A 144,179-nucleotide genomic window follows, 5' to 3' on the forward strand; every position below is an offset into this window, starting at 1 on the left:
TCAATAACTTCTTTGTGTTGTGTTTGCTCAACTCACAGAGTTGAACCTTTCTTTAGAGAGAGCAGATATGAAACACTCTTTTTGTAGATTTTACAAGTGGAGATTTCATACGATTTCAGGCGAATTGTAGTAAAGGAAATATCTTCGTTTAAAAACTAGACAGAATCATTCTCAGAAACTACTTTGTGATGTGTGCGTTCAAATCACAGAGTTTCACCTTTCTTTTCATAGAGCAGTTTGGAAACACTCTGTTTGTTAAGTTTGCAGCAGGATATTTGGACCACTCTGAGGCCTTCGTTGGAAACGGGATTTCTCAGTATACTGCTAGACAGATGAATTCCCAGTAACTTCTTTGTGTTGTGTGTATTCACCTCACAGAGTTAAACTTTCCTTTACACAGAGCAGTTTGGAAACACTCTTTTTGTGGAATTTGCAACTGGAAATTTCAAGCGATTTGAGGAAAATTGCAGTCAAGGAAATATCTTCGTTTGAAAACTAGACAGAATCATTCTCAGAAACTACTTTGTGATTTGTGCGTTCAACTCACAGAGTTTCACCTTTCTTTTCATAGAGCAGTTTGGAAACACTCTGTTTGTTAAGTTTGCAGCAGGATATTTGGACCACTCTGAGGCCTTCGTTGGAAACGGGATTTCTCAGTATACTGCTAGACAGATGAATTCCCAGTAACTTCTTTGTGTTGTGTGTATTCACCTCACAGAGTTAAACTTTCCTTTACACAGAGCAGTTTGGAAACACTCTTTTTGTGGAATTTGCAACTGGAAATTTCAAGCGATTTGAGGAAAATTGCAGTCAAGGAAATATCTTCGTTTGAAAACTAGACAGAATCATTCTCAGAAACTACTTTGTGATTTGTGCGTTCAACTCACAGAGTTTCACCTTTCTTTTCATAGAGCAGTTTGGAAACACTCTGTTTGTTAAGTCTGCAAGGGGATATTTAGACCTCTTTGAGGCCTTCGTTGGAAACGGGATTTCTCCATATAATGCTGGACAGATGAATTCTCAGTAACTTCTTTGTGTTGTGTGTATTCAACTCACAGAGTTGAACCATTCTTTAGACAGAACAGATTTGAAACACTCTTTTTGTGGATTTTACAAGTGGAGATTTCAAGCCATTTGAGGCCATTTGTAGTAAAGGAAATATCTTCGTTTAAAAACTATACAGAATCATTCTCAGAAACTACTTTGTGATGTGTGCGTTCAACTCACAGAGTTTCACCTTTCTTTTCATAGAGCAGTTTGGAAACACTCTGTTTGTTAAGTTTGCAGCAGGATATTTGGACCACTCTGAGGCCTTCGTTGGAAACGGGATTTCTCAGTATACTGCTAGACCGATGAATTCCCAGTAACTTCTTTGTGTTGAGTTTATTCAACTCACTGAATTGAACCTTCCTTTAGACAGAGCAGTTTGGAAACACTCTTTTTGTGGAATTTGCAAGTGGAGATTTCAAGCGATTTGAGGCCAATTTTAGAAATCGAAATATCTTTGTATATAAACTAGACAGAATCATTCTCAGAAACGACTTGGTGATCTGTGCGTTAAACTCACAGGGTTTCACCTTTCTTTTCATAGAGCAGTTTGGAAACACTCTGTTTCTTAAGTCTGCAAGGGGATATTTAGAGCTCTTTGAGGCCTTCGTTGGAAACGGGATTTCTTCACATACAGCTAGACAGATGAATTCTCAATAACTTCTTTGTGTTGTGTTTGCTCAACTCACAGAGTTGAACCTTTCTTTAGAGAGAGCAGATATGAAACACTCTTTTTGTAGATTTTACAAGTGGAGATTTCATACGATTTCAGGCGAATTGTAGTAAAGGAAATATCTTCGTTTAAAAACTAGACAGAATCATTCTCAGAAACTACTTTGTGATTTGTGCGTTCAACTCACAGAGTTTAACCTTTCTTTTCATAGAGCAGTTTGGAAACACTCTGTTTGTTAAGTTTGCAGCAGGATATTTGGACCACTCTGAGGCCTTCGTTGGAAACGGGATTTCTCAGTATACTGCTAGACAGATGAATTCCCAGTAACTTCTTTGTGTTGTGTGTATTCACCTCACAGAGTTAAACTTTCCTTTACACAGAGCAGTTTGGAAACACTCTTTTTGTGGAATTTGCAACTGGAAATTTCAAGCGATTTGTGGAAAATTGCAGTCAAGGAAATATCTTCGTTTGAAAACTAGACAGAATCATTCTCAGAAACTACTTTGTGATTTGTGCGTTCAACTCACAGAGTTTCACCTTTCTTTTCATAGAGCAGTTTGGAAACACTCTGTTTGTTAAGTCTGCAAGGGGATATTTAGACCTCTTTGAGGCCTTCGTTGGAAACGGGATTTCTCCATATAATGCTGGACAGATGAATTCTCAGTAACTTCTTTGTGTTGTGTGTATTCAACTCACAGAGTTGAACCATTCTTTAGACAGAACAGATTTGAAACACTCTTTTTGTGGATTTTACAAGTGGAGATTTCAAGCCATTTGAGGCCATTTGTAGTAAAGGAAATATCTTCGTTTAAAAACTATACAGAATCATTCTCAGAAACTACTTTGTGATGTGTGCGTTCAACTCACAGAGTTTCACCTTTCTTTTCATAGAGCAGTTTGGAAACACTCTGTTTGTTAAGTTTGCAGCAGGATATTTGGACCACTCTGAGGCCTTCGTTGGAAACGGGATTTCTCAGTATACTGCTAGACCGATGAATTCCCAGTAACTTCTTTGTGTTGAGTTTATTCAACTCACTGAATTGAACCTTCCTTTAGACAGAGCAGTTTGGAAACACTCTTTTTGTGGAATTTGCAAGTGGAGATTTCAAGCGATTTGAGGCCAATTTTAGAAATCGAAATATCTTTGTATATAAACTAGACAGAATCATTCTCAGAAACGACTTTGTGATCTGTGCGTTAAACTCACAGAGTTTCACCTTTCTTTTCATAGAGCAGTTTGGAAACACGCTGTTTCTTAAGTCTGCAAGGGGATATTTAGAGCTCTTTGAGGCCTTCGTTGGAAACGGGATTTCTTCATATACAGCTAGACAGATGAATTCTCAATAACTTCTTTGTGTTGTGTTTGTTCAACTCACAGAGTTGAACCTTTCTATAGAGAGAGCAGATATGAAAAACTCTTTTTGTAGATTTTACAAGTGGAGATTTCATACGATTTCAGGCGAATTGTAGTAAAGGAAATATCTTCGTTTAAAAACTAGACAGAATCATTCTCAGAAACTACTTTGTGATGTGTGCGTTCAACTCACAGAGTTTCACCTTTCTTTTCATAGAGCAGTTTGGAAACACTCTGTTTGTAAAGTTTGAAGCAGGATAATTGGACCACTCTGAGGACTTCGTTGGAAACGGGATTTCTCAGTATACTGCTAGACAGAGGAATTCCCAGTAACTTCTTTGTGTTGTGTGTATTCACCTCACAGAGTTAAACTTTCCTTTACACAGAGCAGTTTGGAAACACTCTTTTTGTGGAATTTGCAACTGGAAATTTCAAGCGATTTCAGGAAAATTGTAGTCAAGGAAATATCTTCGTTCAAAAACTACACAGAATCATTCTGAGAGACTACTTTGTGATGTGTGCGTTCAACTCACGGAGTTTAACGTTTCTTTTCATAGAGCAGTTTGGAAACACTCTGTTTGTTAAGTCCGCAAGGTGATATTTAGACCTCTTTGAGGCCTTCGTTGGAAACGGGATTTCTTCATATAAAGCTAGACAGATGAATTCTCAGTAACTTATTTGTGTTGTGTGTATTCAACTCACAGATTTGAACCATTCTTTAGACAGAGCAGATTTGAAACACTCTTTTTGTGGATTTTACAAGTGGAGATTTCAAGCGATTTGAGGCCGTTTTTAGTAAAGGAAATATCCTCGTTTAAAAACTAGACAGAATCATTCTCAGAAACTACTTTGTGATGTGTGTGTTTAACGCACAGAGTTTAACCTTTCTTTTCATAGAGCAGTTTGGAAACACTCTGTTTGTTAAGTTTGCAGCAGGATATTTGGACCACTTTGAGGCCTTCGTTGGAAACGGGATTTCTCAGTATACTGCTAGACCGATGAATTCCCAGTAACTTCTTTGTGTTGAGTTTATTCAACTCACTGAATTGAACCTTCCTTTAGACAGAGCAGTTTGGAAACACTCTTTTTGTGGAATTTGCAAGTGGAGATTTCAAGCGATTTGAGGCCAATTTTAGAAATCGAAATATCTTTGTATAAAAACAAGACAGAATCATTCTCAGAAACTACTTTGTGATGTGTGCGTTAAACTCACAGAGTTTCACCTTTCTTTTCATAGAGCAGTTTGGAAACACTCTGTTTCTTAAGTCTGCAAGGGGATATTTAGAGCTCTTTGAGGCCTTCGTTGGAAACGGGATTTCTTCACATACAGCTAGACAGATGAATTCTCAATAACTTCTTTGTGTTGTGTTTGCTCAACTCACAGAGTTGAACCTTTCTTTAGAGAGAGCAGATATGAAACACTCTTTTTGTAGATTTTACAAGTGGAGATTTCATACGATTTCAGGCGAATTGTAGTAAAGGAAATATCTTCGTTTAAAAACTAGACAGAATCATTCTCAGAAACTACTTTGTGATGTGTGCGTTCAACTCACAGAGTTTCACCTTTCTTTTCATAGAGCAGTTTGGAAACACTCTGTTTGTTAAGTTTGCAGCAGGATATTTGGACCACTCTGAGGCCTTCGTTGGAAACGGGATTTCTCAGTATACTGCTAGACAGATGAATTCCCAGTAACTTCTTTGTGTTGTGTGTATTCACCTCACAGAGTTAAACTTTCCTTTACACAGAGCAGTTTGGAAACACTCTTTTTCTGGAATTTGCAACTGGAAATTTCAAGCGATTTGAGGAAAATTGCAGTCAAGGAAATATCTTCGTTTGAAAACTAGACAGAACCATTCTCAGAAACTACTTTGTGATTTGTGCGTTCAACTCACAGAGTTTCACCTTTCTTTTCATAGAGCAGTTTGGAAACACTCTGTTTGTTAAGTTTGCAGCAGGATATTTGGACCACTCTGAGGCCTTCGTTGGAAACGGGATTTCTCAGTATACTGCTAGACAGATGAATTCCCAGTAACTTCTTTGTGTTGTGTGTATTCACCTCACAGAGTTAAACTTTCCTTTACACAGAGCAGTTTGGAAACACTCTTTTTGTGGAATTTGCAACTGGAAATTTCAAGCGATTTGAGGAAAATTGCAGTCAAGGAAATATCTTCGTTTGAAAACTAGACAGAATCATTCTCAGAAACTACTTTGTGATTTGTGCGTTCAACTCACAGAGTTTCACCTTTCTTTTCATAGAGCAGTTTGGAAACACTCTGTTTGTTAAGTCTGCAAGGGGATATTTAGACCTCTTTGAGGCCTTCGTTGGAAACGGGATTTCTCCATATAATGCTGGACAGATGAATTCTCAGTAACTTCTTTGTGTTGTGTGTATTCAACTCACAGAGTTGAACCATTCTTTAGACAGAACAGATTTGAAACACTCTTTTTGTGGATTTTACAAGTGGAGATTTCAAGCCATTTGAGGCCATTTGTAGTAAAGGAAATATCTTCGTTTAAAAACTATACAGAATCATTCTCAGAAACTACTTTGTGATGTGTGCGTTCAACTCACAGAGTTTCACCTTTCTTTTCATAGAGCAGTTTGGAAACACTCTGTTTGTTAAGTTTGCAGCAGGATATTTGGACCACTCTGAGGCCTTCGTTGGAAACGGGATTTCTCAGTATACTGCTAGACCGATGAATTCCCAGTAACTTCTTTGTGTTGAGTTTATTCAACTCACTGAATTGAACCTTCCTTTAGACAGAGCAGTTTGGAAACACTCTTTTTGTGGAATTTGCAAGTGGAGATTTCAAGCGATTTGAGGCCAATTTTAGAAATCGAAATATCTTTGTATATAAACTAGACAGAATCATTCTCAGAAACGACTTTGTGATCTGTGCGTTAAACTCACAGAGTTTCACCTTTCTTTTCATAGAGCAGTTTGGAAACACGCTGTTTCTTAAGTCTGCAAGGGGATATTTAGAGCTCTTTGAGGCCTTCGTTGGAAACGGGATTTCTTCATATACAGCTAGACAGATGAATTCTCAATAACTTCTTTGTGTTGTGTTTGTTCAACTCACAGAGTTGAACCTTTCTATAGAGAGAGCAGATATGAAAAACTCTTTTTGTAGATTTTACAAGTGGAGATTTCATACGATTTCAGGCGAATTGTAGTAAAGGAAATATCTTCGTTTAAAAACTAGACAGAATCATTCTCAGAAACTACTTTGTGATGTGTGCGTTCAACTCACAGAGTTTCACCTTTCTTTTCATAGAGCAGTTTGGAAACACTCTGTTTGTAAAGTTTGAAGCAGGATAATTGGACCACTCTGAGGACTTCGTTGGAAACGGGATTTCTCAGTATACTGCTAGACAGAGGAATTCCCAGTAACTTCTTTGTGTTGTGTGTATTCACCTCACAGAGTTAAACTTTCCTTTACACAGAGCAGTTTGGAAACACTCTTTTTGTGGAATTTGCAACTGGAAATTTCAAGCGATTTCAGGAAAATTGTAGTCAAGGAAATATCTTCGTTCAAAAACTACACAGAATCATTCTGAGAGACTACTTTGTGATGTGTGCGTTCAACTCACGGAGTTTAACGTTTCTTTTCATAGAGCAGTTTGGAAACACTCTGTTTGTTAAGTCCGCAAGGTGATATTTAGACCTCTTTGAGGCCTTCGTTGGAAACGGGATTTCTTCATATAAAGCTAGACAGATGAATTCTCAGTAACTTATTTGTGTTGTGTGTATTCAACTCACAGATTTGAACCATTCTTTAGACAGAGCAGATTGGAAACACTCTTTTTCTGGATTTTACAAGTGGAGATTTCAAGCGATTTGAGGCCGTTTTTAGTAAAGGAAATATCCTCGTTTAAAAACTAGACAGAATCATTCTCAGAAACTACTTTGTGATGTGTGTGTTTAACGCTCAGAGTTTAACCTTTCTTTTCATAGAGCAGTTTGGAAACACTCTGTTTGTTAAGTTTGCAGCAGGATATTTGGACCACTTTGAGGCCTTCGTTGGAAACGGGATTTCTCAGTATACTGCTAGACCGATGAATTCCCAGTAACTTCTTTGTGTTGAGTTTATTCAACTCACTGAATTGAACCTTCCTTTAGACAGAGCAGTTTGGAAACACTCTTTTTGTGGAATTTGCAAGTGGAGATTTCAAGCGATTTGAGGCCAATTTTAGAAATCGAAATATCTTTGTATAAAAACAAGACAGAATCATTCTCAGAAACTACTTTGTGATGTGTGCGTTAAACTCACAGAGTTTCACCTTTCTTTTCATAGAGCAGTTTGGAAACACTCTGTTTCTTAAGTCTGCAAGGGGATATTTAGAGCTCTTTGAGGCCTTCGTTGGAAACGGGATTTCTTCACATACAGCTAGACAGATGAATTCTCAATAACTTCTTTGTGTTGTGTTTGCTCAACTCACAGAGTTGAACCTTTCTTTAGAGAGAGCAGATATGAAACACTCTTTTTGTAGATTTTACAAGTGGAGATTTCATACGATTTCAGGCGAATTGTAGTAAAGGAAATATCTTCGTTTAAAAACTAGACAGAATCATTCTCAGAAACTACTTTGTGATGTGTGCGTTCAACTCACAGAGTTTCACCTTTCTTTTCATAGAGCAGTTTGGAAACACTCTGTTTGTTAAGTTTGCAGCAGGATATTTGGACCACTCTGAGGCCTTCGTTGGAAACGGGATTTCTCAGTATACTGCTAGACATATGTATTCCCAGTAACTTCTTTGTGTTGTGTGTATTCACCTCACAGAGTTAAACTTTCCTTTACACAGAGCAGTTTGGAAACACTCTTTTTCTGGAATTTGCAACTGGAAATTTCAAGCGATTTGAGGAAAATTGCAGTCAAGGAAATATCTTCGTTTGAAAACTAGACAGAATCATTCTCAGAAACTACTTTGTGATTTGTGCGTTCAACTCACAGAGTTTCACCTTTCTTTTCATAGAGCAGTTTGGAAACACTCTGTTTGTTAAGTTTGCAGCAGGATATTTGGACCACTCTGAGGCCTTCGTTGGAAACGGGATTTCTCAGTATACTGCTAGACAGATGAATTCCCAGTAACTTCTTTGTGTTGTGTGTATTCACCTCACAGAGTTAAACTTTCCTTTACACAGAGCAGTTTGGAAACACTCTTTTTGTGGAATTTGCAACTGGAAATTTCAAGCGATTTGAGGAAAATTGCAGTCAAGGAAATATCTTCGTTTGAAAACTAGACAGAATCATTCTCAGAAACTACTTTGTGATTTGTGCGTTCACCTCACAGAGTTTCACCTTTCTTTTCATAGAGCAGTTTGGAAACACTCTGTTTGATAAGTCTGCAAGGGGATATTTAGACCTCTTTGAGGCCTTCGTTGGAAACGGGATTTCTCCATATAAAGCTGGACAGATGAATTCTCAGTAACTTCTTTGTGTTGTGTGTATTCAACTCACAGAGTTGAACCATTCTTTAGACAGAACAGATTTGAAACACTCTTTTTGTGGATTTTACAAGTGGAGATTTCAAGCCATTTGAGGCCATTTGTAGTAAAGGAAATATCTTCGTTTAAAAACTATACAGAATCATTCTCAGAAACTACTTTGTGATGTGTGCGTTCAACTCACAGAGTTTCACCTTTCTTTTCATAGAGCAGTTTGGAAACACTCTGTTTGTTAAGTTTGCAGCAGGATATTTGGACCACTTTGAGGCCTTCGTTGGAAACGGGATTTCTCAGTATACTGCTAGACCGATGAATTCCCAGTAACTTCTTTGTGTTGAGTTTATTCAACTCACTGAATTGAACCTTCCTTTAGACAGAGCAGTTTGGAAACACTCTTTTTGTGGAATTTGCAAGTGGAGATTTCAAGCGATTTGAGGCCAATTTTAGAAATCGAAATATCTTTGTATATAAACTAGACAGAATCATTCTCAGAAACGACTTTGTGATTTGTGCGTTCACCTCACAGAGTTTCACCTTTCTTTTCATAGAGCAGTTTGGAAACACGCTGTTTCTTAAGTCTGCAAGGGGATATTTAGAGCTCTTTGAGGCCTTCGTTGGAAACGGGATTTCTTCATATACAGCTAGACAGATGAATTCTCAATAACTTCTTTGTGTTGTGTTTGTTCAACTCACAGAGTTGAACCTTTCTATAGAGAGAGCAGATATGAAAAACTCTTTTTCTAGATTTTACAAGTGGAGATTTCATACGATTTCAGGCGAATTGTAGTAAAGGAAATATCTTCGTTTAAAAACTAGACAGAATCATTCTCAGAAACTACTTTGTGATGTGTGCGTTCAACTCACAGAGTTTCACCTTTCTTTTCATAGAGCAGTTTGGAAACACTCTGTTTTAAAGTTTGAAGCAGGATAATTGGACCACTCTGAGGACTTCGTTGGAAACGGGATTTCTCAGTATACTGCTAGACAGAGGAATTCCCAGTAACTTCTTTGTGTTGTGTGTATTCACCTCACAGAGTTAAACTTTCCTTTACACAGAGCAGTTTGGAAACACTCTTTTTGTGGAATTTGCAACTGGAAATTTCAAGCGATTTCAGGAAAATTGTAGTCAAGGAAATATCTTCGTTCAAAAACTACACAGAATCATTCTGAGAGACTACTTTGTGATGTGTGCGTTCAACTCACGGAGTTTAACGTTTCTTTTCATAGAGCAGTTTGGAAACACTCTGTTTGTTAAGTCCGCAAGGTGATATTTAGACCTCTTTGAGGCCTTCGTTGGAAACGGGATTTCTTCATATAAAGCTAGACAGATGAATTCTCAGTAACTTATTTGTGTTGTGTGTATTCAACTCACAGATTTGAAGCATTCTTTAGACAGAGCAGATTTGAAACACTCTTTTTGTGGATTTTACAAGTGGAGATTTCAAGCGATTTGAGGCCGTTTTTAGTAAAGGAAATATCCTCGTTTAAAAACTAGACAGAATCATTCTCAGAAACTACTTTGTGATGTGTGTGTTTAACGCACAGAGTTTAACCTTTCTTTTCATAGAGCAGTTTGGAAACACTCTGTTTGTTAAGTTTGCAGCAGGATATTTGGACCACTTTGAGGCCTTCGTTGGAAACGGGATTTCTCAGTATACTGCTAGACCGATGAATTCCCAGTAACTTCTTTGTGTTGAGTGTATTCAACTCACTGAATTGAACCTTCCTTTAGACAGAGCAGTTTGGAAACACTCTTTTTGTGGAATTTGCAAGTGGAGATTTCAAGCGATTTGAGGCCAATTTTAGAAATCGTAATATCTTTGTATAAAAACTAGACAGAATCATTCTCAGAAACTACTTTGTGATGTGTGCGTTAAACTCACAGAGTTTAACCTTTCTTTTCATAGAGCAGTTTGGAAACACTCTGTTTCTTAAGTCTGCAAGGGGATATTTAGACCTCTTTGAGGCCTTCGTTGGAAACGGGATTTCTCCATATAATGCTGGACAGATGAATTCTCAGTAACTTCTTTGTGTTGTGTGTATTCAACTCACAGAGTTGAACCATTCTTTAGACAGAACAGATTTGAAACACTCTTTTTGTGGATTTTACAAGTGGAGATTTCAAGCCATTTGAGGCCATTTGTAGTAAAGGAAATATCTTCGTTTAAAAACTATACAGAATCATTCTCAGAAACTACTTTGTGATGTGTGCGTTCAACTCACAGAGTTTCACCTTTCTTTTCATAGAGCAGTTTGGAAACACTCTGTTTGTTAAGTTTGCAGCAGGATATTTGGACCACTCTGAGGCCTTCGTTGGAAACGGGATTTCTCAGTATACTGCTAGACCGATGAATTCCCAGTAACTTCTTTGTGTTGAGTTTATTCAACTCACTGAATTGAACCTTCCTTTAGACAGAGCAGTTTGGAAACACTCTTTTTGTGGAATTTGCAAGTGGAGATTTCAAGCGATTTGAGGCCAATTTTAGAAATCGAAATATCTTTGTATATAAACTAGACAGAATCATTCTCAGAAACGACTTTGTGATCTGTGCGTTAAACTCACAGAGTTTCACCTTTCTTTTCATAGAGCAGTTTGGAAACACGCTGTTTCTTAAGTCTGCAAGGGGATATTTAGAGCTCTTTGAGGCCTTCGTTGGAAACGGGATTTCTTCATATACAGCTAGACAGATGAATTCTCAATAACTTCTTTGTGTTGTGTTTGTTCAACTCACAGAGTTGAACCTTTCTATAGAGAGAGCAGATATGAAAAACTCTTTTTGTAGATTTTACAAGTGGAGATTTCATACGATTTCAGGCGAATTGTAGTAAAGGAAATATCTTCGTTTAAAAACTAGACAGAATCATTCTCAGAAACTACTTTGTGATGTGTGCGTTCAACTCACAGAGTTTCACCTTTCTTTTCATAGAGCAGTTTGGAAACACTCTGTTTGTAAAGTTTGAAGCAGGATAATTGGACCACTCTGAGGACTTCGTTGGAAACGGGATTTCTCAGTATACTGCTAGACAGAGGAATTCCCAGTAACTTCTTTGTGTTGTGTGTATTCACCTCACAGAGTTAAACTTTCCTTTACACAGAGCAGTTTGGAAACACTCTTTTTGTGGAATTTGCAACTGGAAATTTCAAGCGATTTCAGGAAAATTGTAGTCAAGGAAATATCTTCGTTCAAAAACTACACAGAATCATTCTGAGAGACTACTTTGTGATGTGTGCGTTCAACTCACGGAGTTTAACGTTTCTTTTCATAGAGCAGTTTGGAAACACTCTGTTTGTTAAGTCCGCAAGGTGATATTTAGACCTCTTTGAGGCCTTCGTTGGAAACGGGATTTCTTCATATAAAGCTAGACAGATGAATTCTCAGTAACTTATTTGTGTTGTGTGTATTCAACTCACAGATTTGAACCATTCTTTAGACAGAGCAGATTGGAAACACTCTTTTTCTGGATTTTACAAGTGGAGATTTCAAGCGATTTGAGGCCGTTTTTAGTAAAGGAAATATCCTCGTTTAAAAACTAGACAGAATCATTCTCAGAAACTACTTTGTGATGTGTGTGTTTAACGCACAGAGTTTAACCTTTCTTTTCATAGAGCAGTTTGGAAACACTCTGTTTGTTAAGTTTGCAGCAGGATATTTGGACCACTTTGAGGCCTTCGTTGGAAACGGGATTTCTCAGTATACTGCTAGACCGATGAATTCCCAGTAACTTCTTTGTGTTGAGTTTATTCAACTCACTGAATTGAACCTTCCTTTAGACAGAGCAGTTTGGAAACACTCTTTTTGTGGAATTTGCAAGTGGAGATTTCAAGCGATTTGAGGCCAATTTTAGAAATCGAAATATCTTTGTATAAAAACAAGACAGAATCATTCTCAGAAACTACTTTGTGATGTGTGCGTTAAACTCACAGAGTTTCACCTTTCTTTTCATAGAGCAGTTTGGAAACACTCTGTTTCTTAAGTCTGCAAGGGGATATTTAGAGCTCTTTGAGGCCTTCGTTGGAAACGGGATTTCTTCACATACAGCTAGACAGATGAATTCTCAATAACTTCTTTGTGTTGTGTTTGCTCAACTCACAGAGTTGAACCTTTCTTTAGAGAGAGCAGATATGAAACACTCTTTTTGTAGATTTTACAAGTGGAGATTTCATACGATTTCAGGCGAATTGTAGTAAAGGAAATATCTTCGTTTAAAAACTAGACAGAATCATTCTCAGAAACTACTTTGTGATGTGTGCGTTCAACTCACAGAGTTTCACCTTTCTTTTCATAGAGCAGTTTGGAAACACTCTGTTTGTTAAGTTTGCAGCAGGATATTTGGACCACTCTGAGGCCTTCGTTGGAAACGGGATTTCTCAGTATACTGCTAGACAGATGAATTCCCAGTAACTTCTTTGTGTTGTGTGTATTCACCTCACAGAGTTAAACTTTCCTTTACACAGAGCAGTTTGGAAACACTCTTTTTCTGGAATTTGCAACTGGAAATTTCAAGCGATTTGAGGAAAATTGCAGTCAAGGAAATATCTTCGTTTGAAAACTAGACAGAATCATTCTCAGAAACTACTTTGTGATTTGTGCGTTCAACTCACAGAGTTTCACCTTTCTTTTCATAGAGCAGTTTGGAAACACTCTGTTTGTTAAGTTTGCAGCAGGATATTTGGACCACTCTGAGGCCTTCGTTGGAAACGGGATTTCTCAGTATACTGCTAGACAGATGAATTCCCAGTAACTTCTTTGTGTTGTGTGTATTCACCTCACAGAGTTAAACTTTCCTTTACACAGAGCAGTTTGGAAACACTCTTTTTGTGGAATTTGCAACTGGAAATTTCAAGCGATTTGAGGAAAATTGCAGTCAAGGAAATATCTTCGTTTGAAAACTAGACAGAATCATTCTCAGAAACTACTTTGTGATTTGTGCGTTCACCTCACAGAGTTTCACCTTTCTTTTCATAGAGCAGTTTGGAAACACTCTGTTTGTTAAGTCTGCAAGGGGATATTTAGACCTCATTGAGGCCTTCGTTGGAAACGGGATTTCTCCATATAAAGCTGGACAGATGAATTCTCAGTAACTTCTTTGTGTTGTGTGTATTCAACTCACAGAGTTGAACCATTCTTTAGACAGAACAGATTTGAAACACTCTTTTTGTGGATTTTACAAGTGGAGATTTCAAGCCATTTGAGGCCATTTGTAGTAAAGGAAATATCTTCGTTTAAAAACTATACAGAATCATTCTCAGAAACTACTTTGTGATGTGTGCGTTCAACTCACAGAGTTTCACCTTTCTTTTCATAGAGCAGTTTGGAAACACTCTGTTTGTTAAGTTTGCAGCAGGATATTTGGACCACTTTGAGGCCTTCGTTGGAAACGGGATTTCTCAGTATACTGCTAGACCGATGAATTCCCAGTAACTTCTTTGTGTTGAGTTTATTCAACTCACTGAATTGAACCTTCCTTTAGACAGAGCAGTTTGGAAACACTCTTTTTGTGGAATTTGCAAGTGGAGATTTCAAGCGATTTGAGGCCAATTTTAGAAATCGAAATATCTTTGTATATAAACTAGACAGAATCATTCTCAGAAACGACTTTGTGATTTGTGCGTTCACCTCACAGAGTTTCACCTTTCTTTTCATAGAGCAGTTTGGAAACACGCTGTTTCTTAAGTCTGCAAGGGGATATTTAGAGCTCTTTGAGGCCTTCGTTGGAAACGGGATTTCTTCATATACAGCTAGACAGATGAATTCTCAATAACTTCTTTGTGTTGTGTTTGTTCAACTCACAGAGTTGAACCTTTCTATAGAGAGAGCAGATATGAAAAACTCTTTTTCTAGATTTTACAAGTGGAGATTTCATACGATTTCAGGCGAATTGTAGTAAAGGAAATATCTTCGTTTAAAAACTAGACAGAATCATTCTCAGAAACTACTTTGTGATGTGTGCGTTCAACTCACAGAGTTTCACCTTTCTTTTCATAGAGCAGTTTGGAAACACTCTGTTAAGTTTGCAGCAGGATATTTGGACCACTCTGAGGCCTTCGTTGGAAACGGGATTTCTCAGTATACTGCTAGACAGATGAATTCCCAGTAACTTCTTTGTGTTGTGTGTATTCTACTCACAGAGTTAAACTTTCCTTTACACAGAGCAGTTTGGAAACACTCTTTTTGTGGAATTTGCAACTGGAAATTTCAAGCGATTTGAGGAAAATTGTAGTCAAGGAAATATCTTCGTTTGAAAACTAGACAGAATCATTCTCAGAAACTTCTTTGTGATTTGTGCGTTCAACTCACAGAGTTTAACCTTTCTTTTCATAGAGCAGTTTGGAAACACTCTGTTTGTTAAGTCTGCAAGGGGATATTTAGACCTCTTTGAGGCCTTCGTTGGAAACGGGATTTCTTCATATAAAGCTGGACAGATGAATTCTCAGTAACTTCTTTGTGTTGTGTGTATTCAACTCACAGAGTTGAACCATTCTTTAGACAGAGCAGATTTGAAACACCCTTTTTGTGGATTTTACAAGTGGAGATTTCAAGCCATTTGAGGCCATTTGTAGTAAAGGAAATATCTTCGTTTAAAAACTATACAGAATCATTCTCAGAAACTACTTTGTGATGTGTGCGTCTAACGCACAGAGTTTAACCTTTCTTTTCATAGAGCAGTTTGGAAACACTCTGTTTGTTAAGTTTGCAGCAGGATATTTGGACCACTTTGAGGCCTTCGTTGGAAACGGGATTTCTCAGTATACTGCTAGACCGATGAATTCCCAGTAACTTCTTTGTGTTGAGTTTATTCAACTCACTGAATTGAACCTTCCTTTAGACAGAGCAGTTTGGAAACACTCTTTTTGTGGAATTTGCAAGTGGAGATTTCAAGCGATTTGAGGCCAATTTTAGAAATCGAAATATCTTTGTATAAAAACAAGACAGAATCATTCTCAGAAACTACTTTGTGATGTGTGCGTTAAACTCACAGAGTTTCACCTTTCTTTTCATAGAGCAGTTTGGAAACACTCTGTTTCTTAAATCTGCAAGGGGATATTTAGAGCTCTTTGAGGCCTTCGTTGGAAACGGGATTTCTTCACATACAGCTAGACAGATGAATTCTCAATAACTTCTTTGTGTTGTGTTTGCTCAACTCACAGAGTTGAACCTTTCTTTAGAGAGAGCAGATATGAAACACTCTTTTTGTAGATTTTACAAGTGGAGATTTCATACGATTTCAGGCGAATTGTAGTAAAGGAAATATCTTCGTTTAAAAACTAGACAGAATCATTCTCAGAAACTACTTTGTGATGTGTGCGTTCAACTCACAGAGTTTCACCTTTCTTTTCATAGAGCAGTTTGGAAACACTCTGTTTGTTAAGTTTGCAGCAGGATATTTGGACCACTCTGAGGCCTTCGTTGGAAACGGGATTTCTCAGTATACTGCTAGACAGATGAATTCCCAGTAACTTCTTTGTGTTGTGTGTATTCAACTCACAGAGTTAAACTTTCCTTTACACAGAGCAGTTTGGAAACACTCTTTTTGTGGAATTTGCAACTGGAAATTTCAAGCGATTTGAGGAAAATTGCAGTCAAGGAAATATCTTCGTTTGAAAACTAGACAGAATCATTCTCAGAAACTACTTTGTGATTTGTGCGTTCAACTCACAGAGTTTAACCTTTCTTTTCATAGAGCAGTTTGGAAACACTCTGTTTGTTAAGTCTGCAAGGGGATATTTAGACCTCTTTGAGGCCTTCGTTGGAAACGGGATTTCTTCATATAAAGCTGGACAGATGAATTCTCAGTAACTTCTTTGTGTTGTGTGTATTCAACTCACAGAGTTGAACCATTCTTTAGACAGAGCAGATTTGAAACACCCTTTTTGTGGATTTTACAAGTGGAGATTTCAAGCCATTTGAGGCCATTTGTAGTAAAGGAAATATCTTCGTTTAAAAACTATACAGAATCATTCTCAGAAACTACTTTGTGATGTGTGCGTCTAACGCACAGAGTTTAACCTTTCTTTTCATAGAGCAGTTTGGAAACACTCTGTTTGTTAAGTTTGCAGCAGGATATTTGGACCACTTTGAGGCCTTCGTTGGAAACGGGATTTCTCAGTATACTGCTAGACCGATGAATTCCCAGTAACTTCTTTGTGTTGAGTTTATTCAACTCACTGAATTGAACCTTCCTTTAGACAGAGCAGTTTGGAAACACTCTTTTTGTGGAATTTGCAAGTGGAGATTTCAAGCGATTTGAGGCCAATTTTAGAAATCGAAATATCTTTGTATAAAAACAAGACAGAATCATTCTCAGAAACTACTTTGTGATGTGTGCGTTAAACTCACAGAGTTTCACCTTTCTTTTCATAGAGCAGTTTGGAAACACTCTGTTTCTTAAGTCTGCAAGGGGATATTTAGAGCTCTTTGAGGCCTTCGTTGGAAACGGGATTTCTTCACATACAGCTAGACAGATGAATTCTCAATAACTTCTTTGTGTTGTGTTTGCTCAACTCACAGAGTTGAACCTTTCTTTAGAGAGAGCAGATATGAAACACTCTTTTTGTAGATTTTACAAGTGGAGATTTCATACGATTTCAGGCGAATTGTAGTAAAGGAAATATCTTCGTTTAAAAACTAGACAGAATCATTCTCAGAAACTACTTTGTGATGTGTGCGTTCAACTCACAGAGTTTCACCTTTCTTTTCATAGAGCAGTTTGGAAACACTCTGTTTGTTAAGTTTGCAGCAGGATATTTGGACCACTTTGAGGCCTTCGTTGGAAACGGGATTTCTCAGTATACTGCTAGACAGATGAATTCCCAGTAACTTCTTTGTGTTGTGTGTATTCACCTCACAGAGTTAAACTTTCCTTTACACAGAGCAGTTTGGAAACACTCTTTTTGTGGAATTTGCAACTGGAAATTTCAAGCGATTTGAGGAAAATTGCAGTCAAGGAAATATCTTCGTTTGAAAACTAGACAGAATCATTCTCAGAAACTACTTTGTGATTTGTGCGTTCAACTCACAGAGTTTAACCTTTCTTTTCATAGAGCAGTTTGGAAACACTCTGTTTGTTAAGTCTGCAAGGGGATATTTAGACCTCTTTGAGGCCTTCGTTGGAAACGGGATTTCTTCATATAAAGCTGGACAGATGAATTCTCAGTAACTTCTTTGTGTTGTGTGTATTCAACTCACAGAGTTGAACCATTCTTTAGACAGAGCAGATTTGAAACACCCTTTTTGTGGATTTTACAAGTGGAGATTTCAAGCCATTTGAGGCCATTTGTAGTAAAGGAAATATCTTCGTTTAAAAACTATACAGAATCATTCTCAGAAACTACTTTGTGATGTGTGCGTCTAACGCACAGAGTTTAACCTTTCTTTTCATAGAGCAGTTTGGAAACACTCTGTTTGTTAAGTTTGCAGCAGGATATTTGGACCACTTTGAGGCCTTCGTTGGAAACGGGATTTCTCAGTATACTGCTAGACCGATGAATTCCCAGTAACTTCTTTGTGTTGAGTTTATTCAACTCACTGAATTGAACCTTCCTTTAGACAGAGCAGTTTGGAAACACTCTTTTTGTGGAATTTGCAAGTGGAGATTTCAAGCGATTTGAGGCCAATTTTAGAAATCGAAATATCTTTGTATAAAAACAAGACAGAATCATTCTCAGAAACTACTTTGTGATGTGTGCGTTAAACTCACAGAGTTTCACCTTTCTTTTCATAGAGCAGTTTGGAAACACTCTGTTTCTTAAGTCTGCAAGGGGATATTTAGAGCTCTTTGAGGCCTTCGTTGGAAACGGGATTTCTTCACATACAGCTAGACAGATGAATTCTCAATAACTTCTTTGTGTTGTGTTTGCTCAACTCACAGAGTTGAACCTTTCTTTAGAGAGAGCAGATATGAAACACTCTTTTTGTAGATTTTACAAGTGGAGATTTCATACGATTTCAGGCGAATTGTAGTAAAGGAAATATCTTCGTTTAAAAACTAGACAGAATCATTCTCAGAAACTACTTTGTGATGTGTGCGTTCAACTCACAGAGTTTCACCTTTCTTTTCATAGAGCAGTTTGGAAACACTCTGTTTGTTAAGTTTGCAGCAGGATATTTGGACCACTTTGAGGCCTTCGTTGGAAACGGGATTTCTCAGTATACTGCTAGACAGATGAATTCCCAGTAACTTCTTTGTGTTGTGTGTATTCACCTCACAGAGTTAAACTTTCCTTTACACAGAGCAGTTTGGAAACACTCTTTTTGTGGAATTTGCAACTGGAAATTTCAAGCGATTTGAGGAAAATTGCAGTCAAGGAAATATCTTCGTTTGAAAACTAGACAGAATCATTCTCAGAAACTACTTTGTGATTTGTGCGTTCAACTCACAGAGTTTCACCTTTCTTTTCATAGAGCAGTTTGGAAACACTCTGTTTGTTAAGTCTGCAAGGGGATATTTAGACCTCTTTGAGGCCTTCGTTGGAAACGGGATTTCTTCATATAAAGCTGGACAGATGAATTCTCAGTAACTTCTTTGTGTTGTGTGTATTCAACTCACAGAGTTGAACCATTCTTTAGACAGAACAGATTTGAAACACCCTTTTTGTGGATTTTACAAGTGGAGATTTCAAGCCATTTGAGGCCATTTGTAGTAAAGGAAATATCTTCGTTTAAAAACTATACAGAATCATTCTCAGAAACTACTTTGTGATGTGTGCGTTCAACTCACAGAGTTTCACCTTTCTTTTCATAGAGCAGTTTGGAAACACTCTGTTTGTTAAGTTTGCAGCAGGATATTTGGACCACTCTGAGGCCTTCGTTGGAAACGGGATTTCTCAGTATACTGCTAGACCGATGAATTCCCAGTAACTTCTTTGTGTTGAGTTTATTCAACTCACTGAATTGAACCTTCCTTTAGACAGAGCAGTTTGGAAACACTCTTTTTGTGGAATTTGCAAGGGGAGATTTCAAGCGATTTGAGGCCAATTTTAGAAATCGAAATATCTTTGTATATAAACGAGACAGAATCATTCTCAGAAACGACTTTGTGATCTGTGCGTTAAACTCACAGAGTTTCACCTTTCTTTTCATAGAGCAGTTTGGAAACACTCTGTTTCTTAAGTCTGCAAGGGGATATTTAGAGCTCTTTGAGGCCTTCGTTGGAAACGGGATTTCTTCATATACAGCTAGACAGATGAATTCTCAATAACTTCTTTGTGTTGTGTTTGTTCAACTCACAGAGTTGAACCTTTCTATAGAGAGAGCAGATATGAAAAACTCTTTTTGTAGATTTTACAAGTGGAGATTTCATACGATTTCAGGCGAATTGTAGTAAAGGAAATATCTTCGTTTAAAAACTAGACAGAATCATTCTCAGAAACTACTTTGTGATGTGTGCGTTCAACTCACAGAGTTTCACCTTTCTTTTCATAGAGCAGTTTGGAAACACTCTGTTAAGTTTGCAGCAGGATATTTGGACCACTCTGAGGCCTTCGTTGGAAACGGGATTTCTCAGTATACTGCTAGACAGATGAATTCCCAGTAACTTCTTTGTGTTGTGTGTATTCACCTCACAGAGTTAAACTTTCCTTTACACAGAGCAGTTTGGAAACACTCTTTTTGTGGAATTTGCAACTGGAAATTTCAAGCGATTTGAGGAAAATTGCAGTCAAGGAAATATCTTCGTTTGAAAACGAGACAGAATCATTCTCAGAAACTACTTTGTGATTTGTGCGTTCAACTCACAGAGTTTCACCTTTCTTTTCATAGAGCAGTTTGGAAACACTCTGTTTGTTAAGTCTGCAAGGGGATATTTAGACCTCTTTGAGGCCTTCGTTGGAAACGGGATTTCTTCATATAAAGCTGGACAGATGAATTCTCAGTAACTTCTTTGTGTTGTGTGTATTCAACTCACAGAGTTGAACCATTCTTTAGACAGAACAGATTTGAAACACTCTTTTTGTGGATTTTACAAGTGGAGATTTCAAGCCATTTGAGGCCATTTGTAGTAAAGGAAATATCTTCGTTTAAAAACTAGACAGAATCATTCTCAGAAACTACTTTGTGATGTGTGCGTTCAACTCACAGAGTTTCACCTTTCTTTTCATAGAGCAGTTTGGAAACACTCTGTTTGTTAAGTTTGCAGCAGGATATTTGGACCACTCTGAGGCCTTCGTTGGAAACGGTATTTCTCAGTATACTGCTAGACCGATGAATTCCCAGTAACTTCTTTGTGTTGAGTTTATTCAACTCACTGAATTGAACCTTCCTTTAGACAGAGCAGTTTGGAAACACTCTTTTTGTGGAATTTGCAAGTGGAGATTTCAAGCGATTTGAGGCCAATTTTAGAAATCGAAATATCTTTGTATATAAACGAGACAGAATCATTCTCAGAAACGACTTTGTGATCTGTGCGTTAAACTCACAGAGTTTCACCTTTCTTTTCATAGAGCAGTTTGGAAACACTCTGTTTCTTAAGTCTGCAAGGGGATATTTAGAGCTCTTTGAGGCCTTCGTTGGAAACGGGATTTCTTCATATACAGCTAGACAGATGAATTCTCAATAACTTCTTTGTGTTGTGTTTGTTCAACTCACAGAGTTGAACCTTTCTATAGAGAGAGCAGATATGAAAAACTCTTTTTGTAGATTTTACAAGTGGAGATTTCATACGATTTCAGGCGAATTGTAGTAAAGGAAATATCTTCGTTTAAAAACTAGACAGAATCATTCTCAGAAACTACTTTGTGATGTGTGCGTTCAACTCACAGAGTTTCACCTTTCTTTTCATAGAGCAGTTTGGAAACACTCTGTTAAGTTTGCAGCAGGATATTTGGACCACTCTGAGGCCTTCGTTGGAAACGGGATTTCTCAGTATACTGCTAGACAGATGAATTCCCAGTAACTTCTTTGTGTTGTGTGTATTCACCTCACAGAGTTAAACTTTCCTTTACACAGAGCAGTTTGGAAACACTCTTTTTGTGGAATTTGCAACTGGAAATTTCAAGCGATTTGAGGAAAATTGCAGTCAAGGAAATATCTTCGTTTGAAAACTAGACAGAATCATTCTCAGAAACTACTTTGTGATTTGTGCGTTCAACTCACAGTTTAACCTTTCTTTTCATAGAGCAGTTTGGAAACACTCTGTTTGTTAAGTCTGCAAGGGGATATTTAGACCTCTTTGAGGCCTTCGTTGGAAACGGGATTTCTTCATATAAAGCTGGACAGATGAATTCTCAGTAACTTCTTTGTGTTGTGTGTATTCAACTCACAGAGTTGAACCATTCTTTAGACAGAACAGATTTGAAACACCCTTTTTGTGGATTTTACAAGTGGAGATTTCAAGCCATTTGAGGCCATTTGTAGTAAAGGAAATATCTTCGTTTAAAAACTATACAGAATCATTCTCAGAAACTACTTTGTGATGTGTGCGTTCAACTCACAGAGTTTCACCTTTCTTTTCATAGAGCAGTTTGGAAACACTCTGTTTGTTAAGTTTGCAGCAGGATATTTGGACCACTCTGAGGCCTTCGTTGGAAACGGGATTTCTCAGTATACTGCTAGACCGATGAATTCCCAGTAACTTCTTTGTGTTGAGTTTATTCAACTCACTGAATTGAACCTTCCTTTAGACAGAGCAGTTTGGAAACACTCTTTTTGTGGAATTTGCAAGTGGAGATTTCAAGCGATTTGAGGCCAATTTTAGAAATCGAAATATCTTTGTATAAAAACAAGACAGAATCATTCTCAGAAACTACTTTGTGATGTGTGCGTTAAACTCACAGAGTTTCACCTTTCTTTTCATAGAGCAGTTTGGAAACACTCTGTTTCTTAAGTCTGCAAGGGGATATTTAGAGCTCTTTGAGGCCTTCGTTGGAAACGGGATTTATTCATATACAGCTAGACAGATGAATTCTCAATAACTTCTTTGTGTTGTGTTTGTTCAACTCACAGAGTTGAACCTTTCTATAGAGAGAGGAGACATGAAAAACTCTTTTTGTAGATTTTACAAGTGGAGATTTCATACGATTTCAGGCGAATTGTAGTAAAGGAAATATCTTCGTTTAAAAACTAGACAGAATCATTCTCAGAAACTACTTTGTGATGTGTGCGTTCAACTCACAGAGTTTCACCTTTCTTTTCATAGAGCAGTTTGGAAACACTCTGTTAAGTTTGCAGCAGGATATTTGGACCACTCTGAGGCCTTCGTTGGAAACGGGATTTCTCAGTATACTGCTAGACAGATGAATTCCCAGTAACTTCTTTGTGTTGTGTGTATTCACCTCACAGAGTTAAACTTTCCTTTACACAGAGCAGTTTGGAAACACTCTTTTTGTGGAATTTGCAACTGGAAATTTCAAGCGATTTGAGGAAAATTGCAGTCAAGGAAATATCTTCGTTTGAAAACTAGACAGAATCATTCTCAGAAACTACTTTGTGATTTGTGCGTTCAACTCACAGAGTTTCACCTTTCTTTTCATAGAGCAGTTTGGAAACACTCTGTTTGTTAAGTCTGCAAGGGGATATTTAGACCTCTTTGAGGCCTTCGTTGGAAACGGGATTTCTTCATATAAAGCTGGACAGATGAATTCTCAGTAACTTCTTTGTGTTGTGTGTATTCAACTCACAGAGTTGAACCATTCTTTAGACAGAGCAGATTTGAAACACCCTTTTTGTGGATTTTACAAGTGGAGATTTCAAGCCATTTGAGGCCATTTGTAGTAAAGGAAATATCTTCGTTTAAAAACTATACAGAATCATTCTCAGAAACTACTTTGTGATGTGTGCGTCTAACGCACAGAGTTTAACCTTTCTTTTCATAGAGCAGTTTGGAAACACTCTGTTTGTTAAGTTTGCAGCAGGATATTTGGACCACTTTGAGGCCTTCGTTGGAAACGGGATTTCTCAGTATACTGCTAGACCGATGAATTCCCAGTAACTTCTTTGTGTTGAGTTTATTCAACTCACTGAATTGAACCTTCCTTTAGACAGAGCAGTTTGGAAACACTCTTTTTGTGGAATTTGCAAGTGGAGATTTCAAGCGATTTGAGGCCAATTTTAGAAATCGAAATATCTTTGTATAAAAACTAGACAGAATCATTCTCAGAAACTACTTTGTGATGTGTGCGTTAAACTCACAGAGTTTCACCTTTCTCTTCATAGAGCAGTTTGGAAACACTCTGTTTCTTAAGTCTGCAAGGGGATATTTAGAGCTCTTTGAGGCCTTCGTTGGAAACGGGATTTCTTCACATACAGCTAGACAGATGAATTCTCAATAACTTCTTTGTGTTGTGTTTGTTGAACTCACAGAGTTGAACCTTTCTTTAGAGAGAGCAGATATGAAACACTCTTTTTGTAGATTTTACAAGTGGAGATTTCATACGATTTCAGGCGAATTGTAGTAAAGGAAATATCTTCGTTTAAAAACTAGACAGAATCATTCTCAGAAACTACTTTGTGATGTGTGCGTTCAACTCACAGAGTTTCACCTTTCTTTTCATAGAGCAGTTTGGAAACACTCTGTTTGTAAAGTTTGAAGCAGGATAATTGGACCACTCTAAGGACTTCGTTGGAAACGGGATTTCTCAGTATACTGCTAGACAGAGGAATTCCCAGTAACTTCTTTGTGTTGTGTGTATTCACCTCACAGAGTTAAACTTTCCTTTACACAGAGCAGTTTGGAAACACTCTTTTTGTGGAATTTGCAACTGGAAATTTCAAGCGATTTGAGGAAAATTGTAGTCAAGGAAATATCTTCGTTCAAAAACTACACAGAATCATTCTGAGAGACTACTTTGTGATGTGTGCGTTCAACTCACGGAGTTTAACGTTTCTTTTCATAGAGCAGTTTGGAAACACTCTGTTTGTTAAGTCCGCAAGGTGATATTTAGACCTCTTTGAGGCCTTCGTTGGAAACGGGATTTCTTCATAGAAAGCTAGACAGATGAATTCTCAGTAACTTATTTGTGTTGTGTGTATTCAACTCACAGAGTTGAACCATTCTTTAGACGGAGCAGATTTGAAACACTCTTTTTGTGGATTTTACAAGTGGAGATTTCAAGCGATTTGAGGCCGTTTTTAGTAAAGGAAATATCCTCGTTTAAAAACTAGACAGAATCATTCTCAGAAACTACTTTGTGATGTGTGTGTTTAACGCACAGAGTTTAACGTTTCTTTTCATAGAGTAGTTTGGAAACACTCTGTTTGTTAAGTTTGCAGCAGGATATTTGGACCACTTTGAGGCCTTCGTTGGAAACGGGATTTCTCAGTATACTGCTAGACCGATGAATTCCCAGTAACTTCTTTGTGTTGAGTGTATTCAACTCACTGAATTGAACCTTCCTTTAGACAGAGCAGTTTGGAAACACTCTTTTTGTGGAATTTGCAAGTGGAGATTTCAAGCGATTTGAGGCCAATTTTAGAAATCGAAATATCTTTGTATAAAAACTAGACAGAATCATTCTCAGAAACTACATTGTGATGTGTGCGTTAAACTCACAGAGTTTAACCTTTCTTTTCATAGAGCAGTTTGGAAACACTCTGTTTCTTAAGTCTGCAAGGGGATATTTAGAGCTCTTTGAGGCCTTCGTTGGAAACGGGATTTCTTCACATACAGCTAGACAGATGAATTCTCAATAACTTCTTTGTGTTGTGTTTGCTCAACTCACAGAGTTGAACCTTTCTTTAGAGAGAACAGATATGAAACACTCTTTTTGTGGATTTTACAAGTTGAGATTTCATACGATTTCAGGCGAATTGTAGTAAAGGAAATATCTTCGTTTAAAAACTAGACAGAATCATTCTCAGAAACTAGTTTGTGATGTGTGCGTTCAACTCACAGAGTTTCAGCTTTCTTTTCATAGAGCAGTTTGGAAACACTCTGTTTGTTAAGTTTGCAGCAGGATATTTGGAGCACTCTGAGGCCTTCGTTGGAAACGGGATTTCTCAGTATACTGCTAGACAGATGAATTCCCAGTAAATTCTTTGTGTTGTGTGTATTCACCTCACAGAGTTAAACTTTCCTTTACACAGAGCAGTTTGGAAACACTCTTTTTGTGGAATTTGCAACTGGAAATTTCAAGCGATTTGAGGAAAATTGCAGTCAATGAAATATCTTCGTTTGAAAACTAGACAGAATCATTCTCAGAAACTACTTTGTGATTTGTGCGTTCAACTCACAGAGTTTCACCTTTCTTTTCATAGAGCAGTTTGGAAACACTCTGTTTGTTAAGTTTGCAGCAGGATATTTGGACCACTCTGAGGCCTTCGTTGGAAACGGGATTTCTCAGTATACTGCTAGACAGATGAATTCCCAGTAATTTCTTTGTGTTGTGTGTATTCACCTCACAGAGTTAAACTTTCCTTTACACAGAGCAGTTTGGAAACACTCTTTTTGTGGAATTTGCAACTGGAAATTTCAAGCGATTTGAGGAAAATTGCAGTCAAGGAAATATCTTCGTTTGAAAACTAGACAGAATCATTCTCAGAAACTGCTTTGTGATTTGTGCGTTCAACTCACAGAGTTTCACCTTTCTTTTCATAGAGCAGTTTGGAAACACTCTGTTTGTTAAGTCTGCAAGGGGATATTTAGGCCTCTTTGAGGCCTTCGTTGGAAACGGGATTTCTTCATATAAAGCTGGACAGATGAATTCTCAGTAACTTCTTTGTGTTGTGTGTATTCAACTCACAGAGTTGAACCATTCTTTAGACAGAACAGATTTGAAACACTCTTTTTGTGGATTTTACAAGTGGAGATTTCAAGCCATTTGAGGCCATTTGTAGTAAAGGAAATATCTTCGTTTAAAAACTATACAGAATCATTCTCAGAAACTACTTTGTGATGTGTGCGTTCAACTCACAGAGTTTCACCTTTCTTTTCATAGAGCAGTTTGGAAACACTCTGTTTGTTAAGTTTGCAGCAGGATATTTGGACCACTCTGAGGCCTTCGTTGGAAACGGGATTTCTCAGTATACTGCTAGACCGATGAATTCCCAGTAACTTCTTTGTGTTGAGTTTATTCAACTCACTGAATTGAACCTTCCTTTAGACAGAGCAGTTTGGAAACACTCTTTTTGTGGAATTTGCAAGTGGAGATTTCAAGCGATTTGAGGCCAATTTTAGAAATCGAAATATCTTTGTATATAAACTAGACAGAATCATTCTCAGAAACGACTTTGTGATCTGTGCGTTAAACTCACAGAGTTTCACCTTTCTTTTCATAGAGCAGTTTGGAAACACTCTGTTTCTTAAGTCTGCAAGGGGATATTTAGAGCTCTTTGAGGCCTTCGTTGGAAACGGGATTTCTTCATATACAGCTAGACAGATGAATTCTCAATAACTTCTTTGTGTTGTGTTTGTTCAACTCACAGAGTTGAACCTTTCTATAGAGAGAGCAGATATGAAAAACTCTTTTTGTAGATTTTACAAGTGGAGATTTCATACGATTTCAGGGGAATTGTAGTAAAGGAAATATCTTCGTTTAAAAACTAGACAGAATCATTCTCAGAAACTACTTTGTGATGTGTGCGTTCAACTCACAGAGTTTCACCTTTCTTTTCATAGAGCAGTTTGGAAACACTCTGTTAAGTTTGCAGCAGGATATTTGGACCACTCTGAGGCCTTCGTTGGAAACGGGATTTCTCAGTATACTGCTAGACAGATGAATTCCCAGTAACTTCTTTGTGTTGTGTGTATTCACCTCACAGAGTTAAACTTTCCTTTACACAGAGCAGTTTGGAAACACTCTTTTTGTGGAATTTGCAACTGGAAATTTCAAGCGATTTGAGGAAAATTGCAGTCAAGGAAATATCTTCGTTTGAAAACTAGACAGAATCATTCTCAGAAACTACTTTGTGATTTGTGCGTTCAACTCACAGAGTTTAACCTTTCTTTTCATAGAGCAGTTTGGAAACACTCTCTTTGTTAAGTCTGCAAGGGGATATTTAGACCTCTTTGAGGCCTTCGTTGGAAACGGGATTTCTTCATATAAAGCTGGACAGATGAATTCTCAGTAACTTCTTTGTGTTGTGTGTATTCAACTCTCAGAGTTGAACCATTCTTTAGACAGAGCAGATTTGAAACACCCTTTTTGTGGATTTTACAAGTGGAGATTTCAAGCCATTTGAGGCCATTTGTAGTAAAGGAAATATCTTCGTTTAAAAACTATACAGAATCATTCTCAGAAACTACTTTGTGATGTGTGCGTCTAACGCACAGAGTTTAACCTTTCTTTTCATAGAGCAGTTTGGAAACACTCTGTTTGTTAAGTTTGCAGCAGGATATTTGGACCACTTTGAGGCCTTCGTTGGAAACGGGATTTCTCAGTATACTGCTAGACCGATGAATTCCCAGTAACTTCTTTGTGTTGAGTTTATTCAACTCACTGAATTGAACCTTCCTTTAGACAGAGCAGTTTGGAAACACTCTTTTTGTGGAATTTGCAAGTGGAGATTTCAAGCGATTTGAGGCCAATTTTAGAAATCGAAATATCTTTGTATAAAAACAAGACAGAATCATTCTCAGAAACTACTTTGTGATGTGTGCGTTAAACTCACAGAGTTTCACCTTTCTTTTCATAGAGCAGTTTGGAAACACTGTTTCTTAAGTCTGCAAGGGGATATTTAGAGCTCTTTGAGGCCTTCGTTGGAAACGGGATTTCTTCACATACAGCTAGACAGATGAATTCTCAATAACTTCTTTGTGTTGTGTTTGATCAACTCACAGAGTTGAAACTTTCTTTAGAGAGAACAGATATGAAACACTCTTTTTGTAGATTTTACAAGTGGAGATTTCATACGATTTCAGGCGAATTGTAGTAAAGGAAATATCTTCGTTTAAAAACTAGACAGAATCATTCTCAGAAACTACTTTGTGATGTGTGCGTTCAACTCACAGAGTTTCACCTTTCTTTTCATAGAGCAGTTTGGAAACACTCTGTTTGTTAAGTTTGCAGCAGGATATTTGGACCACTCTGAGGCCTTCGTTGGAAACGGGATTTCTCAGTATACTGCTAGACAGATGAATTCCCAGTAACTTCTTTGTGTTGTGTGTATTCACCTCACAGAGTTAAACTTTCCTTTACACAGAGCAGTTTGGAAACACTCTTTTTGTGGAATTTGCAACTGGAAATTTCAAGCGATTTGAGGAAAATTGCAGTCAAGGAAATATCTTCGTTTGAAAACTAGACAGAATCATTCTCAGAAACTACTTTGTGATTTGTGCGTTCAACTCACAGAGTTTCACCTTTCTTTTCATAGAGCAGTTTGGAAACACTCTGTTTGTTAAGTTTGCAGCAGGATATTTGGACCACTCTGAGGCCTTCGTTGGAAACGGGATTTCTCAGTATACTGCTAGACAGATGAATTCCCAGTAACTTCTTTGTGTTGTGTGTATTCACCTCACAGAGTTAAACTTTCCTTTACACAGAGCAGTTTGGAAACACTCTTTTTGTGGAATTTGCAACTGGAAATTTCAAGCGATTTGAGGAAAATTGCAGTCAAGGAAATATCTTCGTTTGAAAACTAGACAGAATCATTCTCAGAAACTACTTTGTGATTTGTGCGTTCAACTCACAGAGTTTCACCTTTCTTTTCATAGAGCAGTTTGGAAACACTCTGTTTGTTAAGTCTGCAAGGGGATATTTAGGCCTCTTTGAGGCCTTCGTTGGAAACGGGATTTCTTCATATAAAGCTGGACAGATGAATTCTCAGTAACTTCTTTGTGTTGTGTGTATTCAACTCACAGAGTTGAACCATTCTTTAGACAGAACAGATTTGAAACACTCTTTTTGTGGATTTTACAAGTGGAGATTTCAAGCCATTTGAGGCCATTTGTAGTAAAGGAAATATCTTCGTTTAAAAACTATACAGAATCATTCTCAGAAACTACTTTGTGATGTGTGCGTTCAACTCACAGAGTTTCACCTTTCTTTTCATAGAGCAGTTTGGAAACACTCTGTTTGTTAAGTTTGCAGCAGGATATTTGGACCACTCTGAGGCCTTCGTTGGAAACGGGATTTCTCAGTATACTGCTAGACCGATGAATTCCCAGTAACTTCTTTGTGTTGAGTTTATTCAACTCACTGAATTGAACCTTCCTTTAGACAGAGCAGTTTGGAAACACTCTTTTTGTGGAATTTGCAAGTGGAGATTTCAAGCGATTTGAGGCCAATTTTAGAAATCGAAATATCTTTGTATATAAACTAGACAGAATCATTCTCAGAAACGACTTTGTGATCTGTGCGTTAAACTCACAGAGTTTCACCTTTCTTTTCATAGAGCAGTTTGGAAACACTCTGTTTCTTAAGTCTGCAAGGGGATATTTAGAGCTCTTTGAGGCCTTCGTTGGAAACGGGATTTCTTCACATACAGCTAGACAGATGAATTCTCAATAACTTCTTTGTGTTGTGTTTGTTGAACTCACAGAGTTGAAACTTTCTTTAGAGAGAGCAGATATGAAACACTCTTTTTGTAGATTTTACAAGTGGAGATTTCATACGATTTCAGGCGAATTGTAGTAAAGGAAATATCTTCGTTTAAAAACTAGACAGAATCATTCTCAGAAACTACTTTGTGATGTGTGCGTTCAACTCACAGAGTTTCACCTTTCTTTTCATAGAGCAGTTTGGAAACACTCTGTTAAGTTTGCAGCAGGATATTTGGACCACTCTGAGGCCTTCGTTGGAAACGGGATTTCTCAGTATACAGCTAGACAGATGAATTCCCAGTAACTTCTTTGTGTTGTGTGTATTCACCTCACAGAGTTAAACTTTCCTTTACACAGAGCAGTTTGGAAACACTCTTTTTGTGGAATTTGCAACTGGAAATTTCAAGCGATTTGAGGAAAATTGCAGTCAAGGAAATATCTTCGTTTGAAAACTAGACAGAATCATTCTCAGAAACTACTTTGTGATTTGTGCGTTCAACTCAGAGAGTTTAACCTTTCTTTTCATAGAGCAGTTTGGAAACACTCTCTTTGTTAAGTCTGCAAGGGGATATTTAGACCTCTTTGAGGCCTTCGTTGGAAACGGGATTTCTTCATATAAAGCTGGACAGATGAATTCTCAGTAACTTCTTTGTGTTGTGTGTATTCAACTCTCAGAGTTGAACCATTCTTTAGACAGAGCAGATTTGAAACACCCTTTTTGTGGATTTTACAAGTGGAGATTTCAAGCGATTTGAGGCCGTTTTTAGTAAAGGAAATATCCTCGTTTAAAAACTAGACAGAATCATTCTCAGAAACTACTTTGTGATGTGTGTGTTTAACGCACAGAGTTTAACCTTTCTTTTCATAGAGCAGTTTGGAAACACTCTGTTTGTTAAGTTTGCAGCAGGATATTTGGACCACTTTGAGGCCTTCGTTGGAAACGGGATTTCTCAGTATACTGCTAGACCGATGAATTCCCAGTAACTTCTTTGTGTTGAGTGTATTCAACTCACTGAATTGAACCTTCCTTTAGACAGAGCAGTTTGGAAACACTCTTTTTGTGGAATTTGCAAGTGGAGATTTCAAGCGATTTGAGGCCAATTTTAGAAATCGTAATATCTTTGTATAAAAACTAGACAGAATCATTCTCAGAAACTACTTTGTGATGTGTGCGTTAAACTCACAGAGTTTAACCTTTCTTTTCATAGAGCAGTTTGGAAACACTCTGTTTCTTAAGTCTGCAAGGGGATATTTAGAGCTCTTTGAGGCCTTCGTTGGAAACAGGATTTCTTCATATACAGCTAGACAGATGAATTCTCAATAACTTCTTTGTGTTGTGTTTGTTCAACTCACAGAGTTGAACCTTTCTATAGAGAGAGCAGATATGAAAAACTCTTTTTGTAGATTTTACAAGTGGAGATTTCATACGATTTCAGGCGAATTGTAGTAAAGGAAATATCTTCGTTTAAAAACTAGACAGAATCATTCTCAGAAACTACTTTGTGATGTGTGCGTTCAACTCACAGAGTTTCACCTTTCTTTTCATAGAGCAGTTTGGAAACACTCTGTTAAGTTTGCAGCAGGATATTTGGACCACTCTGAGGCCTTCGTTGGAAACGGGATTTCTCAGTATACTGCTAGACAGATGAATTCCCAGTAACTTCTTTGTGTTGTGTGTATTCTACTCACAGAGTTAAACTTTCCTTTACACAGAGCAGTTTGGAAACACTCTTTTTGTGGAATTTGCAACTGGAAATTTCAAGCGATTTGAGGAAAATTGTAGTCAAGGAAATATCTTCGTTTGAAAACTAGACAGAATCATTCTCAGAAACATCTTTGTGATTTGTGCGTTCAACTCACAGAGTTTAACCTTTCTTTTCATAGAGCAGTTTGGAAACACTCTGTTTGTTAAGTCTGCAAGGGGATATTTAGACCTCTTTGAGGCCTTCGTTGGAAACGGGATTTCTTCATATAAAGCTGGACAGATGAATTCTCAGTAACTTCTTTGTGTTGTGTGTATTCAACTCACAGAGTTGAACCATTCTTTAGACAGAGCAGATTTGAAACACCCTTTTTGTGGATTTTACAAGTGGAGATTTCAAGCCATTTGAGGCCATTTGTAGTAAAGGAAATATCTTCGTTTAAAAACTATACAGAATCATTCTCAGAAACTACTTTGTGATGTGTGCGTCTAACGCACAGAGTTTAACCTTTCTTTTCATAGAGCAGTTTGGAAACACTCTGTTTGTTAAGTTTGCAGCAGGATATTTGGACCACTTTGAGGCCTTCGTTGGAAACGGGATTTCTCAGTATACTGCTAGACCGATGAATTCCCAGTAACTTCTTTGTGTTGAGTTTATTCAACTCACTGAATTGAACCTTCCTTTAGACAGAGCAGTTTGGAAACACTCTTTTTGTGGAATTTGCAAGTGGAGATTTCAAGCGATTTGAGGCCAATTTTAGAAATCGAAATATCTTTGTATAAAAACAAGACAGAATCATTCTCAGAAACTACTTTGTGATGTGTGCGTTAAACTCACAGAGTTTCACCTTTCTTTTCATAGAGCAGTTTGGAAACACTCTGTTTCTTAAATCTGCAAGGGGATATTTAGAGCTCTTTGAGGCCTTCGTTGGAAACGGGATTTCTTCACATACAGCTAGACAGATGAATTCTCAATAACTTCTTTGTGTTGCGTTTGCTCAACTCACAGAGTTGAACCTTTCTTTAGAGAGAGCAGATATGAAACACTCTTTTTGTAGATTTTACAAGTGGAGATTTCATACGATTTCAGGCGAATTGTAGTAAAGGAAATATCTTCGTTTAAAAACTAGACAGAATCATTCTCAGAAACTACTTTGTGATGTGTGCGTTCAACTCACAGAGTTTCACCTTTCTTTTCATAGAGCAGTTTGGAAACACTCTGTTTGTTAAGTTTGCAGCAGGATATTTGGACCACTCTGAGGCCTTCGTTGGAAACGGGATTTCTCAGTATACTGCTAGACAGATGAATTCCCAGTAACTTCTTTGTGTTGTGTGTATTCACCTCACAGAGTTAAACTTTCCTTTACACAGAGCAGTTTGGAAACACTCTTTTTGTGGAATTTGCAACTGGAAATTTCAAGCGATTTGAGGAAAATTGCAGTCAAGGAAATATCTTCGTTTGAAAACTAGACAGAATCATTCTCAGAAACTACTTTGTGATTTGTGCGTTCAACTCACAGAGTTTAACCTTTCTTTTCATAGAGCAGTTTGGAAACACTCTGTTTGTTAAGTCTGCAAGGGGATATTTAGACCTCTTTGAGGCCTTCGTTGGAAACGGGATTTCTTCATATAAAGCTGGACAGATGAATTCTCAGTAACTTCTTTGTGTTGTGTGTATTCAACTCACAGAGTTGAACCATTCTTTAGACAGAGCAGATTTGAAACACCCTTTTTGTGGATTTTACAAGTGGAGATTTCAAGCCATTTGAGGCCATTTGTAGTAAAGGAAATATCTTCGTTTAAAAACTATACAGAATCATTCTCAGAAACTACTTTCTGATGTGTGCGTCTAACGCACAGAGTTTAACCTTTCTTTTCATAGAGCAGTTTGGAAACACTCTGTTTGTTAAGTTTGCAGAAGGATATTTGGACCACTTTGAGGCCTTCGTTGGAAACGGGATTTCTCAGTATACTGCTAGACCGATGAATTCCCAGTAACTTCTTTGTGTTGAGTTTATTCAACTCACTGAATTGAACCTTCCTTTAGACAGAGCAGTTTGGAAACACTCTTTTTGTGGAATTTGCAAGTGGAGATTTCAAGCGATTTGAGGCCAATTTTAGAAATCGAAATATCTTTGTATAAAAACAAGACAGAATCATTCTCAGAAACTACTTTGTGATGTGTGCGTTAAACTCACAGAGTTTCACCTTTCTTTTCATAGAGCAGTTTGGAAACACTCTGTTTCTTAAGTCTGCAAGGGGATATTTAGAGCTCTTTGAGGCCTTCGTTGGAAACGGGATTTCTTCACATACAGCTAGACAGATGAATTCTCAATAACTTCTTTGTGTTGTGTTTGCTCAACTCACAGAGTTGAACCTTTCTTTAGAGAGAGCAGATATGAAACACTCTTTTTGTAGATTTTACAAGTGGAGATTTCATACGATTTCAGGCGAATTGTAGTAAAGGAAATATCTTCGTTTAAAAACTAGACAGAATCATTCTCAGAAACTACTTTGTGATGTGTGCGTTCAACTCACAGAGTTTCACCTTTCTTTTCATAGAGCAGTTTGGAAACACTCTGTTTGTTAAGTTTGCAGCAGGATATTTGGACCACTCTGAGGCGTTCGTTGGAAACGGGATTTCTCAGTATACTGCTAGACAGATGAATTCCCAGTAACTTCTTTGTGTTGTGTGTATTCACCTCACAGATTTAAACTTTCCTTTACACAGAGCAGTTTGGAAACACTCTTTTTGTGGAATTTGCAACTGGAAATTTCAAGCGATTTGAGGAAAATTGTAGTCAAGGAAATATCTTCGTTTGAAAACTAGACAGAATCATTCTCAGAAACTACTTTGTGATTTGTGCGTTCAACTCACAGAGTTTAACCTTTCTTTTCATAGAGCAGTTTGGAAACACTCTGTTTGTTAAGTCTGCAAGGGGATATTTAGACCTCTTTGAGGCCTTCGTTGGAAACGGGATTTCTTCATATAAAGCTGGACAGATGAATTCTCAGTAACTTCTTTGTGTTGTGTGTATTCAACTCACAGAGTTGAACCATTCTTTAGACAGAACAGATTTGAAACACTCTTTTTGTGGATTTTACAAGTGGAGATTTCAAGCCATTTGAGGCCATTTGTAGTAAAGGAAATATCTTCGTTTAAAAACTAGACAGAATCATTCTCAGAAACTACTTTGTGATGTGTGCGTTCAACTCACAGAGTTTCACCTTTCTTTTCATAGAGCAGTTTGGAAACACTCTGTTTGTTAAGTTTGCAGCAGGATATTTGGACCACTCTGAGGCCTTCGTTGGAAACGGTATTTCTCAGTATACTGCTAGACCGATGAATTCCCAGTAACTTCTTTGTGTTGAGTTTATTCAACTCACTGAATTGAACCTTCCTTTAGACAGAGCAGTTTGGAAACACTCTTTTTGTGGAATTTGCAAGTGGAGATTTCAAGCGATTTGAGGCCAATTTTAGAAATCGAAATATCTTTGTATATAAACGAGACAGAATCATTCTCAGAAACGACTTTGTGATCTGTGCGTTAAACTCACAGAGTTTCACCTTTCTTTTCATAGAGCAGTTTGGAAACACTCTGTTTCTTAAGTCTGCAAGGGGATATTTAGAGCTCTTTGAGGCCTTCGTTGGAAACGGGATTTCTTCATATACAGCTAGACAGATGAATTCTCAATAACTTCTTTGTGTTGTGTTTGTTCAACTCACAGAGTTGAACCTTTCTATAGAGAGAGCAGATATGAAAAACTCTTTTTGTAGATTTTACAAGTGGAGATTTCATACGATTTCAGGCGAATTGTAGTAAAGGAAATATCTTCGTTTAAAAACTAGACAGAATCATTCTCAGAAACTACTTTGTGATGTGTGCGTTCAACTCACAGAGTTTCACCTTTCTTTTCATAGAGCAGTTTGGAAACACTCTGTTAAGTTTGCAGCAGGATATTTGGACCACTCTGAGGCCTTCGTTGGAAACGGGATTTCTCAGTATACTGCTAGACAGATGAATTCCCAGTAACTTCTTTGTGTTGTGTGTATTCACCTCACAGAGTTAAACTTTCCTTTACACAGAGCAGTTTGGAAACACTCTTTTTGTGGAATTCGCAACTGGAAATTTCAAGCGATTTGAGGAAAATTGCAGTCAAGGAAATATCTTCGTTTGAAAACTAGACAGAATCATTCTCAGAAACTACTTTGTGATTTGTGCGTTCAACTCACAGTTTAACCTTTCTTTTCATAGAGCAGTTTGGAAACACTCTGTTTGTTAAGTCTGCAAGGGGATATTTAGACCTCTTCGAGGCCTTCGTTGGAAACGGGATTTCTTCATATAAAGCTGGACAGATGAATTCTCAGTAACTTCTTTGTGTTGTGTGTATTCAACTCACAGAGTTGAACCATTCTTTAGACAGAACAGATTTGAAACACCCTTTTTGTGGATTTTACAAGTGGAGATTTCAAGCCATTTGAGGCCATTTGTAGTAAAGGAAATATCTTCGTTTAAAAACTATACAGAATCATTCTCAGAAACTACTTTGTGATGTGTGCGTTCAACTCACAGAGTTTCACCTTTCTTTTCATAGAGCAGTTTGGAAACACTCTGTTTGTTAAGTTTGCAGCAGGATATTTGGACCACTCTGAGGCCTTCGTTGGAAACGGGATTTCTCAGTATACTGCTAGACCGATGAATTCCCAGTAACTTCTTTGTGTTGAGTTTATTCAACTCACTGAATTGAACCTTCCTTTAGACAGAGCAGTTTGGAAACACTCTTTTTGTGGAATTTGCAAGTGGAGATTTCAAGCGATTTGAGGCCAATTTTAGAAATCAAAATATCTTTGTATAAAAACAAGACAGAATCATTCTCAGAAACTACTTTGTGATGTGTGCGTTAAACTCACAGAGTTTCACCTTTCTTTTCATAGAGCAGTTTGGAAACACTCTGTTTCTTAAGTCTGCAAGGGGATATTTAGAGCTCTTTGAGGCCTTCGTTGGAAACGGGATTTATTCATATACAGCTAGACAGATGAATTCTCAATAACTTCTTTGTGTTGTGTTTGTTCAACTCACAGAGTTGAACCTTTCTATAGAGAGAGCAGACATGAAAAACTCTTTTTGTAGATTTTACAAGTGGAGATTTCATACGATTTCAGGCGAATTGTAGTAAAGGAAATATCTTCGTTTAAAAACTAGACAGAATCATTCTCAGAAACTACTTTGTGATGTGTGCGTTCAACTCACAGAGTTTCACCTTTCTTTTCATAGAGCAGTTTGGAAACACTCTGTTAAGTTTGCAGCAGGATATTTGGACCACTCTGAGGCCTTCGTTGGAAACGGGATTTCTCAGTATACTGCTAGACAGATGAATTCCCAGTAACTTCTTTGTGTTGTGTGTATTCACCTCACAGAGTTAAACTTTCCTTTACACAGAGCAGTTTGGAAACACTCTTTTTGTGGAATTTGCAACTGGAAATTTCAAGCGATTTGAGGAAAATTGCAGTCAAGGAAATATCTTCGTTTGAAAACTAGACAGAATCATTCTCAGAAACTACTTTGTGATTTGTGCGTTCAACTCACAGAGTTTCACCTTTCTTTTCATAGAGCAGTTTGGAAACACTCTGTTTGTTAAGTCTGCAAGGGGATATTTAGACCTCTTTGAGGCCTTCGTTGGAAACGGGATTTCTTCATATAAAGCTGGACAGATGAATTCTCAGTAACTTCTTTGTGTTGTGTGTATTCAACTCACAGAGTTGAACCATTCTTTAGACAGAGCAGATTTGAAACACCCTTTTTGTGGATTTTACAAGTGGAGATTTCAAGCCATTTGAGGCCATTTGTAGTAAAGGAAATATCTTCGTTTAAAAACTATACAGAATCATTCTCAGAAACTACTTTGTGATGTGTGCGTCTAACGCACAGAGTTTAACCTTTCTTTTCATAGAGCAGTTTGGAAACACTCTGTTTGTTAAGTTTGCAGCAGGATATTTGGACCACTTTGAGGCCTTCGTTGGAAACGGGATTTCTCAGTATACTGCTAGACCGATGAATTCCCAGTAACTTCTTTGTGTTGAGTTTATTCAACTCACTGAATTGAACCTTCCTTTAGACAGAGCAGTTTGGAAACACTCTTTTTGTGGAATTTGCAAGTGGAGATTTCAAGCGATTTGAGGCCAATTTTAGAAATCGAAATATCTTTGTATAAAAACTAGACAGAATCATTCTCAGAAACTACTTTGTGATGTGTGCGTTAAACTCACAGAGTTTCACCTTTCTCTTCATAGAGCAGTTTGGAAACACTCTGTTTCTTAAGTCTGCAAGGGGATATTTAGAGCTCTTTGAGGCCTTCGTTGGAAACGGGATTTCTTCACATACAGCTAGACAGATGAATTCTCAATAACTTCTTTGTGTTGTGTTTGTTGAACTCACAGAGTTGAACCTTTCTTTAGAGAGAGCAGATATGAAACACTCTTTTTGTAGATTTTACAAGTGGAGATTTCATACGATTTCAGGCGAATTGTAGTAAAGGAAATATCTTCGTTTAAAAACTAGACAGAATCATTCTCAGAAACTACTTTGTGATGTGTGCGTTCAACTCACAGAGTTTCACCTTTCTTTTCATAGAGCAGTTTGGAAACACTCTGTTAAGTTTGCAGCAGGATATTTGGACCACTCTGAGGCCTTCGTTGGAAACGGGATTTCTCAGTATACTGCTAGACAGATGAATTCCCAGTAACTTCTTTGTGTTGTGTGTATTCACCTCACAGAGTTAAACTTTCCTTTACACAGAGCAGTTTGGAAACACTCTTTTTGTGGAATTTGCAACTGGAAATTTCAAGCGATTTGAGGAAAATTGCAGTCAAGGAAATATCTTCGTTTGAAAACTAGACAGAATCATTCTCAGAAACTACTTTGTGATTTGTGCGTTCAACTCACAGAGTTTAACCTTTCTTTTCATAGAGCAGTTTGGAAACACTCTCTTTGTTAAGTCTGCAAGGGGATATTTAGACCTCTTTGAGGCCTTCGTTGGAAACGGGATTTCTTCATATAAAGCTGGACAGATGAATTCTCAGTAACTTCTTTGTGTTGTGTGTATTCAACTCTCAGAGTTGAACCATTCTTTAGACAGAGCAGATTTGAAACACCCTTTTTGTGGATTTTACAAGTGGAGATTTCAAGCCATTTGAGGCCATTTGTAGTAAAGGAAATATCTTCGTTTAAAAACTATACAGAATCATTCTCAGAAACTACTTTGTGATGTGTGCGTCTAACGCACAGAGTTTAACCTTTCTTTTCATAGAGCAGTTTGGAAACACTCTGTTTGTTAAGTTTGCAGCAGGATATTTGGACCACTTTGAGGCCTTCGTTGGAAACGGGATTTCTCAGTATACTGCTAGACCGATGAATTCCCAGTAACTTCTTTGTGTTGAGTTTATTCAACTCACTGAATTGAACCTTCCTTTAGACAGAGCAGTTTGGAAACACTCTTTTTGTGGAATTTGCAAGTGGAGATTTCAAGCGATTTGAGGCCAATTTTAGAAATCGAAATATCTTTGTATAAAAACAAGACAGAATCATTCTCAGAAACTACTTTGTGATGTGTGCGTTAAACTCACAGAGTTTCACCTTTCTTTTCATAGAGCAGTTTGGAAACACTGTTTCTTAAGTCTGCAAGGGGATATTTAGAGCTCTTTGAGGCCTTCGTTGGAAACGGGATTTCTTCACATACAGCTAGACAGATGAATTCTCAATAACTTCTTTGTGTTGTGTTTGCTCAACTCACAGAGTTGAAACTTTCTTTAGAGAGAACAGATATGAAACACTCTTTTTGTAGATTTTACAAGTGGAGATTTCATACGATTTCAGGCGAATTGTAGTAAAGGAAATATCTTCGTTTAAAAACTAGACAGAATCATTCTCAGAAACTACTTTGTGATGTGTGCGTTCAACTCACAGAGTTTCACCTTTCTTTTCATAGAGCAGTTTGGAAACACTCTGTTTGTTAAGTTTGCAGCAGGATATTTGGACCACTCTGAGGCCTTCGTTGGAAACGGGATTTCTCAGTATACTGCTAGACAGATGAATTCCCAGTAACTTCTTTGTGTTGTGTGTATTCACCTCACAGAGTTAAACTTTCCTTTACACAGAGCAGTTTGGAAACACTCTTTTTGTGGAATTTGCAACTGGAAATTTCAAGCGATTTGAGGAAAATTGCAGTCAAGGAAATATCTTCGTTTGAAAACTAGACAGAATCATTCTCAGAAACTACTTTGTGATTTGTGCGTTCAACTCACAGAGTTTCACCTTTCTTTTCATAGAGCAGTTTGGAAACACTCTGTTTGTTAAGTTTGCAGCAGGATATTTGGACCACTCTGAGGCCTTCGTTGGAAACGGGATTTCTCAGTATACTGCTAGACAGATGAATTCCCAGTAACTTCTTTGTGTTGTGTGTATTCACCTCACAGAGTTAAACTTTCCTTTACACAGAGCAGTTTGGAAACACTCTTTTTGTGGAATTTGCAACTGGAAATTTCAAGCGATTTGAGGAAAATTGCAGTCAAGGAAATATCTTCGTTTGAAAACTAGACAGAATCATTCTCAGAAACTACTTTGTGATTTGTGCGTTCAACTCACAGAGTTTCACCTTTCTTTTCATAGAGCAGTTTGGAAACACTCTGTTTGTTAAGTCTGCAAGGGGATATTTAGGCCTCTTTGAGGCCTTCGTTGGAAACGGGATTTCTTCATATAAAGCTGGACAGATGAATTCTCAGTAACTTCTTTGTGTTGTGTGTATTCAACTCACAGAGTTGAACCATTCTTTAGACAGAACAGATTTGAAACACTCTTTTTGTGGATTTTACAAGTGGAGATTTCAAGCCATTTGAGGCCATTTGTAGTAAAGGAAATATCTTCGTTTAAAAACTATACAGAATCATTCTCAGAAACTACTTTGTGATGTGTGCGTTCAACTCACAGAGTTTCACCTTTCTTTTCATAGAGCAGTTTGGAAACACTCTGTTTGTTAAGTTTGCAGCAGGATATTTGGACCACTCTGAGGCCTTCGTTGGAAACGGGATTTCTCAGTATACTGCTAGACCGATGAATTCCCAGTAACTTCTTTGTGTTGAGTTTATTCAACTCACTGAATTGAACCTTCCTTTAGACAGAGCAGTTTGGAAACACTCTTTTTGTGGAATTTGCAAGTGGAGATTTCAAGCGATTTGAGGCCAATTTTAGAAATCGAAATATCTTTGTATATAAACTAGACAGAATCATTCTCAGAAACGACTTTGTGATCTGTGCGTTAAACTCACAGAGTTTCACCTTTCTTTTCATAGAGCAGTTTGGAAACACTCTGTTTCTTAAGTCTGCAAGGGGATATTTAGAGCTCTTTGAGGCCTTCGTTGGAAACGGGATTTCTTCACATACAGCTAGACAGATGAATTCTCAATAACTTCTTTGTGTTGTGTTTGTTGAACTCACAGAGTTGAAACTTTCTTTAGAGAGAGCAGATATGAAACACTCTTTTTGTAGATTTTACAAGTGGAGATTTCATACGATTTCAGGCGAATTGTAGTAAAGGAAATATCTTCGTTTAAAAACTAGACAGAATCATTCTCAGAAACTACTTTGTGATGTGTGCGTTCAACTCACAGAGTTTCACCTTTCTTTTCATAGAGCAGTTTGGAAACACTCTGTTTGTAAGTTTGAAGCAGGATAATTGGACCACCCTGAGGACTTCGTTGGAAACGGGATTTCTCAGTATACTGCTAGACAGAGGAATTCCCAGTAACTTCTTTGTGTTGTGTGTATTCACCTCACAGAGTTAAACTTTCCTTTACACAGAGCAGTTTGGAAACACTCTTTTTGTGGAATTTGCAACTGGAAATTTCAAGCGATTTGAGGAAAATTGTAGTCAAGGAAATATCTTCGTTCAAAAACTACACAGAATCATTCTGAGAGACTACTTTGTGATGTGTGCGTTCAACTCACGGAGTTTAACGTTTCTTTTCATAGAGCAGTTTGGAAACACTCTCTTTGTTAAGTCCGCAAGGTGATATTTAGACCTCTTTGAGGCCTTCGTTGGAAACGGGATTTCTTCCTATAAAGCTAGACAGATGAATTCTCAGTAACTTATTTGTGTTGTGTGTATTCACCTCACAGAGTTAAACTTTCCTTTACACAGAGCAGTTTGGAAACACTCTTTTTGTGGAATTTGCAACTGGAAATTTCAAGCGATTTGAGGAAAATTGTAGTCAAGGAAATATCTTCGTTCAAAAACTACACAGAATCATTCTGAGAGACTACTTTGTGATGTGTGCGTTCAGCTCACGGAGTTTAACGTTTCTTTTCATAGAGCAGTTTGGAAACACTCTGTTTGTTAAGTCCGCAAGGTGATATTTACACCTCTTTGAGGCCTTCGTTGGAAACGGGATTTCTTCATATAAAGCTAGACAGATGAATTCTCAGTAACTTATTTGTGTTGTGTGTATTCACCTCACAGAGTTAAACTTTCCTTTACACAGAGCAGTTTGGAAACACTCTTTTTGTGGAATTTGCAACTGGAAATTTCAAGCGATTTGAGGAAAATTGCAGTCAAGGAAATATCTTCGTTTGAAAGCTAGACAGAATCATTCTCAGAAACTACTTTGTGATTTGTGTGTTCAACTCACAGAGTTTAACCTTTCTTTTCATAGAGCAGTTTGGAAACACTCTGTTTGTTAAGTCTGCAAGGGGATATTTAGACCTCTTTGAGGCCTTCGTTGGAAACGGGATTTCTTCATATAAAGCTGGACAGATGAATTCTCAGTAACTTCTTTGTGTTGTGTGTATTCAACTCACAGAGTTGAACCATTCTTTAGACAGAACAGATTTGAAACACTCTTTTTGTGGATTTTACAAGTGGAGATTTCAAGCCATTTGAGGCCATTTGTAGTAAAGGAAATATCTTCGTTTAAAAACTATACAGAATCATTCTCAGAAACTACTTTGTGATGTGTGCGTTTAACTCACAGAGTTTAACCTTTCTTTTCATAGAGCAGTTTGGAAACACTCTGTTTGTTAAGTTTGCAGCAGGATATTTGGACCACTTTGAGGCCTTCGTTGGAAACGGGATTTCTCAGTATACTGCTAGACCGATGAATTCCCAGCAACTTCTTTGTGTTGAGTTTATTCAACACACTGAATTGAACCTTCCTTTAGACAGAGCAGTTTGGAAACACTCTTTTTGTGGAATTTGCAAGTGGAGATTTCAAGCGATTTGAGGCCAATTTTAGAAATCGAAATATCTTTGTATAAAAACAAGACAGAATCATTCTCAGAAACTACTTTGTGATGTGTGCGTTAAACTCACAGAGTTTAACCTTTCTTTTCATAGAGCAGTTTGGAAACACTCTGTTTCTTAAGTCTGCAAGGGGATATTTAGAGCTCTTTGAGGCCTTCGTTGGAAACGGGATTTCTTCACATACAGCTAGACAGATGAATTCTCAATAACTTCTTTGTGTTGTGTTTGCTCAACTCACAGAGTTGAACCTTTCTTTAGAGAGAACAGATATGAAACACTCTTTTTGTAGATTTTACAAGTGGAGATTTCATACGATTTCAGGCGAATTGTAGTAAAGGAAATATCTTCGTTTAAAAACTAGACAGAATCATTCTCAGAAACTACTTTGTGATGTGTGCGTTCAACTCACAGAGTTTCACCTTTCTTTTCATAGAGCAGTTTGGAAACACTCTGTTTGTTAAGTTTGCAGCAGGATATTTGGACCACTCTGAGGCCTTCGTTGGAAACGGGATTTCTCAGTATACTGCTAGACAGATGAATTCCCAGTAAATTCTTTGTGTTGTGTGTATTCACCTCACAGAGTTAAACTTTCCTTTACACAGAGCAGTTTGGAAACACTCTTTTTGTGGAATTTGCAACTGGAAATTTCAAGCGATTTGAGGAAAATTGCAGTCAATGAAATATCTTCGTTTGAAAACTAGACAGAATCATTCTCAGAAACTACTTTGTGATTTGTGCGTTCAACTCACAGAGTTTCACCTTTCTTTTCATAGAGCAGTTTGGAAACACTCTGTTTGTTAAGTTTGCAGCAGGATATTTGGACCACTCTGAGGCCTTCGTTGGAAACGGGATTTCTCAGTATACTGCTAGACAGATGAATTCCCAGTAACTTCTTTGTGTTGTGTGTATTCACCTCACAGAGTTAAACTTTCCTTTACACAGAGCAGTTTGGAAACACTCTTTTTGTGGAATTTGCAACTGGAAATTTCAAGCGATTTGAGGAAAATTGCAGTCAAGGAAATATCTTCGTTTGAAAACTAGACAGAATCATTCTCAGAAACTACTTTGTGATTTGTGCGTTCAACTCACAGAGTTTCACCTTTCTTTTCATAGAGCAGTTTGGAAACACTCTGTTTGTTAAGTCTGCAAGGGGATATTTAGGCCTCTTTGAGGCCTTCGTTGGAAACGGGATTTCTTCATATAAAGCTGGACAGATGAATTCTCAGTAACTTCTTTGTGTTGTGTGTATTCAACTCACAGAGTTGAACCATTCTTTAGACAGAACAGATTTGAAACACTCTTTTTGTGGATTTTACAAGTGGAGATTTCAAGCCATTTGAGGCCATTTGTAGTAAAGGAAATATCTTCGTTTAAAAACTATACAGAATCATTCTCAGAAACTACTTTGTGATGTGTGCGTTCAACTCACAGAGTTTCACCTTTCTTTTCATAGAGCAGTTTGGAAACACTCTGTTTGTTAAGTTTGCAGCAGGATATTTGGACCACTCTGAGGCCTTCGTTGGAAACGGGATTTCTCAGTATACTGCTAGACCGATGAATTCCCAGTAACTTCTTTGTGTTGAGTTTATTCAACTCACTGAATTGAACCTTCCTTTAGACAGAGCAGTTTGGAAACACTCTTTTTGTGGAATTTGCAAGTGGAGATTTCAAGCGATTTGAGGCCAATTTTAGAAATCGAAATATCTTTGTATATAAACTAGACAGAATCATTCTCAGAAACGAGTTTGTGATCTGTGCGTTAAACTCACAGAGTTTCACCTTTCTTTTCATAGAGCAGTTTGGAAACACTCTGTTTCTTAAGTCTGCAAGGGGATATTTAGAGCTCTTTGAGGCCTTCGTTGGAAACGGGATTTCTTCATATACAGCTAGACAGATGAATTCTCAATAACTTCTTTGTGTTGTGTTTGTTCAACTCACAGAGTTGAACCTTTCTATAGAGAGAGCAGATATGAAAAACTCTTTTTGTAGATTTTACAAGTGGAGATTTCATACGATTTCAGGGGAATTGTAGTAAAGGAAATATCTTCGTTTAAAAACTAGACAGAATCATTCTCAGAAACTACTTTGTGATGTGTGCATTCAACTCACAGAGTTTCACCTTTCTTTTCATAGAGCAGTTTGGAAACACTCTGTTAAGTTTGCAGCAGGATATTTGGACCACTCTGAGGCCTTCGTTGGAAACGGGATTTCTCAGTATACTGCTAGACAGATGAATTCCCAGTAACTTCTTTGTGTTGTGTGTATTCACCTCACAGAGTTAAACTTTCCTTTACACAGAGCAGTTTGGAAACACTCTTTTTGTGGAATTTGCAACTGGAAATTTCAAGCGATTTGAGGAAAATTGCAGTCAAGGAAATATCTTCGTTTGAAAACTAGACAGAATCATTCTCAGAAACTACTTTGTGATTTGTGCGTTCAACTCACAGAGTTTAACCTTTCTTTTCATAGAGCAGTTTGGAAACACTCTCTTTGTTAAGTCTGCAAGGGGATATTTAGACCTCTTTGAGGCCTTCGTTGGAAACGGGATTTCTTCATATAAAGCTGGACAGATGAATTCTCAGTAACGTCTTTGTGTTGTGTGTATTCAACTCTCAGAGTTGAACCATTCTTTAGACAGAGCAGATTTGAAACACCCTTTTTGTGGATTTTACAAGTGGAGATTTCAAGCCATTTGAGGCCATTTGTAGTAAAGGAAATATCTTCGTTTAAAAACTATACAGAATCATTCTCAGAAACTACTTTGTGATGTGTGCGTCTAACGCACAGAGTTTAACCTTTCTTTTCATAGAGCAGTTTGGAAACACTCTGTTTGTTAAGTTTGCAGCAGGATATTTGGACCACTTTGAGGCCTTTGTTGGAAACGGGATTTCTCAGTATACTGCTAGACCGATGAATTCCCAGTAACTTCTTTGTGTTGAGTTTATTCAACTCACTGAATTGAACCTTCCTTTAGACAGAGCAGTTTGGAAACACTCTTTTTGTGGAATTTGCAAGTGGAGATTTCAAGCGATTTGAGGCCAATTTTAGAAATCGAAATATCTTTGTATAAAAACAAGACAGAATCATTCTCAGAAACTACTTTGTGATGTGTGCGTTAAACTCACAGAGTTTCACCTTTCTTTTCATAGAGCAGTTTGGAAACACTGTTTCTTAAGTCTGCAAGGGGATATTTAGAGCTCTTTGAGGCCTTCGTTGGAAACGGGATTTCTTCACATACAGCTAGACAGATGAATTCTCAATAACTTCTTTGTGTTGTGTTTGCTCAACTCACAGAGTTGAAACTTTCTTTAGAGAGAACAGATATGAAACACTCTTTTTGTAGATTTTACAAGTGGAGATTTCATACGATTTCAGGCGAATTGTAGTAAAGGAAATATCTTCGTTTAAAAACTAGACAGAATCATTCTCAGAAACTACTTTGTGATGTGTGCGTTCAACTCACAGAGTTTCACCTTTCTTTTCATAGAGCAGTTTGGAAACACTCTGTTTGTTAAGTTTGCAGCAGGATATTTGGACCACTCTGAGGCCTTCGTTGGAAACGGGATTTCTCAGTATACTGCTAGACAGATGAATTCCCAGTAACTTCTTTGTGTTGTGTGTATTCACCTCACAGAGTTAAACTTTCCTTTACACAGAGCAGTTTGGAAACACTCTTTTTGTGGAATTTGCAACTGGAAATTTCAAGCGATTTGAGGAAAATTGCAGTCAAGGAAATATCTTCGTTTGAAAACTAGACAGAATCATTCTCAGAAACTACTTTGTGATTTGTGCGTTCAACTCACAGAGTTTCACCTTTCTTTTCATAGAGCAGTTTGGAAACACTCTGTTTGTTAAGTTTGCAGCAGGATATTTGGACCACTCTGAGGCCTTCGTTGGAAACGGGATTTCTCAGTATACTGCTAGACAGATGAATTCCCAGTAACTTCTTTGTGTTGTGTGTATTCACCTCACAGAGTTAAACTTTCCTTTACACAGAGCAGTTTGGAAACACTCTTTTTGTGGAATTTGCAACTGGAAATTTCAAGCGATTTGAGGAAAATTGCAGTCAAGGAAATATCTTCGTTTGAAAACTAGACAGAATCATTCTCAGAAACTACTTTGTGATTTGTGCGTTCAACTCACAGAGTTTCACCTTTCTTTTCATAGAGCAGTTTGGAAACACTCTGTTTGTTAAGTCTGCAAGGGGATATTTAGGCCTCTTTGAGGCCTTCGTTGGAAACGGGATTTCTTCATATAAAGCTGGACAGATGAATTCTCAGTAACTTCTTTGTGTTGTGTGTATTCAACTCACAGAGTTGAACCATTCTTTAGACAGAACAGATTTGAAACACTCTTTTTGTGGATTTTACAAGTGGAGATTTCAAGCCATTTGAGGCCATTTGTAGTAAAGGAAATATCTTCGTTTAAAAACTATACAGAATCATTCTCAGAAACTACTTTGTGATGTGTGCGTTCAACTCACAGAGTTTCACCTTTCTTTTCATAGAGCAGTTTGGAAACACTCTGTTTGTTAAGTTTGCAGCAGGATATTTGGACCACTCTGAGGCCTTCGTTGGAAACGGGATTTCTCAGTATACTGCTAGACCGATGAATTCCCAGTAACTTCTTTGTGTTGAGTTTATTCAACTCACTGAATTGAACCTTCCTTTAGACAGAGCAGTTTGGAAACACTCTTTTTGTGGAATTTGCAAGTGGAGATTTCAAGCGATTTGAGGCCAATTTTAGAAATCGAAATATCTTTGTATATAAACTAGACAGAATCATTCTCAGAAACGACTTTGTGATCTGTGCGTTAAACTCACAGAGTTTCACCTTTCTTTTCATAGAGCAGTTTGGAAACACTCTGTTTCTTAAGTCTGCAAGGGGATATTTAGAGCTCTTTGAGGCCTTCGTTGGAAACGGGATTTCTTCACATACAGCTAGACAGATGAATTCTCAATAACTTCTTTGTGTTGTGTTTGTTGAACTCACAGAGTTGAAACTTTCTTTAGAGAGAGCAGATATGAAACACTCTTTTTGTAGATTTTACAAGTGGAGATTTCATACGATTTCAGGCGAATTGTAGTAAAGGAAATATCTTCGTTTAAAAACTAGACAGAATCATTCTCAGAAACTACTTTGTGAAGTGTGCGTTCAACTCACAGAGTTTCACCTTTCTTTTCATAGAGCAGTTTGGAAACACTCTGTTTGTAAGTTTGAAGCAGGATAATTGGACCACTCTGAGGACTTCGTTGGAAACGGGATTTCTCAGTATACTGCTAGACAGAGGAATTCCCAGTAACTTCTTTGTGTTGTGTGTATTCACCTCACAGAGTTAAACTTTCCTTTACACAGAGCAGTTTGGAAACACTCTTTTTGTGGAATTTGCAACTGGAAATTTCAAGCGATTTGAGGAAAATTGTAGTCAAGGAAATATCTTCGTTCAAAAACTACACAGAATCATTCTGAGAGACTACTTTGTGATGTGTGCGTTCAACTCACGGAGTTTAACGTTTCTTTTCATGGAGCAGTTTGGAAACACTCTCTTTGTTAAGTCCGCAAGGTGATATTTAGACCTCTTTGAGGCCTTCGTTGGAAACGGGATTTCTTCCTATAAAGCTAGACAGATGAATTCTCAGTAACTTATTTGTGTTGTGTGTATTCACCTCACAGAGTTAAACTTTCCTTTACACAGAGCAGTTTGGAAACACTCTTTTTGTGGAATTTGCAACTGGAAATTTCAAGCGATTTGAGGAAAATTGTAGTCAAGGAAATATCTTCGTTCAAAAACTACACAGAATCATTCTGAGAGACTACTTTGTGATGTGTGCGTTCAACTCACGGAGTTTAACGTTTCTTTTCATAGAGCAGTTTGGAAACACTCTGTTTGTTAAGTCCGCAAGGTGATATTTAGACCTCTTTGAGGCCTTCGTTGGAAACGGGATTTCTTCATATAAAGCTAGACAGATGAATTCTCAGTAACTTATTTGTGTTGTGTGTATTCACCTCACAGAGTTAAGCTTTCCTTTACACAGAGCAGTTTGGAAACACTCTTTTTGTGGAATTTGCAACTGGAAATTTCAAGCGATTTGAGGAAAATTGCAGTCAAGGAAATATCTTCGTTTGAAAGCTAGACAGAATCATTCTCAGAAACTACTTTGTGATTTGTGCGTTCAACTCACAGAGTTTAACCTTTCTTTTCATAGAGCAGTTTGGAAACACTCTGTTTGTTAAGTCTGCAAGGGGATATTTAGACCTCTTTGAGGCCTTCGTTGGAAACGGGATTTCTTCATATAAAGCTGGACAGATGAATTCTCAGTAACTTCTTTGTGTTGTGTGTATTCAACTCACAGAGTTGAAACATTCTTTAGACAGAACAGATTTGAAACACTCTTTTTGTGGATTTTACAAGTGGAGATTTCAAGCCATTTGAGGCCATTTGTAGTAAAGGAAATATCTTCGTTTAAAAACTATACAGAATCATTCTCAGAAACTACTTTGTGATGTGTGCGTTTAACTCACAGAGTTTAACCTTTCTTTTCATAGAGCAGTTTGGAAACACTCTGTTTGTTAAGTTTGCAGCAGGATATTTGGACCACTTTGAGGCCTTCGTTGGAAACGGGATTTCTCAGTATACTGCTAGACCGATGAATTCCCAGCAACTTCTTTGTGTTGAGTTTATTCAACACACTGAATTGAACCTTCCTTTAGACAGAGCAGTTTGGAAACACTCTTTTTGTGGAATTTGCAAGTGGAGATTTCAAGCGATTTGAGGCCAATTTTAGAAATCGAAATATCTTTGTATAAAAACAAGACAGAATCATTCTCAGAAACTACTTTGTGATGTGTGCGTTAAACTCACAGAGTTTAACCTTTCTTTTCATAGAGCAGTTTGGAAACACTCTGTTTCTTAAGTCTGCAAGGGGATATTTAGAGCTCTTTGAGGCCTTCGTTGGAAACGGGATTTCTTCACATACAGCTAGACAGATGAATTCTCAATAACTTCTTTGTGTTGTGTTTGCTCAACTCACAGAGTTGAACCTTTCTTTAGAGAGAACAGATATGAAACACTCTTTTTGTAGATTTTACAAGTTGAGATTTCATACGATTTCAGGCGAATTGTAGTAAAGGAAATATCTTCGTTTAAAAACTAGACAGAATCATTCTCAGAAACTACTTTGTGATGTGTGCGTTCAACTCACAGAGTTTCACCTTTCTTTTCATAGAGCAGTTTGGAAACACTCTGTTTGTTAAGTTTGCAGCAGGATATTTGGACCACTCTGAGGCCTTCGTTGGAAACGGGATTTCTCAGTATACTGCTAGACAGATGAATTCCCAGTAAATTCTTTGTGTTGTGTGTATTCACCTCACAGAGTTAAACTTTCCTTTACACAGAGCAGTTTGGAAACACTCTTTTTGTGGAATTTGCAACTGGAAATTTCAAGCGATTTGAGGAAAATTGCAGTCAATGAAATATCTTCGTTTGAAAACTAGACAGAATCATTCTCAGAAACTACTTTGTGATTTGTGCATTCAACTCACAGAGTTTCACCTTTCTTTTCATAGAGCAGTTTGGAAACACTCTGTTTGTTACGTTTGCAGCAGGATATTTGGACCACTCTGAGGCCTTCGTTGGAAACGGGATTTCTCAGTATACTGCTAGACAGATGAATTCCCAGTAACTTCTTTGTGTTGTGTGTATTCACCTCACAGAGTTAAACTTTCCTTTACACAGAGCAGTTTGGAAACACTCTTTTTGTGGAATTTGCAACTGGAAATTTCAAGCGATTTGAGGAAAATTGCAGTCAAGGAAATATCTTCGTTTGAAAACTAGACAGAATCATTCTCAGAAACTACTTTGTGATTTGTGCGTTCAACTCACAGAGTTTCACCTTTCTTTTCATAGAGCAGTTTGGAAACACTCTGTTTCTTAAGTCTGCAAGGGGATATTTAGGCCTCTTTGAGGCCTTCGTTGGAAACGGGATTTCTTCATATACAGCTAGACAGATGAATTCTCAATAACTTCTTTGTGTTGTGTTTGTTCAACTCACAGAGTTGAACCTTTCTATAGAGAGAGCAGATATGAAAAACTCTTTTTGTAGATTTTACAAGTGGAGATTTCATACGATTTCAGGGGAATTGTAGTAAAGGAAATATCTTCGTTTAAAAACTAGACAGAATCATTCTCAGAAACTACTTTGTGATGTGTGCGTTCAACTCACAGAGTTTCACCTTTCTTTTCATAGAGCAGTTTGGAAACACTCTGTTAAGTTTGCAGCAGGATATTTGGACCACTCTGAGGCCTTCGTTGGAAACGGGATTTCTCAGTATACTGCTAGACAGATGAATTCCCAGTAACTTCTTTGTGTTGTGTGTATTCACCTCACAGAGTTAAACTTTCCTTTACACAGAGCAGTTTGGAAACACTCTTTTTGTGGAATTTGCAACTGGAAATTTCAAGCGATTTGAGGAAAATTGCAGTCAAGGAAATATCTTCGTTTGAAAACTAGACAGAATCATTCTCAGAAACTACTTTGTGATTTGTGCGTTCAACTCACAGAGTTTAACCTTTCTTTTCATAGAGCAGTTTGGAAACACTCTGTTTGTTAAGTCTGCAAGAGGATATTTAGACCTCTTTGAGGCCTTCGTTGGAAACGGGATTTCTTCATATAAAGCTGGACAGATGAATTCTCAGTAACTTCTTTGTGTTGTGTGTATTCAACTCTCAGAGTTGAACCATTCTTTAGACAGAGCAGATTTGAAACACCCTTTTTGTGGATTTTACAAGTGGAGATTTCAAGCCATTTGAGGCCATTTGTAGTAAAGGAAATATCTTCGTTTAAAAACTATACAGAATCATTCTCAGAAACTACTTTGTGATGTGTGCGTCTAACGCACAGAGTTTAACCTTTCTTTTCATAGAGCAGTTTGGAAACACTCTGTTTGTTAAGTTTGCAGCAGGATATTTGGACCACTTTGAGGCCTTCGTTGGAAACGGGATTTCTCAGTATACTGCTAGACCGATGAATTCCCAGTAACTTCTTTGTGTTGAGTTTATTCAACTCACTGAATTGAACCTTCCTTTAGACAGAGCAGTTTGGAAACACTCTTTTTGTGGAATTTGCAAGTGGAGATTTCAAGCGATTTGAGGCCAATTTTAGAAATCGAAATATCTTTGTATAAAAACAAGACAGAATCATTCTCAGAAACTACTTTGTGATGTGTGCGTTAAACTCACAGAGTTTCACCTTTCTTTTCATAGAGCAGTTTGGAAACACTGTTTCTTAAGTCTGCAAGGGGATATTTAGAGCTCTTTGAGGCCTTCGTTGGAAACGGGATTTCTTCACATACAGCTAGACAGATGAATTCTCAATAACTTCTTTGTGTTGTGTTTGCTCAACTCACAGAGTTGAAACTTTCTTTAGAGAGAACAGATATGAAACACTCTTTTTGTAGATTTTACAAGTGGAGATTTCATACGATTTCAGGCGAATTGTAGTAAAGGAAATATCTTCGTTTAAAAACTAGACAGAATCATTCTCAGAAACTACTTTGTGATGTGTGCGTTCAACTCACAGAGTTTCACCTTTCTTTTCATAGAGCAGTTTGGAAACACTCTGTTTGTTAAGTTTGCAGCAGGATATTTGGACCACTCTGAGGCCTTCGTTGGAAACGGGATTTCTCAGTATACTGCTAGACAGATGAATTCCCAGTAACTTCTTTGTGTTGTGTGTATTCACCTCACAGAGTTAAACTTTCCTTTACACAGAGCAGTTTGGAAACACTCTTTTTGTGGAATTTGCAACTGGAAATTTCAAGCGATTTGAGGAAAATTGCAGTCAAGGAAATATCTTCGTTTGAAAACTAGACAGAATCATTCTCAGAAACTACTTTGTGATTTGTGCGTTCAACTCACAGAGTTTCACCTTTCTTTTCATAGAGCAGTTTGGAAACACTCTGTTTGTTAAGTTTGCAGCAGGATATTTGGACCACTCTGAGGCCTTCGTTGGAAACGGGATTTCTCAGTATACTGCTAGACAGATGAATTCCCAGTAACTTCTTTGTGTTGTGTGTATTCACCTCACAGAGTTAAACTTTCCTTTACACAGAGCAGTTTGGAAACACTCTTTTTGTGGAATTTGCAACTGGAAATTTCAAGCGATTTGAGGAAAATTGCAGTCAAGGAAATATCTTCGTTTGAAAACTAGACAGAATCATTCTCAGAAACTACTTTGTGATTTGTGCGTTCAACTCACAGAGTTTCACCTTTCTTTTCATAGAGCAGTTTGGAAACACTCTGTTTGTTAAGTCTGCAAGGGGATATTTAGGCCTCTTTGAGGCCTTCGTTGGAAACGGGATTTCTTCATATAAAGCTGGACAGATGAATTCTCAGTAACTTCTTTGTGTTGTGTGTATTCAACTCACAGAGTTGAACCATTCTTTAGACAGAACAGATTTGAAACACTCTTTTTGTGGATTTTACAAGTGGAGATTTCAAGCCATTTGAGGCCATTTGTAGTAAAGGAAATATCTTCGTTTAAAAACTATACAGAATCATTCTCAGAAACTACTTTGTGATGTGTGCGTTCAACTCACAGAGTTTCACCTTTCTTTTCATAGAGCAGTTTGGAAACACTCTGTTTGTTAAGTTTGCAGCAGGATATTTGGACCACTCTGAGGCCTTCGTTGGAAACGGGATTTCTCAGTATACTGCTAGACCGATGAATTCCCAGTAACTTCTTTGTGTTGAGTTTATTCAACTCACTGAATTGAACCTTCCTTTAGACAGAGCAGTTTGGAAACACTCTTTTTGTGGAATTTGCAAGTGGAGATTTCAAGCGATTTGAGGCCAATTTTAGAAATCGAAATATCTTTGTATATAAACTAGACAGAATCATTCTCAGAAACGACTTTGTGATCTGTGCGTTAAACTCACAGAGTTTCACCTTTCTTTTCATAGAGCAGTTTGGAAACACTCTGTTTCTTAAGTCTGCAAGGGGATATTTAGAGCTCTTTGAGGCCTTCGTTGGAAACGGGATTTCTTCACATACAGCTAGACAGATGAATTCTCAATAACTTCTTTGTGTTGTGTTTGTTGAACTCACAGAGTTGAAACTTTCTTTAGAGAGAGCAGATATGAAACACTCTTTTTGTAGATTTTACAAGTGGAGATTTCATACGATTTCAGGCGAATTGTAGTAAAGGAAATATCTTCGTTTAAAAACTAGACAGAATCATTCTCAGAAACTACTTTGTGATGTGTGCGTTCAACTCACAGAGTTTCACCTTTCTTTTCATAGAGCAGTTTGGAAACACTCTGTTTGTAAGTTTGAAGCAGGATAATTGGACCACTCTGAGGACTTCGTTGGAAACGGGATTTCTCAGTATACTGCTAGACAGAGGAATTCCCAGTACCTTCTTTGTGTTGTGTGTATTCACCTCACAGAGTTAAACTTTCCTTTACACAGAGCAGTTTGGAAACACTCTTTTTGTGGAATTTGCAACTGGAAATTTCAAGCGATTTGAGGAAAATTGCAGTCAAGGAAATATCTTCGTTCAAAAACTACACAGAATCATTCTGAGAGACTACTTTGTGATTTGTGCGTTCAACTCACAGAGTTTAACGTTTCTTTTCATAGAGCAGTTTGGAAACACTCTGTTTGTTAAGTCCGCAAGGTGATATTTAGACCTCTTTGAGGCCTTCGTTGGAAACGGTGTTTCTTCATATAAAGCTAGACAGATGAATTCTCAGTAACTTATTTGTGTTGTGTGTATTCAACTCACAGAGTTGAACCATTCTTTAGACAGAGCAGATTTGAAACACTCTTTTTGTGGATTTTACAAGTGGAGATTTCAAGCGATTTTAGGCCGTTTTTAGTAAAGGAAATATCCTCGTTTAAAAACTAGACAGAATCATTCTCAGAAACTACTTTGTGATGTGTGTTTTTAACGCACAGAATTTAACCTTTCTTTTCATAGAGCAGTTTGGAAACACTCTGTTTGTTAAGTTTGCAGCAGGATATTTGGACCACTTTGAGGCCTTCGTTGGAAACGGGATTTCTCAGTATACTGCTAGACCGATGAATTCCCAGTAACTTCTTTGTGTTGAGTTTATTCAACTCACTGAATTGAACCTTCCTTTAGACAGAGAAGTTTGGAAACACTCTTTTTGTGGAATTTGCAAGTGGAGATTTCAAGCGATTTGAGGCCAATTTTAGAAATCGAAATATCTTTGTATAAAAACTAGACAGAATCATTCTCAGAAACTACTTTGTGATGTGTGCGTTCAACTCACAGAGTTTCACCTTTCTCTTCATAGAGCAGTTTGGAAACACTCTGTTTCTTAAGTCTGCAAGGGGATATTTAGAGCTCTTTGAGGCCTTCGTTGGAAACGGGATTTCTACACATACAGCTAGACAGATGAATTCTCAATAACTTCTTTGTGTTGTGTTTGTTGAACTCACAGATTTGAACCTTTCTTTAGAGAGAGCAGATATGAAACACTCTTTTTGTAGATTTTACAAGTGGAGATTTCATACGATTTCAGGCGATTTGTTGTAAAGGAAATATCTTCGTTTAAAAACTAGACAGAATCATTCTCAGAAACTACTTTGTGATGTGTGCGTTCAACTCACAGAGTTTAACCTTTCTTTTCATAGAGCAGTTTGGAAACACTCTGTTTGTAAAGTTTGAAGCAGGATAATTGGACCACTCTGAGGACTTCGATGGAAACGGGATTTCTCAGTATACTGCTAGACAGATGAATTCCCAGTAACTTCTTTGTGTTGTGTGTATTCACCTCACAGAGTTAAACTTTCCTTTACACAGAGCAGTTTGGAAACACACTTTTTGTGGAATTTGCAACTGGAAATTTCAAGCGATTTGAGGAAAATTGCAGTCAAGGAAATATCTTCGTTCAAAAACTACACAGAATCATTCTGATAGACTACTTTGTGATTTGTGCGTTCAACTCACAGAGTTTAACGTTTCTTTTCATAGAGCAGTTTGGAAACGCTCTGTTTGTTAAGTCCGCAAGGTGATATTTAGACCTCTTTGAGGCCTTCGTTGGAAACGGTGTTTCTTCATATAAAGCTAGACAGATGAATTCTCAGTAACTTATTTGTGTTGTGTGTATTCAACTCACAGAGTTGAACCATTCTTTAGACAGAGCAGATTTGAAACACTCTTTTTGTGGATTTTACAAGTGGAGATTTCAAGCGATTTTAGGCCGTTTTTAGTAAAGGAAATATCCTCGTTTAAAAACTAGACAGAATCATTCTCAGAAACTACTTTGTGATGTGTGTGTTTAACGCACAGAATTTAACCTTTCTTTTCATAGAGCAGTTTGGAAACACTCTGTTTGTTAAGTTTGCAGCAGGATATTTGGACCACTTTGAGGCCTTCGTTGGAAACGGGATTTCTCAGTATACTGCTAGACCGATGAATTCCCAGTAACTTCTTTGTGTTGAGTTTATTCAACTCACTGAATTGAACCTTCCTTTAGACAGAGCAGTTTGGAAACACTCTTTTTTTGGAATTTGCAAGTGGAGATTTCAAGCGATTTGAGGCCAATTTTAGAAATCGAAATATCTTTGTATAAAAACTAGACAGAATCATTCTCAGAAACTACTTTGTGATGTGTGCGTTAAACTCACAGAGTTTCACCTTTCTCTTCATAGAGCAGTTTGGAAACACTCTGTTTCTTAAGTCTGCAAGGGGATATTTAGAGCTCTTTGAGGCCTTCGTTGGAAACGGGATTTCTACACATACAGCTAGACAGATGAATTCTCAATAACTTCTTTGTGTTGTGTTTGTTGAACTCACAGATTTGAACCTTTCTTTAGAGAGAGCAGATATGAAACACTCTTTTTGTAGATTTTACAAGTGGAGATTTCATACGATTTCAGGCGTTTTGTTGTAAAGGAAATATCTTCGTTTAAAAACTAGACAGAATCATTCTCAGAAACTACTTTGTGATGTGTGCGTTCAACTCACAGAGTTTAACCTTTCTTTTCATAGAGCAGTTTGGAAACACTCTGTTTGTAAAATTTGTAGCAGGATAATTGGACCACTCTGAGGACTTCGATGGAAACGGGATTTCTCAGTATACTGCTAGACAGATGAATTCCCAGTAACTTCTTTGTGTTGTGTGTATTCACCTCACAGAGTTAAACTTTCCTTTACACAGAGCAGTTTGGAAACACACTTTTTGTGGAATTTGCAACTGGAAATTTCAAGCGATTTGAGGAAAATTGCAGTCAAGGAAATATCTTCTTTCAAAAACTACACAGAATCATTCTGAGAGACTACTTTGTGATTTGTGCGTTCAACTCACAGAGTTTAACGTTTCTTTTCATAGAGCAGTTTGGAAACGCTCTGTTTGTTAAGTCCGCAAGGTGATATTTAGACCTCTTTGAGGCCTTCGTTGGAAACGGTGTTTCTTCATATAAAGCTAGACAGATGAATTCTCAGTAACTTATTTGTGTTGTGTGTATTCAACTCACAGAGTTGAACCATTCTTTAGACAGAGCAGATTTGAAACACTCTTTTTGTGGATTTTACAAGTGGAGATTTCAAGCGATTTTAGGCCGTTTTTAGTAAAGGAAATATCCTCGTTTAAAAACTAGACAGAATCATTCTCAGAAACTACTTTGTGATGTGTGTGTTTAACGCACAGAATTTAACCTTTCTTTTCATAGAGCAGTTTGGAAACACTCTGTTTGTTAAGTTTGCAGCAGGATATTTGGACCACTTTGAGGCCTTCGTTGGAAACGGGATTTCTCAGTATACTGCTAGACCGATGAATTCCCAGTAACTTCTTTGTGTTGAGTTTATTCAACTCACTGAATTGAACCTTCCCTTAGACAGAGAAGTTTGGAAACACTCTTTTTGTGGAATTTGCAAGTGGAGATTTCAAGCGATTTGAGGCCAATTTTAGAAATCGAAATATCTTTGTATAAAAACTAGACAGAATCATTCTCAGAAACTACTTTGTGATGTGTGCGTTCAACTCACAGAGTTTCACCTTTCTCTTCATAGAGCAGTTTGGAAACACTCTGTTTCTTAAGTCTGCAAGGGGATATTTAGAGCTCTTTGAGGCCTTCGTTGGAAACGGGATTTCTACACATACAGCTAGACAGATGAATTCTCAATAACTTCTTTGTGTTGTGTTTGTTGAACTCACAGATTTGAACCTTTCTTTAGAGAGAGCAGATATGAAACACTCTTTTTGTAGATTTTACAAGTGGAGATTTCATACGATTTCAGGCGATTTGTTGTAAAGGAAATATCTTCGTTTAAAAACTAGACAGAATCATTCTCAGAAACTACTTTGTGATGTGTGCGTTCAACTCACAGAGTTTAACCTTTCTTTTCATAGAGCAGTTTGGAAACACTCTGTTTGTAAAGTTTGAAGCAGGATAATTGGACCACTCTGAGGACTTCGATGGAAACGGGATTTCTCAGTATACTGCTAGACAGATGAATTCCCAGTAACTTCTTTGTGTTGTGTGTATTCACCTCACAGAGTTAAACTTTCCTTTACACAGAGCAGTTTGGAAACACACTTTTTGTGGAATTTGCAACTGGAAATTTCAAGCGATTTGAGGAAAATTGCAGTCAAGGAAATATCTTCGTTCAAAAACTACACAGAATCATTCTGAGAGACTACTTTGTGATTTGTGCGTTCAACTCACAGAGTTTAACGTTTCTTTTCATAGAGCAGTTTGGAAACGCTCTGTTTGTTAAGTCCGCAAGGTGATATTTAGACCTCTTTGAGGCCTTCGTTGGAAACGGTGTTTCTTCATATAAAGCTAGACAGATGAATTCTCAGTAACTTATTTGTGTTGTGTGTATTCAACTCACAGAGTTGAACCATTCTTTAGACAGAGCAGATTTGAAACACTCTTTTTGTGGATTTTACAAGTGGAGATTTCAAGCGATTTTAGGCCGTTTTTAGTAAAGGAAATATCCTCGTTTAAAAACTAGACAGAATCATTCTCAGAAACTACTTTGTGATGTGTGTGTTTAACGCACAGAATTTAACCTTTCTTTTCATAGAGCAGTTTGGAAACACTCTGTTTGTTAAGTTTGCAGCAGGATATTTGGACCACTTTGAGGCCTTCGTTGGAAACGGGATTTCTCAGTATACTGCTAGACCGATGAATTCCCAGTAACTTCTTTGTGTTGAGTTTATTCAACTCACTGAATTGAACCTTCCTTTAGACAGAGCAGTTTGGAAACACTCTTTTTTTGGAATTTGCAAGTGGAGATTTCAAGCGATTTGAGGCCAATTTTAGAAATCGAAATATCTTTGTATAAAAACTAGACAGAATCATTCTCAGAAACTACTTTGTGATGTGTGCGTTAAACTCACAGAGTTTCACCTTTCTCTTCATAGAGCAGTTTGGAAACACTCTGTTTCTTAAGTCTGCAAGGGGATATTTAGAGCTCTTTGAGGCCTTCGTTGGAAACGGGATTTCTACACATACAGCTAGACAGATGAATTCTCAATAACTTCTTTGTGTTGTGTTTGTTGAACTCACAGATTTGAACCTTTCTTTAGAGAGAGCAGATATGAAACACTCTTTTTGTAGATTTTACAAGTGGAGATTTCATACGATTTCAGGCGATTTGTTGTAAAGGAAATATCTTCGTTTAAAAACTAGACAGAATCATTCTCAGAAACTACTTTGTGATGTGTGCGTTCAACTCACAGAGTTTAACCTTTCTTTTCATAGAGCAGTTTGGAAACACTCTGTTTGTAAAATTTGAAGCAGGATAATTGGACCACTCTGAGGACTTCGATGGAAACGGGATTTCTCAGTATACTGCTAGACAGATGAATTCCCAGTAACTTCTTTGTGTTGTGTGTATTCACCTCACAGAGTTAAACTTTCCTTTACACAGAGCAGTTTGGAAACACACTTTTTGTGGAATTTGCAACTGGAAATTTCAAGCGATTTCAGGAAAATTGCAGTCAAGGAAATATCTTCGTTTGAAAACTAGACAGAATCATTCTCAGAAACTACTTTGTGATTTGTGCGTTCAACTCACAGAGTTTAACCTTTCTTTTCATAGAGCAGTTTGGAAACACTCTGTTTGTTAAGTCTGCAAGGGGATATTTAGACCTCTTTGAGGCCTTCGTTGGAAACGGGATTTCTTCATATAAAGCTGGACAGATGAATTCTGAGTAACTTCTTTGTGTTGTGTGTATTCAACTCACAGAGTTGAACCATTCTTTAGACAGAGCAGATTTGAAACACCCTTTTTGTGGATTTTACAATTGGAGATTTCAAGCCATTTGAGGCCATTTGTAGTAAAGGAAATATCTTCGTTTAAAAACTATACAGAATCATTCTCTGAAACTACTTTGTGATGTGTGCGTTTAACTCACAGAGTTTAACCTTTCTTTTCATAGAGCAGTTTGGAAACACTCTGTTTGTTAAGTTTGCAGCAGGATATTTGGACCACTTTGAGGCCTTCGTTGGAAACGGGATTTCTCAGTATACTGCTAGACCGATGAATTCCCAGTAACTTCTTTGTGTTGAGTTTATTCAACTCACTGAATTGAACCTTCCTTTAGACAGAGCAGTTTGGAAACACTCTTTTTGTGGAATTTGCAAGTGGAGATTTCAAGCGATTTGAGGCCAATTTTAGAAATCGAAATATCTTTGTATAAAAACTAGACAGAATCATTCTCAGAAACTACTTTGTGATGTGTGCGTTCAACTCACAGAGTTTCACCTTTCTTTTCATAGAGCAGTTTGGAAACACTCTGTTTCTTAAGTCTGCAAGGGGATATTTAGAGCTCTTTGAGGCCTTCGTTGGAAACGGGATTTCTTCATATACAGCTAGACAGATGAATTCTCAATAACTTCTTTGTGTTGTGTTTGCTCAACTCACAGAGTTGAACCTTTCTTTAGAGAGAGCAGATATGAAACACTCTTTTTGTAGATTTTACAAGTGGAGATTTCATACGATTTCAGGCGAATTGTAGTAAAGGAAATATCTTCGTTTAAAAACTAGACAGAATCATTCTCAGAAACTACTTTGTGATGTGTGCGTTTAACGCACAGAGTTTAACCTTTCTTTTCATAGAGCAGTTTGGAAACACTCTGTTTGTTAAGTTTGCAGCAGGATATTTGGACCACTTTGAGGCCTTCGTTGGAAACGGGATTTCTCAGTATACTGCTAGACCGATGAATTCCCAGTAACTTCTTTGTGTTGAGTTTATTCAACTCACTGAATTGAACCTTCCTTTAGACAGAGCAGTTTGGAAACACTCTTTTTGTGGAATTTGCAAGTGGAGATTTCAAGCGATTTGAGGCCAATTTTAGAAATCGAAATATCTTTGTATAAAAACTAGACAGAATCATTCTCAGAAACTACTTTGTGATGTGTGTGTTAAACTCACAGAGTTTCAGCTTTCTTTTCATAGAGCAGTTTGGAAACACTCTGTTTCTTAAGTCTGCAAGGGGATATTTAGAGCTCTTTGAGGCCTTCGTTGGAAACGGGATTTCTTCATATACAGCTAGACAGATGAATTCTCAATAACTTCTTTGTGTTGTGTTTGCTCAACTCACAGAGTTGAACCTTTCTTTAGAGAGAGCAGATATGAAACACTCTTTTTGTAGATTTTACAAGTGGAGATTTCATACGATTTCAGGCGAATTGTAGTAAAGGAAATATCTTCGTTTAAAAACTAGACAGAATCATTCTCAGAAACTACTTTGTGATGTGTGCGTTCAACTCACAGAGTTTCACCTTTCTTTTCATAGAGCAGTTTGGAAACACTCTGTTTGTTAAGTTTGCAGCAGGATATTTGGACCACTCTGAGGCCTTCGTTGGAAACGGGATTTCTCAGTATACTGCTAGACAGATGAATTCCCAGTAACTTCTTTGTGTTGTGTGTATTCACCTCACAGAGTTAAACTTTCCTTTACACAGAGCAGTTTGGAAACACTTTTTCTGTGGAATTTGCAACTGGAAATTTCAAGCGATTTCAGGAAAATTGCAGTCAAGGAAATATCTTCGTTTGAAAACTAGACAGAATCATTCTCAGAAACTACTTTGTGATTTGTGCGTTCAACTCACAGAGTTTAACCTTTCTTTTCATAGAGCAGTTTGGAAACACTCTGTTTGTTAAGTCTGCAAGGGGATATTTAGACCTCTTTGAGGCCTTCGTTATAAACGGGATTTCTTCATATAAAGCTGGACAGATGAATTCTCAGTAACTTCTTTGTGTTGTGTGTATCCAACTCACAGAGTTGAACCATTCTTTAGACAGAACAGATTTGAAACACTCTTTTTGTGGATTTTACAAGTGGAGATTTCAAGCCATTTGAGGCCATTTGTAGTAAAGGAAATATCTTCGTTTAAAAACTAGACAGAATCATTCTCAGAAACTACTTTGTGATGTGTGCGTTCAACTCACAGAGTTTCACCTTTCTTTTCATAGAGCAGTTTGGAAACACTCTGTTTGTTAAGTTTGCAGCAGGATATTTGGACCACTCTGAGGCCTTCGTTGGAAACGGGATTTCTCAGTATACTGCTAGACCGATGAATTCCCAGTAACTTCTTTGTGTTGAGTTTATTCAACTCACTGAATTGAACCTTCCTTTAGACAGAGCAGTTTGGAAACACTCTTTTTGTGGAATTTGCAAGTGGAGATTTCAAGCGATTTGAGGCCAATTTTAGAAATCGAAATATCTTTGTATATAAACTAGACAGAATCATTCTCAGAAACGACTTTGTGATCTGTGCGTTAAACTCACAGAGTTTCACCTTTCTTTTCATAGAGCAGTTTGGAAACACTCTGTTTCTTAAGTCTGCAAGGGGATATTTAGAGCTCTTTGAGGCATTCGTTGGAAACGGGATTTCTTCATATACAGCTAGACAGATGAATTCTCAATAACTTCTTTGTGTTGTGTTTGTTCAACTCACAGAGTTGAACCTTTCTATAGAGAGAGCAGATATGAAAAACTCTTTTTGTGGATTTTACAAGTGGAGATTTCATACGATTTCAGGCGAATTGTAGTAAAGGAAATATCTTCGTTTAAAAACTAGACAGAATCATTCTCAGAAACTACTTTGTGATGTGTGCGTTCAACTCACAGAGTTTCACCTTTCTTTTCATAGAGCAGTTTGGAAACACTCTGTTAAGTTTGCAGCAGGATATTTGGACCACTCTGAGGCCTTCGTTGGAAACGGGATTTCTCAGTATACTGCTAGACAGATGAATTCCCAGTAACTTCTTTGTGTTGTGTGTATTCACCTCACAGAGTTAAACTTTCCTTTACACAGAGCAGTTTGGAAACACTCTTTTTGTGGAATTTGCAACTGGAAATTTCAAGCGATTTGAGGAAAATTGCAGTCAAGGAAATATCTTCGTTTGAAAACTAGACAGAATCATTCTCAGAAACTACTTTGTGATTTGTGCGTTCAACTCACAGAGTTTCACCTTTCTTTTCATAGAGCAGTTTGGAAACACTCTGTTTGTTAAGTCTGCAAGGGGATATTTAGACCTCTTTGAGGCCTTCGTTGGAAACGGGATTTCTTCATATAAAGCTGGACAGATGAATTCTCAGTAACTTCTTTGTGTTGTGTGTATTCAACTCACAGAGTTGAACCCTTCTTTAGACAGAACAGATTTGAAACACTCTTTTTGTGGATTTTACAAGTGGAGATTTCAAGACATTTGGGGCCATTTGTAGTAAAGGAAATATCTTCGTTTAAAAACTAGAGAGAATCATTCTCAGAAACTACTTTGTGATGTGTGCGTTCAACTCACAGAGTTTCACCTTTCTTTTCATAGAGCAGTTTGGAAACACTCTGTTTGTTAAGTTTGCAGCAGGATATTTGGACCACTTTGAGGCCTTCGTTGGAAACGGGATTTCTCAGTATACTGCTAGACCGATGAATTCCCAGTAACTTCTTTGTGTTGAGTTTATTCAACTCACTGAATTGAACCTTCCTTTAGACAGAGCAGTTTGGAAACACTCTTTTTGTGGAATTTGCAAGTGGAGATTTCAAGCGATTTGAGGCCAATTTTAGAAATCGAAATATCTTTGTATAAAAACTAGACAGAATCATTCTCAGAAACTACTTTGTGATGTGTGCGTTCAACTCACAGAGTTTCACCTTTCTTTTCATAGAGCAGTTTGGAAACACTCTGTTTCTTAAGTCTGCAAGGGGATATTTAGAGCTCTTTGAGGCCTTCGTTGGAAACGGGATTTCTTCATATACAGCTAGACAGATGAATTCTCAATAACTTCTTTGTGTTGTGTTTGCTCAACTCACAGAGTTGAACCTTTCTTTAGAGAGAGCAGATATGAAACACTCTTTTTGTAGATTTTACAAGTGGAGATTTCATACGATTTCAGGCGAATTGTAGTAAAGGAAATATCTTCGTTTAAAAACTAGACAGAATCATTCTCAGAAACTACTTTGTGATGTGTGCGTTCAACTCACAGAGTTTCACCTTTCTTTTCATAGAGCAGTTTGGAAACACTCTGTTGGTTAAGTTTGCAGCAGGATATTTGGACCACTCTGAGGCCTTCGTTGGAAACGGGATTTCTCAGTATACTGCTAGACAGATGAATTCCCAGTAACTTCTTTGTGTTGTGTGTATTCACCTCACAGAGTTAAACTTTCCTTTACACAGAGCAGTTTGGAAACACTCTTTTTGTGGAATTTGCAACTGGAAATTTCAAGCGATTTCAGGAAAATTGCAGTCAAGGAAATATCTTCGTTTGAAAACTAGACAGAATCATTCTCAGAAACTACTTTGTGATTTGTGCGTTCAACTCACAGAGTTTAACCTTTCTTTTCATGGAGCAGTTTGGAAACACTCTGTTTGTTAAGTCTGCAAGGGGATATTTAGACCTCTTTGAGGCCTTCGTTGGAAACGGGATTTCTTCATATAAAGCTGGACAGATGAATTCTCAGTAACTTCTTTGTGTTGTGTGTATCCAACTCGCAGAGTTGAACCATTCTTTAGACAGAACAGATTTGAAACACTCTTTTTGTGGATTTTACAAGTGGAGATTTCAAGCCATTTGAGGCCATTTGTAGTAAAGGAAATATCTTCGTTTAAAAACTATACAGAATCATTCTCAGAAACTACTTTGTGATGTGTGCGTTTAACTCACAGAGTTTAACCTTTCTTTTCATAGAGCAGTTTGGAAACACTCTGTTTGTTAAGTTTGCAGCAGGATCTTTGGACCACTTTGAGGCCTTCGTTGGAAACGGGATTTCTCAGTATACTGCTAGACCGATGAATTCCCAGTAACTTCTTTGTGTTGAGTTTATTCAACTCACTGAATTGAACGTTCCTTTAGACAGAGCAGTTTGGAAACACTCTTTTTGTGGAATTTGCAAGTGGAGATTTCAAGCGATTTGAGGCCAATTTTAGAAATCGAAATATCTTTGTATAAAAACTAGACAGAATCATTCTCAGAAACTACTTTGTGATGTGTGCGTTCAACTCACAGAGTTTCACCTTTCTTTTCATAGAGCAGTTTGGAAACACTCTGTTTCTTAAGTCTGCAAGGGGATATTTAGAGCTCTTTGAGGCCTTCGTTGGAAACGGGATTTCTTCATATACAGCTAGACAGATGAATTCTCAATAACTTCTTTGTGTTGTGTTTGTTCAACTCACAGAGTTGAACCTTTCTTTAGAGAGAGCAGATATGAAACACTCTTTTTGTAGATTTTACAAGTGGAGATTTCATACGATTTCAGGCGAATTGTAGTAAAGGAAATATCTTCGTTTAAAAACTAGACAGAATCATTCTCAGAAACTACTTTGTGATGTGTGCGTTTAACTCACAGAGTTTAACCTTTCTTTTCATAGAGCAGTTTGGAAACACTCTGTTTCTTAAGTTTGCAGCAGGATATTTGGACCACTTTGAGGCCTTCGTTGGAAACGGGATTTCTCAGTATACTGCTAGACCGATGAATTCCCAGTAACTTCTTTGTGTTGAGTTTATTCAACTCACTGAATTGAACCTTCCTTTAGACAGAGCAGTTTGGAAACACTCTTTTTGTGGAATTTGCAAGTGGAGATTTCAAGCGATTTGAGGCCAATTTTAGAAATCGAAATATCTTTGTATAAAAACTAGACAGAATCATTCTCAGAAACTACTTTGTGATGTGTGCATTAAACTCACAGAGTTTCACCTTTCTTTTCATAGAGCAGTTTGGAAACACTCTGTTTCTTAAGTCTGCAAGGGGATATTTAGAGCTCTTTGAGGCCTTCGTTGGAAACGGGATTTCTTCATATACAGCTAGACAGATGAATTCTCAATAACTTCTTTGTGTTGTGTTTGCTCAACTCACAGAGTTGAACCTTTCTTTAGAGAGAGCAGATATGAAACACTCTTTTTGTAGATTTTACAAGTGGAGATTTCATACGATTTCAGGCGAATTGTAGTAAAGGAAATATCTTCGTTTAAAAACTAGACAGAATCATTCTCAGAAACTACTTTGTGATGTGTGCGTTCAACTCACAGAGTTTCACCTTTCTTTTCATAGAGCAGTTTGGAAACACTCTGTTGGTTAAGTTTGCAGCAGGATATTTGGACCACTCTGAGGCCTTCGTTGGAAACGGGATTTCTCAGTATACTGCTAGACAGATGAATTCCCAGTAACTTCTTTGTGTTGTGTGTATTCACCTCACCGAGTTAAACTTTCCTTTACACAGAGCAGTTTGGAAACACTCTTTTTGTGGAATTTGCAACTGGAAATTTCAAGCGATTTGAGGAAAATTGCAGTCAAGGAAATATCTTCGTTTGAAAACTAGACAGAATCATTCTCAGAAACTACTTTGTGATTTGTGCGTTCAACTCACAGAGTTTAACCTTTCTTTTCATGGAGCAGTTTGGAAACACTCTGTTTGTTAAGTCTGCAAGGGGATATTTAGACCTCTTTGAGGCCTTCGTTGGAAACGGGATTTCTTCATATAAAGCTGGACAGATGAATTCTCAGTAACTTCTTTGTGTTGTGTGTATCCAACTGACAGAGTTGAACCATTCTTTAGACAGAACAGATTTGAAACACTCTTTTTGTGGATTTTACAAGTGGAGATTTCAAGCCATTTGAGGCCATTTGTATTAAAGGAAATATCTTCGTTTAAAAACTATACAGAATCATTCTCAGAAACTACTTTGTGATGTGTGCGTTTAACTCACAGAGTTTAACCTTTCTTTTCATAGAGCAGTTTGGAAACACTCTGTTTGTTAAGTTTGCAGCAGGATATTTGGACCACTTTGAGGCCTTCGTTGGAAACGGGATTTCTCAGTATACTGCTAGACCGATGAATTCCCAGTAACTTCTTTGTGTTGAGTTTATTCAACTCACTGAATTGAACCTTCCTTTAGACAGAGCAGTTTGGAAACACTCTTTTTGTGGAATTTGCAAGTGGAGATTTCAAGCGATTTGAGGCCAATTTTAGAAATCGAAATATCTTTGTATAAAAACTAGACAGAATCATTCTCAGAAACTACTTTGTGATGTGTGCGTTCAACTCACAGAGTTTCACCTTTCTTTTCATAGAGCAGTTTGGAAACACTCTGTTTCTTAAGTCTGCAAGGGGATATTTAGAGCTCTTTGAGGCCTTCGTTGGAAACGGGATTTCTTCATATACAGCTAGACAGATGAATTCTCAATAACTTCTTTGTGTTGTGTTTGTTCAACTCACAGAGTTGAACCTTTCTTTAGAGAGAGCAGATATGAAACACTCTTTTTGTAGATTTTACAAGTGGAGATTTCATACGATTTCAGGCGAATTGTAGTAAAGGAAATATCTTCGTTTAAAAACTAGACAGAATCATTCTCAGAAACTACTTTGTGATGTGTGCGTTCAACTCACAGAGTTTCACCTTTCTTTTCATAGAGCAGTTTGGAAACACTCTGTTAAGTTTGCAGCAGGATATTTGGACCACTCTGAGGCCTTCGTTGGAAACGGGATTTCTCAGTATACTGCTAGACAGATGAATTCCCAGTAACTTCTTTGTGTTGTGTGTATTCACCTCACAGAGTTAAACTTTCCTTTACACAGAGCAGTTTGGAAACACTCTTTATGTGGAATTTGCAACTGGAAATTTCAAGCGATTTGAGGAAAATTGCAGTCAAGGAAATATCTTCGTTTGAAAACTAGACAGAATCATTCTCAGAAACTACTTTGTGATTTGTGCGTTCAACTCACAGAGTTTCACCTTTCTTTTCATAGAGCAGTTTGGAAACACTCTGTTTGTTAAGTCTGCAAGGGGATATTTAGACCTCTTTGAGGCCTTCGTTGGAAACGGGATTTCTTCATATAAAGCTGGACAGATGAATTCTCAGTAACTTCTTTGTGTTGTGTGTATTCAACTCACAGAGTTGAACCCTTCTTTAGACAGAACAGATTTGAAACACTCTTTTTGTGGATTTTACAAGTGGAGATTTCAAGCCATTTGAGGCCATTTGTAGTAAAGGAAATATCTTCGTTTAAAAACTAGACAGAATCATTCTCAGAAACTACTTTGTGATGTGTGCGTTCAACTCACAGAGTTTCACCTTTCTTTTCATAGAGCAGTTTGGAAACACTCTGTTTGTTAAGTTTGCAGCAGGATATTTGGACCACTCTGAGGCCTTCGTTGGAAACGGGATTTCTCAGTATACTGCTAGACCGATGAATTCCCAGTAACTTCTTTGTGTTGAGTTTATTCAACTCACTGAATTGAACCTTCCTTTAGACAGAGCAGTTTGGAAACACTCTTTTTGTGGAATTTGCAAGTGGAGATTTCAAGCGATTTGAGGCCAATTTTAGAAATCGAAATATCTTTGTATATAAACTAGACAGAATCATTCTCAGAAACGACTTTGTGATCTGTGCGTTAAACTCACAGAGTTTCACCTTTCTTTTCATAGAGCAGTTTGGAAACACTCTGTTTCTTAAGTCTGCAAGGGGATATTTAGAGCTCTTTGAGGCCTTCGTTGGAAACGGGATTTCTTCATATACAGCTAGACAGATGAATTCTCGATAACTTCTTTGTGTTGTGTTTGTTCAACTCACAGAGTTGAACCTTTCTATAGAGAGAGCAGATATGAAAAACTCTTTTTGTGGATTTTACAAGTGGAGATTTCATACGATTTCAGGCGAATTGTAGTAAAGGAAATATCTTCGTTTAAAAACTAGACAGAATCATTCTCAGAAACTACTTTGTGATGTGTGCGTTCAACTCACAGAGTTTCACCTTTCTTTTCATAGAGCAGTTTGGAAACACTCTGTTAAGTTTGCAGCAGGATATTTGGACCACTCTGAGGCCTTCGTTGGAAACGGGATTTCTCAGTATACTGCTAGACAGATGAATTCCCAGTAACTTCTTTGTGTTGTGTGTATTCACCTCACAGAGTTAAACTTTCCTTTACACAGAGCAGTTTGGAAACACTCTTTTTGTGGAATTTGCAACTGGAAATTTCAAGCGATTTGAGGAAAATTGCAGTCAAGGAAATATCTTCGTTTGAAAACTAGACAGAATCATTCTCAGAAACTACTTTGTGATTTGTGCGTTCAACTCACAGAGTTTCACCTTTCTTTTCATAGAGCAGTTTGGAAACACTCTGTTTGTTAAGTCTGCAAGGGGATATTTAGACCTCTTTGAGGCCTTCGTTGGAAACGGGATTTCTTCATATAAAGCTGGACAGATGAATTCTCAGTAACTTCTTTGTGTTGTGTGTATTCAACTCACAGAGTTGAACCCTTCTTTAGACAGAACAGATTTCAAACACTCTTTTTGTGGATTTTACAAGTGGAGATTTCAAGCCATTTGGGGCCATTTGTAGTAAAGGAAATATCTTCGTTTAAAAACTAGAGAGAATCATTCTCAGAAACTACTTTGTGATGTGTGCGTTCAACTCACAGAGTTTCACCTTTCTTTTCATAGAGGAGTTTGGAAACACTCTGTTTGTTAAGTTTGCAGCAGGATATTTGGACCACTCTGAGGCCTTCGTTGGAAACGGGATTTCTCAATATACTGCTAGACCGATGAATTCCCAGTAACTTCTTTGTGTTGAGTTTATTCAACTCACTAAATTGAACCTTCCTTTAGACAGAGCAGTTTGGAAACACTCTTTTTGTGGAATTTGCAAGTGGAGATTTCAAGCGATTTGAGGCCAATTTTAGAAATCGAAATATCTTTGTATAAAAACTAGACAGAATCATTCTCAGAAACTACTTTGTGATGTGTGCGTTAAACTCACAGAGTTTCACCTTTCTTTTCATAGAGCAGTTTGGAAACACTCTGTTTCTTAAGTCTGCAAGGGGATATTTAGAGCTCTTTGAGGCCTTCGTTGGAAACGGGATTTCTTCATATACAGCTAGACAGATGAATTCTCAATAACTTCTTTGTGTTGTGTTTGCTCAACTCACAGAGTTGAACCTTTCTTTAGAGAGAGCAGATATGAAACACTCTTTTTGTAGATTTTACAAGTGGAGATTTCATACGATTTCAGGCGAATTGTAGTAAAGGAAATATCTTCGTTTAAAAACTAGACAGAATCATTCTCAGAAACTACTTTGTGATGTGTGCGTTCAACTCACAGAGTTTCACCTTTCTTTTCATAGAGCAGTTTGGAAACACTCTGTTTGTTAAGTTTGCAGCAGGATATTTGGAACACTCTGAGGCCTTCGTTGGAAACGGGATTTCTCAGTATACTGCTAGACAGATGAATTCCCAGTAACTTCTTTGTGTTGTGTGTATTCACCTCACAGAGTTAAACTTTCCTTTACACAGAGCAGTTTGGAAACACTCTTTTTGTGGAATTTGCAACTGGAAATTTCAAGCGATTTCAGGAAAATTGCAGTCAAGGAAATATCTTCGTTTGAAAACTAGACAGAATCATTCTCAGAAACTACTTTGTGATTTGTGCGTTCAACTCACAGAGTTTAACCTTTCTTTTCATGGAGCAGTTTGGAAACACTCTGTTTGTTAAGTCTGCAAGGGGATATTTAGACCTCTTTGAGGCCTTCGTTGGAAACGGGATTTCTTCATATAAAGCTGGACAGATGAATTCTCAGTAACTTCTTTGTGTTGTGTGTATCCAACTCACAGAGTTGAACCATTCTTTAGACAGAACAGATTTGAAACACTCTTTTTGTGGATTTTGCAAGTGGAGATTTCAAGCCATTTGAGGCCATTTGTAGTAAAGGAAATATCTTCGTTTAAAAACTATACAGAATCATTCTCAGAAACTACTTTGTGATGTGTGCGTTTAACTCACAGAGTTTAACCTTTCTTTTCATAGAGCAGTTTGGAAACACTCTGTTTGTTAAGATTGCAGCAGGATATTTGGACCACTTTGAGGCCTTCGTTGGAAACGGGATTTCTCAGTATACTGCTAGACCGATGAATTCCCAGTAACTTCTTTGTGTTGAGTTTATTCAACTCACTGAATTGAACCTTCCTTTAGACAGAGCAGTTTGGAAACACTCTTTTTGTGGAATTTGCAAGTGGAGATTTCAAGCGATTTGAGGCCAATTTTAGAAATCGAAATATCTTTGTATAAAAACTAGACAGAATCATTCTCAGAAACTACTTTGTGATGTGTGCGTTCAACTCACAGAGTTTCACCTTTCTTTTCATAGAGCAGTTTGGAAACACTCTGTTTCTTAAGTCTGCAAGGGGATATTTAGAGCTCTTTGAGGCCTTCGTTGGAAACGGGATTTCTTCATATACAGCTAGACAGATGAATTCTCAATAACTTCTTTGTGTTGTGTTTGTTCAACTCACAGAGTTGAACCTTTCTTTAGAGAGAGCAGATATGAAACACACTTTTTGTAGATTTTACAAGTGCAGATTTCATACGATTTCAGGCGAATTGTAGTAAAGGAAATATCTTCGTTTAAAAACTATACAGAATCATTCTCAGAAACTACTTTGTGATGTGTGCGTTTAACTCACAGAGTTTAACCTTTCTTTTCATAGAGCAGTTTGGAAACACTCTGTTTGTTAAGTTTGCAGCAGGATATTTGGACCACTTTGAGGCCTTCGTTGGAAACGGGATTTCTCAGTATACTGCTAGACCGATGAATTCCCAGTAACTTCTTTGTGTTGAGTTTATTCAACTCACTGAATTGAACCTTCCTTTAGACAGAGCAGTTTGGAAACACTCTTTTTGTGGAATTTGCAAGTGGAGATTTCAAGCGATTTGAGGCCAATTTTAGAAATCGAAATATCTTTGTATAAAAACTAGACAGAATCATTCTCAGAAACTACTTTGTGATGTGTGCGTTCAACTCACAGAGTTTCACCTTTCTTTTCATAGAGCAGTTTGGAAACACTCTGTTTCTTAAGTCTGCAAGGGGATATTTAGAGCTCTTTGAGGCCTTCGTTGGAAACGGGATTTCTTCATATACAGCTAGACAGATGAATTCTCAATAACTTCTTTGTGTTGTGTTTGCTCAACTCACAGAGTTGAACCTTTCTTTAGAGAGAGCAGATATGAAACACTCTTTTTGTAGATTTTACAAGTGGAGATTTCATACGATTTCAGGCGAATTGTAGTAAAGGAAATATCTTCGTTTAAAAACTAGACAGAATCATTCTCAGAAACTACTTTGTGATGTGTGCGTTCAACTCACAGAGTTTCACCTTTCTTTTCATAGAGCAGTTTGGAAACACTCTGTTTGTTAAGTTTGCAGCAGGATATTTGGACCACTCTGAGGCCTTCATTGGAAACGGGATTTCTCAGTATACTGCTAGACAGATGAATTCCCAGTAACTTCTTTGTGTTGTGTGTATTCACCTCACAGAGTTAAACTTTCCTTTACACAGAGCAGTTTGGAAACACTCTTTTTGTGGAATTTGCAACTGGAAATTTCAAGCGATTTCAGGAAAATTGCAGTCAAGGAAATATCTTCGTTTGAAAACTAGACAGAATCATTCTCAGAAACTACTTTGTGATTTGTGCGTTCAACTCACAGAGTTTAACCTTTCTTTTCATGGAGCAGTTTGGAAACACTCTGTTTGTTAAGTCTGCAAGGGGATATTTAGACCTCTTTGAGGCCTTCGTTGGAAACGGGATTTCTTCATATAAAGCTGGACAGATGAATTCTCAGTAACTTCTTTGTGTTGTGTGTATCCAACTCACAGAGTTGAACCATTCTTTAGACAGAACAGATTTGAAACACTCTTTTTGTGGATTTTACAAGTGGAGATTTCAAGCCATTTGAGGCCATTTGTAGTAAAGGAAATATCTTCGTTTAAAAACTATACAGAATCATTCTCAGAAACTACTTTGTGATGTGTGCGTTTAACTCACAGAGTTTAACCTTTCTTTTCATAGAGCAGTTTGGAAACACTCTGTTTGTTAAGTTTGCAGCAGGATCTTTGGACCACTTTGAGGCCTTCGTTGGAAACGGGATTTCTCAGTATACTGCTAGACCGATGAATTCCCAGTAACTTCTTTGTGTTGAGTTTATTCAACTCACTGAATTGAACCTTCCTTTAGACAGAGCAGTTTGGAAACACTCTTTTTGTGGAATTTGCAAGTGGAGATTTCAAGCGATTTGAGGCCAATTTTAGAAATCGAAATATCTTTGTATAAAAACTAGACAGAATCATTCTCAGAAACTACTTTGTGATGTGTGCGTTAAACTCACAGAGTTTCACCTTTCTTTTCATAGAGCAGTTTGGAAACACTCTGTTTCTTAAGTCTGCAAGGGGATATTTAGAGCTCTTTGAGGCCTTCGTTGGAAACGGGATTTCTTCATATACAGCTAGACAGATGAATTCTCAATAACTTCTTTGTGTTGTGTTTGTTCAACTCACAGAGTTGAACCTTTCTTTAGAGAGAGCAGATATGAAACACTCTTTTTGTAGATTTTACAAGTGGAGATTTCATACGATTTCAGGCGAATTGTAGTAAAGGAAATATCTTCGTTTAAAAACTAGACAGAATCATTCTCAGAAACTACTTTGTGATGTGTGCGTTTAACTCACAGAGTTTAACCTTTCTTTTCATAGAGCAGTTTGGAAACACTCTGTTTGTTAAGTTTGCAGCAGGATATTTGGACCACTTTGAGGCCTTCGTTGGAAACGGGATTTCTCAGTATACTGCTAGACCGATGAATTCCCAGTAACTTCTTTGTGTTGAGTTTATTCAACTCACTGAATTGAACCTTCCTTTAGACAGAGCAGTTTGGAAACACTCTTTTTGTGGAATTTGCAAGTGGAGATTTCTAGCGATTTGAGGCCAATTTTAGAAATCGAAATATCTTTGTATAAAAACTAGACAGAATCATTCTCAGAAACTACTTTGTGATGTGTGCGTTAAACTCACAGAGTTTCACCTTTCTTTTCATAGAGCAGTTTGGAAACACTCTGTTTCTTAAGTCTGCAAGGGGATATTTAGAGCTCTTTGAGGCTTTCGTTGGAAACGGGATTTCTTCATATACAGCTAGACAGATGAATTCTCAATAACTTCTTTGTGTTGTGTTTGCTCAACTCACAGAGTTGAACCTTTCTTTAGAGAGAGCAGATATGAAACACTCTTTTTGTAGATTTTACAAGTGGAGATTTCATACGATTTCAGGCGAATTGTAGTAAAGGAAATATCTTCGTTTAAAAACTAGACAGAATCATTCTCAGAAACTACTTTGTGATGTGTGCGTTCAACTCACAGAGTTTCACCTTTCTTTTCATAGAGCAGTTTGGAAACACTCTGTTTGTTAAGTTTGCAGCAGGATATTTGGACCACTCTGAGGCCTTCGTTGGAAACGGGATTTCTCAGTATACTGCTAGACAGATGAATTCCCAGTAACTTCTTTGTGTTGTGTGTATTCACCTCACAGAGTTAAACTTTCCTTTACACAGAGCAGTTTGGAAACACTCTTTTTGTGGAATTTGCAACTGGAAATTTCAAGCGATTTCAGGAAAATTGCAGTCAAGGAAATATCTTCGTTTGAAAACTAGACAGAATCATTCTCAGAAACTACTTTGTGATTTGTGCGTTCAACTCACAGAGTTTAACCTTTCTTTTCATGGAGCAGTTTGGAAACACTCTGTTTGTTAAGTCTGCAAGGGGATATTTAGACCTCTTTGAGGCCTTCGTTGGAAACGGGATTTCTTCATATAAAGCTGGACAGATGAATTCTCAGTAACTTCTTTGTGTTGTGTGTATCCAACTCACAGAGTTGAACCATTCTTTAGACAGAACAGATTTGAAACACTCTTTTTGTGGATTTTACAAGTGGAGATTTCAAGCCATTTGAGGCCATTTGTAGTAAAGGAAATATCTTCGTTTAAAAACTATACAGAATCATTCTCAGAAACTACTTTGTGATGTGTGCGTTTAACTCACAGAGTTTAACCTTTCTTTTCATAGAGCAGTTTGGAAACACTCTGTTTGTTAAGTTTGCAGCAGGATATTTGGACCACTTTGAGGCCTTCGTTGGAAACGGGATTTCTCAGTATACTGCTAGACCGATGAATTCCCAGTAACTTCTTTGTGTTGAGTTTATTCAACTCACTGAATTGAACCTTCCTTTAGACAGAGCAGTTTGGAAACACTCTTTTTGTGGAATTTGCAAGTGGAGATTTCAAGCGATTTGAGGCCAATTTTAGAAATCGAAATATCTTTGTATAAAAACTAGACAGAATCATTCTCAGAAACTACTTTGTGATGTGTGCGTTAAACTCACAGAGTTTCACCTTTCTTTTCATAGAGCAGTTTGGAAACACTGTTTCTTAAGTCTGCAAGGGGATATTTAGAGCTCTTTGAGGCCTTCGTTGGAAACGGGATTTCTTCACATACAGCTAGACAGATGAATTCTCAATAACTTCTTTGTGTTGTGTTTGCTCAACTCACAGAGTTGAACCTTTCTTTAGAGAGAGCAGATATGAAACACTCTTTTTGTAGATTTTACAAGTGGAGATTTCATACGATTTCAGGCGAATTGTAGTAAAGGAAATATCTTCGTTTAAAAACTAGACAGAATCATTCTCAGAAACTACTTTGTGATGTGTGCGTTTAACTCACAGAGTTTCACCTTTCTTTTCATAGAGCAGTTTGGAAACACTCTGTTTGTTAAGTTTGCAGCAGGATATTTGGACCACTCTGAGGCCATCGTTGGAAACGGGATTTCTCAGTATACTGCTAGACAGATGAATTCCCAGTAACTTCTTTGTGTTGTGTGTATTCACCTCACAGAGTTAAACTTTCCTTTACACAGAGCAGTTTGGAAACACTCTTTTTGTGGAATTTGCAACTGGAAATTTCAAGCGATTTCAGGAAAATTGCAGTCAAGGAAATATCTTCGTTTGAAAACTAGACAGAATCATTCTCAGAAACTACTTTGTGATTTGTGCGTTCAACTCACAGAGTTTAACCTTTCTTTTCATGGAGCAGTTTGGAAACACTCTGTTTGTTAAGTCTGCAAGGGGATATTTAGACCTCTTTGAGGCCTTCGTTGGAAACGGGATTTCTTCATATAAAGCTGGACAGATGAATTCTCAGTAACTTCTTTGTGTTGTGTGTATCCAACTCACAGAGTTGAACCATTCTTTAGACAGAACAGATTTGAAACACTCTTTTTGTGGATTTTACAAGTGGAGATTTCAAGCCATTTGAGGCCATTTGTAGTAAAGGAAATATCTTCGTTTAAAAACTATACAGAATCATTCTCAGAAACTACTTTGTGATGTGTGCGTTTAACTCACAGAGTTTAACCTTTCTTTTCATAGAGCAGTTTGGAAACACTCTGTTTGTTAAGTTTGCAGCAGGATCTTTGGACCACTTTGAGGCCTTCGTTGGAAACGGGATTTCTCAGTATACTGCTAGACCGATGAATTCCCAGTAACTTCTTTGTGTTGAGTTTATTCAACTCACTGAATTGAACCTTCCTTTAGACAGAGCAGTTTGGAAACACTCTTTTTGTGGAATTTGCAAGTGGAGATTTCAAGCGATTTGAGGCCAATTTTAGAAATCGAAATATCTTTGTATAAAAACTAGACAGAATCATTCTCAGAAACTACTTTGTGATGTGTGCGTTAAACTCAGAGTTTCACCTTTCTTTTCATAGAGCAGTTTGGAAACACTCTGTTTCTTAAGTCTGCAAGGGGATATTTAGAGCTCTTTGAGGCCTTCGTTGGAAACGGGATTTCTTCATATACAGCTAGACAGATGAATTCTCAATAACTTCTTTGTGTTGTGTTTGTTCAACTCACAGAGTTGAACCTTTCTTTAGAGAGAGCAGATATGAAACACTCTTTTTGTAGATTTTACAAGTGGAGATTTCATACGATTTCAGGCGAATTGTAGTAAAGGAAATATCTTCGTTTAAAAACTAGACAGAATCATTCTCAGAAACTACTTTGTGATGTGTGCGTTTAACTCACAGAGTTTAACCTTTCTTTTCATAGAGCAGTTTGGAAACACTCTGTTTGTTAAGTTTGCAGCAGGATATTTGGACCACTTTGAGGCCTTCATTGGAAACGGGATTTCTCAGTATACTGCTAGACCGATGAATTCCCAGTAACTTCTTTGTGTTGAGTTTATTCAACTCACTGAATTGAACCTTCCTTTAGACAGAGCAGTTTGGAAACACTCTTTTTGTGGAATTTGCAAGGGGAGATTTCAAGCGATTTGAGGCCAATTTTAGAAATCGAAATATCTTTGTATAAAAACTAGACAGAATCATTCTCAGAAACTACTTTGTGATGTGTGCGTTAAACTCACAGAGTTTCACCTTTCTTTTCATAGAGCAGTTTGGAAACACTCTGTTTCTTAAGTCTGCAAGGGGATATTTAGAGCTCTTTGAGGCCTTCGTTGGAAACGGGATTTCTTCACATACAGCTAGACAGATGAATTCTCAATAACTTCTTTGTGTTGTGTTTGCTCAACTCACAGAGTTGAACCTTTCTTTAGAGAGAGCAGATATGAAACACTCTTTTTGTAGATTTTACAAGTGGAGATTTCATACGATTTCAGGCGAATTGTAGTAAAGGAAATATCTTCGTTTAAAAACTAGACAGAATCATTCTCAGAAACTACTTTGTGATGTGTGCGTTCAACTCACAGAGTTTCACCTTTCTTTTCATAGAGCAGTTTGGAAACACTCTGTTTGTAAAGTTTGCAGCAGGATATTTGGACCACTCTGAGGCCTTCGTTGGAAACGGGATTTCTCAGTATACTGCTAGACAGATGAATTCCCAGTAACTTCTTTGTGTTGTGTGTATTCACCTCACAGAGTTAAACTTTCCTTTACACAGAGCAGTTTGGAAACACTCTTTTTGTGGAATTTGCAACTGGAAATTTCAAGCGATTTCAGGAAAATTGCAGTCAAGGAAATATCTTCGTTTGAAAACTAGACAGAATCATTCTCAGAAACTACTTTGTGATTTGTGCGTTCAACTCACAGAGTTTAACCTTTCTTTTCATGGAGCAGTTTGGAAACACTCTGTTTGTTAAGTCTGCAAGGGGATATTTAGACCTCTTTGAGGCCTTCGTTGGAAACGGGATTTCTTCATATAAAGCTGGACAGATGAATTCTCAGTAACTTCTTTGTGTTGTGTGTATCCAACTCACAGAGTTGAACCATTCTTTAGACAGAACAGATTTGAAACACTCTTTTTGTGGATTTTACAAGTGGAGATTTCAAGCCATTTGAGGCCATTTGTAGTAAAGGAAATATCTTCGTTTAAAAACTATACAGAATCATTCTCAGAAACTACTTTGTGATGTGTGCGTTTAACTCACAGAGTTTAACCTTTCTTTTCATAGAGCAGTTTGGAAACACTCTGTTTGTTAAGTTTGCAGCAGGATATTTGGACCACTTTGAGGCCTTCGTTGGAAACGGGATTTCTCAGTATACTGCTAGACCGATGAATTCCCAGTAACTTCTTTGTGTTGAGTTTATTCAACTCACTGAATTGAACCTTCCTTTAGACAGAGCAGTTTGGAAACACTCTTTTTGTGGAATTTGCAAGTGGAGATTTCAAGCGATTTGAGGCCAATTTTAGAAATCGAAATATCTTTGTATAAAAACTAGACAGAATCATTCTCAGAAACTACTTTGTGATGTGTGCGTTAAACTCACAGAGTTTCACCTTTCTTTTCATAGAGCAGTTTGGAAACACTCTGTTTCTTAAGTCTGCAAGGGGATATTTAGAGCTCTTTGAGGCCTTCGTTGGAAACGGGATTTCTTCACATACAGCTAGACAGATGAATTCTCAATAACTTCTTTGTGTTGTGTTTGCTCAACTCACAGAGTTGAACCTTTCTTTAGAGAGAGCAGATATGAAACACTCTTTTTGTAGATTTTACAAGTGGAGATTTCATACGATTTCAGGCGAATTGTAGTAAAGGAAATATCTTCGTTTAAAAACTAGACAGAATCATTCTCAGAAACTACTTTGTGATGTGTGCGTTTAACTCACAGAGTTTCACCTTTCTTTTCATAGAGCAGTTTGGAAACACTCTGTTTGTTAAGTTTGCAGCAGGATATTTGGACTACTCTGAGGCCTTCGTTGGAAACGGGATTTCTCAGTATACTGCTAGACAGATGAATTCCCAGTAACTTCTTTGTGTTGTGTGTATTCACCTCACAGAGTTAAACTTTCCTTTACACAGAGCAGTTTGGAAACACTCTTTTTGTGGAATTTGCAACTGGAAATTTCAAGCGATTTCAGGAAAATTGCAGTCAAGGAAATATCTTCGTTTGAAAACTAGACAGAATCATTCTCAGAAACTACTTTGTGATTTGTGCGTTCAACTCACAGAGTTTAACCTTTCTTTTCATGGAGCAGTTTGGAAACACTCTGTTTGTTAAGTCTGCAAGGGGATATTTAGACCTCTTTGAGGCCTTCGTTGGAAACGGGATTTCTTCATATAAAGCTGGACAGATGAATTCTCAGTAACTTCTTTGTGTTGTGTGTATCCAACTCACAGAGTTGAACCATTCTTTAGACAGAACAGATTTGAAACACTCTTTTTGTGGATTTTACAAGTGGAGATTTCAAGCCATTTGAGGCCATTTGTAGTAAAGGAAATATCTTCGTTTAAAAACTATACAGAATCATTCTCAGAAACTACTTTGTGATGTGTGCGTTTAACTCACAGAGTTTAACCTTTCTTTTCATAGAGCAGTTTGGAAACACTCTGTTTGTTAAGTTTGCAGCAGGATATTTGGACCACTTTGAGGACTTCGTTGGAAACGGGATTTCTCAGTATACTGCTAGACCGATGAATTCCCAGTAACTTCTTTGTGTTGAGTTTATTCAACTCACTGAATTGAACCTTCCTTTAGACAGAGCAGTTTGGAAACACTCTTTTTGTGGAATTTGCAAGTGGAGATTTCAAGCGATTTGAGGCCAATTTTAGAAATCGAAATATCTTTGTATAAAAACTAGACAGAATCATTCTCAGAAACTACTTTGTGATGTGTGCGTTCAACTCACAGAGTTTCACCTTTCTTTTCATAGAGCAGTTTGGAAACACTCTGTTTCTTAAGTCTGCAAGGGGATATTTAGAGCTCTTTGAGGCCTTCGTTGGAAACGGGATTTCTTCATATACAGCTAGACAGATGAATTCTCAATAACTTCTTTGTGTTGTGTTTGTTCAACTCACAGAGTTGAACCTTTCTTTAGAGAGAGCAGATATGAAACACTCTTTTTGTAGATTTTACAAGTGCAGATTTCATACGATTTCAGGCGAATTGTAGTAAAGGAAATATCTTCGTTTAAAAACTAGACAGAATCATTCTCAGAAACTACTTTGTGATGTGTGCGTTTAACTCACAGAGTTTAACCTTTCTTTTCATAGAGCAGTTTGGAAACACTCTGTTTGTTAAGTTTGCAGCAGGATATTTGGACCACTTTGAGGCCTTCGTTGGAAACGGGATTTCTCAGTATACTGCTAGACCGATGAATTCCCAGTAACTTCTTTGTGTTGAGTTTATTCAACTCACTGAATTGAACCTTCCTTTAGACAGAGCAGTTTGGAAACACTCTTTTTGTGGAATTTGCAAGTGGAGATTTCAAGCGATTTGAGGCCAATTTTAGAAATCGAAATATCTTTGTATAAAAACTAGACAGAATCATTCTCAGAAACTACTTTGTGATGTGTGCGTTAAACTCACAGAGTTTCACCTTTCTTTTCATAGAGCAGTTTGGAAACACTCTGTTTCTTAAGTCTGCAAGGGGATATTTAGAGCTCTTTGAGGCCTTCGTTGGAAACGGGATTTCTTCATATACAGCTAGACAGATGAATTCTCAATAACTTCTTTGTGTTGTGTTTGCTCAACTCACAGAGTTGAACCTTTCTTTAGAGAGAGCAGATATGAAACACTCTTTTTGTAGATTTTACAAGTGGAGATTTCATACGATTTCAGGCGAATTGTAGTAAAGGAAATATCTTCGTTTAAAAACTAGACAGAATCATTCTCAGAAACTACTTTGTGATGTGTGCGTTCAACTCACAGAGTTTCACCTTTCTTTTCATAGAGCAGTTTGGAAACACTCTGTTTGTTAAGTTTGCAGCAGGATATTTGGACCACTCTGAGGCCTTCATTGGAAACGGGATTTCTCAGTATACTGCTAGACAGATGAATTCCCAGTAACTTCTTTGTGTTGTGTGTATTCACCTCACAGAGTTAAACTTTCCTTTACACAGAGCAGTTTGGAAACACTCTTTTTGTGGAATTTGCAACTGGAAATTTCAAGCGATTTCAGGAAAATTGCAGTCAAGGAAATATCTTCGTTTGAAAACTAGACAGAATCATTCTCAGAAACTACTTTGTGATTTGTGCGTTCAACTCACAGAGTTTAACCTTTCTTTTCATGGAGCAGTTTGGAAACACTCTGTTTGTTAAGTCTGCAAGGGGATATTTAGACCTCTTTGAGGCCTTCGTTGGAAACGGGATTTCTTCATATAAAGCTGGACAGATGAATTCTCAGTAACTTCTTTGTGTTGTGTGTATCCAACTCACAGAGTTGAACCATTCTTTAGACAGAACAGATTTGAAACACTCTTTTTGTGGATTTTACAAGTGGAGATTTCAAGCCATTTGAGGCCATTTGTAGTAAAGGAAATATCTTCGTTTAAAAACTATACAGAATCATTCTCAGAAACTACTTTGTGATGTGTGCGTTTAACTCACAGAGTTTAACCTTTCTTTTCATAGAGCAGTTTGGAAACACTCTGTTTGTTAAGTTTGCAGCAGGATCTTTGGACCACTTTGAGGCCTTCGTTGGAAACGGGATTTCTCAGTATACTGCTAGACCGATGAATTCCCAGTAACTTCTTTGTGTTGAGTTTATTCAACTCACTGAATTGAACCTTCCTTTAGACAGAGCAGTTTGGAAACACTCTTTTTGTGGAATTTGCAAGTGGAGATTTCAAGCGATTTGAGGCCAATTTTAGAAATCGAAATATCTTTGTATAAAAACTAGACAGAATCATTCTCAGAAACTACTTTGTGATGTGTGCGTTCAACTCACAGAGTTTCACCTTTCTTTTCATAGAGCAGTTTGGAAACACTCTGTTTCTTAAGTCTGCAAGGGGATATTTAGAGCTCTTTGAGGCCTTCGTTGGAAACGGGATTTCTTCATATACAGCTAGACAGATGAATTCTCAATAACTTCTTTGTGTTGTGTTTGTTCAACTCACAGAGTTGAACCTTTCTTTAGAGAGAGCAGATATGAAACACTCTTTTTGTAGATTTTACAAGTGGAGATTTCATACGATTTCAGGCGATTTGTAGTAAAGGAAATATCTTCGTTTAAAAACTAGACAGAATCATTCTCAGAAACTACTTTGTGATGTGTGCGTTTAACTCACAGAGTTTAACCTTTCTTTTCATAGAGCAGTTTGGAAACACTCTGTTTGTTAAGTTTGCAGCAGGATATTTGGACCACTTTGAGGCCTTCGTTGGAAACGGGATTTCTCAGTATACTGCTAGACCGATGAATTCCCAGTAACTTCTTTGTGTTGAGTTTATTCAACTCACTGAATTGAACCTTCCTTTAGACAGAGCAGTTTGGAAACACTCTTTTTGTGGAATTTGCAAGTGGAGATTTCTAGCGATTTGAGGCCAATTTTAGAAATCGAAATATCTTTGTATAAAAACTAGACAGAATCATTCTCAGAAACTACTTTGTGATGTGTGCGTTAAACTCACAGAGTTTCACCTTTCTTTTCATAGAGCAGTTTGGAAACACTCTGTTTCTTAAGTCTGCAAGGGGATATTTAGAGCTCTTTGAGGCCTTCGTTGGAAACGGGATTTCTTCATATACAGCTAGACAGATGAATTCTCAATAACTTCTTTGTGTTGTGTTTGCTCAACTCACAGAGTTGAACCTTTCTTTAGAGAGAGCAGATATGAAACACTCTTTTTGTAGATTTTACAAGTGGAGATTTCATACGATTTCAGGCGAATTGTAGTAAAGGAAATATCTTCGTTTAAAAACTAGACAGAATCATTCTCAGAAACTACTTTGTGATGTGTGCGTTCAACTCACAGAGTTTCACCTTTCTTTTCATAGAGCAGTTTGGAAACACTCTGTTTGTTAAGTTTGCAGCAGGATATTTGGACCACTCTGAGGCCTTCGTTGGAAACGGGATTTCTCAGTATACTGCTAGACAGATGAATTCCCAGTAACTTCTTTGTGTTGTGTGTATTCACCTCACAGAGTTAAACTTTCCTTTACACAGAGCAGTTTGGAAACACTCTTTTTGTGGAATTTGCAACTGGAAATTTCAAGCGATTTCAGGAAAATTGCAGTCAAGGAAATATCTTCGTTTGAAAACTAGACAGAATCATTCTCAGAAACTACTTTGTGATTTGTGCGTTCAACTCACAGAGTTTAACCTTTCTTTTCATGGAGCAGTTTGGAAACACTCTGTTTGTTAAGTCTGCAAGGGGATATTTAGACCTCTTTGAGGCCTTCGTTGGAAACGGGATTTCTTCATATAAAGCTGGACAGATGAATTCTCAGTAACTTCTTTGTGTTGTGTGTATCCAACTCACAGAGTTGAACCATTCTTTAGACAGAACAGATTTGAAACACTCTTTTTGTGGATTTTACAAGTGGAGATTTCAAGCCATTTGAGGCCATTTGTAGTAAAGGAAATATCTTCGTTTAAAAACTATACAGAATCATTCTCAGAAACTACTTTGTGATGTGTGCGTTTAACTCACAGAGTTTAACCTTTCTTTTCATAGAGCAGTTTGGAAACACTCTGTTTGTTAAGTTTGCAGCAGGATCTTTGGACCACTTTGAGGCCTTCGTTGGAAACGGGATTTCTCAGTATACTGCTAGACCGATGAATTCCCAGTAACTTCTTTGTGTTGAGTTTATTCAACTCACTGAATTGAACCTTCCTTTAGACAGAGCAGTTTGGAAACACTCTTTTTGTGGAATTTGCAAGTGGAGATTTCAAGCGATTTGAGGCCAATTTTAGAAATCGAAATATCTTTGTATAAAAACTAGACAGAATCATTCTCAGAAACTACTTTGTGATGTGTGCGTTAAACTCACAGAGTTTCACCTTTCTTTTCATAGAGCAGTTTGGAAACACTCTGTTTCTTAAGTCTGCAAGGGGATATTTAGAGCTCTTTGAGGCCTTCGTTGGAAACGGGATTTCTTCACATACAGCTAGACAGATGAATTCTCAATAACTTCTTTGTGTTGTGTTTGCTCAACTCACAGAGTTGAACCTTTCTTTAGAGAGAGCAGATATGAAACACTCTTTTTGTAGATTTTACAAGTGGAGATTTCATACGATTTCAGGCGAATTGTAGTAAAGGAAATATCTTCGTTTAAAAACTAGACAGAATCATTCTCAGAAACTACTTTGTGATGTGTGCGTTCCACTCACAGAGTTTCACCTTTCTTTTCATAGAGCAGTTTGGAAACACTCTGTTTGTTAAGTTTGCAGCAGGATATTTGGACCACTCTGAGGCCTTCGTTGGAAACGGGATTTCTCAGTATACTGCTAGACAGATGAATTCCCAGTAACTTCTTTGTGTTGTGTGTATTCACCTCACAGAGTTAAACTTTCCTTTACACAGAGCAGTTTGGAAACACTCTTTTTGTGGAATTTGCAACTGGAAATTTCAAGCGATTTCAGGAAAATTGCAGTCAAGGAAATATCTTCGTTTGAAAACTAGACAGAATCATTCTCAGAAACTACTTTGTGATTTGTGCGTTCAACTCACAGAGTTTAACCTTTCTTTTCATGGAGCAGTTTGGAAACACTCTGTTTGTTAAGTCTGCAAGGGGATATTTAGACCTCTTTGAGGCCTTCGTTGGAAACGGGATTTCTTCATATAAAGCTGGACAGATGAATTCTCAGTAACTTCTTTGTGTTGTGTGTATCCAACTCACAGAGTTGAACCATTCTTTAGACAGAACAGATTTGAAACACTCTTTTTGTGGATTTTACAAGGGGAGATTTCAAGCCATTTGAGGCCATTTGTAGTAAAGGAAATATCTTCGTTTAAAAACTATACAGAATCATTCTCAGAAACTACTTTGTGATGTGTGCGTTTAACTCACAGAGTTTAACCTTTCTTTTCATAGAGCAGTTTGGAAACACTCTGTTTGTTAAGATTGCAGCAGGATATTTGGACCACTTTGAGGCCTTCGTTGGAAACGGGATTTCTCAGTATACTGCTAGACGGATGAATTCCCAGTAACTTCTTTGTGTTGAGTTTATTCAACTCACTGAATTGAACCTTCCTTTAGACAGAGCAGTTTGGAAACACTCTTTTTGTGGAATTTGCAAGTGGAGATTTCAAGCGATTTGAGGCCAATTTTAGAAATCGAAATATCTTTGTGTTTACTAGACAGAATCATTTTCAGAAACTACTTTGTGATGTGTGCGTTAAACTCACAGAGTTTCACCTTTCTTTTCATAGAGCAGTTTGGAAACACTCTGTTTCTTAAGTCTGCAAGGGGATATTTAGAGCTCTTTGAGGCCTTCGTTGGAAACGGGATTTCTTCATATACAGCTAGACAGATGAATTCTCAATAACTTCTTTGTGTTGTGTTTGTTCAACTCACAGAGTTGAACCTTTCTTTAGAGAGAGCAGATATGAAACACTCTTTTTGTAGATTTTACAAGTGGAGATTTCATACGATTTCAGGCGAATTGTAGTAAAGGAAATATCTTCGTTTAAAAACTAGACAGAATCATTCTCAGAAACTACTTTGTGATGTGTGCGTTTAACTCACAGAGTTTCACCTTTCTTTTCATAGAGCAGTTTGGAAACACTCTGTTAAGTTTGCAGCAGGATATTTGGACCACTCTGAGGCCTTCGTTGGAAACGGGATTTCTCAGTATACTGCTAGACAGATGAATTCCCAGTAACTTCTTTGTGTTGTGTGTATTCACCTCACAGAGTTAAACTTTCCTTTACACAGAGCAGTTTGGAAACACTCTTTTTGTGGAATTTGCAACTGGAAATTTCAAGCGATTTCAGGAAAATTGCAGTCAAGGAAATATCTTCGTTTGAAAACTAGACAGAATCATTCTCAGAAACTACTTTGTGATTTGTGCGTTCAACTCGCAGAGTTTCACCTTTCTTTTCATAGAGCAGTTTGGAAACACTCTGTTTGTTAAGTCTGCAAGGGGATATTTAGACCTCTTTGAGGCCTTCGTTGGAAACGGGATTTCTTCATATAAAGCTGGACAGATGAATTCTCAGTAACTTCTTTGTGTTGTGTGTATTCAACTCACAGAGTTGAACCCTTCTTTAGACAGAACAGATTTGAAACACTCTTTTTGTGGATTTTACAAGTGGAGATTTCAAGCCATTTGAGGCCATTTGTAGTAAAGGAAATATCTTCGTTTAAAAACTAGACAGAATCATTCTCAGAAACTACTTTGTGATGTGTGCGTTCAACTCACAGAGTTTCACCTTTCTTTTCATAGAGCAGTTTGGAAACACTCTGTTTGTTAAGTTTGCAGCAGGATATTTGGACCACTCTGAGGCCTTCGTTGGAAACGGGATTTCTCAGTATACTGCTAGACCGATGAATTCCCAGTAACTTCTTTGTGTTGAGTTTATTCAACTCACTGAATTGAACCTTCCTTTAGACAGAGCAGTTTGGAAACACTCTTTTTGTGGAATTTGCAAGTGGAGATTTCAAGCGATTTGAGGCCAATTTTAGAAATCGAAATATCTTTGTATATAAACTAGACAGAATCATTCTCAGAAACGACTTTGTGATCTGTGCGTTAAACTCACAGAGTTTCACCTTTCTTTTCATAGAGCAGTTTGGAAACACTCTGTTTCTTAAGTCTGCAAGGGGATATTTAGAGCTCTTTGAGGCCTTCGTTGGAAACGGGATTTCTTCATATACAGCTAGACAGATGAATTCTCAATAACTTCTTTGTGTTGTGTTTGTTCAACTCACAGAGTTGAACCTTTCTTTAGAGAGAGCAGATATGAAACACTCTTTTTGTAGATTTTACAAGTGGAGATTTCATACGATTTCAGGCGAATTGTAGTAAAGGAAATATCTTCGTTTAAAAACTAGACAGAATCATTCTCAGAAACTACTTTGTGATGTGTGCGTTTAACTCACAGAGTTTAACCTTTCTTTTCATAGAGCAGTTTGGAAACACTCTGTTTGTTAAGTTTGCAGCAGGATATTTGGACCACTTTGAGGCCTTCGTTGGAAACGGGATTTCTCAGTATACTGCTAGACCGATGAATTCCCAGTAACTTCTTTGTGTTGAGTTTATTCAACTCACTGAATTGAACCTTCCTTTAGACAGAGCAGTTTGGAAACACTCTTTTTGTGGAATTTGCAAGTGGAGATTTCAAGCGATTTGAGGCCAATTTTAGAAATCGAAATATCTTTGTATAAAAACTAGACAGAATCATTCTCAGAAACTACTTTGTGATGTGTGCGTTAAACTCACAGAGTTTCACCTTTCTTTTCATAGAGCAGTTTGGAAACACTCTGTTTCTTAAGTCTGCAAGGGGATATTTAGAGCTCTTTGAGGCCTTCGTTGGAAACGGGATTTCTTCACATACAGCTAGACAGATGAATTCTCAATAACTTCTTTGTGTTGTGTTTGCTCAACTCACAGAGTTGAACCTTTCTTTAGAGAGAGCAGATATGAAACACTCTTTTTGTAGATTTTACAAGTGGAGATTTCATACGATTTCAGGCGAATTGTAGTAAAGGAAATATCTTCGTTTAAAAACTAGACAGAATCATTCTCAGAAACTACTTTGTGATGTGTGCGTTCAACTCACAGAGTTTCACCTTTCTTTTCATAGAGCAGTTTGGAAACACTCTGTTTGTTAAGTTTGCAGCAGGATATTTGGACCACTCTGAGGCCTTCGTTGGAAACGGGATTTCTCAGTATACTGCTAGACAGATGAATTCCCAGTAACTTCTTTGTGTTGTGTGTATTCACCTCACAGAGTTAAACTTTCCTTTACACAGAGCAGTTTGGAAACACTCTTTTTGTGGAATTTGCAACTGGAAATTTCAAGCGATTTCAGGAAAATTGCAGTCAAGGAAATATCTTCGTTTGAAAACTAGACAGAATCATTCTCAGAAACTACTTTGTGATTTGTGCGTTCAACTCACAGAGTTTAACTTTTCTTTTCATGGAGCAGTTTGGAAACACTCTGTTTGTTAAGTCTGCAAGGGGATATTTAGACCTCTTTGAGGCCTTCGTTGGAAACGGGATTTCTTCATATAAAGCTGGACAGATGAATTCTCAGTAACTTCTTTGTGTTGTGTGTATCCAACTCACAGAGTTGAACCATTCTTTAGACAGAACAGATTTGAAACACTCTTTTTGTGGATTTTACAAGTGGAGATTTCAAGCCATTTGAGGCCATTTGTAGTAAAGGAAATATCTTCGTTTAAAAACTATACAGAATCATTCTCAGAAACTACTTTGTGATGTGTGCGTTTAACTCACAGAGTTTAACCTTTCTTTTCATAGAGCAGTTTGGAAACACTCTGTTTGTTAAGATTGCAGCAGGATATTTGGACCACTTTGAGGCCTTCGTTGGAAACGGGATTTCTCAGTATACTGCTAGACGGATGAATTCCCAGTAACTTCTTTGTGTTGAGTTTATTCAACTCACTGAATTGAACCTTCCTTTAGACAGAGCAGTTTGGAAACACTCTTTTTGTGGAATTTGCAAGTGGAGATTTCTAGCGATTTGAGGCCAATTTTAGAAATCGAAATATCTTTGTGTTTACTAGACAGAATCATTTTCAGAAACTACTTTGTGATGTGTGCGTTAAACTCACAGAGTTTCACCTTTCTTTTCATAGAGCAGTTTGGAAACACTCTGTTTCTTAAGTCTGCAAGGGGATATTTAGAGCTCTTTGAGGCCTTCGTTGGAAACGGGATTTCTTCATATACAGCTAGACAGATGAATTCTCAATAACTTCTTTGTGTTGTGTTTGTTCAACTCACAGAGTTGAAGCTTTCTTTAGAGAGAGCAGATATGAAACACTCTTTTTGTAGATTTTACAAGTGGAGATTTCATACGATTTCAGGCGAATTGTAGTAAAGGAAATATCTTCGTTTAAAAACTAGACAGAATCATTCTCAGAAACTACTTTGTGATGTGTGCGTTTAACTCACAGAGTTTCACCTTTCTTTTCATAGAGCAGTTTGGAAACACTCTGTTAAGTTTGCAGCAGGATATTTGGACCACTCTGAGGCCTTCGTTGGAAACGGGATTTCTCAGTATACTGCTAGACAGATGAATTCCCAGTAACTTCTTTGTGTTGTGTGTATTCACCTCACAGAGTTAAACTTTCCTTTACACAGAGCAGTTTGGAAACACTCTTTTTGTGGAATTTGCAACTGGAAATTTCAAGCGATTTCAGGAAAATTGCAGTCAAGGAAATATCTTCGTTTGAAAACTAGACAGAATCATTCTCAGAAACTACTTTGTGATTTGTGCGTTCAACTCACAGAGTTTAACCTTTCTTTTCATGGAGCAGTTTGGAAACACTCTGTTTGTTAAGTCTGCAAGGGGATATTTAGACCTCTTTGAGGCCTTCGTTGGAAACGGGATTTCTTCATATAAAGCTGGACAGATGAATTCTCAGTAACTTCTTTGTGTTGTGTGTATCCAACTCACAGAGTTGAACCATTCTTTAGACAGAACAGATTTGAAACACTCTTTTTGTGGATTTTACAAGTGGAGATTTCAAGCCATTTGAGGCCATTTGTAGTAAAGGAAATATCTTCGTTTAAAAACTATACAGAATCATTCTCAGAAACTACTTTGTGATGTGTGCGTTTAACTCACAGAGTTTAACCTTTCTTTTCATAGAGCAGTTTGGAAACACTCTGTTTGTTAAGTTTGCAGCAGGATATTTGGACCACTTTGAGGCCTTCGTTGGAAACGGGATTTCTCAGTATACTGCTAGACCGATGAATTCCCAGTAACTTCTTTGTGTTGAGTTTATTCAACTCACTGAATTGAACCTTCCTTTAGACAGAGCAGTTTGGAAACACTCTTTTTGTGGAATTTGCAAGTGGAGATTTCAAGCGATTTGAGGCCAATTTTAGAAATCGAAATATCTTTGTATAAAAACTAGACAGAATCATTCTCAGAAACTACTTTGTGATGTGTGCGTTAAACTCACAGAGTTTCACCTTTCTTTTCATAGAGCAGTTTGGAAACACTCTGTTTCTTAAGTCTGCAAGGGGATATTTAGAGCTCTTTGAGGCCTTCGTTGGAAACGGGATTTCTTCACATACAGCTAGACAGATGAATTCTCAATAACTTCTTTGTGTTGTGTTTGCTCAACTCACAGAGTTGAACCTTTCTTTAGAGAGAGCAGATATGAAACACTCTTTTTGTAGATTTTACAAGTGGAGATTTCATACGATTTCAGGCGAATTGTAGTAAAGGAAATATCTTCGTTTAAAAACTAGACAGAATCATTCTCAGAAACTACTTTGTGATGTGTGCGTTCAACTCACAGAGTTTCACCTTTCTTTTCATAGAGCAGTTTGGAAACACTCTGTTTGTTAAGTTTGCAGCAGGATATTTGGACCACTCTGAGGCCTTCGTTGGAAACGGGATTTCTCAGTATACTGCTAGACAGATGAATTCCCAGTAACTTCTTTGTGTTGTGTGTATTCACCTCACAGAGTTAAACTTTCCTTTACACAGAGCAGTTTGGAAACACTCTTTTTGTGGAATTTGCAACTGGAAATTTCAAGCGATTTCAGGAAAATTGCAGTCAAGGAAATATCTTCGTTTGAAAACTAGACAGAATCATTCTCAGAAACTACTTTGTGATTTGTGCGTTCAACTCACAGAGTTTAACCTTTCTTTTCATGGAGCAGTTTGGAAACACTCTGTTTGTTAAGTCTGCAAGGGGATATTTAGACCTCTTTGAGGCCTTCGTTGGAAACGGGATTTCTTCATATAAAGCTGGACAGATGAATTCTCAGTAACTTATTTGTGTTGTGTGTATCCAACTCACAGAGTTGAACCATTCTTTAGACAGAACAGATTTGAAACACTCTTTTTGTGGATTTTACAAGTGGAGATTTCAAGCCATTTGAGGCCATTTGTAGTAAAGGAAATATCTTCGTTTAAAAACTATACAGAATCATTCTCAGAAACTACTTTGTGATGTGTGCGTTTAACTCACAGAGTTTAACCTTTCTTTTCATAGAGCAGTTTGGAAACACTCTGTTTGTTAAGATTGCAGCAGGATATTTGGACCACTTTGAGGCCTTCGTTGGAAACGGGATTTCTCAGTATACTGCTAGACGGATGAATTCCCAGTAACTTCTTTGTGTTGAGTTTATTCAACTCACTGAATTGAACCTTCCTTTAGACAGAGCAGTTTGGAAACACTCTTTTTGTGGAATTTGCAAGTGGAGATTTCAAGCGATTTGAGGCCAATTTTAGAAATCGAAATATCTTTGTATAAAAACTAGACAGAATCATTCTCAGAAACTACTTTGTGATGTGTGCGTTAAACTCACAGAGTTTCACCTTTCTTTTCATAGAGCAGTTTGGAAACACTCTGTTTCTTAAGTCTGCAAGGGGATATTTAGAGCTCTTTGAGGCCTTCGTTGGAAACGGGATTTCTTCATATACAGCTAGACAGATGAATTCTCAATAACTTCTTTGTGTTGTGTTTGTTCAACTCACAGAGTTGAACCTTTCTTTAGAGAGAGCAGATATGAAACACTCTTTTTGTAGATTTTACAAGTGGAGATTTCATACGATTTCAGGCGAATTGTAGTAAAGGAAATATCTTCGTTTAAAAACTAGACAGAATCATTCTCAGAAACTACTTTGTGATGTGTGCGTTTAACTCACAGAGTTTAACCTTTCTTTTCATAGAGCAGTTTGGAAACACTCTGTTTGTTAAGTTTGCAGCAGGATATTTGGACCACTTTGAGGCCTTCGTTGGAAACGGGATTTCTCAGTATACTGCTAGACCGATGAATTCCCAGTAACTTCTTTGTGTTGAGTTTATTCAACTCACTGAATTGAACCTTCCTTTAGACAGAGCAGTTTGGAAACACTCTTTTTGTGGAATTTGCAAGTGGAGATTTCTAGCGATTTGAGGCCAATTTTAGAAATCGAAATATCTTTGTATAAAAACTAGACAGAATCATTCTCAGAAACTTCTTTGTGATGTGTGCGTTAAACTCACAGAGTTTCACCTTTCTTTTCATAGAGCAGTTTGGAAACACTCTGTTTCTTAAGTCTGCAAGGGGATATTTAGAGCTCTTTGAGGCCTTCGTTGGAAACGGGATTTCTTCATATACAGCTAGACAGATGAATTCTCAATAACTTCTTTGTGTTGTGTTTGCTCAACTCACAGAGTTGAACCTTTCTTTAGAGAGAGCAGATATGAAACACTCTTTTTGTAGATTTTACAAGTGGAGATTTCATACGATTTCAGGCGAATTGTAGTAAAGGAAATATCTTCGTTTAAAAACTAGACAGAATCATTCTCAGAAACTACTTTGTGATGTGTGCGTTCAACTCACAGAGTTTCACCTTTCTTTTCATAGAGCAGTTTGGAAACACTCTGTTTGTTAAGTTTGCAGCAGGATATTTGGACCACTCTGAGGCCTTCGTTGGAAACGGGATTTCTCAGTATACTGCTAGACAGATGAATTCCCAGTAACTTCTTTGTGTTGTGTGTATTCACCTCACAGAGTTAAACTTTCCTTTACACAGAGCAGTTTGGAAACACTCTTTTTGTGGAATTTGCAACTGGAAATTTCAAGCGATTTCAGGAAAATTGCAGTCAAGGAAATATCTTCGTTTGAAAACTAGACAGAATCATTCTCAGAAACTACTTTGTGATTTGTGCGTTCAACTCACAGAGTTTAACCTTTCTTTTCATGGAGCAGTTTGGAAACACTCTGTTTGTTAAGTCTGCAAGGGGATATTTAGACCTCTTTGAGGCCTTCGTTGGAAACGGGATTTCTTCATATAAAGCTGGACAGATGAATTCTCAGTAACTTCTTTGTGTTGTGTGTATCCAACTCACAGAGTTGAACCATTCTTTAGACAGAACAGATTTGAAACACTCTTTTTGTGGATTTTACAAGTGGAGATTTCAAGCCATTTGAGGCCATTTGTAGTAAAGGAAATATCTTCGTTTAAAAACTATACAGAATCATTCTCAGAAACTACTTTGTGATGTGTGCGTTTAACTCACAGAGTTTAACCTTTCTTTTCATAGAGCAGTTTGGAAACACTCTGTTTGTTAAGATTGCAGCAGGATATTTGGACCACTTTGAGGCCTTCGTTGGAAACGGGATTTCTCAGTATACTGCTAGACGGATGAATTCCCAGTAACTTCTTTGTGTTGAGTTTATTCAACTCACTGAATTGAACCTTCCTTTAGACAGAGCAGTTTGGAAACACTCTTTTTGTGGAATTTGCAAGTGGAGATTTCTAGCGATTTGAGGCCAATTTTAGAAATCGAAATATCTTTGTGTTTACTAGACAGAATCATTTTCAGAAACTACTTTGTGATGTGTGCGTTAAACTCACAGAGTTTCACCTTTCTTTTCATAGAGCAGTTTGGAAACACTCTGTTTCTTAAGTCTGCAAGGGGATATTTAGAGCTCTTTGAGGCCTTCGTTGGAAACGGGATTTCTTCATATACAGCTAGACAGATGAATTCTCAATAACTTCTTTGTGTTGTGTTTGTTCAACTCACAGAGTTGAACCTTTCTTTAGAGAGAGCAGGTATGAAACACTCTTTTTGTAGATTTTACAAGTGGAGATTTCATACGATTTCAGGCGAATTGTAGTAAAGGAAATATCTTCGTTTAAAAACTAGACAGAATCATTCTCAGAAACTACTTTGTGATGTGTGCGTTTAACTCACAGAGTTTCACCTTTCTTTTCATAGAGCAGTTTGGAAACACTCTGTTAAGTTTGCAGCAGGATATTTGGACCACTCTGAGGCCTTCGTTGGAAACGGGATTTCTCAGTATACTGCTAGACAGATGAATTCCCAGTAACTTCTTTGTGTTGTGTGTATTCACCTCACAGAGTTAAACTTTCCTTTACACAGAGCAGTTTGGAAACACTCTTTTTGTGGAATTTGCAACTGGAAATTTCAAGCGATTTCAGGAAAATTGCAGTCAAGGAAATATCTTCGTTTGAAAACTAGACAGAATCATTCTCAGAAACTACTTTGTGATTTGTGCGTTCAACTCACAGAGTTTAACCTTTCTTTTCATGGAGCAGTTTGGAAACACTCTGTTTGTTAAGTCTGCAAGGGGATATTTAGACCTCTTTGAGGCCTTCGTTGGAAACGGGATTTCTTCATATAAAGCTGGACAGATGAATTCTCAGTAACTTCTTTGTGTTGTGTGTATCCAACTCACAGAGTTGAACCATTCTTTAGACAGAACAGATTTGAAACACTCTTTTTGTGGATTTTACAAGTGGAGATTTCAAGCCATTTGAGGCCATTTGTAGTAAAGGAAATATCTTCGTTTAAAAACTATACAGAATCATTCTCAGAAACTACTTTGTGATGTGTGCGTTTAACTCACAGAGTTTAACCTTTCTTTTCATAGAGCAGTTTGGAAACACTCTGTTTGTTAAGTTTGCAGCAGGATATTTGGACCACTTTGAGGCCTTCGTTGGAAACGGGATTTCTCAGTATACTGCTAGACCGATGAATTCCCAGTAACTTCTTTGTGTTGAGTTTATTCAACTCACTGAATTGAACCTTCCTTTAGACAGAGCAGTTTGGAAACACTCTTTTTGTGGAATTTGCAAGTGGAGATTTCAAGCGATTTGAGGCCAATTTTAGAAATCGAAATATCTTTGTATAAAAACTAGACAGAATCATTCTCAGAAACTACTTTGTGATGTGTGCGTTAAACTCACAGAGTTTCACCTTTCTTTTCATAGAGCAGTTTGGAAACACTCTGTTTCTTAAGTCTGCAAGGGGATATTTAGAGCTCTTTGAGGCCTTCGTTGGAAACGGGATTTCTTCACATACAGCTAGACAGATGAATTCTCAATAACTTCTTTGTGTTGTGTTTGCTCAACTCACAGAGTTGAACCTTTCTTTAGAGAGAGCAGATATGAAACACTCTTTTTGTAGATTTTACAAGTGGAGATTTCATACGATTTCAGGCGAATTGTAGTAAAGGAAATATCTTCGTTTAAAAACTAGACAGAATCATTCTCAGAAACTACTTTGTGATGTGTGCGTTCAACTCACAGAGTTTCACCTTTCTTTTCATAGAGCAGTTTGGAAACACTCTGTTTGTTAAGTTTGCAGCAGGATATTTGGACCACTCTGAGGCCTTCGTTGGAAACGGGATTTCTCAGTATACTGCTAGACAGATGAATTCCCAGTAACTTCTTTGTGTTGTGTGTATTCACCTCACAGAGTTAAACTTTCCTTTACACAGAGCAGTTTGGAAACACTCTTTTTGTGGAATTTGCAACTGGAAATTTCAAGCGATTTCAGGAAAATTGCAGTCAAGGAAATATCTTCGTTTGAAAACTAGACAGAATCATTCTCAGAAACTACTTTGTGATTTGTGCGTTCAACTCACAGAGTTTAACCTTTCTTTTCATGGAGCAGTTTGGAAACACTCTGTTTGTTAAGTCTGCAAGGGGATATTTAGACCTCTTTGAGGCCTTCGTTGGAAACGGGATTTCTTCATATAAAGCTGGACAGATGAATTCTCAGTAACTTATTTGTGTTGTGTGTATCCAACTCACAGAGTTGAACCATTCTTTAGACAGAACAGATTTGAAACACTCTTTTTGTGGATTTTACAAGTGGAGATTTCAAGCCATTTGAGGCCATTTGTAGTAAAGGAAATATCTTCGTTTAAAAACTATACAGAATCATTCTCAGAAACTACTTTGTGATGTGTGCGTTTAACTCACAGAGTTTAACCTTTCTTTTCATAGAGCAGTTTGGAAACACTCTGTTTGTTAAGATTGCAGCAGGATATTTGGACCACTTTGAGGCCTTCGTTGGAAACGGGATTTCTCAGTATACTGCTAGACGGATGAATTCCCAGTAACTTCTTTGTGTTGAGTTTATTCAACTCACTGAATTGAACCTTCCTTTAGACAGAGCAGTTTGGAAACACTCTTTTTGTGGAATTTGCAAGTGGAGATTTCAAGCGATTTGAGGCCAATTTTAGAAATCGAAATATCTTTGTGTTTACTAGACAGAATCATTTTCAGAAACTACTTTGTGATGTGTGCGTTAAACTCACAGAGTTTCACCTTTCTTTTCATAGAGCAGTTTGGAAACACTCTGTTTCTTAAGTCTGCAAGGGGATATTTAGAGCTCTTTGAGGCCTTCGTTGGAAACGGCATTTCTTCATATACAGCTAGACAGATGAATTCTCAATAACTTCTTTGTGTTGTGTTTGTTCAACTCACAGAGTTGAACCTTTCTTTAGAGAGAGCAGATATGAAACACTCTTTTTGTAGATTTTACAAGTGGAGATTTCATACGATTTCAGGCGAATTGTAGTAAAGGAAATATCTTCGTTTAAAAACTAGACAGAATCATTCTCAGAAACTACTTTGTGATGTGTGCGTTTAACTCACAGAGTTTCACCTTTCTTTTCATAGAGCAGTTTGGAAACACTCTGTTAAGTTTGCAGCAGGATATTTGGACCACTCTGAGGCCTTCGTTGGAAACGGGATTTCTCAGTATACTGCTAGACAGATGAATTCCCAGTAACTTCTTTGTGTTGTGTGTATTCACCTCACAGAGTTAAACTTTCCTTTACACAGAGCAGTTTGGAAACACTCTTTTTGTGGAATTTGCAACTGGAAATTTCAAGCGATTTGAGGAAAATTGCAGTCAAGGAAATATCTTCGTTTGAAAACTAGACAGAATCATTCTCAGAAACTACTTTGTGATTTGTGCGTTCAACTCACAGAGTTTCACCTTTCTTTTCATAGAGCAGTTTGGAAACACTCTGTTTGTTAAGTCTGCAAGGGGATATTTAGACCTCTTTGAGGCCTTCGTTGGAAACGGGATTTCTTCATATAAAGCTGGACAGATGAATTCTCAGTAACTTCTTTGTGTTGTGTGTATTCAACTCACAGAGTTGAACCCTTCTTTAGACAGAACAGATTTGAAACACTCTTTTTGTGGATTTTACAAGTGGAGATTTCAAGCCATTTGAGGCCATTTGTAGTAAAGGAAATATCTTCGTTTAAAAACTAGACAGAATCATTCTCAGAAACTACTTTGTGATGTGTGCGTTCAACTCACAGAGTTTCACCTTTCTTTTCATAGAGCAGTTTGGAAACACTCTGTTTGTTAAGTTTGCAGCAGGATATTTGGACCACTCTGAGGCCTTCGTTGGAAACGGGATTTCTCAGTATACTGCTAGACCGATGAATTCCCAGTAACTTCTTTGTGTTGAGTTTATTCAACTCACTGAATTGAACCTTCCTTTAGACAGAGCAGTTTGGAAACACTCTTTTTGTGGAATTTGCAAGTGGAGATTTCAAGCGATTTGAGGCCAATTTTAGAAATCGAAATATCTTTGTATATAAACTAGACAGAATCATTCTCAGAAACGACTTTGTGATCTGTGCGTTAAACTCACAGAGTTTCACCTTTCTTTTCATAGAGCAGTTTGGAAACACTCTGTTTCTTAAGTCTGCAAGGGGATATTTAGAGCTCTTTGAGGCCTTCGTTGGAAACGGGATTTCTTCATATACAGCTAGACAGATGAATTCTCAATAACTTCTTTGTGTTGTGTTTGTTCAACTCACAGAGTTGAACCTTTCTATAGAGAGAGCAGATATGAAAAACTCTTTTTGTGGATTTTACAAGTGGAGATTTCATACGATTTCAGGCGAATTGTAGTAAAGGAAATATCTTCGTTTAAAAACTAGACAGAATCATTCTCAGAAACTACTTTGTGATGTGTGCGTTCAACTCACAGAGTTTCACCTTTCTTTTCATAGAGCAGTTTGGAAACACTCTGTTTGTTAAGTTTGCAGCAGGATATTTGGACCACTCTGAGGCCTTCGTTGGAAACGGGATTTCTCAGTATACTGCTAGACAGATGAATTCCCAGTAACTTCTTTGTGTTGTGTGTATTCACCTCACAGAGTTAAACTTTCCTTTACACAGAGCAGTTTGGAAACACTCTTTTTGTGGAATTTGCAACTGGAAATTTCAAGCGATTTCAGGAAAATTGCAGTCAAGGAAATATCTTCGTTTGAAAACTAGACAGAATCATTCTCAGAAACTACTTTGTGATTTGTGCGTTCAACTCACAGAGTTTAACCTTTCTTTTCATGGAGCAGTTTGGAAACACTCTGTTTGTTAAGTCTGCAAGGGGATATTTAGACCTCTTTGAGGCCTTCGTTGGAAACGGGATTTCTTCATATAAAGCTGGACAGATGAATTCTCAGTAACTTATTTGTGTTGTGTGTATCCAACTCACAGAGTTGAACCATTCTTTAGACAGAACAGATTTGAAACACTCTTTTTGTGGATTTTACAAGTGGAGATTTCAAGCCATTTGAGGCCATTTGTAGTAAAGGAAATATCTTCGTTTAAAAACTATACAGAATCATTCTCAGAAACTACTTTGTGATGTGTGCGTTTAACTCACAGAGTTTAACCTTTCTTTTCATAGAGCAGTTTGGAAACACTCTGTTTGTTAAGATTGCAGCAGGATATTTGGACCACTTTGAGGCCTTCGTTGGAAACGGGATTTCTCAGTATACTGCTAGACGGATGAATTCCCAGTAACTTCTTTGTGTTGAGTTTATTCAACTCACTGAATTGAACCTTCCTTTAGACAGAGCAGTTTGGAAACACTCTTTTTGTGGAATTTGCAAGTGGAGATTTCAAGCGATTTGAGGCCAATTTTAGAAATCGAAATATCTTTGTGTTTACTAGACAGAATCATTTTCAGAAACTACTTTGTGATGTGTGCGTTAAACTCACAGAGTTTCACCTTTCTTTTCATAGAGCAGTTTGGAAACACTCTGTTTCTTAAGTCTGCAAGGGGATATTTAGAGCTCTTTGAGGCCTTCGTTGGAAACGGCATTTCTTCATATACAGCTAGACAGATGAATTCTCAATAACTTCTTTGTGTTGTGTTTGTTCAACTCACAGAGTTGAACCTTTCTTTAGAGAGAGCAGATATGAAACACTCTTTTTGTAGATTTTACAAGTGGAGATTTCATACGATTTCAGGCGAATTGTAGTAAAGGAAATATCTTCGTTTAAAAACTAGACAGAATCATTCTCAGAAACTACTTTGTGATGTGTGCGTTTAACTCACAGAGTTTCACCTTTCTTTTCATAGAGCAGTTTGGAAACACTCTGTTAAGTTTGCAGCAGGATATTTGGACCACTCTGAGGCCTTCGTTGGAAACGGGATTTCTCAGTATACTGCTAGACAGATGAATTCCCAGTAACTTCTTTGTGTTGTGTGTATTCACCTCACAGAGTTAAACTTTCCTTTACACAGAGCAGTTTGGAAACACTCTTTTTGTGGAATTTGCAACTGGAAATTTCAAGCGATTTGAGGAAAATTGCAGTCAAGGAAATATCTTCGTTTGAAAACTAGACAGAATCATTCTCAGAAACTACTTTGTGATTTGTGCGTTCAACTCACAGAGTTTCACCTTTCTTTTCATAGAGCAGTTTGGAAACACTCTGTTTGTTAAGTCTGCAAGGGGATATTTAGACCTCTTTGAGGCCTTCGTTGGAAACGGGATTTCTTCATATAAAGCTGGACAGATGAATTCTCAGTAAATTCTTTGTGTTGTGTGTATTCAACTCACAGAGTTGAACCCTTCTTTAGACAGAACAGATTTGAAACACTCTTTTTGTGGATTTTACAAGTGGAGATTTCAAGCCATTTGAGGCCATTTGTAGTAAAGGAAATATCTTCGTTTAAAAACTAGACAGAATCATTCTCAGAAACTACTTTGTGATGTGTGCGTTCAACTCACAGAGTTTAACCTTTCTTTTCATAGAGCAGTTTGGAAACACTCTGTTTGTTAAGTTTGCAGCAGGATATTTGGACCACTCTGAGGCCTTCGTTGGAAACGGGATTTCTCAGTATACTGCTAGACCGATGAATTCCCAGTAACTTCTTTGTGTTGAGTTTATTCAACTCACTGAATTGAACCTTCCTTTAGACAGAGCAGTTTGGAAACACTCTTTTTGTGGAATTTGCAAGTGGAGATTTCAAGCGATTTGAGGCCAATTTTAGAAATCGAAATATCTTTGTATATAAACTAGACAGAATCATTCTCAGAAACGACTTTGTGATCTGTGCGTTAAACTCACAGAGTTTCACCTTTCTTTTCATAGAGCAGTTTGGAAACACTCTGTTTCTTAAGTCTGCAAGGGGATATTTAGAGCTCTTTGAGGCCTTCGTTGGAAACGGGATTTCTTCATATACAGCTAGACAGATGAATTCTCAATAACTTCTTTGTGTTGTGTTTGTTCAACTCACAGAGTTGAACCTTTCTATAGAGAGAGCAGATATGAAAAACTCTTTTTGTGGATTTTACAAGTGGAGATTTCATACGATTTCAGGCGAATTGTAGTAAAGGAAATATCTTCGTTTAAAAACTAGACAGAATCATTCTCAGAAACTACTTTGTGATGTGTGCGTTCAACTCACAGAGTTTCACCTTTCTTTTCATAGAGCAGTTTGGAAACACTCTGTTAAGTTTGCAGCAGGATATTTGGACCACTCTGAGGCCTTCGTTGGAAACGGGATTTCTCAGTATACTGCTAGACAGATGAATTCCCAGTAACTTCTTTGTGTTGTGTGTATTCACCTCACAGAGTTAAACTTTCCTTTACACAGAGCAGTTTGGAAACACTCTTTTTGTGGAATTTGCAACTGGAAATTTCAAGCGATTTGAGGAAAATTGCAGTCAAGGAAATATCTTCGTTTGAAAACTAGACAGAATCATTCTCAGAAACTACTTTGTGATTTGTGCGTTCAACTCACAGAGTTTCACCTTTCTTTTCATAGAGCAGTTTGGAAACACTCTGTTTGTTAAGTCTGCAAGGGGATATTTAGACCTCTTTGAGGCCTTCGTTGGAAACGGGATTTCTTCATATAAAGCTGGACAGATGAATTCTCAGTAACTTCTTTGTGTTGTGTGTATTCAACTCACAGAGTTGAACCCTTCTTTAGACAGAACAGATTTGAAACACTCTTTTTGTGGATTTTACAAGTGGAGATTTCAAGCCATTTGGGGCCATTTGTAGTAAAGGAAATATCTTCGTTTAAAAACTAGAGAGAATCATTCTCAGAAACTACTTTGTGATGTGTGCGTTCAACTCACAGAGTTTCACCTTTCTTTTCATAGAGGAGTTTGGAAACACTCTGTTTGTTAAGTTTGCAGCAGGATATTTGGACCACTCTGAGGCCTTCGTTGGAAACGGGATTTCTTCATATACAGCTAGACAGATGAATTCTCAATAACTTCTTTGTGTTGTGTTTGTTCAACTCACAGAGTTGAACCTTTCTATAGAGAGAGCAGATATGAAAAACTCTTTTTGTGGATTTTACAAGTGGAGATTTCATACGATTTCAGGCGAATTGTAGTAAAGGAAATATCTTCGTTTAAAAACTAGACAGAATCATTCTCAGAAACTACTTTGTGATGTGTGCGTTCAACTCACAGAGTTTCACCTTTCTTTTCATAGAGCAGTTTGGAAACACTCTGTTAAGTTTGCAGCAGGATATTTGGACCACTCTGAGGCCTTCGTTGGAAACGGGATTTCTCAGTATACTGCTAGACAGATGAATTCCCAGTAACTTCTTTGTGTTGTGTGTATTCACCTCACAGAGTTAAACTTTCCTTTACACAGAGCAGTTTGGAAACACTCTTTTTGTGGAATTTGCAACTGGAAATTTCAAGCGATTTGAGGAAAATTGCAGTCAAGGAAATATCTTCGTTTGAAAACTAGACAGAATCATTCTCAGAAACTACTTTGTGATTTGTGCGTTCAACTCACAGAGTTTAACCTTTCTTTTCATAGAGCAGTTTGGAAACACTCTGTTTGTTAAGTCTGCAAGGGGATATTTAGACCTCTTTGAGGCCTTCGTTGGAAACGGGATTTCTTCATATAAAGCTGGACAGATGAATTCTCAGTAACTTCTTTGTGTTGTGTGTATTCAACTCACAGAGTTGAACCATTCTTTAGACAGAGCAGATTTGAAACACCCTTTTTGTGGATTTTACAATTGGAGATTTCAAGCCATTTGAGGCCATTTGTAGTAAAGGAAATATCTTCGTTTAAAAACTATACAGAATCATTCTCAGAAACTACTTTGTGATGTGTGCGTTTAACGCACAGAGTTTAACCTTTCTTTTCATAGAGCAGTTTGGAAACACTCTGTTTGTTAAGTTTGCAGCAGGATATTTGGACCACTTTGAGGCCTTCGTTGGAAACGGGATTTCTCAGTATACTGCTAGACCGATGAATTCCCAGTAACTTCTTTGTGTTGAGTTTATTCAACTCACTGAATTGAACCTTCCTTTAGACAGAGCAGTTTGGAAACACTCTTTTTGTGGAATTTGCAAGTGGAGATTTCAAGCGATTTGAGGCCAATTTTAGAAATCGAAATATCTTTGTATAAAAACTAGACAGAATCATTCTCAGAAACTACTTTGTGATGTGTGCGTTCAACTCACAGAGTTTCACCTTTCTTTTCATAGAGCAGTTTGGAAACACTCTGTTTCTTAAGTCTGCAAGGGGATATTTAGAGCTCTTTGAGGCCTTCGTTGGAAACGGGATTTCTTCATATACAGCTAGACAGATGAATTCTCAATAACTTCTTTGTGTTGTGTTTGTTCAACTCACAGAGTTGAACCTTTCTTTAGAGAGAGCAGATATGAAACACTCTTTTTGTAGATTTTACAAGTGGAGATTTCATACGATTTCAGGCGAATTGTAGTAAAGGAAATATCTTCGTTTAAAAACTAGACAGAATCATTCTCAGAAACTACTTTGTGATGTGTGCGTTCAACTCACAGAGTTTCACCTTTCTTTTCATAGAGCAGTTTGGAAACACTCTGTTTGTTAAGTTTGCAGCAGGATATTTGGACCACTCTGAGGCCTTCGTTGGAAACGGGATTTCTCAGTATACTGCTAGACAGATGAATTCCCAGTAACTTCTTTGTGTTGTGTGTATTCACCTCACAGAGTTAAACTTTCCTTTACACAGAGCAGTTTGGAAACACTCTTTTTGTGGAATTTGCAACTGGAAATTTCAAGCGATTTCAGGAAAATTGCAGTCAAGGAAATATCTTCGTTTGAAAACTAGACAGAATCATTCTCAGAAACTACTTTGTGATTTGTGCGTTCAACTCACAGAGTTTCACCTTTCTTTTCATAGAGCAGTTTGGAAACACTCTGTTTGTTAAGTCTGCAAGGGCATATTTAGACCTCTTTGAGGCCTTCGTTGGAAACGGGATTTCTTCATATAAAGCTGGACAGATGAATTCTCAGTAACTTCTTTGTGTTGTGTGTATTCAACTCACAGAGTTGAACCCTTCTTTAGACAGAACAGATTTGAAACACTCTTTTTGTGGATTTTACAAGTGGAGATTTCAAGCCATTTGGGGCCATTTGTAGTAAAGGAAATATCTTCGTTTAAAAACTAGAGAGAATCATTCTCAGAAACTACTTTGTGATGTGTGCGTTCAACTCACAGAGTTTCACCTTTCTTTTCATAGAGGAGTTTGGAAACACTCTGTTTGTTAAGTTTGCAGCAGGATATTTGGACCACTTTGAGGCCTTCGTTGGAAACGGGATTTCTCAGTATACTGCTAGACCGATGAATTCCCAGTAACTTCTTTGTGTTGAGTTTATTCAACTCACTGAATTGAACCTTCCTTTAGACAGAGCAGTTTGGAAACACTCTTTTTGTGGAATTTGCAAGTGGAGATTTCAAGCGATTTGAGGCCAATTTTAGAAATCGAAATATCTTTGTATAAAAACTAGACAGAATCATTCTCAGAAACTACTTTGTGATGTGTGCGTTAAACTCACAGAGTTTCACCTTTCTTTTCATAGAGCAGTTTGGAAACACTCTGTTTCTTAAGTCTGCAAGGGGATATTTAGAGCTCTTTGAGGCCTTCGTTGGAAACGGGATTTCTTCATATACAGCTAGACAGATGAATTCTCAATAACTTCTTTGTGTTGTGTTTGCTCAACTCACTGAGTTGAACCTTTCTTTAGAGAGAGCAGATATGAAACACTCTTTTTGTAGATTTTACAAGTGGAGATTTCATACGATTTCAGGCGAATTGTAGTAAAGGAAATATCTTCGTTTAAAAACTAGACAGAATCATTCTCAGAAACTACTTTGTGATGTGTGCGTTCAACTCACAGAGTTTCACCTTTCTTTTCATAGAGCAGTTTGGAAACACTCTGTTTGTTAAGTTTGCAGCAGGATATTTGGACCACTCTGAGGCCTTCGTTGGAAACGGGATTTCTCAGTATACTGCTAGACAGATGAATTCCCAGTAACTTCTTTGTGTTGTGTGTATTCACCTCACAGAGTTAAACTTTCCTTTACACAGAGCAGTTTGGAAACACTCTTTTTGTGGAATTTGCAACTGGAAATTTCAAGCGATTTCAGGAAAATTGCAGTCAAGGAAATATCTTCGTTTGAAAACTAGACAGAATCATTCTCAGAAACTACTTTGTGATTTGTGCGTTCAACTCACAGAGTTTAACCTTTCTTTTCATAGAGCAGTTTGGAAACACTCTGTTTGTTAAGTCTGCAAGGGCATATTTAGACCTCTTTGAGGCCTTCGTTGGAAACGGGATTTCTTCATATAAAGCTGGACAGATGAATTCTCAGTAACTTCTTTGTGTTGTGTGTATTCAACTCACAGAGTTGAACCCTTCTTTAGACAGAACAGATTTGAAACACTCTTTTTGTGGATTTTACAAGTGGAGATTTCAAGCCATTTGGGGCCATTTGTAGTAAAGGAAATATCTTCGTTTAAAAACTAGAGAGAATCATTCTCAGAAACTACTTTGTGATGTGTGCGTTCAACTCACAGAGTTTCACCTTTCTTTTCATAGAGGAGTTTGGAAACACTCTGTTTGTTAAGTTTGCAGCAGGATCTTTGGACCACTCTGAGGCCTTCGTTGGAAACGGGATTTCTCAGTATACTGCTAGACCGATGAATTCCCAGTAACTTCTTTGTGTTGAGTTTATTCAACTCACTGAATTGAACCTTCCTTTAGACAGAGCAGTTTGGAAACACTCTTTTTGTGGAATTTGCAAGTGGAGATTTCAAGCGATTTGAGGCCAATTTTAGAAATCGAAATATCTTTGTATATAAACTAGACAGAATCATTCTCAGAAACGGCTTTGTGATCTGTGCGTTCAACTCACAGAGTTTCACCTTTCTTTTCATAGAGCAGTTTGGAAACACTCTGTTTCTTAAGTCTGCAAGGGGATATTTAGAGCTCTTTGAGGCCTTCGTTGGAAACGGGATTTCTTCATATACAGCTAGACAGATGAATTCTCAATAACTTCTTTGTGTTGTGTTTGTTCAACTCACAGAGTTGAACCTTTCTATAGAGAGAGCAGATATGAAAAACTCTTTTTGTGGATTTTACAAGTGGAGATTTCATACGATTTCAGGCGAATTGTAGTAAAGGAAATATCTTCGTTTAAAAACTAGACAGAATCATTCTCAGAAACTACTTTGTGATGTGTGCGTTCAACTCACAGAGTTTCACCTTTCTTTTCATAGAGCAGTTTGGAAACACTCTGTTAAGTTTGCAGCAGGATATTTGGACCACTCTGAGGCCTTCGTTGGAAACGGGATTTCTCAGTATACTGCTAGACAGATGAATTCCCAGTAACTTCTTTGTGTTGTGTGTATTCACCTCACAGAGTTAAACTTTCCTTTACACAGAGCAGTTTGGAAACACTCTTTTTGTGGAATTTGCAACTGGAAATTTCAAGCGATTTGAGGAAAATTGCAGTCAAGGAAATATCTTCGTTTGAAAACTAGACAGAATCATTCTCAGAAACTACTTTGTGATTTGTGCGTTCAACTCACAGAGTTTAACCTTTCTTTTCATAGAGCAGTTTGGAAACACTCTGTTTGTTAAGTCTGCAAGGGGATATTTAGACCTCTTTGAGGCCTTCGTTGGAAACGGGATTTCTTCATATAAAGCTGGACAGATGAATTCTCAGTAACTTCTTTGTGTTGTGTGTATCCAACTCACAGAGTTGAACCATTCTTTAGACAGAACAGATTTGAAACACTCTTTTTGTGGATTTTACAAGTGGAGATTTCAAGCCATTTGAGGCCATTTGTAGTAAAGGAAATATCTTCGTTTAAAAACTATACAGAATCATTCTCAGAAACTACTTTGTGATGTGTGCGTTTAACTCACAGAGTTTAACCTTTCTTTTCATAGAGCAGTTTGGAAACACTCTGTTTGTTAAGTTTGCAGCAGGATCTTTGGACCACTTTGAGGCCTTCGTTGGAAACGGGATTTCTCAGTATACTGCTAGACCGATGAATTCCCAGTAACTTCTTTGTGTTGAGTTTATTCAACTCACTGAATTGAACCTTCCTTTAGACAGAGCAGTTTGGAAACACTCTTTTTGTGGAATTTGCAAGTGGAGATTTCAAGCGATTTGAGGCCAATTTTAGAAATCGAAATATCTTTGTATAAAAACAAGACAGAATCATTCTCAGAAACTACTTTGTGATGTGTGCGTTCAACTCACAGAGTTTCACCTTTCTTTTCATAGAGCAGTTTGGAAACACTCTGTTTCTTAAGTCTGCAAGGGGATATTTAGAGCTCTTTGAGGCCTTCGTTGGAAACGGGATTTCTTCATATACAGCTAGACAGATGAATTCTCAATAACTTCTTTGTGTTGTGTTTGTTCAACTCACAGAGTTGAACCTTTCTTTAGAGAGAGCAGATATGAAACACTCTTTTTGTAGATTTTACAAGTGGAGATTTCATACGATTTCAGGCGAATTGTAGTAAAGGAAATATCTTCGTTTAAAAACTAGACAGAATCATTCTCAGAAACTACTTTGTGATGTGTGCGTTTAACTCACAGAGTTTAACCTTTCTTTTCATAGAGCAGTTTGGAAACACTCTGTTTGTTAAGTTTGCAGCAGGATATTTGGACCACTTTGAGGCCTTCGTTGGAAACGGGATTTCTCAGTATACTGCTAGACCGATGAATTCCCAGTAACTTCTTTGTGTTGAGTTTATTCAACTCACTGAATTGAACCTTCCTTTAGACAGAGCAGTTTGGAAACACTCTTTTTGTGGAATTTGCAAGTGGAGATTTCAAACGATTTGAGGCCAATTTTAGAAATCGAAATATCTTTGTATAAAAACTAGACAGAATCATTCTCAGAAACTACTTTGTGATGTGTGCGTTCAACTCACAGAGTTTCACCTTTCTTTTCATAGAGCAGTTTGGAAACACTCTGTTTCTTAAGTCTGCAAAGGGATATTTAGAGCTCTTTGAGGCCTTCGTTGGAAACGGGATTTCTTCATATACAGCTAGACAGATGAATTCTCAATAACTTCTTTGTGTTGTGTTTGCTCAACTCACAGAGTTGAACCTTTCTTTAGAGAGAGCAGATATGAAACACTCTTTTTGTAGATTTTACAAGTGGAGATTTCATACGATTTCAGGCGAATTGTAGTAAAGGAAATATCTTCGTTTAAAAACTAGACAGAATCATTCTCAGAAACTACTTTGTGATGTGTGCGTTCAACTCACAGAGTTTCACCTTTCTTTTCATAGAGCAGTTTGGAAACACTCTGTTTGTTAAGTTTGCAGCAGGATATTTGGACCACTCTGAGGCCTTCGTTGGAAACGGGATTTCTCAGTATACTGCTAGACAGATGAATTCCCAGTAACTTCTTTGTGTTGTGTGTATTCACCTCACAGAGTTAAACTTTCCTTTACACAGAGCAGTTTGGAAACACTCTTTTTGTGGAATTTGCAACTGGAAATTTCAAGCGATTTCAGGAAAATTGCAGTCAAGGAAATATCTTCGTTTGAAAACTAGACAGAATCATTCTCAGAAACTACTTTGTGATTTGTGCATTCAACTCACAGAGTTTAACCTTTCTTTTCATGGAGCAGTTTGGAAACACTCTGTTTGTTAAGTCTGCAAGGGGATATTTAGACCTCTTTGAGGCCTTCGTTGGAAACGGGATTTCTTCATATAAAGCTGGACAGATGAATTCTCAGTAACTTCTTTGTGTTGTGTGTATCCAACTCACAGAGTTGAACCATTCTTTAGACAGAACAGATTTGAAACACTCTTTTTGTGGATTTTACAAGTGGAGATTTCAAGCCATTTGAGGCCATTTGTAGTAAAGGAAATATCTTCGTTTAAAAACTATACAGAATCATTCTCAGAAACTACTTTGTGATGTGTGCGTTTAACTCACAGAGTTTAACCTTTCTTTTCATAGAGCAGTTTGGAAACACTCTGTTTGTTAAGTTTGCAGCAGGATCTTTGGACCACTTTGAGGCCTTAGTTGGAAACGGGATTTCTCAGTATACTGCTAGACCGATGAATTCCCAGTAACTTCTTTGTGTTGAGTTTATTCAACTCACTGAATTGAACCTTCCTTTAGACAGAGCAGTTTGGAAACACTCTTTTTGTGGAATTTGCAAGTGGAGATTTCAAGCGATTTGAGGCCAATTTTAGAAATCGAAATATCTTTGTATAAAAACTAGACAGAATCATTCTCAGAAACTACTTTGTGATGTGTGCGTTCAACTCACAGAGTTTCACCTTTCTTTTCATAGAGCAGTTTGGAAACACTCTGTTTCTTAAGTCTGCAAGGGGATATTTAGAGCTCTTTGAGGCCTTCGTTGGAAACGGGATATCTTCACATACAGCTAGACAGATGAATTCTCAATAACTTCTTTGTGTTGTGTTTGTTCAACTCACAGAGTTGAACCTTTCTTTAGAGAGAGCAGATATGAAACACTCTTTTTGTAGATTTTACAAGTGGAGATTTCATACGATTTCAGGCGAATTATAGTAAAGGAAATATCTTCGTTTAAAAACCAGACAGAATCATTCTCAGAAACTACTTTGTGATGTGTGCGTTTAACTCACAGAGTTTCACCTTTCTTTTCATAGAGCAGTTTGGAAACACTCTGTTTGTTAAGTTTGCAGCAGGATATTTGGACCACTCTGAGGCCTTCGTTGGAAACGGGATTTCTCAGTATACTGCTAGACAGATGAATTCCCAGTAACTTCTTTGTGTTGTGTGTATTCACCTCACAGAGTTAAACTTTCCTTTACACAGAGCAGTTTGGAAACACTCTTTTTGTGGAATTAGCAACTGGAAATTTCAAGCGATTTGAGGAAAATTGCAGTCAAGGAAATATCTTCGTTTGAAAACTAGACAGAATCATTCTCAGAAACTACTTTGTGATGTGTGCGTTAAACTCACAGAGTTTCACCTTTCTTTTCATAGAGCAGTTTGGAAACACTCTGTTTCTTAAGTCTGCAAGGGGATATTTAGAGCTCTTTGAGGCCTTCGTTGGAAACGGGATTTCTTCATATACAGCTAGACAGATGAATTCTCAATAACTTCTTTGTGTTGTGTTTGCTCAACTCACAGAGTTGAACCTTTCTTTAGAGAGAGCAGATATGAAACACTCTTTTTGTAGATTTTACAAGTGGAGATTTCATACGATTTCAGGAGAATTGTAGTAAAGGAAATATCTTCGTTTAAAAACTAGACAGAATCATTCTCAGAAACTACTTTGTGATGTGTGCGTTTAACTCACAGAGTTTAACCTTTCTTTTCATAGAGCAGTTTGGAAACACTCTGTTTGTTAAGTTTGCAGCAGGATATTTGGACCACTTTGAGGCCTTCGTTGGAAACGGGATTTCTCAGTATACTGCTAGACCGATGAATTCCCAGTAACTTCTTTGTGTTGAGTTTATTCAACTCACTGAATTGAACCTTCCTTTAGACAGAGCAGTTTGGAAACACTCTTTTTGTGGAATTTGCAAGTGGAGATTTCAAACGATTTGAGGCCAATTTTAGAAATCGAAATATCTTTGTATAAAAACTAGACAGAATCATTCTCAGAAACTACTTTGTGATGTGTGCGTTCAACTCACAGAGTTTCACCTTTCTTTTCATAGAGCAGTTTGGAAACACTCTGTTTCTTAAGTCTGCAAGGGGATATTTAGAGCTCTTTGAGGCCTTCGTTGGAAACGGGATTTCTTCATATACAGCTAGACAGATGAATTCTCAATAACTTCTTTGTGTTGTGTTTGCTCAACTCACAGAGTTGAACCTTTCTTTAGAGAGAGCAGATATGAAACACTCTTTTTGTAGATTTTACAAGTGGAGATTTCATACGATTTCAGGCGAATTGTAGTAAAGGAAATATCTTCGTTTAAAAACTAGACAGAATCATTCTCAGAAACTACTTTGTGATGTGTGCGTTCAACTCACAGAGTTTCACCTTTCTTTTCATAGAGCAGTTTGGAAACACTCTGTTTGTTAAGTTTGCAGCAGGATATTTGGACCACTCTGAGGCCTTCGTTGGAAACGGGATTTCTCAGTATACTGCTAGACAGATGAATTCCCAGTAACTTCTTTGTGTTGTGTGTATTCACCTCACAGAGTTAAACTTTCCTTTACACAGAGCAGTTTGGAAACACTCTTTTTGTGGAATTTGCAACTGGAAATTTCAAGCGATTTCAGGAAAATTGCAGTCAAGGAAATATCTTCGTTTGAAAACTAGACAGAATCATTCTCAGAAACTACTTTGTGATTTGTGCATTCAACTCACAGAGTTTAACCTTTCTTTTCATGGAGCAGTTTGGAAACACTCTGTTTGTTAAGTCTGCAAGGGGATATTTAGACCTCTTTGAGGCCTTCGTTGGAAACGGGATTTCTTCATATAAAGCTGGACAGATGAATTCTCAGTAACTTCTTTGTGTTGTGTGTATCCAACTCACAGAGTTGAACCATTCTTTAGACAGAACAGATTTGAAACACTCTTTTTGTGGATTTTACAAGTGGAGATTTCAAGCCATTTGAGGCCATTTGTAGTAAAGGAAATATCTTCGTTTAAAAACTATACAGAATCATTCTCAGAAACTACTTTGTGATGTGTGCGTTTAATTCACAGAGTTTAACCTTTCTTTTCATAGAGCAGTTTGGAAACACTCTGTTTGTTAAGTTTGCAGCAGGATCTTTGGACCACTTTGAGGCCTTAGTTGGAAACGGGATTTCTCAGTATACTGCTAGACCGATGAATTCCCAGTAACTTCTTTGTGTTGAGTTTATTCAACTCACTGAATTGAACCTTCCTTTAGACAGAGCAGTTTGGAAACACTCTTTTTGTGGAATTTGCAAGTGGAGATTTCAAGCGATTTGAGGCCAATTTTAGAAATCGAAATATCTTTGTATAAAAACTAGACAGAATCATTCTCAGAAACTACTTTGTGATGTGTGCGTTCAACTCACAGAGTTTCACCTTTCTTTTCATAGAGCAGTTTGGAAACACTCTGTTTCTTAAGTCTGCAAGGGGATATTTAGAGCTCTTTGAGGCCTTCGTTGGAAACGGGATTTCTTCACATACAGCTAGACAGATGAATTCTCAATAACTTCTTTGTGTTGTGTTTGTTCAACTCACAGAGTTGAACCTTTCTTTAGAGAGAGCAGATATGAAACACTCTTTTTGTAGATTTTACAAGTGGAGATTTCATACGATTTCAGGCGAATTATAGTAAAGGAAATATCTTCGTTTAAAAACCAGACAGAATCATTCTCAGAAACTACTTTGTGATGTGTGCGTTTAACTCACAGAGTTTCACCTTTCTTTTCATAGAGCAGTTTGGAAACACTCTGTTTGTTAAGTTTGCAGCAGGATATTTGGACCACTCTGAGGCCTTCGTTGGAAACGGGATTTCTCAGTATACTGCTAGACAGATGAATTCCCAGTAACTTCTTTGTGTTGTGTGTATTCACCTCACAGAGTTAAACTTTCCTTTACACAGAGCAGTTTGGAAACACTCTTTTTGTGGAATTAGCAACTGGAAATTTCAAGCGATTTGAGGAAAATTGCAGTCAAGGAAATATCTTCGTTTGAAAACTAGACAGAATCATTCTCAGAAACTACTTTGTGATGTGTGCGTTAAACTCACAGAGTTTCACCTTTCTTTTCATAGAGCAGTTTGGAAACACTCTGTTTCTTAAGTCTGCAAGGGGATATTTAGAGCTCTTTGAGGCCTTCGTTGGAAACGGGATTTCTTCATATACAGCTAGACAGATGAATTCTCAATAACTTCTTTGTGTTGTGTTTGCTCAACTCACAGAGTTGAACCTTTCTTTAGAGAGAGCAGATATGAAACACTCTTTTTGTAGATTTTACAAGTGGAGATTTCATACGATTTCAGGCGAATTGTAGTAAAGGAAATATCTTCGTTTAAAAACTAGACAGAATCATTCTCAGAAACTACTTTGTGATGTGTGCGTTCAACTCACAGAGTTTCACCTTTCTTTTCATAGAGCAGTTTGGAAACACTCTGTTTGTTAAGTTTGCAGCAGGATATTTGGACCACTCTGAGGCCTTCGTTGGAAACGGGATTTCTCAGTATACTGCTAGACAGATGAATTCCCAGTAACTTCTTTGTGTTGTGTGTATTCACCTCACAGAGTTAAACTTTCCTTTACACAGAGCAGTTTGGAAACACTCTTTTTGTGGAATTTGCAACTGGAAATTTCAAGCGATTTCAGGAAAATTGCAGTCAAGGAAATATCTTCGTTTGAAAACTAGACAGAATCATTCTCAGAAACTACTTTGTGATTTGTGCGTTCAACTCACAGAGTTTAACCTTTCTTTTCATGGAGCAGTTTGGAAACACTCTGTTTGTTAAGTCTGCAAGGGGATATTTAGACCTCTTTGAGGCCTTCGTTGGAAACGGGATTTCTTCATATAAAGCTGGACAGATGAATTCTCAGTAACTTCTTTGTGTTGTGTGTATCCAACTCACAGAGTTGAACCATTCTTTAGACAGAACAGATTTGAAACACTCTTTTTGTGGATTTTACAAGTGGAGATTTCAAGCCATTTGAGGCCATTTGTAGTAAAGGAAATATCTTCGTTTAAAAACTATACAGAATCATTCTCAGAAACTACTTTGTGATGTGTGCGTTTAACTCACAGAGTTTAACCTTTCTTTTCATAGAGCAGTTTGGAAACACTCTGTTTGTTAAGATTGCAGCAGGATCTTTGGACCACTTTGAGGCCTTCGTTGGAAACGGGATTTCTCAGTATACTGCTAGACCGATGAATTCCCAGTAACTTCTTTGTGTTGAGTTTATTCAACTCACTGAATTGAACCTTCCTTTAGACAGAGCAGTTTGGAAACACTCTTTTTGTGGAATTTGCAAGTGGAGATTTCAAGCGATTTGAGGCCAATTTTAGAAATCGAAATATCTTTGTATAAAAACTAGACAGAATCATTCTCAGAAACTACTTTGTGATGTGTGCGTTCAACTCACAGAGTTTCACCTTTCTTTTCATAGAGCAGTTTGGAAACACTCTGTTTCTTAAGTCTGCAAGGGGATATTTAGAGCTCTTTGAGGCCTTCGTTGGAAACGGGATTTCTTCACATACAGCTAGACAGATGAATTCTCAATAACTTCTTTGTGTTGTGTTTGTTCAACTCACAGAGTTGAACCTTTCTTTAGAGAGAGCAGATATGAAACACTCTTTTTGTAGATTTTACAAGTGGAGATTTCATACGATTTCAGGCGAATTATAGTAAAGGAAATATCTTCGTTTAAAAACCAGACAGAATCATTCTCAGAAACTACTTTGTGATGTGTGCGTTTAACTCACAGAGTTTCACCTTTCTTTTCATAGAGCAGTTTGGAAACACTCTGTTTGTTAAGTTTGCAGCAGGATATTTGGACCACTCTGAGGCCTTCGTTGGAAACGGGATTTCTCAGTATACTGCTAGACAGATGAATTCCCAGTAACTTCTTTGTGTTGTGTGTATTCACCTCACAGAGTTAAACTTTCCTTTACACAGAGCAGTTTGGAAACACTCTTTTTGTGGAATTAGCAACTGGAAATTTCAAGCGATTTGAGGAAAATTGCAGTCAAGGAAATATCTTCGTTTGAAAACTAGACAGAATCATTCTCAGAAACTACTTTGTGATGTGTGCGTTAAACTCACAGAGTTTCACCTTTCTTTTCATAGAGCAGTTTGGAAACACTCTGTTTCTTAAGTCTGCAAGGGGATATTTAGAGCTCTTTGAGGCCTTCGTTGGAAACGGGATTTCTTCATATACAGCTAGACAGATGAATTCTCAATAACTTCTTTGTGTTGTGTTTGCTCAACTCACAGAGTTGAACCTTTCTTTAGAGAGAGCAGATATGAAACACTCTTTTTGTAGATTTTACAAGTGGAGATTTCATACGATTTCAGGCGAATTGTAGTAAAGGAAATATCTTCGTTTAAAAACTAGACAGAATCATTCTCAGAAACTACTTTGTGATGTGTGCGTTTAACTCACAGAGTTTAACCTTTCTTTTCATAGAGCAGTTTGGAAACACTCTGTTTGTTAAGTTTGCAGCAGGATATTTGGACCACTTTGAGGCCTTCGTTGGAAACGGGATTTCTCAGTATACTGCTAGACCGATGAATTCCCAGTAACTTCTTTGTGTTGAGTTTATTCAACTCACTGAATTGAACCTTCCTTTAGACAGAGCAGTTTGGAAACACTCTTTTTGTGGAATTTGCAAGTGGAGATTTCAAACGATTTGAGGCCAATTTTAGAAATCGAAATATCTTTGTATAAAAACTAGACAGAATCATTCTCAGAAACTACTTTGTGATGTGTGCGTTCAACTCACAGAGTTTCACCTTTCTTTTCATAGAGCAGTTTGGAAACACTCTGTTTCTTAAGTCTGCAAGGGGATATTTAGAGCTCTTTGAGGCCTTCGTTGGAAACGGGATTTCTTCATATACAGCTAGACAGATGAATTCTCAATAACTTCTTTGTGTTGTGTTTGCTCAACTCACAGAGTTGAACCTTTCTTTAGAGAGAGCAGATATGAAACACTCTTTTTGTAGATTTTACAAGTGGAGATTTCATACGATTTCAGGCGAATTGTAGTAAAGGAAATATCTTCGTTTAAAAACTAGACAGAATCATTCTCAGAAACTACTTTGTGATGTGTGCGTTCAACTCACAGAGTTTCACCTTTCTTTTCATAGAGCAGTTTGGAAACACTCTGTTTGTTAAGTTTGCAGCAGGATATTTGGACCACTCTGAGGCCTTCGTTGGAAACGGGATTTCTCAGTATACTGCTAGACAGATGAATTCCCAGTAACTTCTTTGTGTTGTGTGTATTCACCTCACAGAGTTAAACTTTCCTTTACACAGAGCAGTTTGGAAACACTCTTTTTGTGGAATTTGCAACTGGAAATTTCAAGCGATTTCAGGAAAATTGCAGTCAAGGAAATATCTTCGTTTGAAAACTAGACAGAATCATTCTCAGAAACTACTTTGTGATTTGTGCATTCAACTCACAGAGTTTAACCTTTCTTTTCATGGAGCAGTTTGGAAACACTCTGTTTGTTAAGTCTGCAAGGGGATATTTAGACCTCTTTGAGGCCTTCGTTGGAAACGGGATTTCTTCATATAAAGCTGGACAGATGAATTCTCAGTAACTTCTTTGTGTTGTGTGTATCCAACTCACAGAGTTGAACCATTCTTTAGACAGAACAGATTTGAAACACTCTTTTTGTGGATTTTACAAGTGGAGATTTCAAGCCATTTGAGGCCATTTGTAGTAAAGGAAATATCTTCGTTTAAAAACTATACAGAATCATTCTCAGAAACTACTTTGTGATGTGTGCGTTTAACTCACAGAGTTTAACCTTTCTTTTCATAGAGCAGTTTGGAAACACTCTGTTTGTTAAGTTTGCAGCAGGATCTTTGGACCACTTTGAGGCCTTAGTTGGAAACGGGATTTCTCAGTATACTGCTAGACCGATGAATTCCCAGTAACTTCTTTGTGTTGAGTTTATTCAACTCACTGAATTGAACCTTCCTTTAGACAGAGCAGTTTGGAAACACTCTTTTTGTGGAATTTGCAAGTGGAGATTTCAAGCGATTTGAGGCCAATTTTAGAAATCGAAATATCTTTGTATAAAAACTAGACAGAATCATTCTCAGAAACTACTTTGTGATGTGTGCGTTCAACTCACAGAGTTTCACCTTTCTTTTCATAGAGCAGTTTGGAAACACTCTGTTTCTTAAGTCTGCAAGGGGATATTTAGAGCTCTTTGAGGCCTTCGTTGGAAACGGGATTTCTTCACATACAGCTAGACAGATGAATTCTCAATAACTTCTTTGTGTTGTGTTTGTTCAACTCACAGAGTTGAACCTTTCTTTAGAGAGAGCAGATATGAAACACTCTTTTTGTAGATTTTACAAGTGGAGATTTCATACGATTTCAGGCGAATTATAGTAAAGGAAATATCTTCGTTTAAAAACCAGACAGAATCATTCTCAGAAACTACTTTGTGATGTGTGCGTTTAACTCACAGAGTTTCACCTTTCTTTTCATAGAGCAGTTTGGAAACACTCTGTTTGTTAAGTTTGCAGCAGGATATTTGGACCACTCTGAGGCCTTCGTTGGAAACGGGATTTCTCAGTATACTGCTAGACAGATGAATTCCCAGTAACTTCTTTGTGTTGTGTGTATTCACCTCACAGAGTTAAACTTTCCTTTACACAGAGCAGTTTGGAAACACTCTTTTTGTGGAATTAGCAACTGGAAATTTCAAGCGATTTGAGGAAAATTGCAGTCAAGGAAATATCTTCGTTTGAAAACTAGACAGAATCATTCTCAGAAACTACTTTGTGATGTGTGCGTTAAACTCACAGAGTTTCACCTTTCTTTTCATAGAGCAGTTTGGAAACACTCTGTTTCTTAAGTCTGCAAGGGGATATTTAGAGCTCTTTGAGGCCTTCGTTGGAAACGGGATTTCTTCATATACAGCTAGACAGATGAATTCTCAATAACTTCTTTGTGTTGTGTTTGCTCAACTCACAGAGTTGAACCTTTCTTTAGAGAGAGCAGATATGAAACACTCTTTTTGTAGATTTTACAAGTGGAGATTTCATACGATTTCAGGCGAATTGTAGTAAAGGAAATATCTTCGTTTAAAAACTAGACAGAATCATTCTCAGAAACTACTTTGTGATGTGTGCGTTCAACTCACAGAGTTTCACCTTTCTTTTCATAGAGCAGTTTGGAAACACTCTGTTTGTTAAGTTTGCAGCAGGATATTTGGACCACTCTGAGGCCTTCGTTGGAAACGGGATTTCTCAGTATACTGCTAGACAGATGAATTCCCAGTAACTTCTTTGTGTTGTGTGTATTCACCTCACAGAGTTAAACTTTCCTTTACACAGAGCAGTTTGGAAACACTCTTTTTGTGGAATTTGCAACTGGAAATTTCAAGCGATTTCAGGAAAATTGCAGTCAAGGAAATATCTTCGTTTGAAAACTAGACAGAATCATTCTCAGAAACTACTTTGTGATTTGTGCGTTCAACTCACAGAGTTTAACCTTTCTTTTCATGGAGCAGTTTGGAAACACTCTGTTTGTTAAGTCTGCAAGGGGATATTTAGACCTCTTTGAGGCCTTCGTTGGAAACGGGATTTCTTCATATAAAGCTGGACAGATGAATTCTCAGTAACTTCTTTGTGTTGTGTGTATCCAACTCACAGAGTTGAACCATTCTTTAGACAGAACAGATTTGAAACACTCTTTTTGTGGATTTTACAAGTGGAGATTTCAAGCCATTTGAGGCCATTTGTAGTAAAGGAAATATCTTCGTTTAAAAACTATACAGAATCATTCTCAGAAACTACTTTGTGATGTGTGCGTTTAACTCACAGAGTTTAACCTTTCTTTTCATAGAGCAGTTTGGAAACACTCTGTTTGTTAAGATTGCAGCAGGATATTTGGACCACTTTGAGGCCTTCGTTGGAAACGGGATTTCTCAGTATACTGCTAGACCGATGAATTCCCAGTAACTTCTTTGTGTTGAGTTTATTCAACTCACTGAATTGAACCTTCCTTTAGACAGAGCAGTTTGGAAACACTCTTTTTGTGGAATTTGCAAGTGGAGATTTCTAGCGATTTGAGGCCAATTTTAGAAATCGAAATATCTTTGTGTTTACTAGACAGAATCATTTTCAGAAACTACTTTGTGATGTGTGCGTTAAACTCACAGAGTTTCACCTTTCTTTTCATAGAGCAGTTTGGAAACACTCTGTTTCTTAAGTCTGCAAGGGGATATTTAGAGCTCTTTGAGGCCTTCGTTGGAAACGGGATTTCTTCACATACAGCTAGACAGATGAATTCTCAATAACTTCTTTGTGTTGTGTTTGTTCAACTCACAGAGTTGAACCTTTCTTTAGAGAGAGCAGATATGAAACACTCTTTTTGTAGATTTTACAAGTGGAGATTTCATACGATTTCAGGCGAATTGTAGTAAAGGAAATATCTTCGTTTAAAAACTAGACAGAATCATTCTCAGAAACTACTTTGTGATGTGTGCGTTTAACTCACAGAGTTTCACCTTTCTTTTCATAGAGCAGTTTGGAAACACTCTGTTTGTTAAGTTTGCAGCAGGATATTTGGACCACTCTGAGGCCTTCGTTGGAAACGGGATTTCTCAGTATACTGCTAGACAGATGAATTCCCAGTAACTTCTTTGTGTTGTGTGTATTCACCTCACAGAGTTAAACTTTCCTTTACACAGAGCAGTTTGGAAACACTCTTTTTGTGGAATTAGCAACTGGAAATTTCAAGCGATTTGAGGAAAATTGCAGTCAAGGAAATATCTTCGTTTGAAAACTAGACAGAATCATTCTCAGAAACTACTTTGTGATGTGTGCGTTAAACTCACAGAGTTTCACCTTTCTTTTCATAGAGCAGTTTGGAAACACTCTGTTTCTTAAGTCTGCAAGGGGATATTTAGAGCTCTTTGAGGCCTTCGTTGGAAACGGGATTTCTTCATATACAGCTAGACAGATGAATTCTCAATAACTTCTTTGTGTTGTGTTTGCTCAACTCACAGAGTTGAACCTTTCTTTAGAGAGAGCAGATATGAAACACTCTTTTTGTAGATTTTACAAGTGGAGATTTCATACGATTTCAGGCGAATTGTAGTAAAGGAAATATCTTCGTTTAAAAACTAGACAGAATCATTCTCAGAAACTACTTTGTGATGTGTGCGTTCAACTCACAGAGTTTCACCTTTCTTTTCATAGAGCAGTTTGGAAACACTCTGTTTGTTAAGTTTGCAGCAGGATATTTGGACCACTCTGAGGCCTTCGTTGGAAACGGGATTTCTCAGTATACTGCTAGACAGATGAATTCCCAGTAACTTCTTTGTGTTGTGTGTATTCACCTCACAGAGTTAAACTTTCCTTTACACAGAGCAGTTTGGAAACACTCTTTTTGTGGAATTTGCAACTGGAAATTTCAAGCGATTTCAGGAAAATTGCAGTCAAGGAAATATCTTCGTTTGAAAACTAGACAGAATCATTCTCAGAAACTACTTTGTGATTTGTGCGTTCAACTCACAGAGTTTAACCTTTCTTTTCATGGAGCAGTTTGGAAACACTCTGTTTGTTAAGTCTGCAAGGGGATATTTAGACCTCTTTGAGGCCTTCGTTGGAAACGGGATTTCTTCATATAAAGCTGGACAGATGAATTCTCAGTAACTTCTTTGTGTTGTGTGTATCCAACTCACAGAGTTGAACCATTCTTTAGACAGAACAGATTTGAAACACTCTTTTTGTGGATTTTACAAGTGGAGATTTCAAGCCATTTGAGGCCATTTGTAGTAAAGGAAATATCTTCGTTTAAAAACTATACAGAATCATTCTCAGAAACTACTTTGTGATGTGTGCGTTTAACTCACAGAGTTTAACCTTTCTTTTCATAGAGCAGTTTGGAAACACTCTGTTTGTTAAGATTGCAGCAGGATATTTGGACCACTTTGAGGCCTTCGTTGGAAACGGGATTTCTCAGTATACTGCTAGACCGATGAATTCCCAGTAACTTCTTTGTGTTGAGTTTATTCAACTCACTGAATTGAACCTTCCTTTAGACAGAGCAGTTTGGAAACACTCTTTTTGTGGAATTTGCAAGTGGAGATTTCTAGCGATTTGAGGCCAATTTTAGAAATCGAAATATCTTTGTGTTTACTAGACAGAATCATTTTCAGAAACTACTTTGTGATGTGTGCGTTAAACTCACAGAGTTTCACCTTTCTTTTCATAGAGCAGTTTGGAAACACTCTGTTTCTTAAGTCTGCAAGGGGATATTTAGAGCTCTTTGAGGCCTTCGTTGGAAACGGGATTTCTTCACATACAGCTAGACAGATGAATTCTCAATAACTTCTTTGTGTTGTGTTTGTTCAACTCACAGAGTTGAACCTTTCTTTAGAGAGAGCAGATATGAAACACTCTTTTTGTAGATTTTACAAGTGGAGATTTCATACGATTTCAGGCGAATTGTAGTAAAGGAAATATCTTCGTTTAAAAACTAGACAGAATCATTCTCAGAAACTACTTTGTGATGTGTGCGTTTAACTCACAGAGTTTCACCTTTCTTTTCATAGAGCAGTTTGGAAACACTCTGTTTGTTAAGTTTGCAGCAGGATATTTGGACCACTCTGAGGCCTTCGTTGGAAACGGGATTTCTCAGTATACTGCTAGACAGATGAATTCCCAGTAACTTCTTTGTGTTGTGTGTATTCACCTCACAGAGTTAAACTTTCCTTTACACAGAGCAGTTTGGAAACACTCTTTTTGTGGAATTAGCAACTGGAAATTTCAAGCGATTTGAGGAAAATTGCAGTCAAGGAAATATCTTCGTTTGAAAACTAGACAGAATCATTCTCAGAAACTACTTTGTGATGTGTGCGTTAAACTCACAGAGTTTCACCTTTCTTTTCATAGAGCAGTTTGGAAACACTCTGTTTCTTAAGTCTGCAAGGGGATATTTAGAGCTCTTTGAGGCCTTCGTTGGAAACGGGATTTCTTCATATACAGCTAGACAGATGAATTCTCAATAACTTCTTTGTGTTGTGTTTGCTCAACTCACAGAGTTGAACCTTTCTTAAAGAGAGCAGATATGAAACACTCTTTTTGTAGATTTTACAAGTGGAGATTTCATACGATTTCAGGCGAATTGTAGTAAAGGAAATATCTTCGTTTAAAAACTAGACAGAATCATTCTCAGAAACTACTTTGTGATGTGTGCGTTCAACTCACAGAGTTTCACCTTTCTTTTCATAGAGCAGTTTGGAAACACTCTGTTTGTTAAGTTTGCAGCAGGATATTTGGACCACTCTGAGGCCTTCGTTGGAAACGGGATTTCTCAGTATACTGCTAGACAGATGAATTCCCAGTAACTTCTTTGTGTTGTGTGTATTCACCTCACAGAATTAAACTTTGCTTTACACAGAGCAGTTTGGAAACACTCTTTTTGTGGAATTTGCAACTGGAAATTTCAAGCGATTTCAGGAAAATTGCAGTCAAGGAAATATCTTCGTTTGAAAACTAGACAGAATCATTCTCAGAAAGTACTTTGTGATTTGTGCGTTCAACTCACAGAGTTTAACCTTTCTTTTCATGGAGCAGTTTGGAAACACTCTGTTTGTTAAGTCTGCAAGGGGATATTTAGACCTCTTTGAGGCCTTCGTTGGAAACGGGATTTCTTCATATAAAGCTGGACAGATGAATTCTCAGTAACTTCTTTGTGTTGTGTGTATCCAACTCACAGAGTTGAACCATTCTTTAGACAGAACAGATTTGAAACACTATTTTGTGGATTTTACAAGTGGAGATTTCAAGCCATTTGAGGCCATTTGTAGTAAAGGAAATATCTTCGTTTAAAAACTATACAGAATCATTCTCAGAAACTACTTTGTGATGTGTGCGTTTAACTCACAGAGTTTAACCTTTCTTTTCATAGAGCAGTTTGGAAACACTCTGTTTGTTAAGATTGCAGCAGGATATTTGGACCACTTTGAGGCCTTCGTTGGAAACGGGATTTCTCAGTATACTGCTAGACCGATGAATTCCCAGTAACTTCTTTGTGTTGAGTTTATTCAACTCACTGAATTGAACCTTCCTTTAGACAGAGCAGTTTGGAAACACTCTTTTTGTGGAATTTGCAAGTGGAGATTTCTAGCGATTTGAGGCCAATTTTAGAAATCGAAATATCTTTGTGTTTACTACACAGAATCATTTTCAGAAACTACTTTGTGATGTGTGCGTTCAACTCACAGAGTTTCACCTTTCTTTTCATAGAGCAGTTTGGAAACACTCTGTTTCTTAAGTCTGCAAGGGGATATTTAGAGCTCTTTGAGGCCTTCGTTGGAAACGGGATTTCTTCACATACAGCTAGACAGATGAATTCTCAATAACTTCTTTGTGTTGTGTTTGTTCAACTCACGGAGTTGAAACTTTCTTTAGAGAGAGCAGATATGAAACACTCTTTTTGTAGATTTTACAAGTGGAGATTTCATACGATTTCAGGCGAATTGTAGTAAAGGAAATATCTTCGTTTAAAAACTAGACAGAATCATTCTCAGAAACTAGTTTGTGATGTGTGCGTTTAACTCACAGAGTTTAACCTTTCTTTTCATAGAGCAGTTTGGAAACACTCTGTTTGTTAAGTTTGCAGCAGGATCTTTGGACCACTTTGAGGCCTTAGTTGGAAACGGGATTTCTCAGTATACTGCTAGACCGATGAATTCCCAGTAACTTCTTTGTGTTGAGTTTATTCAACTCACTGAATTGAACCTTCCTTTAGACAGAGCAGTTTGGAAACACTCTTTTTGTGGAATTTGCAAGTGGAGATTTCAAGCGATTTGAGGCCAATTTTAGAAATCGAAATATCTTTGTATAAAAACTAGACAGAATCATTCTCAGAAACTACTTTGTGATGTGTGCGTTCAACTCACAGAGTTTCACCTTTCTTTTCATAGAGCAGTTTGGAAACACTCTGTTTCTTAAGTCTGCAAGGGGATATTTAGAGCTCTTTGAGGCCTTCGTTGGAAACGGGATTTCTTCACATACAGCTAGACAGATGAATTCTCAATAACTTCTTTGTGTTGTGTTTGTTCAACTCACAGAGTTGAACCTTTCTTTAGAGAGAGCAGATATGAAACACTCTTTTTGTAGATTTTACAAGTGGAGATTTCATACGATTTCAGGCGAATTGTAGTAAAGGAAATATCTTCGTTTAAAAACCAGACAGAATCATTCTCAGAAACTACTTTGTGATGTGTGCGTTCAACTCACAGAGTTTCACCTTTCTTTTCATAGAGCAGTTTGGAAACACTCTGTTTGTTAAGTTTGCAGCAGGATATTTGGACCACTCTGAGGCCTTCGTTGGAAACGGGATTTCTCAGTATACTGCTAGACAGATGAATTCCCAGTAACTTCTTTGTGTTGTGTGTATTCACCTCACAGAGTTAAACTTTCCTTTACACAGAGCAGTTTGGAAACACTCTTTTTGTGGAATTAGCAACTGGAAATTTCAAGCGATTTGAGGAAAATTGCAGTCAAGGAAATATCTTCGTTTGAAAACTAGACAGAATCATTCTCAGAAACTACTTTGTGATGTGTGCGTTAAACTCACAGAGTTTCACCTTTCTTTTCATAGAGCAGTTTGGAAACACTCTGTTTCTTAAGTCTGCAAGGGGATATTTAGAGCTCTTTGAGGCCTTCGTTGGAAACGGGATTTCTTCATATACAGCTAGACAGATGAATTCTCAATAACTTCTTTGTGTTGTGTTTGCTCAACTCACAGAGTTGAACCTTTCTTTAGAGAGAGCAGATATGAAACACTCTTTTTGTAGATTTTACAAGTGGAGATTTCATACGATTTCAGGCGAATTGTAGTAAAGGAAATATCTTCGTTTAAAAACTAGACAGAATCATTCTCAGAAACTACTTTGTGATGTGTGCGTTCAACTCACAGAGTTTCACCTTTCTTTTCATAGAGCAGTTTGGAAACACTCTGTTTGTTAAGTTTGCAGCAGGATATTTGGACCACTCTGAGGCCTTCGTTGGAAACGGGATTTCTCAGTATACTGCTAGACAGATGAATTCCCAGTAACTTCTTTGTGTTGTGTGTATTCACCTCACAGAGTTAAACTTTCCTTTACACAGAGCAGTTTGGAAACACTCTTTTTGTGGAATTTGCAACTGGAAATTTCAAGCGATTTCAGGAAAATTGCAGTCAAGGAAATATCTTCGTTTGAAAACTAGACAGAATCATTCTCAGAAACTACTTTGTGATTTGTGCGTTCAACTCACAGAGTTTAACCTTTCTTTTCATGGAGCAGTTTGGAAACACTCTGTTTGTTAAGTCTGCAAGGGGATATTTAGACCTCTTTGAGGCCTTCGTTGGAAACGGGATTTCTTCATATAAAGCTGGACAGATGAATTCTCAGTAACTTCTTTGTGTTGTGTGTATCCAACTCACAGAGTTGAACCATTCTTTAGACAGAACAGATTTGAAACACTCTTTTTGTGGATTTTACAAGTGGAGATTTCAAGCCATTTGAGGCCATTTGTAGTAAAGGAAATATCTTCGTTTAAAAACTATACAGAATCATTCTCAGAAACTACTTTGTGATGTGTGCGTTTAACTCACAGAGTTTAACCTTTCTTTTCATAGAGCAGTTTGGAAACACTCTGTTTGTTAAGATTGCAGCAGGATATTTGGACCACTTTGAGGCCTTCGTTGGAAACGGGATTTCTCAGTATACTGCTAGACCGATGAATTCCCAGTAACTTCTTTGTGTTGAGTTTATTCAACTCACTGAATTGAACCTTCCTTTAGACAGAGCAGTTTGGAAACACTCTTTTTGTGGAATTTGCAAGTGGAGATTTCTAGCGATTTGAGGCCAATTTTAGAAATCGAAATATCTTTGTGTTTACTAGACAGAATCATTTTCAGAAACTACTTTGTGATGTGTGCGTTAAACTCACAGAGTTTCACCTTTCTTTTCATAGAGCAGTTTGGAAACACTCTGTTTCTTAAGTCTGCAAGGGGATATTTAGAGCTCTTTGAGGCCTTCGTTGGAAACGGGATTTCTTCACATACAGCTAGACAGATGAATTCTCAATAACTTCTTTGTGTTGTGTTTGTTCAACTCACGGAGTTGAAACTTTCTTTAGAGAGAGCAGATATGAAACACTCTTTTTGTAGATTTTACAAGTGGAGATTTCATACGATTTCAGGCGAATTGTAGTAAAGGAAATATCTTCGTTTAAAAACTAGACAGAATCATTCTCAGAAACTACTTTGTGATGTGTGCGTTTAACTCACAGAGTTTCACCTTTCTTTTCATAGAGCAGTTTGGAAACACTCTGTTTGTTAAGTTTGCAGCAGGATATTTGGACCACTCTGAGGCCTTCGTTGGAAACGGGATTTCTCAGTATACTGCTAGACAGATGAATACCCAGTAACTTCTTTGTGTTGTGTGTATTCACCTCACAGAGTTAAACTTTCCTTTACACAGAGCAGTTTGGAAACACTCTTTTTGTGGAATTAGCAACTGGAAATTTCAAGCGATTTGAGGAAAATTGCAGTCAAGGAAATATCTTCGTTTGAAAACTAGACAGAATCATTCCCAGAAACTACTTTGTGATGTGTGCGTTAAACTCACAGAGTTTCACCTTTCTTTTCATAGAGCAGTTTGGAAACACTCTGTTTCTTAAGTCTGCAAGGGGATATTTAGAGCTCTTTGAGGCCTTCGTTGGAAACGGGATTTCTTCATATACAGCTAGACAGATGAATTCTCAATAACTTCTTTGTGTTGTGTTTGCTCAACTCACAGAGTTGAACCTTTCTTAAAGAGAGCAGATATGAAACACTCTTTTTGTAGATTTTACAAGTGGAGATTTCATACGATTTCAGGCGAATTGTAGTAAAGGAAATATCTTCGTTTAAAAACTAGACAGAATCATTCTCAGAAACTACTTTGTGATGTGTGCGTTCAACTCACAGAGTTTCACCTTTCTTTTCATAGAGCAGTTTGGAAACACTCTGTTTGTTAAGTTTGCAGCAGGATATTTGGACCACTCTGAGGCCTTCGTTGGAAACGGGATTTCTCAGTATACTGCTAGACAGATGAATTCCCAGTAACTTCTTTGTGTTGTGTGTATTCACCTCACAGAATTAAACTTTCCTTTACACAGAGCAGTTTGGAAACACTCTTTTTGTGGAATTTGCAACTGGAAATTTCAAGCGATTTCAGGAAAATTGCAGTCAAGGAAATATCTTCGTTTGAAAACTAGACAGAATCATTCTCAGAAAGTACTTTGTGATTTGTGCGTTCAACTCACAGAGTTTAACCTTTCTTTTCATGGAGCAGTTTGGAAACACTCTGTTTGTTAAGTCTGCAAGGGGATATTTAGACCTCTTTGAGGCCTTCGTTGGAAACGGGATTTCTTCATATAAAGCTGGACAGATGAATTCTCAGTAACTTCTTTGTGTTGTGTGTATCCAACTCACAGAGTTGAACCATTCTTTAGACAGAACAGATTTGAAACACTCTTTTTGTGGATTTTACAAGTGGAGATTTCAAGCCATTTGAGGCCATTTGTAGTAAAGGAAATATCTTCGTTTAAAAACTATACAGAATCATTCTCAGAAACTACTTTGTGATGTGTGCGTTTAACTCACAGAGTTTAACCTTTCTTTTCATAGAGCAATTTGGAAACACTCTGTTTGTTAAGATTGCAGCAGGATATTTGGACCACTTTGAGGCCTTCGTTGGAAACGGGATTTCTCAGTATACTGCTAGACCGATGAATTCCCAGTAACTTCTTTGTGTTGAGTTTATTCAACTCACTGAATTGAACCTTCCTTTAGACAGAGCAGTTTGGAAACACTCTTTTTGTGGAATTTGCAAGTGGAGATTTCTAGCGATTTGAGGCCAATTTTAGAAATCGAAATATCTTTGTGTTTACTACACAGAATCATTTTCAGAAACTACTTTGTGATGTGTGCGTTAAACTCACAGAGTTTCACCTTTCTTTTCATAGAGCAGTTTGGAAACACTCTGTTTCTTAAGTCTGCAAGGGGATATTTAGAGCTCTTTGAGGCCTTCGTTGGAAACGGGATTTCTTCACATACAGCTAGACAGATGAATTCTCAATAACTTCTTTGTGTTGTGTTTGTTCAACTCACGGAGTTGAAACTTTCTTTAGAGAGAGCAGATATGAAACACTCTTTTTGTAGATTTTACAAGTGGAGATTTCATACGATTTCAGGCGAATTGTAGTAAAGGAAATATCTTCGTTTAAAAACTAGACAGAATCATTCTCAGAAACTACTTTGTGATGTGTGCGTTTAACTCACAGAGTTTCACCTTTCTTTTCATAGAGCAGTTTGGAAACACTCTGTTTGTTAAGTTTGCAGCAGGATATTTGGACCACTCTGAGGCCTTCGTTGGAAACGGGATTTCTCAGTATACTGCTAGACAGATGAATTCCCAGTAACTTCTTTGTGTTGTGTGTATTCACCTCACAGAGTTAAACTTTCCTTTACACAGAGCAGTTTGGAAACACTCTTTTTGTGGAATTAGCAACTGGAAATTTCAAGCGATTTGAGGAAAATTGCAGTCAAGGAAATATCTTCGTTTGAAAACTAGACAGAATCATTCTCAGAAACTACTTTGTGATGTGTGCGTTAAACTCACAGAGTTTCACCTTTCTTTTCATAGAGCAGTTTGGAAACACTCTGTTTCTTAAGTCTGCAAGGGGATATTTAGAGCTCTTTGAGGCCTTCGTTGGAAACGGGATTTCTTCATATACAGCTAGACAGATGAATTCTCAATAACTTCTTTGTGTTGTGTTTGCTCAACTCACAGAGTTGAACCTTTCTTAAAGAGAGCAGATATGAAACACTCTTTTTGTAGATTTTACAAGTGGAGATTTCATACGATTTCAGGCGAATTGTAGTAAAGGAAATATCTTCGTTTAAAAACTAGACAGAATCATTCTCAGAAACTACTTTGTGATGTGTGCGTTCAACTCACAGAGTTTCACCTTTCTTTTCATAGAGCAGTTTGGAAACACTCTGTTTGTTAAGTTTGCAGCAGGATATTTGGACCACTCTGAGGCCTTCGTTGGAAACGGGATTTCTCAGTATACTGCTAGACAGATGAATTCCCAGTAACTTCTTTGTGTTGTGTGTATTCACCTCACAGAATTAAACTTTCCTTTACACAGAGCAGTTTGGAAACACTCTTTTTGTGGAATTTGCAACTGGAAATTTCAAGCGATTTCAGGAAAATTGCAGTCAAGGAAATATCTTCGTTTGAAAACTAGACAGAATCATTCTCAGAAAGTACTTTGTGATTTGTGCGTTCAACTCACAGAGTTTAACCTTTCTTTTCATGGAGCAGTTTGGAAACACTCTGTTTGTTAAGTCTGCAAGGGGATATTTAGACCTCTTTGAGGCCTTCGTTGGAAACGGGATTTCTTCATATAAAGCTGGACAGATGAATTCTCAGTAACTTCTTTGTGTTGTGTGTATCCAACTCACAGAGTTGAACTATTCTTTAGACAGAACAGATTTGAAACACTCTTTTTGTGGATTTTACAAGTGGAGATTTCAAGCCATTTGAGGCCATTTGTAGTAAAGGAAATATCTTCGTTTAAAAACTATACAGAATCATTCTCAGAAACTACTTTGTGATGTGTGCGTTTAACTCACAGAGTTTAATCTTTCTTTTCATAGAGCAGTTTGGAAACACTCTGTTTGTTGAGTTTGCAGGAGGATATTTGGACCACTTTGAGGCCTTCGTTGGAAACGGGATTTCTCAGTATACTGCTAGACCGATGAATTCCCAGTAACTTCTTTGTGTTGAGTTTATTCAACTCACTGAATTGAACCTTCCTTTAGACAGAGCAGTTTGGAAACACTCTTTTTGTGGAATTTGCAAGTGGAGATTTCTAGCGATTTGAGGCCAATTTTAGAAATCGAAATATCTTTGTATAAAAACTAGACAGAATCATTCTCAGAAACTACTTTGTGATGTGTGCGTTCAACTCACAGAGTTTCACCTTTCTTTTCATAGAGCAGTTTGGAAACACTCTGTTTCTTAAGTCTGCAAGGGGATATTTAGAGCTCTTTGAGGCCTTCGTTGGAAACGGGATTTCTTCATATACAGCTAGACAGATGAATTCTCAATAACTTCTTTGTGTTGTGTTTGTTCAACTCACAGAGTTGAACCTTTCTTTAGAGAGAGCAGATATGAAACACTCTTTTTGTAGATTTTACAAGTGGAGATTTCATACGATTTCAGGCGAATTGTAGTAAAGAAAAGATCTTCGTTTAAAAACTAGACAGAATCATTCTCAGAAACTACTTTGTGATGTGTGCGTTTAACTCACAGAGTTTAACCTTTCTTTTCATAGAGCAGTTTGGAAACACTCTGTTTGTTAAGTTTGCAGCAGGATCTTTGGACCACTTTGAGGCCTTCGTTGGAAACGGGATTTCTCAGTATACTGCTAGACCGATGAATTCCCAGTAACTTCTTTGTGTTGAGTTTATTCAACTCACTGAATTGAACCTTCCTTTAGACAGAGCAGTTTGGAAACACTCTTTTTGTGGAATTTGCAAGTGGAGATTTCAAGCGATTTGAGGCCAATTTTAGAAATCGAAATATCTTTGTATAAAAACTAGACAGAATCATTCTCAGAAACTACTTTGTGATGTGTGTGTTAAACTCACAGAGTTTCACCTTTCTTTTCATAGAGCAGTTTGGAAACACTCTGTTTCTTAAGTCTGCAAGGGAATATTTAGAGCTCTTTGAGGCCTTCGTTGGAAACGGGATTTCTTCATATACAGCTAGACAGATGAATTCTCAATAACTTCTTTGTGTTGTGTTTGCTCAACTCACAGAGTTGAACCTTTCTTTAGAGAGAGCAGATATGAAACACTCTTTTTGTAGATTTTACAAGTGGAGATTTCATACGATTTTAGGCGAATTGTAGTAAAGGAAATATCTTCGTTTAAAAACTAGACAGAATCATTCTCAGAAACTACTTTGTGATGTGTGCGTTCAACTCACAGAGTTTCACCTTTCTTTTCATAGAGCAGTTTGGAAACACTCTGTTTGTTAAGTTTGCAGCAGGATATTTGGACCACTCTGAGGCCTTCGTTGGAAACGGGATTTCTCAGTATACTGCTAGACAGATGAATTCCCAGTAACTTCTTTGTGTTGTGTGTATTCAACTCACAGAGTTAAACTTTCCTTTACACAGAGCAGTTTGGAAACACTCTTTTTGTGGAATTTGCAACTGGAAATTTCAAGCGATTTCAGGAAAATTGCAGTCAAGGAAATATCTTCGTTTGAAAACTAGACAGAATCATTCTCAGAAACTACTTTGTGATTTGTGCGTTCAACTCACAGAGTTTAACCTTTCTTTTCATGGAGCAGTTTGGAAACACTCTGTTTGTTAAGTCTGCAAGGGGATATTTAGACCTCTTTGAGGCCTTCGTTGGAAACGGGATTTCTTCATATAAAGCTGGACAGATGAATTCTCAGTAACTTCTTTGTGTTGTGTGTATCCAACTCACAGAGTTGAACCATTCTTTAGACAGAACAGATTTGAAACACTCTTTTTGTGGATTTTACAAGTGGAGATTTCAAGCCATTTGAGGCCATTTGTAGTAAAGGAAATATCTTCGTTTAAAAACTATACAGAATCATTCTCAGAAACTACTTTGTGATGTGTGCGTTTAACTCACAGAGTTTAACCTTTCTTTTCATAGAGCAGTTTGGAAACACTCTGTTTGTTAAGTTTGCAGCAGGATATTTGGACCACTTTGAGGCCTTCGTTGGAAACGGGATTTCTCAGTATACTGCTAGACCGATGAATTCCCAGTAACTTCTTTGTGTTGAGTTTATTCAACTCACTGAATTGAACATAACTTTAGACAGAGCAGTTTGGAAACACTCTTTTTGTGGAATTTGCAAGTGGAGATTTCAAGCGATTTGAGGCCAATTTTAGAAATCGAAATATCTTTGTATAAAAACTAGACAGAATCATTCTCAGAAACTACTTTGTGATGTGTGCGTTAAACTCACAGAGTTTCACCTTTCTTTTCATAGAGCAGTTTGGAAACACTCTGTTTCTTAAGTCTGCAAGGGGATATTTAGAGCTCTTTGAGGCCTTCGTTGGAAACGGGATTTCTTCATATACAGCTAGACAAATGAATTCTCAATAACTTCTTTGTGTTGTGTTTGCTCAACTCACAGAGTTGAACCTTTCTTTAGAGAGAGCAGATATGAAACACTCTTTTTGTAGATTTTACAAGTGGAGATTTCATACGATTTCAGGCGAATTGTAGTAAAGGAAATATCTTCGTTTAAAAACTAGACAGAATCATTCTCAGAAACTACTTTGTGATGTGTGCGTTCAACTCACAGAGTTTCACCTTTCTTTTCATAGAGCAGTTTGGAAACACTCTGTTTGTTAAGTTTGCAGCAGGATATTTGGACCACTCTGAGGCCTTCGTTGGAAACGGGATTTCTCAGTATACTGCTAGACAGATGAATTCCCAGTAACTTCTTTGTGTTGTGTGTATTCACCTCACAGAGTTAAACTTTCCTTTACACAGAGCAGTTTGGAAACACTCTTTTTGTGGAATTAGCAACTGGAAATTTCAAGCGATTTGAGGAAAATTGCAGTCAAGGAAATATCTTCGTTTGAAAACTAGACAGAATCATTCTCAGAAACTACTTTGTGATGTGTGCGTTAAACTCACAGAGTTTCACCTTTCTTTTCATAGAGCAGTTTGGAAACACTCTGTTTCTTAAGTCTGCAAGGGGATATTTAGAGCTCTTTGAGGCCTTCGTTGGAAACGGGATTTCTTCATATACAGCTAGACAGATGAATTCTCAATAACTTCTTTGTGTTGTGTTTGCTCAACTCACAGAGTTGAACCTTTCTTAAAGAGAGCAGATATGAAACACTCTTTTTGTAGATTTTACAAGTGGAGATTTCATACGATTTCAGGCGAATTGTAGTAAAGGAAATATCTTCGTTTAAAAACTAGACAGAATCATTCTCAGAAACTACTTTGTGATGTGTGCGTTCAACTCACAGAGTTTCACCTTTCTTTTCATAGAGCAGTTTGGAAACACTCTGTTTGTTAAGTTTGCAGCAGGATATTTGGACCACTCTGAGGCCTTCGTTGGAAACGGGATTTCTCAGTATACTGCTAGACAGATGAATTCCCAGTAACTTCTTAGTGTTGTGTGTATTCACCTCACAGAATTAAACTTTCCTTTACACAGAGCAGTTTGGAAACACTCTTTTTGTGGAATTTGCAACTGGAAATTTCAAGCGATTTCAGGAAAATTGCAGTCAAGGAAATATCTTCGTTTGAAAACTAGACAGAATCATTCTCAGAAAGTACTTTGTGATTTGTGCGTTCAACTCACAGAGTTTAACCTTTCTTTTCATGGAGCAGTTTGGAAACACTCTGTTTGTTAAGTCTGCAAGGGGATATTTAGACCTCTTTGAGGCCTTCGTTGGAAACGGGATTTCTTCATATAAAGCTGGACAGATGAATTCTCAGTAATTTCTTTGTGTTGTGTGTATCCAACTCACAGAGTTGAACTATTCTTTAGACAGAACAGATTTGAAACACTCTTTTTGTGGATTTTACAAGTGGAGATTTCAAGCCATTTGAGGCCATTTGTAGTAAAGGAAATATCTTCGTTTAAAAACTATACAGAATCATTCTCAGAAACTACTTTGTGATGTGTGCGTTTAACTCACAGAGTTTAATCTTTCTTTTCATAGAGCAGTTTGGAAACACTCTGTTTGTTGAGTTTGCAGGAGGATATTTGGACCACTTTGAGGCCTTCGTTGGAAACGGGATTTCTCAGTATACTGCTAGACCGATGAATTCCCAGTAACTTCTTTGTGTTGAGTTTATTCAACTCACTGAATTGAACCTTCCTTTAGACAGAGCAGTTTGGAAACACTCTTTTTGTGGAATTTGCAAGTGGAGATTTCTAGCGATTTGAGGCCAATTTTAGAAATCGAAATATCTTTGTATAAAAACTAGACAGAATCATTCTCAGAAACTACTTTGTGATGTGTGCGTTCAACTCACAGAGTTTCACCTTTCTTTTCATAGAGCAGTTTGGAAACACTCTGTTTCTTAAGTCTGCAAGGGGATATTTAGAGCTCTTTGAGGCCTTCGTTGGAAACGGGATTTCTTCATATACAGCTAGACAGATGAATTCTCAATAACTTCTTTGTGTTGTGTTTGTTCAACTCACAGAGTTGAACCTTTCTTTAGAGAGAGCAGATATGAAACACTCTTTTTGTAGATTTTACAAGTGGAGATTTCATACGATTTCAGGCGAATTGTAGTAAAGAAAAGATCTTCGTTTAAAAACTAGACAGAATCATTCTCAGAAACTACTTTGTGATGTGTGCGTTTAACTCACAGAGTTTAACCTTTCTTTTCATAGAGCAGTTTGGAAACACTCTGTTTGTTAAGTTTGCAGCAGGATCTTTGGACCACTTTGAGGCCTTCGTTGGAAACGGGATTTCTCAGTATACTGCTAGACCGATGAATTCCCAGTAACTTCTTTGTGTTGAGTTTATTCAACTCACTGAATTGAACCTTCCTTTAGACAGAGCAGTTTGGAAACACTCTTTTTGTGGAATTTGCAAGTGGAGATTTCAAGCGATTTGAGGCCAATTTTAGAAATCGAAATATCTTTGTATAAAAACTAGACAGAATCATTCTCAGAAACTACTTTGTGATGTGTGTGTTAAACTCACAGAGTTTCACCTTTCTTTTCATAGAGCAGTTTGGAAACACTCTGTTTCTTAAGTCTGCAAGGGAATATTTAGAGCTCTTTGAGGCCTTCGTTGGAAACGGGATTTCTTCATATACAGCTAGACAGATGAATTCTCAATAACTTCTTTGTGTTGTGTTTGCTCAACTCACAGAGTTGAACCTTTCTTTAGAGAGAGCAGATATGAAACACTCTTTTTGTAGATTTTACAAGTGGAGATTTCATACGATTTTAGGCGAATTGTAGTAAAGGAAATATCTTCGTTTAAAAACTAGACAGAATCATTCTCAGAAACTACTTTGTGATGTGTGCGTTCAACTCACAGAGTTTCACCTTTCTTTTCATAGAGCAGTTTGGAAACACTCTGTTTGTTAAGTTTGCAGCAGGATATTTGGACCACTCTGAGGCCTTCGTTGGAAACGGGATTTCTCAGTATACTGCTAGACAGATGAATTCCCAGTAACTTCTTTGTGTTGTGTGTATTCAACTCACAGAGTTAAACTTTCCTTTACACAGAGCAGTTTGGAAACACTCTTTTTGTGGAATTTGCAACTGGAAATTTCAAGCGATTTCAGGAAAATTGCAGTCAAGGAAATATCTTCGTTTGAAAACTAGACAGAATCATTCTCAGAAACTACTTTGTGATTTGTGCGTTCAACTCACAGAGTTTAACCTTTCTTTTCATGGAGCAGTTTGGAAACACTCTGTTTGTTAAGTCTGCAAGGGGATATTTAGACCTCTTTGAGGCCTTCGTTGGAAACGGGATTTCTTCATATAAAGCTGGACAGATGAATTCTCAGTAACTTCTTTGTGTTGTGTGTATCCAACTCACAGAGTTGAACCATTCTTTAGACAGAACAGATTTGAAACACTCTTTTTGTGGATTTTACAAGTGGAGATTTCAAGCCATTTGAGGCCATTTGTAGTAAAGGAAATATCTTCGTTTAAAAACTATACAGAATCATTCTCAGAAACTACTTTGTGATGTGTGCGTTTAACTCACAGAGTTTAACCTTTCTTTTCATAGAGCAGTTTGGAAACACTCTGTTTGTTAAGTTTGCAGCAGGATATTTGGACCACTTTGAGGCCTTCGTTGGAAACGGGATTTCTCAGTATACTGCTAGACCGATGAATTCCCAGTAACTTCTTTGTGTTGAGTTTATTCAACTCACTGAATTGAACATAACTTTAGACAGAGCAGTTTGGAAACACTCTTTTTGTGGAATTTGCAAGTGGAGATTTCAAGCGATTTGAGGCCAATTTTAGAAATCGAAATATCTTTGTATAAAAACTAGACAGAATCATTCTCAGAAACTACTTTGTGATGTGTGCGTTAAACTCACAGAGTTTCACCTTTCTTTTCATAGAGCAGTTTGGAAACACTCTGTTTCTAAAGTCTGCAAGGGGATATTTAGAGCTCTTTGAGGCCTTCGTTGGAAACGGGATTTCTTCATATACAGCTAGACAAATGAATTCTCAATAACTTCTTTGTGTTGTGTTTGCTCAACTCACAGAGTTGAACCTTTCTTTAGAGAGAGCAGATATGAAACACTCTTTTTGTAGATTTTACAAGTGGAGATTTCATACGATTTCAGGCGAATTGTAGTAAAGGAAATATCTTCGTTTAAAAACTAGACAGAATCATTCTCAGAAACTACTTTGTGATGTGTGCGTTCAACTCACAGAGTTTCACCTTTCTTTTCATAGAGCAGTTTGGAAACACTCTGTTTGTTAAGTTTGCAGCAGGATATTTGGACCACTCTGAGGCCTTCGTTGGAAACGGGATTTCTCAGTATACTGCTAGACAGATGAATTCCCAGTAACTTCTTTGTGTTGTGTGTATTCACCTCACAGAGTTAAACTTTCCTTTACACAGAGCAGTTTGGAAACACTCTTTTTGTGGAATTTGCAACTGGAAATTTCAAGCGATTTCAGGAAAATTGCAGTCAAGGAAATATCTTCGTTTGAAAACTAGACAGAATCATTCTCAGAAAGTACTTTGTGATTTGTGCGTTCAACTCACAGAGTTTAACCTTTCTTTTCATGGAGCAGTTTGGAAACACTCTGTTTGTTAAGTCTGCAAGGGGATATTTAGACCTCTTTGAGGCGTTCGTTGGAAACGGGATTTCTTCATATAAAGCTGGACAGATGAATTCTCAGTAACTTCTTTGTGTTTTGTGTATCCAACTCACAGAGTTGAACCATTCTTTAGACAGAACAGATTTGAAACACTCTTTTTGTGGATTTTACAAGTGGAGATTTCAAGCCATTTGAGGCCATTTGTAGTAAAGGAAATATCTTCGTTTAAAAACTATACAGAATCATTCTCAGAAACTACTTTGTGATGTGTGCGTTTAACTCACAGAGTTTAACCTTTCTTTTCATAGAGCAGTTTGGAAACACTCTGTTTGTTAAGTTTGCAGCAGGATCTTTGGACCACTTTGAGGCCTTCGTTGGAAACGGGATTTCTCAGTATACTGCTAGACCGATGAATTCCCAGTAACTTCTTTGTGTTGAGTTTATTCAACTCACTGAATTGAACCTTCCTTTAGACAGAGCAGTTTGGAAACACTCTTTTTGTGGAATTTGCAAGTGGAGATTTCAAGCGATTTGAGGCCAATTTTAGAAATCGAAATATCTTTGTATAAAAACTAGACAGAATCATTCTCAGAAACTACTTTGTGATGTGTGCGTTAAACTCACAGAGTTTCACCTTTCTTTTCATAGAGCAGTTTGGAAACACTCTGTTTCTTAAGTCTGCAAGGGGATATTTAGAGCTCTTTGAGGCCTTCGTTGGAAACGGGATTTCTTCATATACAGCTAGACAGATGAATTCTCAATAACTTCTTTGTGTTGTGTTTGTTCAACTCACAGAGTTGAACCTTTCTTTAGAGAGAGCAGATATGAAACACTCTTTTTGTAGATTTTACAAGTGGAGATTTCATACGATTTCAGGCGAATTGTAGTAAAGGAAATATCTTCGTTTAAAAACTAGACAGAATCATTCTCAGAAACTACTTTGTGATGTGTGCGTTTAACTCACAGAGTTTAACCTTTCTTTTCATAGAGCAGTTTGGAAACACTCTGTTTGTTAAGTTTGCAGCAGGATATTTGGACCACTTTGAGGCCTTCGTTGGAAACGGGATTTCTCAGTATACTGCTAGACCGATGAATTCCCAGTAACTTCTTTGTGTTGAGTTTATTCAACTCACTGAATTGAACCTTCCTTTAGACAGAGCAGTTTGGAAACACTCTTTTTGTGGAATTTGCAAGTGGAGATTTCAAGCGATTTGAGGCCAATTTTAGAAATCGAAATATCTTTGTATAAAAACTAGACAGAATCATTCTCAGAAACTACTTTGTGATGTGTGTGTTAAACTCACAGAGTTTCACCTTTCTTTTCATAGAGCAGTTTGGAAACACTCTGTTTCTTAAGTCTGCAAGGGAATATTTAGAGCTCTTTGAGGCCTTCGTTGGAAACGGGATTTCTTCATATACAGCTAGACAGATGAATTCTCAATAACTTCTTTGTGTTGTGTTTGCTCAACTCACAGAGTTGAACCTTTCTTTAGAGAGAGCAGATATGAAACACTCTTTTTGTAGATTTTACAAGTGGAGATTTCATACGATTTCAGGCGAATTGTAGTAAAGGAAATATCTTCGTTTAAAAACTAGACAGAATCATTCTCAGAAACTACTTTGTGATGTGTGCGTTCAACTCACAGAGTTTCACCTTTCTTTTCATAGAGCAGTTTGGAAACACTCTGTTTGTTAAGTTTGCAGCAGGATATTTGGACCACTCTGAGGCCTTCGTTGGAAACGGGATTTCTCAGTATACTGCTAGACAGATGAATTCCCAGTAACTTCTTTGTGTTGTGTGTATTCACCTCACAGAGTTAAACTTTCCTTTACACAGAGCAGTTTGGAAACACTCTTTTTGTGGAATTTGCAACTGGAAATTTCAAGCGATTTCAGGAAAATTGCAGTCAAGGAAATATCTTCGTTTGAAAACTAGACAGAATCATTCTCAGAAACTACTTTGTGATTTGTGCGTTCAACTCACAGAGTTTAACCTTTCTTTTCATGGTGCAGTTTGGAAACACTCTGTTTGTTAAGTCTGCAAGGGGATATTTAGACCTCTTTGAGGCCTTCGTTGGAAACGGGATTTCTTCATATAAAGCTGGACAGATGAATTCTCAGTAACTTCTTTGTGTTGTGTGTATCCAACTCACAGAGTTGAACCATTCTTTAGACAGAACAGATTTGAAACACTCTTTTTGTGGATTTTACAAGTGGAGATTTCAAGCCATTTGAGGCCATTTGTAGTAAAGGAAATATCTTCGTTTAAAAACTATACAGAATCATTCTCAGAAACTACTTTGTGATGTGTGCGTTTAACTCACAGAGTTTAACCTTTCTTTTCATAGAGCAGTTTGGAAACACTCTGTTTGTTAAGTTTGCAGCAGGATCTTTGGACCACTTTGAGGCCTTCGTTGGAAACGGGATTTCTCAGTATACTGCTAGACCGATGAATTCCCAGTAACTTCTTTGTGTTGAGTTTATTCAACTCACTGAATTGAAACTTCCTTTAGACAGAGCAGTTTGGAAACACTCTTTTTGTGGAATTTGCAAGTGGAGATTTCAAGCGATTTGAGGCCAATTTTAGAAATCGAAATATCTTTGTATAAAAACTAGACAGAATCATTCTCAGAAACTACTTTGTGATGTGTGCGTTAAACTCACAGAGTTTCACCTTTCTTTTCATAGAGCAGTTTGGAAACACTCTGTTTCTTAAGTCTGCAAGGGGATATTTAGAGCTCTTTGAGGCCTTCGTTGGAAACGGGATTTCTTCATATACAGCTAGACAGATGAATTCTCAATAACTTCTTTGTGTTGTGTTTGTTCAACTCACAGAGTTGAACCTTTCTTTAGAGAGAGCAGATATGAAACACTCTTTTTGTAGATTTTACAAGTGGAGATTTCATACGATTTCAGGCGAATTGTAGTAAAGGAAATATCTTCGTTTAAAAACTAGACAGAATCATTCTCAGAAACTACTTTGTGATGTGTGCGTTCAACTCACAGAGTTTCACCTTTCTTTTCATAGAGCAGTTTGGAAACACTCTGTTTGTTAAGTTTGCAGCAGGATATTTGGACCACTCTGAGGCCTTCGTTGGAAACGGGATTTCTCAGTATACTGCTAGACAGATGAATTCCCAGTAACTTCTTTGTGTTGTGTGTATTCACCTCACAGAATTAAACTTTCCTTTACACAGAGCAGTTTGGAAACACTCTTTTTGTGGAATTTGCAACTGGAAATTTCAAGCGATTTCAGGAAAATTGCAGTCAAGGAAATATCTTCGTTTGAAAACTAGACAGAATCATTCTCAGAAAGTACTTTGTGATTTGTGCGTTCAACTCACAGAGTTTAACCTTTCTTTTCATGGAGCAGTTTGGAAACACTCTGTTTGTTAAGTCTGCAAGGGGATATTTAGACCTCTTTGAGGCCTTCGTTGGAAACGGGATTTCTTCATATAAAGCTGGACAGATGAATTCTCAGTAACTTCTTTGTGTTGTGTGTATCCAACTCACAGAGTTGAACTATTCTTTAGACAGAACAGATTTGAAACACTCTTTTTGTGGATTTTACAAGTGGAGATTTCAAGCCATTTGAGGCCATTTGTAGTAAAGGAAATATCTTCGTTTAAAAACTATACAGAATCATTCTCAGAAACTACTTTGTGATGTGTGCGTTTAACTCACAGAGTTTAATCTTTCTTTTCATAGAGCAGTTTGGAAACACTCTGTTTGTTGAGTTTGCAGGAGGATATTTGGACCACTTTGAGGCCTTCGTTGGAAACGGGATTTCTCAGTATACTGCTAGACCGATGAATTCCCAGTAACTTCTTTGTGTTGAGTTTATTCAACTCACTGAATTGAACCTTCCTTTAGACAGAGCAGTTTGGAAACACTCTTTTTGTGGAATTTGCAAGTGGAGATTTCTAGCGATTTGAGGCCAATTTTAGAAATCGAAATATCTTTGTATAAAAACTAGACAGAATCATTCTCAGAAACTACTTTGTGATGTGTGCGTTCAACTCACAGAGTTTCACCTTTCTTTTCATAGAGCAGTTTGGAAACACTCTGTTTCTTAAGTCTGCAAGGGGATATTTAGAGCTCTTTGAGGCCTTCGTTGGAAACGGGATTTCTTCATATACAGCTAGACAGATGAATTCTCAATAACTTCTTTGTGTTGTGTTTGTTCAACTCACAGAGTTGAACCTTTCTTTAGAGAGAGCAGATATGAAACACTCTTTTTGTAGATTTTACAAGTGGAGATTTCATACGATTTCAGGCGAATTGTAGTAAAGAAAAGATCTTCGTTTAAAAACTAGACAGAATCATTCTCAGAAACTGCTTTGTGATGTGTGCGTTTAACTCACAGAGTTTAACCTTTCTTTTCATAGAGCAGTTTGGAAACACTCTGTTTGTTAAGTTTGCAGCAGGATCTTTGGACCACTTTGAGGCCTTCGTTGGAAACGGGATTTCTCAGTATACTGCTAGACCGATGAATTCCCAGTAACTTCTTTGTGTTGAGTTTATTCAACTCACTGAATTGAACCTTCCTTTAGACAGAGCAGTTTGGAAACACTCTTTTTGTGGAATTTGCAAGTGGAGATTTCAAGCGATTTGAGGCCAATTTTAGAAATCGAAATATCTTTGTATAAAAACTAGACAGAATCATTCTCAGAAACTACTTTGTGATGTGTGTGTTAAACTCACAGAGTTTCACCTTTCTTTTCATAGAGCAGTTTGGAAACACTCTGTTTCTTAAGTCTGCAAGGGAATATTTAGAGCTCTTTGAGGCCTTCGTTGGAAACGGGATTTCTTCATATACAGCTAGACAGATGAATTCTCAATAACTTCTTTGTGTTGTGTTTGCTCAACTCACAGAGTTGAACCTTTCTTTAGAGAGAGCAGATATGAAACACTCTTTTTGTAGATTTTACAAGTGGAGATTTCATACGATTTTAGGCGAATTGTAGTAAAGGAAATATCTTCGTTTAAAAACTAGACAGAATCATTCTCAGAAACTACTTTGTGATGTGTGCGTTCAACTCACAGAGTTTCACCTTTCTTTTCATAGAGCAGTTTGGAAACACTCTGTTTGTTAAGTTTGCAGCAGGATATTTGGACCACTCTGAGGCCTTCGTTGGAAACGGGATTTCTCAGTATACTGCTAGACAGATGAATTCCCAGTAACTTCTTTGTGTTGTGTGTATTCAACTCACAGAGTTAAACTTTCCTTTACACAGAGCAGTTTGGAAACACTCTTTTTGTGGAATTTGCAACTGGAAATTTCAAGCGATTTCAGGAAAATTGCAGTCAAGGAAATATCTTCGTTTGAAAACTAGACAGAATCATTCTCAGAAACTACTTTGTGATTTGTGCGTTCAACTCACAGAGTTTAACCTTTCTTTTCATGGAGCAGTTTGGAAACACTCTGTTTGTTAAGTCTGCAAGGGGATATTTAGACCTCTTTGAGGCCTTCGTTGGAAACGGGATTTCTTCATATAAAGCTGGACAGATGAATTCTCAGTAACTTCTTTGTGTTGTGTGTATCCAACTCACAGAGTTGAACCATTCTTTAGACAGAACAGATTTGAAACACTCTTTTTGTGGATTTTACAAGTGGAGATTTCAAGCCATTTGAGGCCATTTGTAGTAAAGGAAATATCTTCGTTTAAAAACTATACAGAATCATTCTCAGAAACTACTTTGTGATGTGTGCGTTTAACTCACAGAGTTTAACCTTTCTTTTCATAGAGCAGTTTGGAAACACTCTGTTTGTTAAGTTTGCAGCAGGATATTTGGACCACTTTGAGGCCTTCGTTGGAAACGGGATTTCTCAGTATACTGCTAGACCGATGAATTCCCAGTAACTTCTTTGTGTTGAGTTTATTCAACTCACTGAATTGAACATAACTTTAGACAGAGCAGTTTGGAAACACTCTTTTTGTGGAATTTGCAAGTGGAGATTTCAAGCGATTTGAGGCCAATTTTAGAAATCGAAATATCTTTGTATAAAAACTAGACAGAATCATTCTCAGAAACTACTTTGTGATGTGTGCGTTAAACTCACAGAGTTTCACCTTTCTTTTCATAGAGCAGTTTGGAAACACTCTGTTTCTTAAGTCTGCAAGGGGATATTTAGAGCTCTTTGAGGCCTTCGTTGGAAACGGGATTTCTTCATATACAGCTAGACAAATGAATTCTCAATAACTTCTTTGTGTTGTGTTTGCTCAACTCACAGAGTTGAACCTTTCTTTAGAGAGAGCAGATATGAAACACTCTTTTTGTAGATTTTACAAGTGGAGATTTCATACGATTTCAGGCGAATTGTAGTAAAGGAAATATCTTCGTTTAAAAACTAGACAGAATCATTCTCAGAAACTACTTTGTGATGTGTGCGTTCAACTCACAGAGTTTCACCTTTCTTTTCATAGAGCAGTTTGGAAACACTCTGTTTGTTAAGTTTGCAGCAGGATATTTGGACCACTCTGAGGCCTTCGTTGGAAACGGGATTTCTCAGTATACTGCTAGACAGATGAATTCCCAGTAACTTCTTTGTGTTGTGTGTATTCACCTCACAGAGTTAAACTTTCCTTTACACAGAGCAGTTTGGAAACACTCTTTTTGTGGAATTTGCAACTGGAAATTTCAAGCGATTTCAGGAAAATTGCAGTCAAGGAAATATCTTCGTTTGAAAACTAGACAGAATCATTCTCAGAAAGTACTTTGTGATTTGTGCGTTCAACTCACAGAGTTTAACCTTTCTTTTCATGGAGCAGTTTGGAAACACTCTGTTTGTTAAGTCTGCAAGGGGATATTTAGACCTCTTTGAGGCGTTCGTTGGAAACGGGATTTCTTCATATAAAGCTGGACAGATGAATTCTCAGTAACTTCTTTGTGTTTTGTGTATCCAACTCACAGAGTTGAACCATTCTTTAGACAGAACAGATTTGAAACACTCTTTTTGTGGATTTTACAAGTGGAGATTTCAAGCCATTTGAGGCCATTTGTAGTAAAGGAAATATCTTCGTTTAAAAACTATACAGAATCATTCTCAGAAACTACTTTGTGATGTGTGCGTTTAACTCACAGAGTTTAACCTTTCTTTTCATAGAGCAGTTTGGAAACACTCTGTTTGTTAAGTTTGCAGCAGGATCTTTGGACCACTTTGAGGCCTTCGTTGGAAACGGGATTTCTCAGTATACTGCTAGACCGATGAATTCCCAGTAACTTCTTTGTGTTGAGTTTATTCAACTCACTGAATTGAACCTTCCTTTAGACAGAGCAGTTTGGAAACACTCTTTTTGTGGAATTTGCAAGTGGAGATTTCAAGCGATTTGAGGCCAATTTTAGAAATCGAAATATCTTTGTATAAAAACTAGACAGAATCATTCTCAGAAACTACTTTGTGATGTGTGCGTTAAACTCACAGAGTTTCACCTTTCTTTTCATAGAGCAGTTTGGAAACACTCTGTTTCTTAAGTCTGCAAGGGGATATTTAGAGCTCTTTGAGGCCTTCGTTGGAAACGGGATTTCTTCATATACAGCTAGACAGATGAATTCTCAATAACTTCTTTGTGTTGTGTTTGTTCAACTCACAGAGTTGAACCTTTCTTTAGAGAGAGCAGATATGAAACACTCTTTTTGTAGATTTTACAAGTGGAGATTTCATACGATTTCAGGCGAATTGTAGTAAAGGAAATATCTTCGTTTAAAAAC

The sequence above is a fragment of the Pan paniscus genome, chromosome 21, assembly GCF_029289425.2.
Source record: "Pan paniscus chromosome 21, NHGRI_mPanPan1-v2.0_pri, whole genome shotgun sequence".
Lineage (NCBI taxonomy): Eukaryota > Metazoa > Chordata > Mammalia > Primates > Hominidae > Pan > Pan paniscus.